General features: G+C 46.5%; 8 protein-coding genes, 1 long non-coding RNA gene and 1 pseudogene across 20 annotated transcripts in view; 5 read left to right on the top strand and 5 right to left on the bottom strand.

Annotated features, from left to right (window-relative positions):
• Positions 1 to 18865, top strand: part of RAD51 (RAD51 recombinase) — a 30940-nt gene extending 12075 nt beyond the window's left edge. Inside the window, exons 3-9 of one of the 2 annotated variants that reach the window (XM_061182242.1) lie at positions 339 to 456; positions 2386 to 2477; positions 8790 to 8884; positions 17098 to 17211; positions 17561 to 17690; positions 17910 to 18031; positions 18742 to 18865. In XM_061182242.1, coding sequence (XP_061038225.1) covers positions 339 to 456; positions 2386 to 2477; positions 8790 to 8884; positions 17098 to 17211; positions 17561 to 17690; positions 17910 to 18031; positions 18742 to 18865 — 795 coding nt within the window. The remainder of the gene's footprint in view (positions 1 to 338; positions 457 to 2385; positions 2478 to 8789; positions 8885 to 17097; positions 17212 to 17560; positions 17691 to 17909; positions 18032 to 18741) is intronic. The other variant, XM_061182243.1, reaches the window with a different exon arrangement.
• Positions 18866 to 20526: 1661 nt separating this feature from the next.
• On the bottom strand, positions 20527 to 38788 carry RMDN3 (regulator of microtubule dynamics 3). 2 transcript variants are annotated; one of them, XM_061180494.1, is made up of 13 exons: positions 38731 to 38788; positions 38170 to 38345; positions 36167 to 36359; positions 35608 to 35751; positions 28444 to 28738; positions 27577 to 27679; positions 24341 to 24401; positions 22680 to 22755; positions 22440 to 22517; positions 22101 to 22199; positions 21780 to 21833; positions 21560 to 21640; positions 20527 to 21261 (listed from the first exon to the last, which is right to left on the bottom strand). In XM_061180494.1, the coding sequence occupies exons 2-13, from the start codon at positions 38336 to 38338 to the stop codon at positions 21208 to 21210; spliced, it is 1407 nt and encodes a 468-aa protein (XP_061036477.1). In that variant the 5' UTR covers positions 38339 to 38345; positions 38731 to 38788; the 3' UTR covers positions 20527 to 21207. The 2 variants fall into 2 exon arrangements, with proteins under 2 accessions (XP_061036477.1, XP_061036478.1); XM_061180495.1 differs by lacking the exon at positions 38731 to 38788 and adding an exon at positions 38581 to 38633.
• An 11312-nt stretch (positions 38789 to 50100) lies between these two features.
• GCHFR (GTP cyclohydrolase I feedback regulator) lies at positions 50101 to 54117 on the top strand. Its single transcript, XM_061180504.1, has 3 exons — positions 50101 to 50303; positions 52085 to 52179; positions 53408 to 54117. Exons 1-3 carry the CDS (start codon positions 50268 to 50270, stop codon positions 53529 to 53531), a joined length of 255 nt encoding a protein of 84 aa, XP_061036487.1. The 5' UTR covers positions 50101 to 50267; the 3' UTR covers positions 53532 to 54117.
• DNAJC17 (DnaJ heat shock protein family (Hsp40) member C17) lies at positions 54106 to 90314 on the bottom strand. 4 transcript variants are annotated; one of them, XM_061180501.1, is made up of 11 exons: positions 90216 to 90314; positions 64787 to 64856; positions 64430 to 64488; positions 64115 to 64202; positions 62283 to 62374; positions 61946 to 62042; positions 61230 to 61345; positions 60777 to 60854; positions 60164 to 60244; positions 59558 to 59668; positions 54106 to 54307 (listed from the first exon to the last, which is right to left on the bottom strand). In XM_061180501.1, the coding sequence occupies exons 1-11, from the start codon at positions 90291 to 90293 to the stop codon at positions 54185 to 54187; spliced, it is 993 nt and encodes a 330-aa protein (XP_061036484.1). In that variant the 5' UTR covers positions 90294 to 90314; the 3' UTR covers positions 54106 to 54184. The 4 variants fall into 4 exon arrangements, with proteins under 4 accessions (XP_061036484.1, XP_061036485.1, XP_061036482.1 ...); XM_061180502.1 differs by having other exon boundaries at positions 61302 to 61345; XM_061180499.1 differs by lacking the exon at positions 54106 to 54307 and adding an exon at positions 56967 to 57652.
• Positions 55153 to 57892, top strand: C2H15orf62 (chromosome 2 C15orf62 homolog). The gene has a single exon (XM_061180503.1). It carries the CDS (start codon positions 56675 to 56677, stop codon positions 57200 to 57202), a length of 528 nt encoding a protein of 175 aa, XP_061036486.1. The 5' UTR covers positions 55153 to 56674; the 3' UTR covers positions 57203 to 57892.
• A 187-nt stretch (positions 90315 to 90501) lies between the features above and the next one.
• Positions 90502 to 97232, top strand: ZFYVE19 (zinc finger FYVE-type containing 19). 3 transcript variants are annotated; one of them, XM_061180497.1, is made up of 11 exons: positions 90502 to 90721; positions 91968 to 92089; positions 92259 to 92312; positions 92697 to 92815; positions 92912 to 93057; positions 93405 to 93513; positions 95326 to 95535; positions 95968 to 96047; positions 96359 to 96457; positions 96593 to 96720; positions 96803 to 97232. In XM_061180497.1, exons 1-11 carry the CDS (start codon positions 90668 to 90670, stop codon positions 96879 to 96881), a joined length of 1200 nt encoding a protein of 399 aa, XP_061036480.1. In that variant the 5' UTR covers positions 90502 to 90667; the 3' UTR covers positions 96882 to 97232. The 3 variants fall into 3 exon arrangements, with proteins under 3 accessions (XP_061036480.1, XP_061036479.1, XP_061036481.1); XM_061180496.1 differs by lacking the exon at positions 93405 to 93513 and having other exon boundaries at positions 95326 to 95773; XM_061180498.1 differs by lacking the exons at positions 96593 to 96720; positions 96803 to 97232 and having other exon boundaries at positions 95326 to 95773; positions 96359 to 96446.
• An 884-nt stretch (positions 97233 to 98116) lies between these two features.
• Positions 98117 to 109027, bottom strand: PPP1R14D (protein phosphatase 1 regulatory inhibitor subunit 14D). The gene is made up of 4 exons (XM_061180492.1): positions 108779 to 109027; positions 98864 to 98947; positions 98628 to 98660; positions 98117 to 98433 (listed from the first exon to the last, which is right to left on the bottom strand). The coding sequence occupies exons 1-4, from the start codon at positions 109025 to 109027 to the stop codon at positions 98359 to 98361; spliced, it is 441 nt and encodes a 146-aa protein (XP_061036475.1). The 3' UTR covers positions 98117 to 98358.
• A 506-nt stretch (positions 109028 to 109533) lies between these two features.
• LOC133085272 (uncharacterized) lies at positions 109534 to 115304 on the bottom strand. The gene is made up of 3 exons (XR_009699546.1): positions 115243 to 115304; positions 111136 to 111222; positions 109534 to 109556 (listed from the first exon to the last, which is right to left on the bottom strand). It is a non-coding gene; the product is annotated as an uncharacterized LOC133085272 (long non-coding RNA).
• Positions 115305 to 115671: 367 nt separating this feature from the next.
• Positions 115672 to 128896, bottom strand: LOC133084218 (large ribosomal subunit protein uL11-like; annotated as a pseudogene).
• Positions 128058 to 139307, top strand: SPINT1 (serine peptidase inhibitor, Kunitz type 1). 5 transcript variants are annotated; one of them, XM_061180488.1, is made up of 12 exons: positions 128058 to 128247; positions 128348 to 129150; positions 129365 to 129904; positions 134861 to 134988; positions 135219 to 135357; positions 135468 to 135638; positions 135814 to 135840; positions 136180 to 136305; positions 136420 to 136470; positions 137515 to 137685; positions 137923 to 137970; positions 138406 to 139307. In XM_061180488.1, exons 3-12 carry the CDS (start codon positions 129445 to 129447, stop codon positions 138615 to 138617), a joined length of 1533 nt encoding a protein of 510 aa, XP_061036471.1. In that variant the 5' UTR covers positions 128058 to 128247; positions 128348 to 129150; positions 129365 to 129444; the 3' UTR covers positions 138618 to 139307. The 5 variants fall into 5 exon arrangements, with proteins under 5 accessions (XP_061036471.1, XP_061036472.1, XP_061036473.1 ...); XM_061180489.1 differs by having other exon boundaries at positions 128058 to 129063; XM_061180490.1 differs by having other exon boundaries at positions 128058 to 129078.
• The last annotated feature ends 955 nt before the right edge of the window (positions 139308 to 140262 follow it).

The raw sequence follows: 140262 nt of genomic DNA, 5'->3' as shown, positions 1-140262 counted from the left end.
TCTCTTGTTGCAGAGCACAGACTCTAGGTGCGCGGGCTTCAGTAGTTGTGGCATGTGGGCTCAGTAGTTGTGGCTCGCGGGCTCTAGAGTGCAGGCTCAGTAGTTGTGGCGCCTGGGCTTAGTTGCTCCACAGCATGTGGGATCTTCCCAGACCAGGACTTGAACCCTTGTCCCCTGCATTGGCAGGCGGATCCTTAACCACTGCACCACCAGAGAAGCCTGATAACTTTTTAAAGAGAGATCATTCTGGAAATTTTGTTGGATGTTATCTCTTCCCACTGTATGCCTGGTTTTACTAAGCGTATTTCATCGATTTGGCATTTCTTATTTTTCCCCAGACTGAGGCAGCTAAATTAGTTCCAATGGGTTTCACCACTGCAACTGAGTTCCACCAAAGGCGGTCTGAGATCATACAGATTACTACCGGCTCCAAAGAGCTTGACAAACTACTTCAAGGTATAGTAATCCCTTATCCTATGTTGTGAACTGCGGTTAGCAAAGCATCCAGGTTATAGAACATAACTAAATAAAATATTGGGGTTGGGTTTATGTGTTAGATAGAATTAAGAAAGAGAAGTATTCACATTGAAGAAGGAAGACCGCTGGAGGGTGGTACTTGACTTAAAAAATACTAAAATTATCTGCCAATTAAATAATTTAATCTCCATTTAATATTGCATTCTGAGAGTAAGCTCCCTCTGCCTAAAGAAATAATTATAACCTTTTATCTACCACAAGGTAGAAAATCTGATGACTGGTTAAAACACTCCATGCTTGAATACTACATTGTAGTATCAATACATTGTAGTGCACAGTAATCTTCAGGACTTTATGGAAAGCTGTAAAGTTTTTGAACTTTTGAAAGCACTGCTGTCCTAAATTTTTGCAAAGTTAGATTTGGTCCTTGTTGCTTACCCAAATATTCGATCATTCAAGTTTCCTTTTTTTTTAGGGCACAAAATAGCATGGGTTCAGGAATCACACTCAAATTTGAGCGTTTGCTTTCTCTTCTGTTCCCCCTCTCAGCATTTACTGGCTGTATTACATGGTGCAAACTACTTATTGTGTTCTACGCCTCGGTTTTTTTATCTTCATAATGAGGACAAAAAGACCTCCTACCGGGACTTCCCTGGTGGCGCAGTGGTTAAGAATCCGCCTGCCAATGTAGCAGACATGGGTTCAAACCCTGGTCCAGGAAGATCCCACATGCCGCAGAGCAACTAAGCCCATGGGCCACAACTACTGAGCCTGCGCTCTAGAGCCCACGAGCCACAACTACTGAGCCCGCGCGCCTAGATCCCGTGCTCCACAACAAGAGAAGCCACTGCAATGAGAAGCCCGTGCACCACAACGAAGAGTAGCCCCTGCTCGCCACAACTAGAGAAAGCCCGCGCGCAGCAACGAAGACCCAATACAGCCATAAATAAATAAATTTATTAAAAAAAAGACTTCCTACCTTATAAGTTATTGGAATTAAAAGAATTGATATATATATAAATACATAGCACAATGCCAGATACACAAGAGACATTTGGTAAACATTAGATATTATTTATAATTTATTTTTTTAAATGACTGCTTATTGACTTGTGATGGCATAGTTCTGTATATTGATTGTGGTGATAGTGAAATGAAGCTACAGATGTGATAAAATTGCATAGAACTACACACACACAAATGAGTGCATATATACCTGGAGAAATCTGAATAAGCTCTGTGGATTGTATCCATGTCAGTTTTCTGATATTGATACCGTATTATAGTTATGTAAAACGTTAACATTGGGGGAGACTGGATGAAGAATTCACGGGCCCTCTCTACATTTCTTTGAAATTTTCTATGAATCTAGAATTATTTCAAAATAAGTATTTTTAAAATTACTGCTTGTTGAAAATTGGGTTTCTAAATTATGTAAACATCTTTCTGATGAGCTCCTAGGACATTTCTTTTTTTAATAAATATAAGTTTATTTATTTATTTATTTTTGGCTGCGTTGGGTCTTCATTGCTGCGTGTGGACTTTCTCTAGTTGCGGTGAGCGGGGGCTACTCTTCATTGCGGTACATGGACTTCTCATTGCGGTGGCTTCTGTTGTTGCGGAGCATCTGCTCTAGGCACATGGGCTTCAGTAGTTGTGGCACGCAGGCTCAGTAGTTGTGGCTTGTGGGCTCTAGAGTGCAGGTTTAGTAGTTGTGGCGCACGGGCTTAGTTGCTCTGCAGCATGTGGGATCTTCCCGGACCAGGGATCAAACCCATGTCCCCTGCACTGGCAGGTGGATTCTTGACCACTGCGCCACCAGGGAAGTCCCCCTAGGACATTTCTATGATTATTGTTTCTAAATATTTGTATTGTGCTAAGAGGTGTTTCTTATTGCTCTTCTATTAGGAGGAATTGAGACTGGATCCATCACAGAGATGTTTGGAGAATTCCGAACTGGGAAGACCCAGATCTGTCATACGTTGGCTGTAACATGCCAGGTGAGGTGTTGGGGCTCTAACTAATCAGATCAGCAAGAATGTGTTGATTCCTGTTATTAGCAAGCATCTGTTAGCATGGACAAAAAATGCACTTTCTCTGTTTTCAAGAATGCTATAGCTAGGGGAACTTCCCGGGCCATCCAGTGGTTAAGACTCCGCTTCCACTGCAAGGTTCGATTCCTGGTTGGGGAACTAAGATCCTGCATGCCACGTGGCTTGGCCAAAAAAGAAAAAAAAAAGAATACTATAGCTAGTTAGAAGATAGACTGCTACTGCAAAACTTCCACAGCGTAGAAACTTTCAGATTATTAATTTCATATACTTTCTTACCAACCATTAGGCCTCCCCTGGCTTCACCTGCCCTCTTCACTAGTTTATATTGTATGATTCTTCATTAAAGTCATTCCTTTACAGATACCCTCAGATTTACATCCCCCATCTGAAGAGATGCCATTCCTAGATAAACCCTATCTGTCTTTTCAGTGCCTGTTCCCAAGTAGCTGATGATACTGGAGAAAAATCCTAACATAAAGGTGATTGGCATCACTTTAAATTCAAGATGACAGACTTTAAGTTAACATTCAATACTGCTTGGCAGACCTACTGAGTTTCTCCTCTGAAAAAGGTTGAATTCAGGCAAACTTTTTCCCACTCAGTAGGACAGTTATCTCATACTTTGTCCTTTCTTCTCAAACCTTCATGCTTCTCTTCAACCCTCACTCTTAGCCAAATGACCTAACCTGTTTTTCACATCAAAACTATAAAACCCACCTACCTTTTTTTAAAAATTGATTTTATGAAGTATAGTTGATTTACAATGTTTTGTTAATTTCTGCTGTATAGCAAAGTGATTCAATTATACTAATATATACATTCTTTTTCATATTCTTTTCCATTATGGTTTATCACAGGATATTCTTTTTTTAATATTTATTTATTTATTTATTTATTATTCATTTTTATTTTCTTTTTCTTTTTGGCTGTGTCGGGTCTTAGTTGCGGTACACGGGATCTCTTCATTGAGGCATGCGGGATCTTTCATTGCGGTGCGCGGGCTTCTCTCTAGTTGTGGTGCGCGGGCTCCAGGGCGCACATGGGTTCTGTAGTTTGCGGCACGTGGGCTCTCTCATTGAGGCACGCTAGCTCAGTAGTTGTGGCAGGCGGGCTTAGTTGCCCCGCGGCATGTGGGATCTTAGTTCCCTGACCAGGGATCGAACCCATGTCCCCTTCATTGGAAGGTGGATTCTTTACCACTGGACCACCAGGGAAGTCCCTATCACAGGGTACTGAATGTAGTTCCCTGTGCTATACAATAGGACCGTGTTGTTTATCCATTCTATATATAATAGTTTGCATCTGCTAATCCTAAACTCCCAATCCATCTACCCCTGCCATCCCTCCATCGCCCCCCACCTCCAGCAACCAGAAGTTGCTTCTCTATGACTGTGAGTCTATTTCTGTTTCATAGATAGGTTCATTTGTGTCATATTTTAGGTTCCACATGTAAGTGATATCATATGGTATGTCTTTCTCTTTCTGACTTATTTCACTTAGTGTGATAATCTCCAGGTCCATCCATGTTGCTGCAGATGACAATAAAAAATACCCCTCAGCCCAACGATGTATTACTTTGGTAAACTCTAAAAAGGATTTCGGAGAGAGACAGTTTTATGGAAAGATGAGTTCAAAATTAGAGATGGTGGGTTTGAGGTGTTTTGAACAAAATGGCATTACAGATCTTCCTTGACATACGATGGGGTAACATCCTGATAAACCCATCGTAAGTTGAAAGTCATAGGTCACAAATGCATTTAATACACCTAACCTACTGAACATTGTAACTTAGCCCAGCCTACCTTAAACATGCTCAGAGCACTTACATTAGCCTACAGTTGGGCAAAATCATCTAATACAAAGCCTATTTTATAATAAAGTATTGAATATCTCATATGTAGTTTATTGAATACTGTACTGAAAGTGAAAAACAGAATGGTTGTAAGTGTACCAGCTGTTTACCCTTCGGCTCAGGCAGCTGACTGAGCACAGCACACTGCTGCTGCCCAGCATCATGAAAGTATTGTACAGCATATCGCTAGCCTGGGAAAAGATGGAAATTCAAATTTTGAAGTATGGTTTCTACTGAATTTGTATCACTGTCGCACCATGGTAAAGTTGAAAGATTGTAAGTCGAGCCATAGTTAAGTTAGGGACTATCTGTATTTGAATCTAGATAGATTATACTCACTTCTCCCATGGGCAAACTTACTGATGGAGTTGGAGAATAACTGAAAGGAAATCTGCCTCCTTTTATCATTATGACAGAGGGGGCTTCCTAGTATCTTTCCATTCAGTGTGAGTTCTTATCATCTCAATAACAGTCATTGTTGGAACTCATTTATAAATTTAAACATCAAATATAAATTGTTCTCTTTTGTGTATTTTTCCCTTATAAAACAAGTTATGAACTATCCTTCATAATTCACTCTGTATTTAAAAAGCACTTTATAAAAAATGTTTATTACATCATTGTAATGCAGTGCTATAGTTAAAGGTGGTATGTGCCATAAAAAAATATGGATTTTGTTAGGATCCTGTGTCTTGGGTAGGGTTCACATTTTAGTGAAACACATATATCTGCAGAGGCTAATATTATGAGACTGATTTTCTGAAGTTACCCTAGAAAATCTGTCTCCTCATTTTTTCATGTTACAGATATGCCCATCAGTCAATACTTCTGTCTTTCTTTCAATATTTATTTATTTATTTATTTAGGCTGTACCAGGTCTTAGTTGCGGCATGTGAACTCTTAGTTGCAGCATGCATGCAGGATCTAGTTCCCTGACCAGGGATCGCAGCTGGGCTCCTTCCATTGGGAGCGCGGAGTCTTATCCACTGGACCACTAGGGAAGTCCCGCCGTTTCTTGAGATAGGAAAATATTTTGGTTCTTCATGAATAAAAGTTTATCTAATAGCTAGAGGCCCAACTTGATGGTCTCCTGTTTTTCTCATCATTTTCCTTTCTCACTTGTCATTTTAATTGTGTTTCTCTCCTCAGTTGCTCTACTGATCTTTTCATTGCAACCAAAATGTCACCATATGACAGTCACATTAGGATTCTAGTATCAAGTAGACCTAAGCCATGTTGGCTCCATCTCATACATAACTCCTAGTAGAAAAAGAGTTAGGGGGATAGGAGAACTTTTAGGATAAGAGGGGAAGCAATGAGAAGAGGAAGAGTGGTATAGTAAGCTGTAGAAGCTATAGCTTATTGCCCAAAGCACCATTAGAAAATTGTTAGCTAAAGGGAAATAGGAGTGTTTAAAATAACACCCAGACATGGGTCATTTGACATGATATGTGACCTTTTTAAATAGAAATGATTTCCCCATGTTGTTTTGTGTTTTTTCAATCTTATTTTTTTTTAATTTATTTGTCATATTTATTTTATTTTTGGCTGCATTGGGTCTTCGTTGCTGCGCGCAGGCTTTCTCTAGTTGTGTTGAGCGGGGGCTACTCTTCGTTGCAGTGCGCAGGCTTCTCATTGCGGTGGCTTCTCTTGTTGTGGAGCACGGGCTCTAGGCGCGGGCTTCAGTAGTTGTGGCTCGCGGGCTCTAGAGTGCAGGCTCAGTAGTTGTGGCCCATGGGCTTAGTTGCTCTGCGGCATGTGGGATCTTCCCGGACCAGGGCTTGAACCTGTGTCCCCTGCGTTGGCAGGTGGATTCTTAACCACTGCAGCACCAGGGAAGCCCCACCCCCACCCCATGTTGTTTTGACAGGGATTCATGTGGAATAAATATTTAAAGTACGTTACACAATATAGTTGCCATGGCAACTCAGCCTATCCCGCTGATGCTCTTAAGTTGTACAAACAGACTCCTATATTGGAAATGTTTATTAAGTTGTCAGATAATGCCTATTAATAAACAGAAGCAAAATTCTAAAATAAACATATCCTCTCTATAAAAATAACTGAACATTCACAGTTGGCTGAATAACTACGGATCTTTGATATTTTTTTCAGAGAAAAACAATTCTAATTCATTAATAATAGAAAGGATTACATGTCACCAGCCTAAGAGCTGGAACCAGAGGTATAGAGAGGATGTTAGATTACTATTTAAATCTAAACATTATCACCTCACATTTTTTCAGGTTTTCTCAACTTAATGAAGCGAAACCCCACTATGTATTAGATCTCTGTCTAATAGTGAAGTTATATAAAGTTGGGAGCCATACTTAGGTTACAAAAATGAATAGCCCATGCTTGTTCTAAGTTCTAGAATAATTTTAAAATTCTGAGAAGACAGTTTAACATAAGTAGCAATTTTAAATGCACATGCCCTTGACAGAAAATGTGTCTTACAGAACTTTTCACATATAGTCAAGAATAAATGTGTAAAGAATTTACACCATAGCATTATAAAATGGTGAAAGTTCAAAACTTGCATCACTACAAAATAGGAAGAAGAGTTAAATTATGGTACTAAGCAGGTATTGAAAATAGCTACTTTGGTGGTGTCCCAGCCCAATAACACAAGATGGCTGAAGTGGCACTGGGAGGGTGAGGTGGAGGAGACGAAATGCACTGGGGTGCAGAGCATATAGTCCATCCCCTTGTGACTGGCCCAGCAATACCCTGGGACCATGTCCACTTCTCTGCTGTCAGTCGGCCTACCAATGCCATGCCCAGCCACTCATGGCCTCCCTTCTGCCCAAGGAGGTCTATTTAGCTGGAAAAGAACTCCCTCTCATGCTAGCACTAAAGATACAAGAAAGTGAGAGAAGGGAGAACTTCATTCATCTTAATTCCTGGGGACTTAGCCCCCTGAATGTGAAGATTTTCTCCTCCCCCCAAACTGAGGCAGCTTCTGCTGTCTGTCCTCTTGGCCAGTGGTTTTAAACATTTCCTCTATCAAGACCCTCTTTTGCTATATACATATCCTTTGCTCCTTTCATGGATTCCTAAGATTTGAAAGATTTTTTCTGCCAACCTGCATAATGATAATGTAATCATTTCCCCCTTTCCAAATTAACAAAGCCTTCTGTAATTGAGTATATGCTAAAATCAGTGCCCTAAGAGGTGGAGGATATCATAAGTCTTCCAAGTACATTCTGTATGTCAGGCACTGTGCTAAACAGTTTACATGAATTATTTAATCTTCAAAACAGTGCAATAGGGAGATTTTATCTACATTTTACAGAAAATGTAGAAACTGAGAATTAATATTCTCAGGTTCACATAGCAAGTGGCAGAATCACATATAAAAAGTGTTTGTATGAAAATGTATAGAAAGTGATCTGGAAGAGGACTCCTGGGGAGATGGGAGTGATCAAGAAGAACTTTCAATTTTTTACTTTTTTCTATATTGTTTGAATTTTTAATACAAGCATGTAGTACTTTTGTAATTTTGAAAAAATACATTTTCTCAGAAATAGGAAAAGAAAATTTTGGCGCTACCAGGCACTTAATGTAAACTGTCCTGAGGGATTTTCCTCAAAATTTAAAGGTGTATTAGGCTCCAAAGTAGATTTCAAGGGTGGAAACTACACTTTAGCAGCATTCGCTTAAAATCTGTAGAACTCAGGGTGTCTGGCATGGGATAGGTAGCCTGAAACAGATTTCCCTGAGGAGCTCATAAGACAGTTTTCATGGCATTCCTCCATTTTCTTTCCTTTTTTAAAACTCTTTGTAGTCTTCCTTTTCTGCTTTTGTTCATTTTTAACATCTGTGTGTACAATTGGAGCAAACACCTTTTTATTCTTTCTTGCTCATACTGTAGACGTGCTAGGGATGCCCCTGGGGTATTTCCAGTCTCCTTTAGCAACCCTAAGGAATGAACTCTGCTCAATAAAGTGAAGTGTAAGTGTGGTCTGCATATGCTAAAATTAATTGGGTATTGGATCAGGGTCTCTTACTTATTAAAGCTAAGTAAATGATCTTCCAAATGTTTGTTGTCTTGAGATAATTGATCGGTCGTGTGTTGGTATACAGTCATAGAATTAAAAAAAAGAAATTAGAAGTTTTTATTTTAAAAAAAAGAATTTTGTCACCTACTTTGGTCTATATTTCCAAGCACTCCAACTCTGGCTAGACTCTAGCCTCACATGTTATGGGACACAATGAGCTTCATATCTGCTATTTCTATCAGAAGTATCAGAAGTGAATGCCTCCTCCCTACCTCTGATTGTCACTTTAAAGTGTTTTTTCCTTTTGCTTTATTGGGGGTGGGAGGAATTATAGACCCATCATGAGGAAGTTGGTCAGTTATATTAGAAGTACAGTGTCATTTCCACTGTTCTTTTTCTCTCTAGCTTCCCATTGACCGAGGTGGAGGTGAAGGAAAGGCCATGTACATTGACACCGAGGGTACCTTTAGGCCAGAACGGCTGCTAGCAGTGGCTGAGAGGTAGGTTACTGGATCAGATGAGAGAAATATGGCTCCATATGTCACTGTAGTGATTGCCAGGGTTAGTCTGGCTGAAGGGTGTTTCTTCTTCTCTCTTATTGCTCTGTATCCCAAAGTCATATGTGTGTTTCAAAAGAATAACCTTCCTTAGAGAAAAACATGCTTCTTTAGTCAAAAATCTATGAGTTGCTGTCAGACTGGATAAAAAACAAGATCCAACTATATGCTGCCTTCCAGAGAACCACTTAGATTCAAAGACACAAATAGGTTGAAACTAAAAGGATGGAAAAAAGATATTGCATGCAAACAGTAACCATAAGAGGGCTGGAGTGGCTGTACTAATATCAGACAAAATAGACTTTAAGACAAAAAAAAAAATCAGAGGCAAAGAGGAACGTTTTAGAACTAAAAGGTCAGTTCATCAGGAAGATATAACAAATGTAAACATATACAGACCTAATAGAGCCCCAAGATATGTGAAACACAAATTGATACAATTGAAGGGTGAAATAGACAATTCAAGCATAATCACTGGGGACTAATGCCTCACTTTCAATAATGGATAGAACATTTATCAGATGCCCTGATAAAGAGCATCTACAAAAAACCTACAGCTAGCATCATTTTAATGGTAAAAATCTGAATATTTTCTCCGTAAGATTGGAAATAAGGCAAGGATCTCCACTCTCACTACTTATGTTCCACATTGTACTGTAGATCCTAGCCAGTGCAGTCAGGCAAGAAAATGAAATAAAAGGCATCCAGATTGGAATGGAAGATGTAAACTATCTTTATTCACCAATGATATGATACTGTATGTAGAGAATCCTTAGGAAACTACACACAAAAAACTGCTAGAACTAAATTAGTTTGTCGCAGGATGCAATCTCAATATGAAAAATCCATTGTACTTCTGTATACTATAAATGAACAATTCAAGAATTAAGAAAATAATTCCATTCACAGTAGTGTCAAAAAGAATAAAATACTTAGTAATAAACTTAACAGAAGTTCAAGACTTGTACACTAGGGACTTCCCGGTGCAGGAGGCCTGGGTTCGATCCCTGGTCGGGGAACTAGATCTTGCATGCCGCAACTAAGACCCGGAATAGCCAAAATAAATATTTAAAAAAAAAAAAAAGGACTAGTACACTGAAAACTAACATTGCTGAGAGAAATTGAAGATCTGCATAGAGAAACATTCCACATTCATGGATTGGAAGGTGCAATATTATTAAAATGGTAAGGGAGTTCCCTGGTTGCCTAGTGGTTAGGATTCTGGGCTTTCACTGCTGTGGCCCAGGTTCAGTCCCTGGTCAGGGAACTGAGATCCTGCAAGCCGAGGTGCGGCAAAAAAAAAAAAAAAAAAAAAACTACCCTCAAATTGATCTATAAGTTCAACACAATGCCTATTGAAATTCACCAAGACTTTTTGCTGAAATTGACAAGGTGATTATAAATTAATATGGAAATGTCAAGGACCCAGAATAGCCAAAACATTCTTGGGAGGAAAAAAAGAACAAAATTGGAGGTCTCAGTCTTCCCAGTTTTAAAACTTACTATAAACAACAGTAATCAAGACAGTGTGGTGCTGCCATAAGGATAGACATATGGATCAATGGAACAGAATTGAGAGTTCAGAAATAAACTGTTTCGGGACTTCCCTGGTGGCACAGTGGTTGAGAATCTGACTGCCAGTGCAGGGGACACGGGTTCGATCCCTGGTCCGGGAAGATCCCACATGCCACGGAGCAACTAAGCCCATGCACCACAACCACTGAGCCTGCGCTCTAGAGCCCGTGAGCCACAACTACTGAGGCCCACGCACCCAGAGCGTGTGCTCCACAACAAGAGAAGCCACCGCAATGAGAAGCCAGCACACCACAACGAAGAGTAGCCCCCGCTCGCTGCAACTAGAGAAAGCCCGTGTTCAGCAATGAAGACCCAACACAGCCAAATAAATAAATAAATTTGTAAGAAAAAAAGAAACTGTTTCACTTATAGTCACTTGATTTTTGACAAAGGTGAAAGACAGTTTAGTGGAGGAAATAATAGTCTTTTTAATAAATGGTGCTAATGTAGTTGGATATCCACATGCAAAAAAGATAAATTTAGACCCTTACCTTACACTATACATGAAAGTTAACTAAAAATGGATACCATTCTGGTGATTCCTCAGAAAATTAAACGTAGAATTACAATATGATTCAGGAATTCCACTTCTGGGTATATACTCAAAAGAATTGAAAGCAGGGACTCAGATAGTTACACACCAGTATTCATGGCAGCCCTGTTCACAATAGTCAAAAGGTAGAAACAACCCAAGTATCCATCAACAGTTGAATGGATAAACTAAATGTCCTATATACATACAATGGAAAATTATTCTCAAAATGGAAGGAAATGCTCACAGTATGCTACAACGTGGATGAACCTTGAAAACATTATGCTAAGTGAAATAAGCCAGTTGCAAAAGGACAAATGTATGATTCCTCCTATATGAGGTACTTAGAGTCAAATTCATAAAGACAGAAAGTGGAATGGTGGTTGCTAGGGGCAGGGGTGAGGAGAATGGGGGGTTATTGTTTAATGGGTACAGAGTTTCAGTTTGGGATGGTGAAAAAATTCTGGACATGGATGGTAGTGATGGTTGCACAACGGGAATGTACTTACTGCCATTGGACTGTACACTTTAAAAAGATTAAAATGGTAAATTTTATGTTATGTATATTTACTGTATATATATATTTTTTAAAGAATGATAGTCCTATATTTAGCTAAAGTTATAAAACTTTTAGGAAAAAAACAGAAAATCTTTGTGACCTTGAAGTAGGCAAAGTTTTCTTAGATACAACACCAGAAAGCATAGTCTATGAAAGAAAAAAACGATAATACAGAGTCAGTTTTCATTTAATCAAAATTTGAAACTTCTGTGCTTCAAAGAGCACTATCAAGAAAATAAAAAGACAACCCAAAGAATGTGAGAAAATATTTGCAAATCATATATCTGATAAGGTTCTAGTATCAAGAATATATAAAGAACTCTCACAACCCAGCAGTAAGACACCCCAATTAAGAAATGGGCAAAGGACTTGTATAGACATTTCTCCAAAGCAGATGTAAAATGGCCAATAAGCACATGAAGAGATGCTCAACATTATTAGTCAAGAGGAAATGCAAATTAAAACCACAGTGAGATACCACCACTAGGATGGCTGTAATGAAAAAGATAGTAACAAGTGTCAGGGAGGATGTGAAGAAACTGGAACCCTAATACATTGCTGGTGAGAATGTAAAATTGTGCAGTCACTTTGGAAGAAAACAATGTGGCAGTTAAACATAAATTTGTCGTATAGCCCAGCAATTTCACTCTGGTTATGTACCCAAGAGATATGAAAACATGTCCACACAGAGACTTGTTTGTGGATGTTTATAGTATTGTTATAGTAGCCAAAACCTGGAAACAACCCAATTGTCCATCCACTGAACGAATAAAATCTGGTTGATCCATACAATAGACCACTATTCAACAATTAAAAGGAATGAAGTACTGATACTTGTTACAGCATGGATGACCCTCAAAAAACATGCTAAATGATAGAAGCTAGACATAAAAGACCACATATGATTCCATTTATATGAAATTTCCAGAAAGAAAATCTGTAGCGGGAATTCCCTGGCAGTCCAGTGGTTAGGACTTCGTGCTTCCACTGTAGGGGGCATGAGTTCGATCCCTGCTCGGGGAACTAAGATCCAGCATGCCATGAGGCAAGGCCCAAAAAAAAAGAAAAAAAATCTAGAGAGACAGTAGATTCGTGGTTGCCTGGGACAGGGAGTAGAAACAGAAAGTAACTGCATATAGACTTGAGAAATCTTTCTGAGCAATGGAAATGTTCTAAAACTGAATTATGAAAGTCATTGAATTTTACACTTAAAACAGGTCAATTTTATGGTATATAAATTATTCCTCAGAAAAGCTGGTGAAGAATTTGTTCATTTTTCTACATCCCCTAATATAGCTTTCAAATAAACTCTCAAAATTGTTTTACTTAATTTTCCCTTGTCTAGGGTCAAATGTGATCATTTGACCCCTACCACACATTTTACTGAAACCTAGTGATTAAATGGAATTTAATTGCATGTTGAGATGTCAGATTCACATTGGAACCTGCCTGGCTAAGTTGAGAATTTTCTTTTCTAATTCGTTTATAATTATAACCAAATTCTCTTTCCCAGTTTACAATTTGAGGAATCCAAGTCATCGAATGTACACCACTGAGGCATAAAATTAGGTCGGAACAGTAATTGTAGCTCTTTGCTTCTGCTTACAAAATCCCTGTCAAGAAGAAAGAATTACTTTCTTGCGACCTGATCTTAGTTTTCTAAAGATGAGTATACTAAAATGTATCTTCCCTCCCCAAGTTGTTTTTGGTGTTCTACAGAGATCACACTTTTAATTTTTAAGTATGCTGTTTTATTAGTTGAAGAGTTCTTTGGGATAAAGTCATTAAGATTTTGTCCAGTAATATAAATGGGTGTTCAGATAGGATATATGAGACAGTAGAATGTTGGCTATGAGGACTGGGACTTTGTTTTGATCACTTGCTGTATCCCCTAGCCCTCGAACAGAGCATTCAGTATTTGTTAGTGAATTAATACTTATTAATTGGAGCCATGTTTATGGCTGTTTTTGTCAACTGAAAGAAAAATGTTTAAATAGAAATTTCATTAATCATTTCAGTCACTTCTACCTATCAGGAAAAATTTTTATAACTGAATTTCTGTTTATGTACATTGCATTTAAATTTATATTTCTGAGAAAGTTACAGGACAGGGCCTCCTCAAGATAATTAATACCTAATTTCCTTTCACAAGAGAACAACCCTCACTGATTAAGTTTTGCCATGCCTATTGAAGAATATTAACCCACATTCAGGTGACTAGCTCAGGGGGTCTAAGACTAGTCCTCAGTATAGCTGCATTAGCATCACCTGAGAAATTGTTCGAAATGCAAATCCTCTGATTCCACTCCAGATCTATTGAATTAGAAACAATCAAGAGACTCTGAGGATAGGGTCCAGCAATCTGGTTTTGGTTTTTTGTTTTGTTTTTTTCTGGCCATGATGCACAGCATGCCGGATCTTAGTTCCCCAACCACGGATTGAACCCGTGCCCCCTGCAGTGGAAGTGCAGAGTCTTAACCACTGGACCACCAGGGAAGTCCCCAGCAATCTGTTTTAACAAGCTCTCCATGTGATTGGGATGCTTGCTAAAGTTTGAGAACCATGGCCACAATTGCTAGCTACAGTGTCCCTACCTTTTTTGAATGTTCTTTTAAGTACTATGAAAGAGAGAATGCCAGAACCCCCTTGAGGCAATACAGCTGTTTTTCAAACTTGTATGTTAAGAATCACCTGAAGAGGCTTCCCTGGTGGCACAGTGGTTAAGAATCCGCCTGCCAATGCAGGGGACACCGGTTCGAGCCCTGGTCCGGGAAGATCCCACATGCCCCGTAGCAACCAAGCCCGTGTGCCACAACTACTGAGCCTGCGCTCTAGAGCCCACGAGCCACAACTGCTGGAGCCCGTGCTCGGCAACAAGAGAAGCCACTGCAATGAGAAGCCCGCACACCGCAGAGAAGAGTAGCTCCCCACGCGCCGCAACTAGAGAAAGCCCACACGCGGCAAGGAAGACCCAACGCAGCCAAAAAAAAAAAAAAAAACACCTCAAGTGATTTTTTTTTTTAATTTATTTTTTTAATTTTTGGCTGCGTTGGGTCTTCGTTGCTGCGCGTGGGGGGCTACTCGTCTCTGCGGTGGCTTCTCTTGTTGCCGAGCACGGGCTCTAGGCACACGGGCTTCAGCAGTTGTGGCTCGTGGGCTCAGTAGTTGTGGCACACGGGCTTAGTTGCTCCGTGGCATGTGGGGTTTTCCCGGACCAGGGCTCGAACCGGTGTCCCCTGCATTGGCAGGCAGACTCTAAACCACTGGGCCACCAGGGAAGTCCTATTTGTTTTCTTTTTGAGAATAGCCATTCTGACAGGTGTGAGGTAATATAGCTCATTGTGGTTTTAATTTGCATTTCCCTTGTGATTAGTGATATTGAGCATCTTTTCATGTGCCAGGTGTTTGTTAAATATGCAAATTATCACAACTCTTCCCTGAACATTGTAATTCATTAAGTCTGGTTTAGACCTAGGAATTTAATTTTTTTAACAGAGTATTGTTATCCTGAGGAAGTTCTGGAAACACTAAGAGAAGTTGCTTATTTCCAACCAACTTTTTCCAAGTTATGGGAATTGAAAGTTCTATGTGCTGCTTCAGGAATGTAAGCACAGAGATCCCAATAGTCGTCTTTGTGAACTCTGTTGAGAGAAAAGCCAGGATGACTCTTTGTTTTTCTAGTAAGTCTTCCATATTCTGACAGCAAAAGATAATCTCTGTTCCTGATAGTAGATTATATCAATGTTTCTTGAGGCAAGACTAGAAGACTTGTGCAGTACAGTACTTAGGCCTCTTCAGTCTTTTTTTCTGTCTTATAGTCATGATTTAAATAAAGAAAATTTTATCTCCTTATTCCCATTTGGTCAGGATCCCAAGGTAAAACTCTATCTTCACTTCATTTTCTTATCTCCATGCCCAGACTCAACAAATTCATCATCATCAATCCACTTAATACAAGAGCTAAACTTCCATTTCTGTTGATAATGGTGAAGAATAGCTGGTGAAATGTCCAGGAAAGTGCAAAGACTGCATGTGCCTAATATGATGAATCAATTCATCATAAGATGTGGAAAATTCAGTTGGATAGAGTGGGATCTCCTGATATCAAGGTTCAGCTTATTGCAGTGTTATTTCAAGTGCTAGAACATTCTTTTGTTTTTCTATTCTTTTGGGTAGGAAAAATGAGAGGAAAACTATTTACTAAAGCTAAGTCTCAGAAAAATAGGTTTGACACAGTGTATGCTTTTGTAATGATCAGAATCTACATAGAATAGACTACTTTTAAAAGACTGGTAAAATCTTAAGCATAGAAGTTTTTGGTTCTCAAGGAATTATAGCACACTGATTTTGTTTAAACAGATTATCTTTTGAACTGTTACATAAGGGAGTCAGTATTATACTTTTGGACTATAATGATTTTAGGTAACATTAATATGAAAATATTACTTGAGTTAAAGTGATGGTATATAATTCTCTTTTGGTTTGGGTTATAGATAAAAGCTGTATTCAGCAACATTTATTCAGAATGTACTAGGTATAAAAAAAAATGTGCTAGTTGGAAAGGCCTAGTCTTTTCCCTCAAGGAATTTGTTGTCTAGTGAAAGAATGGCAGGCAGCTCCTCACAAGTGCCATAGAAAAGCCTGAATCAAGTTTTCTGGAAGTGCAGAAGAGGGAGAATCACGTCTGTTTGAGAGGTACAGGGAAGCTTTTATAAAAGTGCAGGTATTTAGTTGTCTTGATAGATGGATAAATCAAACTACCTTTGAAGAAATGGGGTCCCATTAGCATACATTTAATGAGAAGTTGTCTTACTTGGACCACCTTGAGTATTCATGTCTTAGGTAGCAGTTACAAAGGTGAGAAAATATAGATTTTTCTAAGAAAATAGGAAGTATTTTTAAATGCAAAGGGAAGAAAAATCATTATTGAGGTATAAGATGAATTAAGGTATCACTTATTTAACCATACTAGATACATGTCACATATTCTATAACTGTAACTAGTTACTAGCAAGAAAAAAGGGGAGAATAGATGAAATATACTTATTTCTCTTAAACCTCTTACAGTATTGAGTCCTTAGAAGGTTTTTGAGCTTAGAAGGTTTTATTCCTATACAACAACAGTTTATATATTTTTTTAATTGATCTTTGAGTGATCATTGTTTTTGTTTCAGTCCTAATTCTGTCATGCTGCCCTTTGTTTTTCCAGGAGACCATTGTTTCCTTATATTTGGAAATTTCTCATTCTAGTTCAGGAGTCCTCGAAGAATAGATTTGATTTATTCTGAAGTCCTGCCAGGTAGATCTACTCTAAAGCAGTTGCTGTCATCTCTTTATAGTTTCCCTGGGCTTCCTAATAGAAAGGGAATTATATTCTTTAGCCTTCCTACTATCATTTCTTACCTACCCATCCAGGTAATTTCGTTGTTAGAGATGAATTTCTCATCTGCCTTAGTTCTGTGTGCAGCCTCAAAATGTTCTTTCTTCTAGATATGGCCTCTCTGGCAGTGATGTCCTGGATAATGTAGCATATGCTCGAGGGTTCAACACAGACCACCAGACCCAGCTCCTTTATCAAGCATCAGCCATGATGGTAGAGTCCAGGTATGTGGGCAATAGAAGATACTGAATATGTTCCCAGAGCCCTTACCCTGAATGTTGTACAGGCTATGGCCAATTTGATAGTAGCTTGAATTAGATATGGGGAGATTTAAGTTTTAGTTCCTATTTTGCCACTCTTGCTTTGTCGTTTAGGTCAAGTCACTTTTAAAATATGAAGCTATAATCCACCTGAACTTGTTGGAATTTTTTACTTTGTTATAGGGTTATTCAGAAATGGATGCTGTATAAATAAATAATATATAACTATAAATATAAAATTTCAGGGTAGTGGGAAAGAGCAGAATCTGACATGGGCTAGAAACAGGCTTCAGAGAATCCGTGTTCCCTGTAGGTATGCACTGCTAATTGTAGACAGTGCCACCGCCCTCTACAGAACAGACTATTCGGGTCGAGGTGAGCTTTCAGCCAGGCAGATGCACTTGGCCAGGTTTCTGCGGATGCTTCTGCGACTTGCTGATGAGGTAAGTTGTGGGGTAGGGACACAGAATGCCTACTTTCAGGGGCCATGAATTCTAGTAGCCTTGCTGGGAGGCCAGGATACCAGGGCCTGGTATCATCAAGATATCAGTTAGATATAGAGACTTCAATCATTCATTGCTTTGTGGGGGATAGGGGTGGCAGCAGTAAGTCTCTTGGAATGTCTGACCACAAAAAAATGACATTTATCCTTTCCCTGTCAGTTTGGTGTAGCAGTGGTAATCACCAACCAGGTGGTAGCCCAAGTGGATGGAGCAGCCATGTTTGCTGCAGATCCTAAAAAACCTATTGGAGGAAATATCATTGCTCATGCCTCAACAACAAGGTAAAGTGATGGGAGAGATGGCTTCATCATGGAGTGTCATATTAACTGTGCAATAGACATGAAGATAACATTTCCATTTGAACCTTGTTAACTGCTGCTGTTGTGTAATTAGACACAGGAGCCCTTGCTTAACCTAACTGTCATGCTCTGGTTAGAACAGGTGTTTGCTTTTAGTTCATAAAGGAATTAAAAGCTCTCATATGTGGAAGAATAAATATGAGCAACTGATGTCTCCCGTTATTTTTAAAAAGGTTTCAATATGGGAAATCCACTGCAGGGCAGGGGGTGAGCAGAAATGCATTCCTCTGGATTGGAAGTGCCCTAAGGCAGCGGTCCCCAACCTTTTTGGCACCAGGGACCAGTTTTGTGGAAGACGATTTTTCCACAGACAAGGGTGGGGGTAGTGGGGGGGTGGCCAGGATGGATGGTTCAGGCGGTAATGCAAGCGATGGGGAGCAGCAGGTGAAGCTTCGCTCACTCACCCTCTGCTCACCTCCTGCTGTGCGGCCCAGTTCCTAACAGGCTGCGGACCGGTACTGGTCCACGGCCCGGGGGTTGGGGACCCCTGCCCTAAGGAATAGAAAAAGATCCCCAAAGTCCTTCTAGGAAGTATATATGTCTAAAAAATTTTTAGACCTACCATAAATAGTCAGGAATCGAATTTTTTAATTATAATAACTTTGGTGCTTTGGTCTGTGTCTTTGTCCCAGACTGTACCTGAGAAAAGGAAGAGGGGAAACCAGAATCTGCAAAATCTATGACTCTCCTTGTCTTCCTGAAGCTGAAGCTATGTTTGCCATCAATGCGGATGGAGTAGGAGATGCCAAGGACTGAATCGTTGGTTTTTTTCCTGTGATAAACCTTAAGTGCTGCAGCCTAATGGAGAGGACTGCTCCCTGAGGTTCTTCACAGGCCTCTTCCTGTTGTGACTGCCAGGAAAAGGCTTCCAGGAAAACAGCTATTATATCGGCTTTTCTTATGGTGTAAACACGAGACAGGTCAGTAGTCACAAGCTGATCTGAAATGTTTATTCCTTCTAGAGTATATTAATCTCTATGTGAATTCTTTGGTTTGGGGGTGTAGGTATGAAGTACCTTTGACATCATAGTGCCTTGGGGTTGACTCAGGACTAACTGCTATTGGCCAATCTTATGTCTCTAAGAACTAACTAAAACTGGAGAGACCTGACTTCTCTCGCTGTCTGAATAATGTTGGGGAAAAAATGCCTGAGCTATGTGGCAAAGGGAGTGGGTCTCCTCACAGGTTTTTTTTTTCTCTGTCAGTAAAACTCTTAAATCAGAAGCAGGTAAAGTTTGTGTGTCTGAATTAGCTTATATAAGAATTTTTTTTAGATAAGGGGTATTGAGTAGGCCTGCTGGGCTACCAGCCCTTCACCATCTACTCTTTTTTAATGCTAAGAGCAATTCAAGATAGTTCTGGAATCTTAAACATTTCAGAAGCTCTTCAAGTAAGTAGATTCAATGTGGGACTGCTAATAAAGTAGTTATTTGTAGTGAATGTGCTGTTTATAGGAGTTATTCTGGTACAAGCTGAATATTTCAGGATAGGGCCTTCATAATATAGTTTTGGCTCTGGGTAGGGTGATCAGTTTCTATTGCTTTAAAATTGAAAATTTAAAAGGGAAGTCCCACATTCAGATGATTCATTTTATACTCCTTTAACCTAATAGAAGATCTCACAAGATGGCTACACCATGGCTTTCCTGTGGCCTTTGTTTTTATTCTTTAAGAAGTTTTGTATTGTATAGGGCTGGTTCTTGCCCAGATTATTCTACTTCAGGGGTTTGAGATACTCCTTCCTCTTCAAACTTCTACTCAGGATGGGTTCTAACCAACTCTTCCAATTTCAAAGGGCCTCTCGGCTAGTATTAGGAGGAGAGGCAGTGCAAATCTCTGCTGTTGCCTGTGTTGATCCTACTATATATAGGGAGATAGGAAGACACAATTTAATGCAACTTTGTTTTAAAAACAGTTCTGTTCCCTGACTTTATAGAACAGTGTACCTCCTAGGACTTCTTTCATTTCTACATTACAGAACAAACCTGGGATGAAATAATAAAGCCACAGTAACAGATTCTGGAATGGAAGCTTGGTTCTTAAATAAAAGCACCTCCATCTTTTAGTCCTATAAAGTATTTAAGTGACCTTGACCTAAAAACTTGTCTCAATTTTTCTTGTAGGGAGGATTTTCTTTTCAGATGGGATTAGGCTTTGTGCTATTGGCCCTGAGAGGGTCAGGGAACACCTGCTTAGTTGGACTAGGCCTTGTTAGGCTAAAAATAAGCTCTTCTTGTGTTTTACATTTAACAAAAATTTTCTCTGGAAGTATTATTAACCAGAGAGCTTATTCTAAACTATGTGGTACTGTTTTTCTACTTGTCTGCAATAGCCTCATAGTAGAAAACAGTTATGGAAGTGTCAAGCAAGAATAAGGAGCTGATAACAAATAAACATAGAAAGGGGATTATAATCACGTCTAGTTAAATTTGGTTTATTTCAGGTTTGTACCAAAATATATTCCAGGCAACTCCTCAGATCATCATTTTCACAGTCTCATAAGCCTTATGCACTGCTGTCGTTCCAAAAGCTTCCAGGACTCTGGAAGTCAAGTGGTCCAGCCCCTCAGCCCAGGAATAGTTACAATCCACATGATAGGTTGAGAAGAGGCAATACCCATGAACTCCCCGACCTTTTATCCTGGTAGGTTAGGGTGTGATTTTAGGACTATATACTTTGGTGTTGAATATTAATCAGTGAAAAAGATTAGAGAGTAGAAGTTCTATGTTTTGTTCCTATAGCTCTTTGGAGTTTCATCCACCTCACCAGCAGTTGGAAGACAGCCTTCAGTGCTGTACCCACACTGTACCCTAGGGCAGGTGTTATACTAGTCTTGATTTTTCAAGAATTCACTTTATGGAGAGACTAACAGAAACCCGGGCCTCAAGTACTTCCCCAATTTCAGATTAGGTAACGGATTAGAATAAGTTAACCAGTAGACAATAAGAAGAAATTGGGGAATGGTGGCAGGTAGCAGTCAGACCTAGGAGTCAGGACACTCCCTTAACCAGTCTTGCTCAGTTTCCTGATCTAAGCAGAATCTAAGCGAAAAAAGATGATTTTTTTCCCCCTCAAGTCATGAAGGCCATTGAAATGTGATTATTCTCCTAAAATTACTTCCAATTCTTCCAGGTCCTTCTGGAAAGCTGAATCCTAGGGAGACAAGAGAATAAGACTAGGACTCAAAATCTAAGCCAACATTTCCAAAACCATTGGTACCTGAGAATGGGCCCTTTGCTTCCTTGCTAAGCTGTTATCATAGTCTTTTTCCTACTTTCCCAGAAGAGCCTGGAACCTACGAAATCTGTCTCCTCCCCTAGGTGAGATGTATACGAAACAGCCCACATGCAAAAGGAGGAAATAAGACCTCAAGGGAAGATATTCTTTCCTGAAAAGGTCACATAATGACTCAGAGAAGGATCCCTGTGTTAGTAAAGGTCTTAAGTATTACCTCTTTAGTGACATTTGGCAGCTCCAGGGCCAACTTCATCCACTGTTTAGCTTCAGGGTTTTGCCCTAGTTCTCTGTAGCACTGAGAAGAGACAACAGTGAAAACCTGGGAGAAATGCCACCAGGGGACTAGAAGGTGATGAATATGTATGCCCTCAGGAGTTCCTAGAAATATCAACACACATACTTTCATCTATGTTGAAATAGGCAGGTGAGTTTACCTTGGAAATATATATCCTTCCTGCTTTGGAAAATCCTGGCTGTAGTTCTTCAGCCTGGAGAAGGGAGAACACATATCAGTGAGGTGTTCCAAAGTCCAAGTCAGGCTAAAGTTTATTAGAGAGTTCCAGTCCCCAACCTGGAGATTGATTCAGTGAATCTATATTTTTTATAAGCTTTTCTGATGGTTCTGATTTTCCCATAGAACAGGCACACATAAAACTGCCCTCTACTAGAAACCCCTTCCAATAATGTCCTTAGGAAAAATAAGGTCACCCTGGCCTTTCTGGCTGCTGTCCACCCTTCCCTTCCTTCCCCAATACCTTTAGGAAGCTCTGGAGGGCGTCCTGCACGGTGGCACCGAGAGGGCTTTCACACAAGGCTGTCGCAGTTTTTTTTTCTAGCCAGCTTAGGTGAGAGACCTGCCACCAAAAGATCAAGGTGTGACTAAAAACGTAAGTATCTTTAGGAACACTGAATGTTCTGTACTGAAAGCAAACAGGGCCAAATAGGACTGGGTCTAATCACCACTAACGTGACCGCTTAGAGGAAATAACACATAAGCCAGACCAGGCTGAGGACCCTGCTCTTCCTTGCAAGGTGATCAGTGTCTCAGGACAGTTAGTTAGGGCCCTTATGTCAAGCCCTGAAATTTAGCTCACCTGGTAGCACCACCTGCCAAGGAGAAAGTATGCCATGGGGTTTTCTGGCTTGAGAGCAATGGCTTTGTCCACATGCTCCTGAGGGGAAAATATAAATATAAGCTAACATCAGATAGCAGAGTTACTAAGGGAACAGAGGCAAGTCACAGAGGCTGTAGGAACACCTTTGCAAGGAGCTAGGACGGAGCAGGGAATCTGGACTAGACCAGCACCAGGGAAGGAGGAGAAGCCTTTCCTCACCTTGAAGCTAAAGCCACTCTGGATGCGCCTCTGGATGCCCTCATGCTCAGCCAGCTGACCACAAAGCACTGCATACCTAGGGGGAAGCAGCAGCAAGCTCAGGGACAAGGACTGAGTACCGTCCCTGCCAGTATTGGGATTCCCACCCATGGGCAATTGCACGGCCCCTGCATCCTTATCCAGAGATGAAAATATCATTTCCATCTGTACATAATTCCTCTTTTCACAGACTTGTGGTCCCAATTCATATTCTTTAGCAGATACAGTGGTAGGCTCACAATTCTCCAAAGTACCCTAGGTACAAAAAAGGTGGGTCTTCCACAATAAAGCTCTCAATATTTAGGCAAGGTCTCAGTCCAAATTTCCCCTCATAATGAGTATAGCCATAGCTATCATAAACACTTAAGCAGGTATCTAAAAATCAGCATCAAAGTATAAGAGACCTGAGTACACTGCTTTTTGTCTCCTGAGCAGACATTAAAGAAGAAGGTCTCATTAGCCTTGGAAGTATACAGGTATATCATTGGGAAGCTGTTTGGGAATGGGATTCTCTAGGAATTTCTAATGTTAGCTTGGGAACCAACAGAAGTAGAGGAAGAAAAGGCCTCCGATTTCAGCCCTCTCCTCTACATCCTCCCTCCCAGGAGAACAAAGGCAGCCAGCTTCCTATCTTCTGCCTTCAGAAACAAAGGTCTTATTACCCCCATCCCCTCTGCATTCTTTCTAGAAGCACAGTTGACAAATGAGTGTCTAAAGGCCCAAGTTGCTTTTTTGTGTACTCACTAAATATCTGGGGGTATTTGTATCGGATACTTCCAGAGGCTCATTTCCAGTTTAGTCCAAACAGCTGTTCCCCAGGAAAAGCTAAGAAAGTATGAGGTCAATTTCCATCCTTGGGACCCCAGGAGCCCCAAGAGAGCCCACAGGGAAACAGCACCTGTGACACCCACGAAACAGTGACCTGGCGTCTGAGAAGAGGCACTGCAGAGACAAAGTTTCAGCAACAGATGGAGAAACAGCCTCTCCCAGCTCACAATCTGAGGGCAGAGTTATGGGAAGCAAGGAGGTGGAAAAGGAACATTTTCACTAAAACTGAGGTGCTGGAACCACGCCCCCAGGACACAGGTTGGCCCTGACCCACACGGGTTGGCAGAACTTTGCCTCACATCAGACCACAAACAGGGCTGATGGTTTTGTAATATTAATGACTGCTGAACTTCCTGGGGGTGAGCTCACATCTACTTTTCCTCACGCGAGCCAAGCGAAGAAGCCAAAGTCCACCACCAGCCAGGGATCGCAGCTAGGGGAATGAAGAGCTTGTATGGGAGAGGGGAACTGCCAATGTCCCAGCCTCTCTGAGGAGCCAAGAATCCACAAGTTTTGTAGCCAGGGGTGACTAACAAAGCTACTCATTTCTCCAAGCTTCAACAGAAAGAAAATTGTACTATTCCCCCTTGCCTCATCCCCAAGGCACTTCCCAAAGCAAACTCCCCTGGGTCCCTAGCTTGGGGAAGGATGGGACATATGAAAATAAAGGCCAGAGCTCCCTCTCCTGGTGCCTCTGGCAAATGCCTCTTTGGCCACAGGGCAGAGAAAGGAAAGGGCTCTCCTCCACTCTAACCCATGCTGGCTCTTCCTGGGACCCTGTGGGGTGTTATTACCACTGGTGACACTCAGCATTCTCATTCCCCTTCTCCAGAGCGGCCTCCGCTGCTTCTTTTCCTGTAAGACAGAGGTGATCCAGAGTTGACAAGGGCTCCCATGCACCCTTCCACGGGAAAGGCTGTGGGAAGAATGACTGCTCTAGCTCACCAACCCCCACCCAAACGGGACTTGTAAATACTTATGCACTTGAGCAGAATGAAGAGCTGCAAATAGCTTTTCAGGGATGACTTCACCTTGCTCTCCCTATCCGTCATCAGCTGCCCCAGCTCCCTTATTTTTTATAATACCCACCTGATATGCTTGAAGCATTTCAAATAAAAAAGGACTCAAAAGCAATCAGAAACTGTCCCCAATAGACCGTTACCCTGGAGAGTTTTTGATTTGGGGTCTGGATAGGCTTCAGGGTGTCCATGAATCCCACTGAAGTTGTATATAATTTTAGGTATATGTGCATTTTATTGAGGAGAGGGTCCACAGCTTTGATCAAATTCTCTAGAGGGGGACTTCCCTGGTGGCACAGTTGTTAAGAATCCGCTTGCCAATGCAGGGGACACGGGTTCGAGCCCTGGTCGGGGAACTAAGATCCCACATGCCTCAGAGCAACTAAGCCCGTGCGCCACAACTACTGAAGCCTGCGCACCTAGAGCCCGTGCACCACAACAAAGAGTAGCCCCCACTCGCCGCAACTAGAGAAAGCCTGCGTGCAGCAATGAAGACCCAGTGCAGCCAAACAAATAAACATTAAAAAAACAAACCAAATTCTCAAGAGGATCCATGATCTAGGAACATTAATCATGTTCTAGGCCAGAACTCCTCACCAGAGCCAAATGGACTGGGATCTGACCAAAGATGAGTTTCATGTAGTTCTTCCCCAGGTTTTCCAGGCACCAAAACTAACAAAGCAAGGCCTAAACACATGTAGGCTCTTAACAAGGGTCCCCTAGAATGTCAAGGAGCTGGAGCCCTTCAGATGAGGACCATCACGCCTACACACTGGAGAAAAGAGAACACTGCAAAAAGGGAAATCTGATTAGAACAGAGAGGGCTTCCATAAAAAAGAATGAAATAATGCCACCTGTAGCAACAGGAACAGACCTAGAGATTATCATACTAAGTGAAGTAAGAGAAAGACAAATATATCACTTATATGTGGAATGTAAAAAAATGATACAAATAAACTTATTTACAAAACAGAAACAGACTCATATAGAAAACAAACTGGTTACCAAAGGGGAAAGAGGAGGGGAGGGATAAATTTGGAATTTGAGACTAACAGACACAGACTACTACATATTAAATAAACAAGGACCTACTGTATAGCACAGGGAACTATATTCAATATCTTGTAATAAACTATAATGGAAAAGAATCTGAAAAAGTATATATATGTATAACTGAATCACTTTGCTGTACATCTGAAACATTGTAAGTCAACTAACTATACTTTAATAAAATTTAAAAATAATAATTAAAAAAATTTTTTTAAATGGTGAGGGCTTGGAAGGGAAGACAACAAAAGTAATGGGTTGAGGTGATAGGCTGGCTATTCTGAAATGTTTCCTCATGTTTAAGTGATAGTAATCATGGTATAATTTTGTATATGCAACAAATACATTTAAAGAGAGCAGATGAGAACCCTACATTCCCCTATCCAAGCAGAAGAACCATACGGCTCCACCACTGAGGGACATTTTCTCTCAGGGGACTTCTCTCCGCCCCCTTCAAAGCACTATCTCACTAGGAAAATAACGGTGAAGAATGAGGCAACCAGTTCCCACTGCCTCCTGGTGGTCCAGCTTCTAGAGAAAGAACAAAATGAAGAACTTTAGGTCCAGCAAGGTTGGTCCTAAAAAGCTAGAATCCCAGAGCAGAGCCTTCAAAGATGCTGCATAGTCCTCTGACCTCCAGGAGGAACAGATTTTGTCCAAGGTGCTATGCTCAGGAAGCCAGACCAGACCAGTGCGGGCTTCGCAGCTCCTCTAATCACTGCCCCACCTCCACCTGTAGGGTTCATGTTGGCTGTTAGTGCTCAGAGATGATCAAAAGGGAAAGGAAAGGTGGTTGTTGCTACCAAGAGTGCAAAAATCAGCCCCAAAGGCTTATCAGAATCCTCACCTGAAATTTAAGAGGGGAAGCAGAAACTGTTTTGAAAAGAAAGAAGCAAACAGTAATTAAGCAAGCACCTTTTGTTACAACTTCCAGGGATTTTTTTGAAGATCTATATCAAACATTCAACTCAATTGACCTTTCTATATTGGCAGAATTCTATAACTGTTTAGAATAATGATCTTGAGGTACTGTCACTGTACATTATCAAAGATTTAATGTTTGCAGGACTGTACTTATAAAAGTAGGAAAGCAGTTCAGTTAACTTTGGATAACTGAACCACAAGATCTGGAAGTCCACTGACGGTGCCTGACTCAAAGGGTGTGTAGGTAGGCAGGACACATCACCTCCTCCATAAAACCAGTCTCTTTTTAAAGTCCCAGGTTTCTCAATGACCTCATGACAGAGAAGGACAGGCCTTGAACCTGGCACAAGTCAGATGCACCCTACACCCCCAGGTACAGATTTTGACAACAGAATTGCTAAGTAGACCCCAGGGACTTCTAACCTAGCAGTATTCTCCCAAACTGCTCCTTCTGGGCACTCACCAAACATACTCCACTCATTATATTCTTAAACACCTGCCCCACAGGCTCCATAACTGAAACCAGATTCCTAAGCAACAGCAAAAAAACCTCCTCAGATTAAGAAAGGTTGTGTCTTTTGTAGTTGAGGAATGAGAACAGAGAACTGTGCTAATATGATACAACTACAATTGACCTTGAACAACGTGGGGGTTCGGGGCACCAGCCTTCTGCCCAGTCAGAAATCCACATGTAATTTATAGTTGGGTCCAACCAACCGTGGATTGTGGATTGAAAAAAAATCCACATATAAGTGGACGTGTGCTGCTCAAACCGCTGTTGTTCAAGGTTCAACTGTACTCCTAAAGTCGTGTATACCCATGTGACTCAAGCACCATGCCATGCAGAGAAGCAGAGGTTGCTCTCTGTCTCCAGGAGGAAGCAGGGGTCTCTGGGAGCCAGTCTGTCCCTAGTGAGTAGTTGAGCCCCAGCTGTACCGACAGCCTGTGTCTTGGTGGTTCCCCTGGCCCCAAGCTGATGGGCTGGCTCCACCCTCAGAGTCAATCAGTGGCCTTCCCACCAGGAACCTGTCAGCACTTACCACTTAGGGCATAGGACCTCTTCTCACTTGCCTCCTCAGCAAGCTCACACATGTCACTGTAGGCGCGGGCCAGGCGCCAGAGAAAGTCCTGCTGGCTTCCATGCTGCAAACCAAACAGAGGGATGAGGCCCCCTTCTCTCAGCTGCAGAGAACTGGGGCTCGACCTTCTCCCCACACCCTACCTTTGAGTGTGTTATAAACACTGACATCAGGCCACCTCACGTGACCTCTCACCTGCAGTTAGCTGATGACATTATCTCTAGTCAATAGATTGCGCAACCCACAGAGTGAGGGCATTCTGGCCTTCTAACACCGTGAGGAAGAAAGGTCAATTCCAACACGTAATGAGGCACAACAGAGAAGTCTTGCTAACAATGAAAAATTGTGAAAATGCCCAAGAAAAGGGAAATTCTAACTTTGGGGGCATTTATAGCCAGGTGAGCATAAATTCTGGCAGTGAACCTGAGAAGGGAATTGTGGTTGAGTGACCTAGTGACCTAACACTTGTCACTTGTGATGAAAACTTTAAATGGGGTAGGCAGCTGTGGCTCTGCCTCAAGGGAAATAGGGGAAAACATTCCAGTTCTTTCCACATTTCTCCTTAAGGTGAGAGGAGGAGCTCTTCTGCAGTAGCTCTACAGGAGGCAGCCGACTGCCCTGGGGCTGGCAGAGAAAACAGCTCTGGGGCAGGCAGCACACAGGGGCGGCGCTCAGCCTTCTAGGAAGAGGATGTACAACCCTGGGGTGTAGATGCAGAACTAGCCACCTCACCCTCATTTCCCTTCCCATGTCACCTTGCAGGGTCAGTGACACATTCGCGGGGGGTTAGCAGGGGGACGGAGGACAGACAGGCAGTTGGAGCCTCACCGCCAGCTTGTTGTTGAGCAGCAGCTGGAAGCCCTCCCGCTTGCCCTGCTCACTGCCCTGGTGCAGCTCGTCTGCCTGCTGCAGGAGGGGCAGCACATCTTCTGGGCCAGGGGAGCCTCCAGCCTCCAGGGCTTCAGGCGCCGGGCCTGAAGCCACCTCCACCTCCACCTCCAGGTCCAGAGAATCCTTTCTCCCCATCTTCACGGTCTCACAGCTCACTTCATCTTCCCCGTCATCGTCACTCTCCCTTTCAGAGTCCCGCTCATAGTCAGACTCAGCGTTGGCTGTTGTGTAACTGTGGCAGAGAAATGTAAGTGACAAGGTCAAGGGAGGGATTCCTTAGCCTCAGATCCCTGGGGTCTTGCCTCCACCCACAAAGAGGCACTCTCCACGGCACTGTTGTCCAAAGCACCAACTAAGAACCATTCCCCCCCACTTAGGGGCAGGAATTAGTCCTTGAGAGAAAGCTTCCTATGGGAAGTATGGGCTGGGAAAATGATCTGGAAGGGGAAGAGTGACCAGCTGGGGCCCTGTGACAGTCAGAGGCCAATATGAGAATCCCCTGCTTAGCTACCACCAAGTCTGCCAGAAAATAGACAAAAAGAGAAAGCCTAGAAAGGTATGTACCAAAATGGCAGTAGATCTCTCAGGGTCAAGGAATTAATTTTTCCCCCTATACTTTAGTATTAGATATGATTGCTTTACTGAGCATGTATTCTTCTTATAAATAAATAAATAAAAGTTTAAGATAAAAAGCCTTAAGATGTAGGTGGAGCTGATCTCCTGAGCTAGATGGCTCACCAGGCTAAGGGTCTGTCAATCATTTTTGCTTTATCAGCCAAATGCACCTGTCAGAACCAACATGGGTGGGTGCCAGTCTCTGCGGCCATGGGCGGCCACAGAAGTCAGCAACCAAACCTAAACCACAACAGGAGTAGCCCTTGAAAACCCTGGGAACTTGCCGGGGCTGGGAGGGGCCCTTTTGCAGCTGGAAGCAGGAAAGGAGAAAGATGCAAACAATCCCTTGGGAAGGTGTCTGTGGGGCCACTATGAGCCAGGTGTCTCCTAGGGAGCCCAACCCTGATGCAGCCACTGAAGAGGAAGCCAAGTTTCTCTTGGATCTTGGCCTCCACCAGCAGCTAATTATGGTGTGTTCCCTAATTGCCAACTGAATCAGACAAAAACTGAGTAGAGCAGAAGATAAGGCTTCCAGGGGTCACAACCAGACACCAAAGAGCCCTCCAGACTGAGTGAAGGAGAAGCAAATTCCATCAAAGCCAGAAGGTTCCAAGACACAGGGAAGACCTTTGAGTCACTTAAGGATAAGCCTTTCTCTGTCCTGGAATGAAAGGGGTAGAACCCCTATGACTGGAGCAATCAGACCTGAAGGAGAGAGACGTACGAATAAAGTCAATACAAGACAGCCTAAGGTCAGGGGCTGAATGCTGTAGGGCGAAGTGCTGTCTTCCTCATCCAGAAAGCCAGAGATGATGAGGGGGCAGGCTCCAGAAGGCAGCAGGTGAGAAACCAGACCTGATGCCCAATCCATCCATGCTGATTCTTTATAGAGGAGCTTTCAGACTCATTTAACAAAGGGGCTCCAGTTACATCTATTACAGGAACTTTTGAGGTACTTGTAGGTAACCTGTAACCTTCCTAACCTTGCTTTTTAAAAGGTTATCCAAGTATCTCTCCCCTCTAGCAATTTGCAGTAAAAACTTTAGAAATTAAAGGGACAAGGAAAAGTGGTACCAGATTTCACAACCAACCTGGGTGGTGATGAGCAAGACCACACAGAGACAGCCTAGAGAAACTCGCTACCAATTCCTAGGCTTAGACAATAACCTGCCCCAAACGAGAAAGTCAAATCAGCCAAATCAGCATCTACCAGTGCCCCTACTCAGCCCAGCCAGGCCCAAAGGTAAAATGAGTAAATGGATTTTTTGGGGGTGCGAGCTTGAGTCTCATCATCTCCCACTGCAAAAAGAAGAGGAGACCCCATTCCTTGTTCAGCTGAAGGCTACCTTGGCAGATCAGGAATCTCCCAGGGAGGGACCCCTGCTCTCATCCCTGCTGGAGCACAGGCATCAGTACAGTCTCTCCAGGGAGCTAGGCTAAGAGGAAGGTCCTGCAATGCTGTGATCCTGCTGGGTCCTAATGGCCAGGGAGCTCACTTGGACAAGGAAGAGGAGAGGACAGGAGGGGCCTTGCTGCCACCCAGAGTGAGAGCTGGTAGAGCCCTGTGAGGCAGGGAGGCTCTAGTGAGGCTGGCGTGGTGAGGAGACCTTTTATTGCACCTCAGCCCCACTTCAAGGAGCTCTGCCTCACTAATCCACAACCCCGCTGCCTTACATGCAGCGGGCAGGCAAACACTTGTTGAGTGAATACAGACATCGACCCCCTGGACTTCCATGGGCTTCCAGCCCCATCTCTTCCAAAAGAGATTTTTCACGTGCCAGAGCTCAAGAGCTGCTGTCTCGACATTCACAGCATTCTCTCACATTTCTTGGACCACCAACCCAGCCTCTGGAGAAATCCACCAGAGAAAAAGGGGTGGCCCTTTTGTTTAACATGACCAGCAGCTTTTGAGATGAGTCAGAGACTGCAGAGACCTTTGAAAAGGCCCTTTGGACCTGTGCACTCAGGAGGACACACTGTTCCCAAAGTGGGGCAAGGACCCAAGGCTCCCTTGAAGCAAGGAGGCCACCTCTACTCCTTGAGGAGAGCCCCCAAGTCAGTGATCAAGAACTCGGTTACAGATGCACCCCCTCCTGGCAATTACTTTTCTTTCTTTCAACTCCTAAGCCCCATTAGAGGTGCTGAGCTGAGGCATTCAAAGACAACCAGGCCTGGGCCCTGACCCTGAGAGACTCTCAGTGGTGGGGGAAGATAAGACCAAGCAGAACGAGGTGATAAACGCCCAAGAAGGAGTGGCAATGAGGTTGCAGGCAGTTGCTCTTGGCTGGGATGCCTGGGAAGGCTTGCCAGAGGAGCTGTAGGGCAAGTTAGGTTTTGACAGGGAGGGAACTAAAGCTGTGTTTGGAACATGCTCTGAGAACAAGCTCACGGACCCACCCAGTGATTCTGACTCTACCACATTCAGTTGATCCCCTGGGAGCTCAAAGTTGCTATTTTATTTGGAAGAAAGAGGGAACACAGCTTTCAGTGGAGTAGAGTAGCCCATCAAATCGTCTTATTCTTTCATCCCTCAAAAAAGCTCTCCTTCCCCAGGGCCCACATGTTTAAAGTCATTCCAGACCAGACATTCCAGAATTCTGGTCTCCTCCCAGAATTCTCCCTGGACCATGACCACGGCAAAATGAATGATTCACCGTGGCCACTGCTCCAGATAGCAGCCAGCTAAACCAGAGTCTTGAACCACGCACGACCATCGGCTTCCACATGCCTTAGGATCGATCATGGGGCTGAGCCTGCTAGAGCTGTAATTAAGAAAGACACCCTTCCTCTCACACCATTACAGGTGGCTGGCAGCCCAGTCCTGCCCTTTATGGCCTTGGGAGCCCCAGTGAGCATCCCAAGCTGTGAAGCACCTGCAAGCTTCCCTGGTTAATCACTCTGGCTCTCACTGCCCCCAGAAGTTTGTACAATTACTAAAGATCATCACTAAGGGGTTTGAGTTCTAGTATCCTGGTCTTGGGCAGAGCTGTGACCTCTCCTTCTGTTCTACGCTGTTATAAAGTTCAAATGTCAAGTGATCGGCTTCCTTGGGTTGCAATAGAGATGCTCCTTAAGTCTCAGGGCCCACTATCAACTATTTTGTCCTTTTCAATCCAGATGTGTCAATTTCTATTTTTTAAAATTTATTTATTTATTTATGGCTGTGTCGGGTCTTAGTTGATGCACGGGGGCTTTTTCTAGTTGCGGCGAGCGGGGGCTACTCTTCGTTGCGATGCGCGGCTTTTCACTGTGGTGGCTTCTCATTGCAGAGCATGGGCTCTAGGCACGCGGGCTTCAGTAGTTGTGGCACGCGGGCTCAGTAGTTGTGGCTCGCGGGCTCTAGAGTGCAGGCTCAGTAGCTGCGGCACACAGGCTTAGTTGCTCCACGGCATGTGGGATCTTACGTACCGTAAGATCGCTCGAACCCGTATCCCCTGCGTTGGCAGGCAGATTCTTAACCACTGCGCCACCAGGGAAGTCCCTAGATGTGTCAAATTTTAATTTCATTTTTGCCCCCTCTAACACAGCCCTCTGGAAGCATGTTTCAGCCCAGAGGTACTAGGTAAATTGAATAGAAAAGGGCTACTTCTTTGAGCCCTTGAGAATACAGATAATAGGGATCAGACAACCCAGTCAACAGTAGTCATGAATGGAGGACCAAAGCTTTTTACCAAGACCTCACTTATTTCAAGAGGCACCTGAGCACTAGTTAAATTTAGCACAGATGCCCAATGGCAGTGACATGGAAAAAGAGAGAAATACTACTCTTAATTTTCTTAGAAAACCAGATGAGGAGAGGCAGGAGAATATAATGGATCAAACAAGAAAACAAGGCTGAAACTTCTGAAGAAGATGTACTGAACAGACCGTACTGCTCTGGACAGGTCTTCCCTGGGCAGTGAGCCGCGGCAGCTCTCTCTCTTTTTTTTTTTTAATAAATTTATTTATTTAATTTATTTATTTTTGGCTGTGTTGGGTCTTCGCTGCTGCACACGGGCTTTCTCTAGTTGCGGCGAGCGGGGGCTACTCTTTGTTGCGGTGCGCAGGCTTCTCATTGCGGTGGCTTCTCTCGTTGTGGAGCATGGGGTCTAGGCGCACGGGCTTCAGTAGTTATGGCTCACAGGCTCTAGAGCACAGGCTCAGTAGTTGTGGCACACGGGCTTAGTTGCTCCGTGGCATGTGGGATCTTCCCGGACCAGGCATCGAACCTGTGTCCCCTGCATTGGCAGGCGGATTCTTAACCACTGCGCCACCAGGGAAGCCCCCGAGGCAGCTCTTAATCAATGGGAAGAACTGCCCGGGGCTGCAGGTGACATGTCTTCCTGTGAAGGCCCTTCTGTGCCGTGATGACCAAGCCATGCCTCAGAAGGCAGATGAGCCTGGCTGAGCCTGTGCTTAGGAGCTGTATAACCCTGGGAAAGCATGCATCAAACCTCGCTAAGCCTCAAGTCTCTGTCTGAGAAACAGGGCAAAGAACATCACCTACTTCATAGGAACCTTGTGAGGATTAAATGAGGAAATACCTCTGAAGTGCATTGCACAGTCTCTGTCACAGAGGAAGAATAAACGGTAGTTAATACTACACAGCAGACAGCCTCTTCAATAAGTGGTGCTGGCCGGTCAGAATGGCCATCATCAAAAAATCTGGAAACAATAAATGCTGGAGAGGGTGTGGAGAAAAGGGAACACTCTTGCACTGTTGGTGGGAATGTAAATTGATACAGCCACTATGGAGAACAGTATGGAGGTTCCTTAAAAAACTAAAAATAGAACTACCATACGACCCAGCAATCCCACTACTGGGCTTATACCCTGAGAAAACCATAATTCAAAAAGAGTCATGTACCAAAATGTTTGTTGCAGCTCTATTTACAATAGCCAGGACATGGAAGCAACCTAAGTGTCCATCATCGGATGAATGGATAAAGAAGATGTGGCACATATATACAATGGAATATTACTCAGCCATAAAAAGAAACGAAATTGAGTTATTTGTAGTGAGGTGGATGGAGTTAGAGTCTGTCATACAGAGTGAAGTAGGTCAGAAAGAGAAAAACAAATACAGTATGCTAACACATATATATGGAATCTAAGGAGAAAAAAAAAAGGTCATGAAGAACCTAGGGGCAAGACAGGAATAAAGACACAGGCCTACTAGAGAATGGACTTGAGGATATGGGGAGGGGGAAGGATAAGCTGTGACAAAGTGAGAGAGTGGCATGGACATATATACACTACCAAACGAAAAACAGATAGCTAGTGGGAAGCAGCCGCATAGCACAGGGAGATCAGCTCGGTGCTTTGTGACCACCTAGAGGGGTGGGATAGGGAGGGTGGGAGGGAGGGAGATGCAAGAGGGAAGAGATATGGGAACATATGTATATGTATAACTGATTCACTTTGTAATAAAGCAGAAACTAACACACCATTGTAAAGCAATTATACTCCAATAAAGATGTTAAAAATAAATAAATAAATAAATAAATAAATAAAGTGTTTTCAGCTGAAGAGGGACATGCTGCGAAGATCATCCTGAATGGCTGGTTTTAGCTTTTAGTTTCCATGTGCATGTTTTTAGCTAAACCAGTCATTCTGACCTGACAGAAGGCTTGACTGTTCACTTCGCCAGTCTCTTCCTTGAGGAGGAAGCAAGGTCATCAGAGGCCACTAAGGAGAGACCAGCCTCTAGACCTCACATAGGCCACCTGGATGACTGGACCTCACAGCAGAGAAGGGCAGATGCTGCCACTTGCAGCATCGGGCACCCCAACAAAGATGTTCATTCAGACTCCATCCTTGGGACCAAAGTTTCAAAATGGCATCATTAGTGGTTTAAAATCAAAAAGCCCTTTGCCTGCCCAAGTTTGGGGGTTGTCCAGCAGACTCCTGCCTGCGGCCCTGTCTCACACACAGGCCTATGGTCAGACCTGCTGGGCCACCAATTACTCAGGTGAGTCACCGCCCACCTGTGAAGATGGCATAAAGACGCATAAGCAGCCCTCTCCCGTGGGAAGAGAACTTCCCGAGGGAGGGAGAATGCTTAGTGCTTAGAGAGCTCTGTAGACCTGGCCCAGCCACTCAGTGAAGGAAACAGTCATAAAACAAAGCTTACAAAGTCCTTGTGATAACACAGGAAAACGCCCAACCAATGTTACAGGAAAACAAAAATAAAAGGTATAATAACTACATAAAAAACAAACCTACTCGGAGGAAAATAACAGATGCAAGCACTAACCACTGTTGACATTTCAATTTGTCTGGATGACATAAGGTGGATGGTTTTTCTTTTTTAGGTAAGAAGTGGTGTTTTTGTTTTTGGTGGATGGCTTTTCTTATTTCAACTGTTCTGTATTTCATTTATTTATACCCTTACCTTGTTCCAAAAATTATTTACAGCAGTTTGGTGTGAATTTTCCATTATAAACATTACTTTTACAAAACATAACCTGGCTGAAGCCACAACTGTCTCCAGGAGAGAAGACTCACCCGCCTTCGCTCTCGGCATCTGTGAACGTGGCTCCCGAGGTGGCCGTGAAGTAGACAGAGCTGGAGCCAGTGGAGTCACTCCTCTCCCGGGCAAATGGGAACCTTCGCCGCCGGGCCACTTTCTGGTTCTCTTCCAGGTGGGATCTGAAAAGCAGGCTCGTTTCTAGAAGGTGCCATTGGGCCCCATGCAGCCTGCCTTTCCCCTCACCATGAGGGGGCCTCTTACTAGTGCTGCTCATTAAAGAGCTAAAAGCAGAGAAAATCCTGGGTCTCTACCCTCAGGAGAGCAAGCAGGGCAGCTCGCTGGACCCAGCCTGCACGGCAGACCAGGTTAGTCAGAACAAAGCATTTCAGCTGCTACAACAGACCATGAGGGCCCAAAAGCAGCAAGAACTTGTGCAAGGCAAGGAATCAAGCACACGGCTTCCCTGCCAATTAGGTGAGAAGCTATAAAACTGGCTTCGTCCTTAGAGACGGACAGCAAAGGCTGAAAAGCTGTAGGGACAGGGAAAAGTTGGGGAGCGGGGGACAAGGCAGAAAAGGAGGCTGCATTACTCACCGGACCTCGCCCACAATCTGCCCAGCAAGCCCCTGCAGGCTACGCCTCAGCTCCTCCACCTCCCCGCGCAGCGCCAGCAGGCTGGTCAGCACGAACTCCAGACGGCCCAGCACCTCCTCCTGCCCTTCTCGTGGAAGGCTCGGCAGCACCGCAGCATCACCAGCCTCACCTGGAGCTGCCCGCAACGGCCTCACTGCAGGAAGGAGGACAGGAGACACTGATGCCCATGGGAGACAGTGAGGAAAAGATCTCGCACCCAGAATTCAGGAACACTTGTTTCTCACTGGAGTTCAATTTACAAAGATTTTTGAGGCTCAGAGAGCATATGTTCACAAGTCCCAGGTAATGATCCAGAAAAAAATCAAGGTCCCAACCTCCAAACAAGAGCCCTCTGTTCCAAAAATCTTCCACACCAGGGCCCTTCAGCAGTACTGCATACCATGGCAGATCATGTAAAATGCTCGCAAGAGGGTGGTATCCAGAAGGAAGGACAGCTGTCCTGCTAGAGTAAAAGAAAACCCTTTATCTGACTATATTTCGTGCCCAAATCCCAGGCAGTCAATACTAACCACACAGCAAAATTAAAATTGAGCTCACTCAAATTCTGATCTTTCACTTTACAAAGAATGGCAAAGAAAACTCTGAGCTCCTCTCAAGAGCTTCATTTAGTATCATCAGAGAGGGGCAAGGAGAAAAGGGGCAGTTACTGAGAGAAAAGGTACACTGGGAAAAGCTCACCCAAACCCCATTGGAAAAACACCATTGCCGAGCCCTGAATTGAGCTCTAGGTAAATGCTAACAGTAAATGCTAGAAAACTGACAGCTACCTAAGGCAAGTGGACTGGAAAATGTAAAAACAGAGAAGAAACCAGTAAGGCAGAACCCACAGTCCAAGCAAGCATAAAGCTGTTAAAGGAAATCTAGTAACAATCTAGGCCAGATTACAATACACACCCAACAGTGTTCCAGTACGTAAAGCAAGAAAGATCCCTGGGAATGTGGCCACTTTCTCCCAACCTCAGCAGAAGAAACACTAGAGCTAAGAAATTACAAACAAACAAAATACAAGGAAAAGAAAGGAAGGACAAGCACACTTGCAACACTAGGTAACTACCTAGTGCTATAAAATGCTAACAAATGATTGCAATCTAAGGTGACAACTCTTTGAAGACTTCAAAAACTAACTTTTCCAAACCATCTGGCATTTGGTAATCAGAGGAAACACTTGTTCCCAGTTAACACAGGGTGAGATGATTTGAATGCTCCTCAATCACACACACCCGGGAGTGGTTTGAACCAGCCCTAGATGCTTTGCTCCAATGAGTTAACATGAAAGTTTTGCAAAACTGAAAGCACTACCCATTTCAGCCGTGGCTGGCTCCCAGCCATATTCAGCTTCAATTGCAGTAAGTGCACTCCCAGCCCCATGCTGTGGAAAGTCCACAGGACCAGGTGACCAGGCCACTCAGGAGAGCAAGCAGTGCAGCTGCCACTTACATGCTCTGTGACAGCCTCGGGAAAGTTACACAATCTTTTTCAATATCGACTTATAAGAAGGATTTAAAAAACTTGGACTAGGTAGTCTCCAAGGTGCCTTCAAAATTTAACACCTAATTTAATACATAAGCCTCAAAAAATTTTAATTCCTACAACACTAGTTTTTCCTTTTGCCTTCTTTTGGACTTTTCCTCTACTTATTAAACAGCTCACCCACACTAAGCAAGTGCCTTTAATATATATATAGCACTCCTGTGGCCAGAACTAAACGTGAAAGCTAAGCCTTTTCGCAATATACTTTCCTGCGATTACAGGAGAAAGACGGCAGACGAGGAAGACTGCTTTTCCTTTTCAATAAACTTTCCCCAAACGTGAAACTCTCGGACCTCGCACCCACCCTCCTATTCCTTCCTCCGTTGTCCTGTCCCACAGGTTCTGCTAAAGGCAGCCCCGACCCCAGGCCCAACCCTCAGCAGTCACTGAGGCCTCAAGGGACCGTCTCCTACCCTGGTGTCCAGGCTCTGAAGTCTGCATGTAGTCCAGGGAGCTGGGCTGGCTCTGGCTCCGTTTCCACCGCTGGCTGTAAAGGGCACATAGGAATCCAAGGCCCGCGGCGGTGCCCAGCAACAGTCCTAGCCCGGCGCGGGTGCCACCCAAGGCCCCCAGACTAGACATGCTGCACCTGCAGCCCGCGTGAGCCACCGAGAGCAAGCGGGCGAGGGAGGAGGAGAGAGATTCGTGAGCGTGGTCCACCCATCTCCAAGGTCGAACCCCTAGAGATAATCTCCTTGCCCAGACCCTGGGCACCCACCACACTCACCCTAGTCCCAACCCTAAGGTTTCTGCTAGCCCCGGACCTGGCTACCGCGCGGCTCAGCCGGCCCGGACGCAGCCTCCCCTCCAACACGCCCCCTAACCCTGATTCCTGAGTCAGGTTGCTGGGCCTCCAAACTCCTCCCCCAGCCTCACGACACTGCAGACCACAAACCCGCCGCCCTGGCTGCAAACCCCTGGCCTCCCCGCCGCGCCATTTGAAGGCCCCCTGGCCTGTCAGGAGCTCAACTCACACTCCTACCCCGCTGCTCACTACTGTGGCAGCGGCCGCCGCTTCCCGCTGTCAATGACCGTGACGTCATCAAACGGTGCCGACCATCAGCCCCGCGCGCCTATAGGAAGGCGGGGGTGAGAAGATCACCGAGGCTCCGCCTCCTGTGCGGTGTTTTTTCAGGGGGCGGGGCCACGGGCTCTACCAGAGGGGAGCAACCAGCAGAGAGTAGGAAAGGGGAACCTAGAATGGGTTAGAAGCCGGGAAGAGGGGGAAAGCTGGGAGACCCCTTGGGCCGGATGCTAGAGCAGTAACCCCCACGGTCTGGCCAGCTGAGGTTCCATTTCCCTCCATTCACACCAGATTACTTAGTGTTCCCGGAATATGCTCCGCGTATTCACCCTTTCTACCTTTTCGACTGCTGCTTTCTGCCTAGAATGACCCTTTCTCTACCTGGAAAACGCGACCCCCCTCCCACCTTTCCTTAACACTCGGTCATAACTCAGACTTTGTTTGATTTCAGCTTAATTTGTTTATGCATTTTTACTCAAACCATTTACTAAGCACTAGACAATAGTGACTGGCATTTCAGATTAGAACAGATAAATTGTTGGTTATCCGCAAGAGGTCCCTGAGTCCCCAGGGCCAGCTTCTGCCAGTTGACACCTAAAAACTTATATTGTAGATGCACACCCCATCATTAAAAAAAAAATCTTAAACCCTACATTGTCGTTATAACATTAATCAAGGACAGGGTTATAAAAACTTTTTTAATTTCCAGAATGTAAATGAAATTCATTCCTCTAATGATAACATTTTTTAACATTTGGCTGAGGCTCAAACTTGGGTTTATCTCTGATTGCTTAAATTGGTTCAGATATCATTTCGGGGTTTTTTGTTTGTTTGTTGTTTTTAATCTGTGTTAATCATTTTTTTTCTACCTACCTGTGGCCCATAGTTCCTTCTATAATTCTATTTTACTCCTGTGATTTTATGCAACTGTAATTTTAGAAACTAAAAAGACATGATTTTGTGCACTATGGTTCCAATTTTATCATCAGCATTCCTTAAAAGTTAAATTTTAGTTTAGTGGGAGCTGAAATATCTAGACCAGTCCTTCCCAAATCCTTGACTAGATATTATTTATTCACTTTTTAATTGTGAGATATTTTACACATTTAAGAGACTTTTGAGGACTTCCCTGGTGGCGCAATGGCTAAGAATCTGCCTACCAATGCAGGGGACATGGGTTCAAGCCCTGGTCAGAGAACTAAGATCCCACATGCCACAGAGCAACTAAGCCCGTGTGCCACAACTACTGAAGCCCACGTGCCTAGAGCCCCTGCTCTACAACAAGAGAAGCCACCGCAATGAGAAGCCCGCGCACTGCAACGAAGAGTAGCCCCCACTCGCCGCAACTAGAGAAAGCTCACACGGAGCAATGAAGACCCAACACAGCCAAAATTTAATTAATTAATTAATAATAAAAAAGAGTACATTTGATGTATAGGTACATTGCAATGAATCACTGAAAAGCAATGAGGTACCCATCCCCCCGCCTAAGGAACAGAACTTCACCAATACCTCCTACTCATTTTTAAGGACTTGGTTTGATTAGTACCTCTTGTGATACACTAAGAGATTAACTATGTTGTCTTGGTGGTGAGAAAGGAATGTTTTTAATATCTTTTCCATATTTTTCCTCATTTTTCTGAAATAAGCATGTATTTCTTTTCTAATAAGAAAAAATATTAACTTTACTTTAGAGGGAATAAAAACCCGTTTCCTCTGGGAAACTTTCCCAGACCACCATCTTAGTGGAATTAATCTTTTTATCTTTCTTTGCTCTTGAGGCTTGTTTCCCTCTATTACACTTGGTTCCATGATTATTTGCTTTCTAGTCTGTCTACCCCACTGGGCTGCTCACTCTTCCAGGATAGAGTTCATGCCTGATTCATCCCCTATGCCTAGCAGAGCTCTAATGCAAAAGCCATCCATAAAAGTTGAATGGAGAAAAGAAGAAAATAAGGAATGACCAATATCCAGCCCCTGCCACACTGACAATGCTTTTGTTACCAAACCAGGTTTGTTTGCGCAATGTGTGGCAAGCCAAATGCTGAGACACAGAGGTTTGTGGCAGAAAAATAATTTATTCACAAGGCAGCCAAGCCAGGAGGTGGAAGAACAAATCTCAGATCTGCCTCTCTGAAGGCTTGAGCTATTTATGGGATAAAGAAGTAGTGTAGACTTAGGCATGGGAAAAGGTGATTAGAGGTAGGGAAAGGTGAGGTAAATAGTGTTTTGCACAGGCGTATCTGGATTATATGCTTCTTCATGGGATGCATGTTCAAAAATGGAGGGGATTAGTGTGATCTGAGAGTGGACTTTTGGCCCTCTTATGTCAAAATGTTGTTCATTGGACACCGTTGAGGGCCCAGCTTTAGGGTCAGTGGTCCCAACCAGTCTTAGCCAGCTTGAACTGAACAAGAGCTGATTCAAAGTTCTGAAAAAACAACTTAAGCCCCTGTTACTATAGCGACCCATACTTCAGAAGTGTTATCTGTAGGGGTGGTTAAGGAGTCTTGTGATATATTACCCAGGCTATGCGATGCCTGGAGGGTATGAAATTAAAGAGAGGAAAAAAACAAATTAAAGCTAGCTTAATCAGTGAAGGTAGTTTACAAGCAGAGGGGTTTTTAACCAGCTGTTCCTTACCTGTTGTTCTGTAAAACAGGCTGAAGAATTTCTGCTAGTCACAAACCTCCGTTAACACTGTGGGCACAGTTTCATTTTCATAATGAAAGCTGAGTTGTAGAAGAACAATTTCTCCTCTTTTTACAGGGAAGGGAGATCTGCCAGATAAACTGATTGTGGCAAGGGGCGAGGCCAGATGGGAAAACCAAGTAGGGGAATTCATTTCCTCCTGGATATTAGAGATGTTATCTGGTGTGCATGCGTCTGCCAGGGGAATCAGCCGTGGGCTGGGTGATTCTGGATGGAGTGCTCTATCTTATCCTGCATCTGCAGACCACTTTTGCAAATGTAATAAATCCCTGGCAGTCTGAGATAGGCACTGCCCTCCTGTCTCCTCCCCACCCCTCAACCGCCCAGCCTGAGAGAAGAGAGTAGAGCAGACCCCAAACCCCTGTCCTGCTCTCTGCCCAGAATACGAGAGCCTATGTACCTAGTTCTTTCAAGAGAGGCGACATATGCCTTGGGATGGTGGCCTTACCTCTTGCGTCTAACCTCTAATACTCTTGACACTTAAAAAAAAAAATTGTTCTTATAAAATATTTAATGGCTACAAAATAATACTTATAATACATGTATAAAAATTGAGTACATTTATAACCCTTTGCACCCACATCCTAGCGTAAGAAAGAGAACATCATTTTTGTCTTTTAAGAACAAAAATGCGTTCGTTGTTTTGCGTATACTGAAGAATCCTTGCATCCCTGGGATAAATCCCACTTGATCATGGTGTATGATCTTTTTAATGTGTTGTTGGATTCTGTTTGCTAGTATTTTGTTGAGGATTTTTGTGACTATGTTCATCAGTGATATTGGTCTGTAATTTTCTTTTTTTGTGATAGCTTTGTCTGGTTTTGGTATCAGGGTGATGGTGGCCTTGCAGAACGAGTTTGGGAGTGTTCCTCCCTCTGCAATTTTTTGGAAGAGTTTGAGAAGGATAGCTGTTAACTCTTCTCTAAATTTCGATAGAATTTGCCTGTGAAGCCATCTGGTCCTGGACTTTTGTTTGTTGGAAGATTTTTAATTACAGTTTCAATTTCATTACCTGTGATTGGTCTGTTTACCATATTCACAAATTAAAGAATAAAAACCAGGGGCTTCCCTGGTGGCGCAGTGGTTTGGAGTCCGCCTGCCAATGCAGGGGACACGGGTTCAAGCCCTGGTCTGGGAAGATCCCACATTAGTTGCTGCGGAGCAACTAAGCCCGTGCGGTACAACTACTGAGCCTGTGTTCTAGAGCCCGTGAGCTGCAACTTCTGAGACCGCGCGCCACAACTACTGAGGCCCACGCGCCTAGAGCCCGTGCTCCACAACAAGAGAAACCACCTCAGTGAGAGAAGCCCGCGCACCACAACGAAAAGGAGCCCCTGCTCGCCACAGCTAGAGAAAGCCCACGTGCAGCAACAATAACCCAATGCAGCCAAAAATAAATAAATAAATAATTTTAAAAAGAATAAAAACCATATGATCATCTCAATAGATGCAGAAAAAGCTTTTGACAAAATTCAACACCAATTTATAATAAAAACTCTCCAGAAAGTGGGCATAGAGGGAACCTACCTCAACATAATAAAGGCCACATACAACAAACCCACAGCAAACATCATTCTCAATTGTGAAAAACTGAAAGCATTTCCTCTAAGATCAGGAACGAGACAAGAATGTCCACTCTCGCCACTATTAGTATTGAAAGTCCTAGCCATGGCAATCAGAGAAGAAAAAGAAATAAAAGGAATACATATTGGGATAGAAAAAGTAAAACTCACTGTTTGCAGATGACATGATACCATACATAGAAAATCCTAAAGATGCCACCAGAAAACTACTAGGACTAATCAATGAATTGGGTAAGGTCGCAGGATACAAAATTAATGCACAGAAATCTCTTGCATTCCTATACATTAACAACCAAAGATCAGAAAGAGAAATTAAGGAAACAATCCCATTTACCATCACAACAAAAAGAATGAAATACCTAGGAATAAACCTACCTAAGGAGGCAAAAGACCTGTACTCAGAAAACTATAAAACACTGATGAAAGAAATCAAAGATGACACAAACAGATGGAGAGATACCATGCTCCTGGATTGGAAGAACCAATATTGTGAAAATGACTATACTACCCAAAGCAATCTACAAGCTCAATGCAATCCCTGTCAAATTACCAATGGCATTTTTCACAGAATTAGAACAAAAAATTATACAATTTGTATGGAAACACAAAAGACCCTGAATAGCCAAAGCAATCTTGAGAAAGAAAAATGGAGCTGGAGGAATCAGGCTCCCTGACTTCAGACTATACTACAAAGCTACAGTAATCAAGACAATATGGTACTGGCACAAAAACAGAAATATAGATCAATGGAACAGGATAGAAAGCCCAGAGATAAACCCACGCACATATGATCACCTAATCTATGACAAAGGAGGCAAGAATATACAATGGAGACAAGACAGTCTCTTCAATAAATGGTGCTGGGAAAACTGGGCAACTACATGTAAAATAATGAAATTAGAACACTACCTAACACCATACACAAAAATAAACTCAAAATGGATTAAAGACTTAAATGTAGGGACTTCCCTGGTGGTGCAGTGGTTGAGAATCCGCCTGCCAATGCAGGGGACACAGGTTCAATCCCTGGTCCAGGAAGATCCCACATGTTGCAGAGCAACTGAGCCCATGCACCACAACTGCTGAGCCTGCACTCTGGAGCTGCCGAGCCACAACTACTGAAGCCCGCGCGCCTAGAGCCCGTGCTCCGCAGCAAGATAAGCCACTGCAGTGAGAAGCCCGTGCACCGCAACAAAGAGTAGCCCCTACTCGCTGCAACTAGAGAAAGCCCACGCACAGCAACAAAGATCCAACGCAGCCAAAAATAAATAAACAAATAAAATTTTTTAAAAGACCAAACGTAAGACCAGACACCATAAAACTCTTAGAGGAAAACACAGGAAAAACACTCTTTGACATAAATCACAGCAAAATCTTTTATGACCCACCTCCTAGAGTAATGAAAATAAAAACAAAAATAAACAAATGGGACCTAATGAAACTTAAAGGCTTTGCACAGCAAAGGAAAGCATAAACAAGATGAAAAGACAACCCACAGAACGGGAGAAAACATTTGCAAATGAAGCAAGAGAAAGGATTAATCTCCAAAATATATAAACAGCTCATGCAGCTTAATATCAAAAAAACGAACAACCCAATCAAAAAATGGGCAGAAGACCTCAATAGACAGTTCAGCAAAGAAGATATACAGATGGCCGAGAGGCACATGAAAAGATGCTCAACAACACTAATTATTAGAGAAAGACAAATCAAAACTACAGTGAGGTATCACCTCACACCAGTCCGAATGGCCATCACCAAAAAATCTACAAACAAGATTCATGGGCATTGCTTGATGCTCAGGAATTTCAAAAGAATAAGATTAGATGATTGATGACAAGGATTTCTGCAGAAGAGCTATGCAAATAGACCTCTCAGAATGGGCACAGGGGTGGAAGATGAAATCTATCCCATGCAAAGTCTCACCAAAGGTTATTCAGAGCAGAGGAATCTCAATAATCAAATGGACAGAATGGCCCATTCTACAGATGTTGAGAACATCCCTAACCATCTGCTGCTTGTGCAATGGGTTCATGAACAAAGAGAATCTAATGTCTAAGACAAAGGTCATTCATGGGCTGAATCACATGGACTTCCCCCAACCAACATGATCTGGTTAATACAACTCCTGAGGGCCCAAACTGCCAACAGCAGAGCCCAATACTGTGTATCTTCCCTGGTACTGCAAACCAGCCAGCTATGTGGAGAAAGATGACTATTTGTGGCTTCCTTCCATCATTGTGAGGCTGCGATACCTACACAGGCATGAACTTTATTCTGAATTTGCATATGATAGCCCTGCCTGTCTGCAAATTTATAAATTACTTTAATGCCCAATGATGCACTCCAGGGCTTCCCTGGTGGTGCAGTGGTTGAGAATCTGCCTGCCAATGCAGGGGACACGGGTTCAAGCCCTGGTCTGGGAAGATCCCACATGCCGCGGAGCAACTGGGCCCGTGAGCCACAACTACTGGGCCTGCGCGTCTGGAGCTTGTGCTCCGCAACAAGAGAGGCCGCGATAGTGAGAGGCCCGTGCACCGCGATGAAGAGTGGCCCCCGCTCGCCGCAACTGGAGAAAGCCCTCGCACAGAAACGAAGACCCAACACAGCCATAAATAAATAAATTTATTTAAAAAAAAAAAAATGATGCACTCCAAAACAATGGCTAAATCTCTTCCTAAAAAAGTGAAACATGGGGCTTCCCTGGTGGCGCAGTGGTTAAGAATCCGCCGCCAATGCAGGGGACACGGGTTCGAGCCCTGGTCTGGGAAGATCCCACATGCCGCGGAGCAACTAAGCCCGTGTGCCACAGCTACTGAGCCTGTGCTCTAGAGCCTGCAAGCCACAACTACTGAGCCGAAGTGCCACAACTACTGAAGCCCATGCGCCTAGAGCCTGTGCTCCACAACGAGAAGCCACCGCGATGAGAAGCCCACGCACCGCAACAAAGAGTAGCCCCCGCTCGCCGCACCTAAAAGAAAGCCCGTGTGCAGCAACAAGGACCCAAAGCAGCCAAAAATAAAATAAACTAATTAATTAATTAATTAAAAAAAAAAAAAGTGAAACATGGACTGTTGCCTATGGAATTCACTGGCCTATAACACAGAAGCAGCTGCTCTTATAAAATGAATGATAAACTGGACAATTGAAGACCCAATTTAGGAAACAGCAGGGAAATGACTTTTAGAGTTTGGAGTGCTGTCCTACAGAATAATGTTTAAGCTCTGAATCCAAAACAAATTTATATTTTGTTTCTCCCTTACCAGAATACAAGGGTCCTGGAATCACGGGGTGGCGTGAGAAAGAAAGGAGGCATGGTCCATTGTATTAATTGACACCAAATCACAGACCGTACCTAATGTCTCTTCTGCTCAAATGATCAGAGACTTGAGATGAACAAGATTTGAGGACACTTGCCAAAGAGATTTGGGGAAGAGATGTGGATAAGATCAACTCAGAAGACACCCAGAGCGTGAGAATATTTGCAGCCCTTGTAAATCTCACCAAAAAGGCCGGAATTGTAGGGAAGGCTCTCTTATGAACTATTTCAAACATAAAATGGTGTCCATAAAAATATAATAAAAACCTGTGTACCCACTACCCAGATTATGAAATAAAACAGTACCAGTACTATTTAAGGTCCCTGGGTAACCTTCCATGATCTCACCATCCTTACTCTCTATACCCCCTCCTAGATGTAACCACTGCTCTAAATTTAGTTTTTTATGTTCCCATTCATGACTTCGTAAGTTTATTACACATGTACATATCAACAAAAAATATGTCAATTTTCATATTTTTCCATTTTATATACATGGGAGCATACTATCTGGATCCTTCAGCAACTTATTTATTTTTTGCTCAAGATTAGGAAAAGCATCCATATTTAATTTTCAATAATGTATAATTGTCTAATGAGTGAGTTTATTATGATTGTAGTTAGCAAATACCTTTTGAGTATTATATAAGTTGTTTCTAAATTTCTTTTTGCTATTATAAATAATTCTGTAATTTTTGTACCTGTATTCTTGTACATTGAGTTTATCTTGAGTTTTCTGTATGAGCAATCATATTGTTTGAATAAAAACACTCATTTATGGAAAAAAAAACCCTACAAACAATAAATGCTGGAGAGGTGTGGAGAAAAGGGAACCCTCTTACACTGTTCGTAGGAATGTAAGTTGTTACAGCCACTGTGGAGAACAGTATGGAGGTTCCTTAAAAAACTAAAAATAGAACTACCATATGACCCAGCAATCCACTACTGGGCATATACCCTGAGAAAACCATAATTCAAAAAGACACATGCACCCCAATGTTCATTGGAGCTCTATTTACAATAGCCAGAACATGGAAGCAACGTTAAGTGTCCATCGACAGATGAATGGATAAAGAAGATGTGGTACATATATATAATGGAAAGTTACTCAGCCATAGAAAGAAATGAAATTGAGTCATTTGTAGAGATGTGGATGGACCTAGAGTCTGGCATACAGAGTGAAGTAAGTCAGAAAGAGAAAAACAAATATCATATATTAACGCATATATGTGGAATCTAGAAAAATGGTACAGATGAACCTATTTACAGAGCAGGAATAGAAAGGCAGACATAGAGAACGGACGTGTGGACACGGGAGGTGGGGAAGGGGAGGGTGGGATGAATTGGAAGATTAGGTTTGACATAAATACACTGCCATGTGTAAAATAGCTAGCTAGTGGGAACCTGCTGTATAGCACAGGCAGCTCAGCTCGGTGCTCTGTGATGGCCTACTTGGGCGGGATGCGGGGGGAGGGAGGTCCAAGAGGGAGGGGATGTGTGTATGCATATGGCTGATTCACTTCACTGTGCAGCAGAAACTAACACAACATTGTAAAGCAATTATACTCCAATCAAAAAAAAAAACAAAACCCTGCATGTCTGTCTCCATTCCATCCCTTTCCCTTTTCTCAGAGGTAACCACTACCCTGAATATTACATTTATCATTTTCTTTTCTTTTTAATCTGACCATGCATGTCTTTATCTCCGAACCATATATTAATTTTGCATGTTTGTGAGCTTTAGGTCAATAGAATTATTCTGTATTTTTCCAAGATTTGCTTTTTCATTCAGCATTTTCGTTGCTATAGTTTCCATTGTATGAATCAACCAAAAACTCCACTTTTGATGGCCATAAAGACTGTTTCCAGTTTTTTGCTAGTTACAAACAGTGCTATTATGAATATTCTTTTTTTTTTTTTTTAATATTCTTGTATGTGTATCCTGATGCGGTCGGTGAGTTCTCCTAGGTTTATCTAGGAGAGGTTTGGTGGGTCACAGTGATGCATGTCTTAAGCTTTACTAGATGATGCCGAATTGTTTTCCAAGGTGATTGTATCAGTCATAACAATTTGCAGTCCCAACAGTAATGTTTCAATTGTTAGACATCTTCACCAATACATGATGCTTACACATTTTTATTTTTTGCAAATCTGTAAAGCAGTATCTCACTGGTTTAATATGCATTTCTGGGATTTCTAATGATATTGAACATCATGTTATAAGTTTATTGGCCATTTCCACTCTCTTTTGAAAAGTGCCTATTTGAGTCATTTGCCCATGTTTCTTCTATTGATTTATCTTTTTCTCCCTAATTTGTAAGAGATCTTTATATGTCCTGGGCATTAATCGTTTGTCAGTTTAACAAATCCTTTGTTAATCTTGAACATGTCTTATCTCTCTAGCTAAACTGTTAGTCCTGGAGGTTGAGGATAGGGATAGAGAGTACAGAAAAATAAATTAGACCAGTAAGGACCCTTTAGGATTACAACTTCCTATTTCCCTTATACCTTTCTCCACATGGGTCAAAGTGCTGGAGGCACAGAACGTGCCCTTCAGTGAAGTGAAGATTTTTCAAGAGCCTGGGAGGGAAGGTTACAAGCTGGCTTTGTTTTGCTTTCTTTTTCTTTTTCATTTTTTTTTTTTTTTTTTTTTTTGCTCCAAGTATTTTATTTTTTTATTTTTTTATTGGGGTATAGCTGTTTTACAATGTTGTGTTAGTTTCTACTGTACATTGAAGTGGAGTTCCCTGTGCTATACAGCAGGTTCTTGTTAGTTATCTATTTTATACATATTAATGTATGTATGTCAATCCCCATCTCCCAATTCATCCCACTGTCTTGCTTTCTTTTTAAAGAACCAATCACAACAAGGCAGATAAAGAATGTTGAGTTGTCAGATTTTGATACATTCAGATGAGGGCGTGGACGCGTGGAGGTGAACTCGCTGCACTCTCTTTGGTGGCTGGTGAGGGGAAGTTTCTTTTGCCCCCAGGTGTTGCCTTGTGAGCTCTTACACGTGCGCTGAGTCTCTCCAGCTTCGCCGGAAGCTCTCTGAACCGACAGCCAGATTCCGTTGGTTTAAGTCTCTCCAGGCCTGGCACTCAGCCAAGCGCTCAGTTCCTTTACAGATTTACCTACAAGGCCACAGAAATGCACGGTTCCGCCGCTGTACTAGGAATTGCAGTCGGGAAGGCGGGAAAGCGCAGTGCACCCGAGGGGTCTCCTGCCTGTCTCCCGCGCGCTGAAGGAATCTCTGGAGAACGTGTCTTGGGGCTGGCAAGTGGGGATCCGCTAAACATTTTAGAGGCGTCCCCGGGTGGGGTGGGCAGGAGCTTGGGAGGCCTCAGTGGGGTAGCCGTCTGCACCCTGCTCTGCTTCACAGGGGAGGGGGCGGGGACCAGGAGGACTTTGGAACCTGTTATTGAAGGTGTTGCAGTAACAGGGCGCAAAGTCAACACGCGCGCAGGGCGCCACGGCCCGCCGCAGCCTGCAGAGCCCGGCGGGCCACCCGGGTCTCCGGTCCCGGGCTGGGGGAGGGACACCCCGCCCCCCCGGCCCCCGCGCCCAACACAGATCCCGCCTCGCCGCGGGACGACCCGCGGAAGCGGCGGCGGGCACCAAGGGGCCCAGGGCGCTGCCCTAGCGCTGGGGGCGGGTCTCGAATCGCCGAGCTCCGGGGCGTGTCACGGGCGCCAGCTCCTGATTGGCCGGCCGGGGCGGTAACGGGCCAGGAGCTGCTGGATTGGCGCAGCCGGAGGCCAGAGCAGGAGTAACTGGACTCCAGGCGGCCGGTCGCAGTCCCGGAGCCCGAGGGGCTGGCGTCTGCGCCGGGCCCAAAGTCTAGGGAGAGAGCCTGACCGGGACGCGCGCACCATGCCCTACCTGCTCATCAGCACCCAGATCCGCATGGTGAGTACCCGCTGGCCATCCCTGGGAGTTGGCGTTCGGCCCGGGTCAGGGGTGGGGGGGCGCTGCAGACCGCATCTCGGCGCCTCCCTCCCGGGCGACGCCCGCGGGTGGCCGGACCCGGAAGCCGCCCGGAACACGCCCCCCTGGGCGGCCGGGAGGGAGGCTGGGTCTTGGACTCAGCCTGGATCCAGGGACTCAGAGAGCTCTGGCGGCCCGGCGACTGCAGCGCCGCGAAGGGGGCCAGGTGAGTGCGTCCCCACCACCCAGCGAGCTCCGGGCGCCTGTGGCTCCGGTCCTACCTGCCTGCGGGAGGTCGGAGCCTTCGGGAGGGACCCAGGAAGTCCTGGTCTCACATGTGCAGCACCCACTGCCCCACACAGAGCCACTCCGTCAGGGAGTGGGGAGTGGGAGTGGACTAACCTGAGGGAGAGAGGTTTGTTAAAGAAAAGGATGTGCTAAGACGCCAAGACCCCTGTGCCGAGTGGCCCACTAGCTGCACCCTTACGCACTTCCAGGAAGAGCTCTCCTGAGACCTTAGAAAAGGAAGAGAAGAAAGAACCCGAGACTGCCCATGGGGTTAGAGATGGGAGAACACCATTCAACAGTCAGAAACCACGCCCCTTTCCCTGGGCGCAGTTTCCTCTGCAAAAAGAAGGTGCTGGTTGCTCCATGAGTCCCCATTTGGCTTCAGAATAATATGACCGGGTCCCCAACCCGGGTAGCAGGATGCTCCTCTGCCCCTTCCCACTCCCCAGTGCTTGGGTGATCCATCAGAGGGTACACAGCTCCCTTGGGATGCAGGAAATAACAGATGGGCTCACCACTGGGCGGGAGAGGTCTCGGCAGTGCCACAGGGCAGTGGTTTAAGAACCAGTCAGCTGTGCAGTTGTTAAAATGTAGACTCCTGGACCCCTTCCCAGACCTCCGTAGGCACTCTGGAAGCCTGGGGCTTGGGAATTCAGTGCTCCTCAAGCAATTTAAAAAAATAACAGTTTCATTGATATATTATAATACATATCACCACAGAATTCACCAAAGTGTACAATTCAATGGTGATGGGTTGTTTTTTGTTTTTTGTTTTTAGCTTGCTCAGAGTTGTGCATCCATCACCATAGGCAATTTTAGAACATTTCTATCACCTTAAAAAGAAACCCTGTACCCATACCCTGTCCTTAGCAGTCACTCATTTCCTCCGGGCCCCTCAGCCCCAGGTAACCACCGTCTACTTTTCGTTGTAATATGTGGTCTTTGGCCTCTTTCACTTACGTGATGTTTTCAAGGTTCATCCATATTGTAGCACACATCAATACTCGTTCCTTTTTATTGTCAAATAAAATTCCATTGAATGGCTATACCACATTTTATTTATCCACTGATCAGTTGACAAACATTTAGGTTGTTTCCACTTTCTGGTTATTATGAATAATGCTACTGTGAACATTCGTGTGCAAGTTTTTGTGTGGACATATATTCTCATTTCTCTGTTCTCCAGGTGATTCTGGTACACAGATATAGGCGGTGGTGCCCGGCGTGAAGATGCCAGTAGTTGGGCATTGCCCAGCCCGGCCTAGAGGGTGCAGGGAGGCCCCACATGGCTCAGCCTGATCACTGATGGACTCCACCCCTTCCCAGCTTGTGTTTAGCCCCCAAGATTCCTTTCCTCTCCCTCCAGTCTTTAACTGAAGCGGGCTCAGAGCCGGCAGGCGGGGCAGGAAGGAGAGGCGAGACCGCTCACCTCTACCTGGCAGCCAACCAAGCAGCTGCTGTGACTTACCTTGCAGGAGGTGGGCCCCACCATGGTGGGCGATGAGCACTCCGATCCAGAACTGATGCGGCATCTGGGGGCCTCAAAAAGAAGCGTCCTGGGAAACAACTTGTAAGTAGTAGCATTCCTAAGGATCTTCTCCTTGCAGCCCCTAGACCTGTCTCTGTTCCTTTTACACAACAGGACAATGCCACTGCCTAGCCTCGGGACCCCTCTGCCTGCATTCTGGGGATCTGTCCTCTGTAGGCTTTCTCTGAGAGCTTTCCCACTGGCCCTCCCTTCACAAGGGAGCCCCTGGACAAAGTCCCAGAACAGAGTCTGGTTCCCTGAGTATAGGACTCTGCAAGTGGACTGCTCCTTGCCCTGCCCTCTCATCTCTAAACTGGATCCCATCAAGGCAAAGACAAGCACAGAGAAAGGCTTCTGTCTTGAAGAGATGGCTAAGTAACAAAGCTCAGCCCTAGAAACAGGGAGAAGGGAGCCTGGGTCCTGCTTCCAGTTCAGCTGCTGCCTGGGGACTTAGCCACTTCCCTTGGCATCCTTCACACCAGCCCCAAGTCTAAACAGTGATTGATGCTTCCTTTTCTGCCCCTCACCCCTTCCTGCCATAGGCAGGGAGAACTCTGGCTACACTGGCTCAAACTCCTGAGAAGGGTCACCAGAGTGCACCCCAGTTAAAAGAAAGGAAAGAGGAGGCGAGCTGGCCGTAGCCCCCTGGTCAGGGTTGGAGGGCAGAAGCCAACCCCATCCCTTTGCCATAAGGCTTTTGTCTCTGAGATGCCCAGCCTGGGGCTTCAGCCCTTTATCTACCTGATGGCCCTTCAGAATCAATTAACCCTGAAAGAAGGGAACCAAGCATTCTCCATCCTAGGGAGTGGCACTCAGAGCCAGGAGCTCTTGGGGGCCAAACTTATTGCTCCACGACTGCAGGACAGCCAGGCAGCAAGAGGGCGGAGGCCTGGGGGAGGGTCCCAGGGAGAGCAGGCCGCTCCTGCTGAACAGGCAGTGGCCCAGGGCACATGGAGCTGTTGTCAGACTCATGCCGGTTCTACTCTCTGGATGACATCGGGAAAGCTGCTTTACTCCTCTCTTTTCTCACTTATAAAATGGGAACAATAACAGTACCTTCCTTAGGTTGTTGGAATAAATGAGATGATGCAAAGAGCTTAGTACATGAGGGGCAGAGAATGTGTACTCAGCCTGGCACCCAGAAGGCACCCAGCAAACGTCAGTCCCTGTTAGGAGTACTCCTGACCAGGCCTAGTCTGCAGCAGATACTAGCTTGGTACGCGGGGCTGTGCTGTTGTACCCCCTCACGCCACCCTCCTTCTCTTCGCAGCTGTGAGTACTACGTCAATGACCCTCCTCGAATAGTCCTTGACAAGCTGGAGCGCAGGGGCTTCCGTGTGCTGAGCATGACAGGGGTGGGCCAGACGTTGGTGTGGTGCCTGCACAAGGAGTGACCCTCCCACGCTGAGGAGCCGCAGTCACCCCTTCTCTAGAGTGGTTGCCATGGGCCCCGACCCCAGGACCCTGCCTCACTCACCGCCCTGCCCATTCTTCCCAAGTCGTCATTTTCCTCGGCCCAGCACCACTGGGCAATGAATGGCCTTCTCTGAAACCTGCCTCAGCCAGTGGGGGGGCAGGGCCCCTGGCCCTGGTGCCCCCAGCTGCCCCTCCGGCTTCAGGCCTGGCGCGGGCCCTGGAGGAGGCTGTGTTCTGTGGCAGGCTGAGGAGCTGGCAAGAGCCAGGCTGCCCCTGGCAGGGAGCTGGGTGCCCCCGCGGAGCATGGCTCCAGGACTGCACGCGTGGGTCCTGCGTAGCTAGTCCAAGCCAGTAAAGGGCTGTGATGAGTGGTCGCTCCTCTGCTCTGCTGGCCACTGACTCTCACCGTGCGGAGCGCCTCCCTGGGGTCTGCCCACTGCCTGGGAGGGAGAGCCAGGCCTGGGTGGAGCCCTCTGAGGCAGAACCCAGAAACCAGGGCCACGCTTGGGCAGGCCCACACCCTAAACCTATGTATGCAATAGAGGTAGACTCTTTAAAAAAAACAAACAAAAAAGTTTATTGGTGATGTTTAAGAAAAGCGCTGTGGGATGGGAGGGCTGGAGGCAGGAGGCTACGTGGGCTGCCCAGCCTGGTCCTCCTGCTGCATCTGGGCGATCAGCTGCTGCCTCTCAGCTGCCTGGCGCATGCGCATCATGACGAGGCTCTCATAGTCCCTCTCAGACCGCACCGAACCCTGGGGGGACAGAGGGAGGACACGGGGGCGTCAGGGCGGCGGGGCACAGCCCCGTGGATTCCAGACTTGGAGGACAGGGCCTAGGCAGAGCTGCCGCCAAGAGTCAAGGAGGGAGGATGCCCAGGAAGGGAAGGACCCTGCAACATCCTGCAATCCCAACTCACCCATGTTCCTTCAGAGCAAGCAGGCCTTTGGCCCCAGGCCAGCTTCTCAGCTGGCTCCCCTTCAGCCCATCTCAAGCAGCTATCACCCCACCCCGCCTCCCCTTTCCCAGGCCCTTCACATCTACAGTCAGCTCAGGTGAATCACTTCCTCATGCTCTAGCCAGGCCTTCATCTCCCTTCATTTCCTCCACCCCATGGCTTCTGCTTCTCACCAAGTTACCAGCGAAGGGGGGTTGTCAGAGGCGAAGAAATACACTCCACTCTGCCAGGTGGAGGTGAGAGCACTGACCCCTCCCAGCTGCCCACCCTCCCTGTGGTCTGGCTCCTGCTGAGGATGCACGGGGAGCCCTACCCTAGACACAGCCTCACTCAGCCCCACCCTAGAAGGAGAGAGAAACAAGCACGAGGCCAGCTTGCCTCCTAAAAATACACACCAGGGCTCCTGGAGGTCAGGGCCCGTGGCTTTTTCTTTTATGATCTTGCCCGCACAGTGTGGGGGATTGAACAGTGCAATATTTTCATAATCAAAAGAATAATAAACGACCACCTCCGTGGGCCAAGGCTGTGGGGTGGAGAGGCAGCTCTACAGGAGAGCCCTGAGCCACCAACACCATGCCCTGATAAGGTCTGCAGTGGCACTTAAATCACTTCCTCCCTCTGTGCAGCTGAAGCTGCGTGAAGAAGTATGAAGCCCACCAGAGTTGGCACAGAAGGGAGTCAGGCCAGGGGGGCTGCACAGTAGAGAGCTGCCGAGGCCTCTTTCGCAGTACCCCAAGCTGATGCACCTTCGTGGAACAGGCCAGGAAAAAAGTTCAGTGGTCAGTGACCCGGGGGATTAGAAGGGAGTGGCTGGGGTTAAGATGCCAGGCCCTGGCCAACTGGTTTGGAGTCAGGGGTGTACAGAACCAGGAAGTGTTACTCAGCCCAGATCCCCCTGCCCTTCCCGACAGCCCCACGCCTCCTCCTCTCTCCTAGGCCTCTGCAGCTCCTAGGAGAATTGCCCTCCCAGCCAGGCTCACCTCCTAGGCTTGGCCCAGCGCCTTCCCCAGAGGCGGGACCCCAAATGAGGCCCAGGCAGCCCCACAGGAACGCAGGACCCTGGCTCTCAGATGTCCTTTCCTGCCCTGAGGCTCTCTGGGAAAATCGAGGAAGGCTGAGGAAATGGAGCAGCCAGGCTTGCTGTCAGGCCAAGGGGAGGGCAATTCTCCCCTCCCCAAGGTAATGCTGCTCTGCTGAGAAAACCTGAAGTCACCCTCGGCATGCCCCGAGCCTGGCCCTGGGAGGAGCCAGCCCTTTATAGGCACAGGGCTGCTCCGTGTTAACACACCCTCTGCCTCCTTCCTTCCCCCCATCCCTGCAGGCTCTGCTAATGAGGGCCTGTCACGGGGCCCCAGGGCTGAGTCACCCACACCAGCAACAGGCCTCTTCCTTCCCCAGCAGTTGTTCCACACGCCTGCCTTTCAATTAGCTCCCACCTCCCGGAGCTCCTCACCCCACACCCACGGGGGCTGGGGAGCCAGGCCTGCCCGCGAGGACGCAGGGCGTTGGGCTGTGGAGGAAGAGGCGGCAGCGTGGTGACACACAAAGCAGGGCTGCCCCAGACGGTCCCCAGAGGAATGTTACGCTCCCCAGTGCCCTGGGGCGTTGCCGCTGCCCCAATCCCTGCCTGCGGATGCTGCAATTACCTCAGAGCATGAGACCAGCCTTCCACCTGACTGAGTCAGCCGAAGACAACAACACATCTCCTCCGCCACACACTGGCACAAACAGCCAAGCCACTAATCAGTCTGGAAGCCAGCGGCAGAGAGGCCGGCCCCCCGCAGGCCCAGGGAGAGGGCGAGGAGCCCGGCGCTGGGCAAGAGGAGCCACCTCGGATCGCGCCACAGCTGCCCTCGCTCCGGCTCCACACAGTGGAGTGCTGTTTCTTCCTCCTGGGGTTTTTCCACTGCCCTATCAAGTAACCAGGCCACTCCTGTCCCTCTGGGAGACTCCCGTCGCCAGGAACTCTCAGCTTTTTCGGCTCTCCTGGACACGCGGCCGAAGGTCCCTGCTGAGCAGAAACCCGGAGGCCTCTGCTTCTGCCAGCGAAGGCTGCCTCCCTGATTCTCGCCGTTCACTGCTCCAGCGGGACCAGATGGCCCCCAGCTGCCCTTGAACCGGGCTTCTGAGGTACCAGGCTTGTCTGCTGGCTCCCCGGGGCCCCATGGAGACCTGGCAGAAAGACTCCTTCCGCAGCGCCTCCTTCTTCAAGGGGCTGAGACTGCGGCGGCCGCGGAGACTCCGGCGACAGGGCAGCGTGCTCAGCCAGGCCAGCACGGCTGGAGGGGACCATGAGGAGTACAGCAACCGAGAGGTCGTCCGGGAGCTGCGAGGGAGGCCAGATGGCCGGCGCCTGCCACTGTGGGGGGACGAGCAGCCCCGGGCCACCCTGCTGGCCCCGCCCAAACCCCCACGCCTCTACCGAGAAAGCTCCAGCTGCCCCAACATCCTGGAGCCCCCATCCACCTACACCGCAACCTACTCTGCCACCCTGCCCTCCGCGCTCTCCCTGGCGGACGCCCTCCACCAATACTCCGATGAGGACCTTTTGGACACGCCCCCCTTCCAGAGGACACCTGCTCCGGACCTCAGTGATCCCTTCTTCTCCTTCAAAGTGGACCTCGGGATTTCACTTCTTGAGGAAGTTCTACAGATGCTGAGGGAGCAATTTCCCAGTGAGCCCAGCTTCTGAATGGGGGAAGGGTGGGCAGAGGTGGGTGAAAGAGCCAGAAGCCTGGGGACCCAGAAGAGGGGACAGTCGTGGATTAAGGTAAGGATAGGAATCCAGGTCCCTGTCTTCCCTCTGGGTCCTGAACAGTTCTCTGAGTCACCCCAGAGTGGAGGACAGAGGTACAGAGGCAAGCTGGAAATGTGAGGGGGGCACCTGCTGGCAGGAGCCCTGAAGGCAGCTAGCTAGGCTGGGAAAGGGAGGCAATGCCTGCAACCACAGGGACCAGGCAGAGGCCAGCAGAGAGGGAGGGCGGCATAAGGGGTGAGTCCGGGAGTGGAGGACGCGCAGACTGGGCATGACAGATGGGTGCCCTGCGCCAGCTCCCTCTGAAGCCACCGTCAACAGAACGAGGTTACAGGACAGGTCTGGGCAAAAGTGGTCCAATCCAGGCTGGAGAGGAAAGTGGGAGACCTAAGGGGAGAGGGATGAAACAGGCGTGACCTTGTACAGTATGGTAGCCACTAGCTGCACGTGGCTGTTTAACTGAAATTAAATACAATTAAAAATTCAGCCCTCAGTCACACTAGCCAGGTTTCAGGTGCTCAACAGCCACATACGACTAACGGCTACCACACTGGACAGCGCAGAGTGAACGTTAACATCTCTGGAGAAAGTTCTACTGGGCAGCACAGGCCGAGACCATGGCCTGGGGCCTGGTGGGGGGAAGGGGGAAGCATATGGGGCCTGCAAGGGAAGGGAGGGGCTGACAGAGTAGGAAGAGTGAGGCAGGTAGAGATACACAGTGTAACTCTGGAAAACAAATCAAACAAATCACTAGCAGAAAAGGGGGCATGAGAGACTCAAAGTGCCAGTACAGCTGCCCGTAGCACGAGCACTCCCTGGTGCCCAAGGAAGGAGGCTCTAGGGAATGCCAGGCACAGACAGCTTGCGAAAGGGGGCTGTGCAGAATTCCCAGAACTATTAGTGACGGGAGCCCTTGGGAAATGCAACAAAAAACAGTGGCAGGTTTCCCTCCTTCCTGCGCCCATGAGAATATGGGAGGGAGGACTGGATCAGGGACAGACATGAAGCTCAGAGCTGTTACAATGAAGAGGCAAGCTGGTCTCCAGAATCCTCACCAGGACTGAGGAACTCTGCTTTGCTCAAAACCTCTGACGACGGGGCTACGACCCCACCCTGAGGCCTGGCCAGAAGACTTGGAGCCAGAGCCCAGTTGGCCGCATGTGGTTCTGACACCCCAGGCCTTTCCAGGTGTGGCAGAGGGGGAAGGGAAGCCTGGACACACAGCGCCTCCACAACCCAAACCTGTGGCCTCCCCCTTCCCTCCTCTTGTGTGGCTGTGCTGAACTGAAAGCCCCCGTGGGATGGTGATAAAGAGAGCTCTTTGTAACACAGCCTATGGAGTGTCATCTGGGGCTGTGAAATGCTGGGCCTTAACCGTGGGGAAACGGTCTCTAAAGAAGGGTCCCGAGTCAGGCTCAGACCAGGTCCTTTGCCTCCTCTGTCCAGGGCCTGGGACACACTCCGGAGAGCTCCCCATCCTCACGGCCAGGTGAGGGGCGTGGTGGCGGGGTGCCTGAGGCAATGGGAGCGGAGCCCTTGCTGACCCGCGGAGAGGCATTCTTCCCCACCGAGGGGCTGGAACACATCAGCCTGAGGCTCTCACACAGACCCCTGGGCACTTCAGAGAAGGGAGAGAGAGCTCTTGTCCCACCGAAGTGGGGACAAGTGTGACCAGGGCTGTGTGTGTGTATACGTGTGGGGCGGGGAGCGGAACATAAGCCTTCGTGGAGCCGCGAGGACTAACAGCCGGTGTTGGGCGTGTGTCAGCTCAAGTGCCTGCTTTACCACAAGTCGGGCACCAGGCAGCACCTCAGTGTCGGCAGAGTAGCCAGTGTTATTTCTAAAGAGGAGATATTGCCTCTTGACAGTAGGTCCCCATCTGGGACAGCCGTGGACACACCTGGAAGGAAGCTGGGGAAGGAAGCAGCCACCCTCATCACCGGCCCCTTCCCTGAAGCACCAGGTCATCTCAGCGCCAAATGCTTCACACTGCAACCAAGCGACCCGCAGGCCAGGACAACGCCTTTGGGTGATGATGAGAGACCCCAAAGGGGACCAGAATATGGAAAATAAGGTCTAAGAGGTCTGTGTAGGGTGGGCCCCGCTGGCACTCAGAGAGGAAGGGGGATCAGCAAGGAATCCCAGTCCTCCTGCTTGGATTGGCAGACCTGCCAATCTCTCCATATTCCTGATGACTGGGATTTGCGAGGAAAGGGCCCTGAGAAGAGCCCAAACAGGAAGAGGCGCCCTGAAGCCTGAGCAGGCCCGGCTGCGTGAGGCCTGGCTCCTTACCTGGGACAGTCCTGGGTGGTTAGGGCCCATTGTGCTCTGGGGCCGTCCCTCCAACCAGGAAATCTTCAGAGGGTTATCGACTAGGCCCACTTCATTCTGGACAGCCAGCTCCTGTCAAATACAGCATCCGGTCCTGGTCCCATCACTCCAGTCGGCTGCAGAGAGGCTCTCTCTACCCCCACAGAAAGAACCAGAACCAGCGCTCTCATCCTCCAAGCAAAGCACAGCAAACTTCACACAATGGTGTGCTGAAGCTCTGACCTTCCCTGTGCGTCAGGTGAGCTTTCTGACTGGGGAGTGGGGGAAGGGGAGAAGGCAGTGCGAGGGCTGCAACCTGGAGGCGTGCTGGCTTCCAGGGGAAGGTGGAGGGTGCGGAGCCAGGCAGCAGGAAATGAAGCCATCCCCGGAATATTCTCCTGTCCATCCCTTCACTCGCTGTGCCTCTACTCCTGGGAGCTGGAGGGGCTCTGGGGAATCCTGGCTCTGAGCTGGCCCGGAGATCCCCCGGGAGTGTGGACACCTAAGCTCAGAGGGCCCACAGAACTGGATTCCTCCCCTGGAATGGCAGGGCTGTCGGCGGCCCCCAAAGCCCCACAGAGCACTCACCGCAGCCTTGATGGTTGCAAACTCCACCACGGCGGTGCCTGCCTTCTTACTGGACAGTACCAGGTTGAGCACCTCTCCGTACTGTGAGGATAAGGGGGTCCCGGTAAGCATGGCTCAGCCTTCAGGATGGCCCAGCTCACACCAGAGACAAGCCTGGGCCACCCAGAGGCCACCAGGCCATTTTTAGCCGGGGTATAACCTCTCATTGCTAGGTTCCCAGAAAGGCGGGATCAGAGATGGGAAAGAAAGGTTCCCCCGCCCCTCGGGAATGCAGAGGACAGCAAAGGAGAGCTCGGCAGACGTGGGAATTTAGACCAGCAGAGACGCACAGCTGCCTCAGCAACTGAAGGAGGTGAAGAGGATGTGGCTTTGGTGCCAGACAACAGCCTCCTCTCGCCCCACACACGCAGCCAAGCCCTTTGCTTCTAAGGACGGCAAGGGAGGGGGCACACGGCAACATGAGTGACTGGGGGGCCGTGGCCTGGGGAGAAGGTCTATGACACAGAAAAAAAGGCAGGTAGAGATGGGAAGGAAGGTTAGGCCTGGAGCTCCTGGGGTTTGGGCTGAGGTGGGGCCTGAGATGATGGGTTAGGGGGAAGTCAGCAGGGCAGACCTTTTGAAAAAGCCGCAGGAGGACATCTCTGGAATAGCCGCCTTGTGACTTGGCCTCCTTCTTGCTCTTCCACTTGAGCTGAAAAGACAGCAGTGGGCGTCACCACTAAACACTGACTTCTCAGCAGAACCAGACCCTGCACCTGAGCTTTACAGTCTGAGCAGACAGCCCCCCTTCAAAGCACTGGTAATCTAGGGAGCACCCCCCAAAATGCATTCCCCTTGAAAACAGACAAGCAGGTGGCCTGCTCACCCACAGCTACGCTTCTAGCCCTATAATATGCTCTCCTTCGAGGGCCTCAGGGAGGGCTGCCCTGCAGCCTTCAGGGCTAAGAGCAGCCTTTCATGGCCAGCTCTGAGAGGCCATCCTGATGCCCAGGCAGTGGGAAGATGGAAGGATGGGATGTGGGTAGTGGTGTGGCTCCCAGAGATCCAGCATCCCCGCCAGAAGCACCTGTGCCCATGGAATCATCTGTTCTGCTGAGAGGAGATGGTGTGAGGTGGCCTGTAGATCCGCAGGGCTCACCTTTAGCTTGGGGGTTCCTTTGCTTTCAGGATTTTCTGCCATTCCTAGAAAATTTAGGAAAATTAGCAAGGTAGAATATGATGGAGTCAGAGGTTCTCTCTCCCAATGGAGACACAGGCCAGGGCCAAAGGACCTAGAAAAGATCACTCCTGACCAAGGGCAGTATTTGCCCCGCCCTGCTGTGGAGCCTGGTAGGGCAAGTAGAGGCAATCCCACCCCAACCCTGAGGAGCTGTCACCTTGGGACAGCTGCCCAGCTGCCTGCGGAAGGCCATGGTCAGCAGTCTGCCAACGAAGGGCTATGAACACCTACGGGGGGCAGAAGGTAGAGGTACAGACCACACAATTCTACTGAAACAGAGTACCCCAGAGCCTTCCCTGCCCCGCCCTGGTGATCTGCTCCAAAACAGAGCCAGCTCTGCTTGGGACTAAGATAAATGGGGCCAGGAGATCTCAGGCAGAGTGAAAAGCCAATAGGCCTCAGAGAACTGGTAAGAAGAGACAGGTGGCATGTGTCCAAGTGGGGTGCCCAGGGGGTTCCAGCAGGTGGAAGGTTCCAGAACTTCCCTGAGCAGCCAGTGTGGCCACTCTGGGCATCAAGAGCTGCCTCAGAGGGGGAGGCAGGTTTGGGGGACGGACTCTCACCTCTCAACCTCTGTTCCCGTTCCTGGCGTATCTGCTCCTGGATCACCCTCTGCTGCTCCTCCAGCTGCCGGGAACCCTCTTCTCGCAGGCGTCTGATCTGCAGAGTGGGAGTTGGGGAGGGTGACAGTTCTGTGCAGATCCAATTCCAGGTTGGCTCACCTTGCAGAGGTCCCTGGGACATTCCACCTGCAAGCTAGGCTCAGCAACCTGCAGGTGGGACAGATTACCCAGATCCCACAGAAGAAAGTGGAAATGGCATGCCCTCTCCAGTCACGGCAACCCCTTTGCCCCACCAGCCTCCTCCCCCTGCACATGGCCGCAGTGCCTGGACGCTCACCTCTTGCTCTAGTGTCCCGGTGCTCCGGCTCTCCTCCTTCTCCTCCTCGTCGCTGCCGTGGGCCTGGGCCTGCCGCTCCCGGGCCTCCAGGTCTACGAACAAGGGTTGAATGACCCAATGTCTGGTCTAAGCAGTTTCTACATGGCCTCAGCCTACCAGGCTCTGGCTGCTTCCCCAAAGTCTCACACAGCATGAACCTATACAGTAACTCTGGCCCCTCCCTCAATGCCCATGTGCTCCCAAATTAATTTCCATCGAGAAAAGTCCTAACAAGGAAGAGAATAGGATCCAGCTGAGTGGCCGGGGTCTGGAAAAGTTAAAGCAGCTCATGCTGACCAAGCTGGTTCTCCAAACAGTGAACAAGGTGTGGGTGGGTGCTTATGTCAGCAGCCCAGGGCCACGGGACAGGGCTGCCAGTGGGTGGAGCTCCTGGCCTCTGTTCCTGTGGTTTGGCACCACAGCCTGACCTGCGACCTTGCCATGGCTTTGATGCTCTTCCCACCACTGAGCTCGAGTTCCCACAGAATCTTCTTTTTTTTTTTTTTGGCTGCGTTGGGTCTTCGTTGCTGCGCGCAGGCTTTCTCTAGTTGTGGCGAGCGGGGGCTACTCTTCGTTGCAGTGCGCGGGCTTCTCATTGCAGTGGCTTCTCTTGTTGCGGAGCACGGGCTCTAGGCGTGTGGGCTTCAGTAGTTGCAGCACGCGGGCTCTAGAGCACAGGCTCAGTAGTTGTGACGCATGGGCTTTGTTGCTCCGCGGCATGTAGGATCTTCCTGGACTAGGGATTGAACCCATGTCCCCTGCATTGGCAGACGGATTCTTAACCACTGCGCCACCAGGGAAGTCTCCCGACGGAATCTTCTACCTACCCCCTCAACTCACATTTACCATGCCTCACTGTGGACCCAGCTACAACGGCTCCTACAGGAACGGCAGCCTCCATGCAAGGACATCACCCCAGGTCCTGGAGCCTTCCCACCTTCCAAGAGAAACCTGCTTGTGGCCCTGTCCCAGGCCAGCTGCTGTGACAAATGCTTCTTTCAGGTCTGGGACTCACCGCTTTGTTTTCTGTTCACTTTACTTACATAAACTCTTCAGGTTTGTTTGTTTTTGATGGATGTACTGGGATGGTATATGTACATAATAAATATATGGATGTGAAGCAGGCAAGAGGAAGGGGAGAAAAATCGAGTAAAGAATGCTTGGACCAATCTTATGGGGGTGATGAAAATGTTCTAAAATTGATTTAGAGTCATAGTTGCACCATTTGGTAAATTTACTAAAAATCACTGAACTGTTCACTTGAAATGGGTGGACGATATGATATACGAAATATATGTCAATAAAGCAGTTTTTTAAAAGACGAATGCCTGGATCTCTTTGGATCCTTCTGAGAGGATTTCACAGAGTGAAAGCTCTGTGCAGAGCTGGGACGAATGAAAAAGATCCAGGACGGCATGGCCAACAAGGACGCTGATTGTACTCATGCTGTGTGGGTTCAAATCCTGGCTCCAGCAAGTTCTTATCCTTTTGGTGCCTTAGCCTCTTTTGTCTATAAAAAATGGGTTTCGTAACACCCAGCTCCTTGGATAGTTGTAATAATTAAAGGAGGCAGTAAAACATCTGTCACAGTGCTTAGCTAATAGCACACCTAGTCACTGTTATTATTCCTAAGACTGTCCTTTAGGAGCCACCCCTGAGAACAGGGTTCTGCCCAGAGCCAGGGCCGCAAAGCTCTGAGTTGTTGGAACTGAAGCTGCAGGAGGAAAGGTGGGGGAGCTGCAGGAAAGCGGTCCAGGGAAACTGCAGGCTACCAGCACCACGATGTCACCTACCAAGCTTCACTTTCTTCCTTCTCTCATCAAGTTTCTGGGTCCTCTCTGCTGCCTGCTTCTTGGCTTTCCTGACCTTGTCATATGCAGCCTGGCAGAAGAAAGGAACACGGAGGAGCAGTCAGCCAGGGAACACACACAGAGCCCAGCCACCTCCCCAGCCCTGCCGCTAGCCCTAGAGCCATCAGGAGGCAGTCTGGTAACAGGGTCTTCAGGCTAGGACAGCAAGGACCGTGACGCATGGCCAAGTATAGAGGATGAAGCAGACAGTGGTCTATAAATGTGGAGTACAATTTAGATAGAGAAGGATGAGCTTACCCTGGCGGCAGCATCGGTCAGTACCTCCAAGGCCTGAGAAAGCTGATGGAAGAGTTCAGCTAAACATAGGGATCAAAAAAGAGAGAGGAGAAAAGTAAAGTTAGACTTGATGATGGTGTGCTCCCTCGAAAGAGCACCGCAAAGAAGCCACAGGCTGCTAGAAAAGCAGACATCAGCAGATGATGGACTAGGAAGGAAGGGTGAGCGCATCAGCAATTGACCAGATGCTCCTAACATGCGAAGTGCAGCCTTGGGGCCCAGCGCCCAAAGCCAGGCTGTGTGCGTTGGCCTCCCACAGCACTCACACCACACCCAGGTGGGTTGGCCTCCTTCTCCCCATGCCTAGGAGAGGCTCACCTGCTTTGGGATTATCCGGATTTTTGTCTGGGTGGCAGGAGAGGGCCTTCTGCCTATATGCCTTCTTCATCTGGAAGAGTCAAGATTTGGTTATTTACTCTCTCACCCCAGGACAGAAAGGAAAACATTGTTAAAGTGATAAGGGAAATCCAGGGAGTGCTCTCCATTGCTAAAAGAAAGGCTGCCACACTGAAACAGTCACCTCACAACCACAGAGGAGACCTGCAGTGGAGGCAAAGGCCGTGGAGGGAGCTGACCACTGCCCTGCAGTAGAGGGCCCAGGCCTGCTTCCTGCTGAGCACCCAGTCTTACCACTGTGGATGTCAGAGGGCTCCTGGCAGGGGGCAGATGTCCCTATAGCCACCCAGAAACAGGCACTCTCACACACTCATGGTGTAATGTAATGTAAACCAGGGCAACCTTTCTGGAGGGAAATTTAGCCATCAAAATTTAAAATGTACTTTCCCTTTGACTTACTCTGGAATTGGACTTGTAGAAGCATGCCAAAATAAATATGCAAGGATGTCCACTAAACCATAGTTTATATTACCCCAAAGTGGAGCCAACCAAAATCTCCAACAACGGAGAGACCCATTTAAAAAATTACCATAGACAGAAGTCTGTATGTGTTGTCTAGAAAGATCTTCAAGTCCTCATCACAAGAAAAAAAAATCATAACAATGTATGGTAACGAATAGCAAATCAGCATGTTGTACAAAATGTGCCAATTATACCTCAACTTAAAAAAAAGAAAGAAATATCTTCAAGGTATGGTGCATGAAAAAAACAAGGCTTAGTATATACAATGATCATTTTGGGGTTGAAAATAAACAAGAAAGTAAAAGAAATGTAAATAGTTAGAGACACTCAGGCATGTGCACAGCCCTTGTTTTCTCTTCTTTTCTTTCCTCAAAGCAATCATATGAAACTTGTGGTTTCCTTTGGAAAGAAGCTGAAAGTGGAGGGGAAGGAAACATTTGCTTCTCATTTTATACTTTTCTGTATTTCAAATTTTCAAACCTTAAGTAAGTCTTACTTTATTATCTTTTTTATTGATAACAGGGGTTATCTTGGTGGCGAGGCTATGGTCCTTTTTTAGTTTTTATCTTTGCACCTCTCTGTATTAAAAAGAACATGTTTTATTTCTTATATTAGTAAAAATAAGCAAACATAGCCACGAAGATTCTCTTTTATATATTCCCCACACATAAGGGAAGGCAGAGCACAAAATCCCAGAAGCTACCCTCTGCTTCCTGAGGCCTTGCTCTCAGTTCTGCCTGTACACCTTACCTACTGCTCAAACCTCCTGGGAGGAGGAGCCTCTAGACCAGAACCTCTACCAGTAGCTAAGAAAACTGGCTTCCCTGGCTTCCCAGAGGGAACCAATAAACACTTCTATCCAAAGTGTGCTAAATAAGGGGCTTCGGAGGCAAGCAGCCAGCACCCCCAGGGGAGGGCCTGCGGGCAGGTGCCTAACTCCACTCCCACCTCCAGAGCTAAGGAGGGCCAGGAGCCACCTAGCCCAGGACCTCTGGGGTGTGCTGCCACCTGCTGGGCCACGGCTAGAACCACACCTTCACCTGCCAGGGCAACCAAGCCCATCTAGCTCTCCTGGCTGAGCCTGAGGAAGCAGGAACCACTCCCAGGACAGGCTTTCAGCAGAGAGGGTGTAGATGTGCTTCCCTGCTCCCCAACCTTCCCAACTGCCCACCTACGTTCACCTCCCAACCCAACTTAGGTCTTCACCATTAAAAAGAAATGACAACAATAACAAAATCTAGCTTTTTTCACTATTAAGAAATAATAAGGGAAGGGGAGGTGATAGTTTTATATATAGTCTCACACTTGGAATGTCATCTTTACTCTTTAGGCACCTTATCATTCATCTTTTCTCCCTTTTACTCTTTCTTTTCCTTTCTCCATTATTGCCCAGGGCCTTATTTCTTTTTATTTTAAACCAAGCCTTTATTATATATTCTTTATATTTAAGGGTCCTTTATTTGTTTTTTCAAAAAGTAAAACAATACAAAAAATATATAAAGAGAGAGCTAAAAAGCTAATGTTCTTCCCCCATTTCCCCAGCCCTCTCTCCAAGGTTCCTGTGTTAACTGGATGGTGGGTGTCCTTCTAAACCTTCCCCCTTGATCATTCCAACAAATGATCTGGGGTCTTGTTTTGGGGTCTTTGGGGTCTTGTTTCTGCCTCTCCACCCCCACCTTTCTCTCTCTGATCCCAGGCCCTTTCTCTGAACTGGTTGAGAGGAAGAGGAAGGGAGAAGAGGGTGTCTATTGCCTCAATTTGTAACACTGCCCTCGGAATGAGCTTCCTCAGGACCAGGATTAGCAGGCATGCACTACTGATATTGGAGGATTTTGTGGAAGATGGTTTCTTTTATATCATGGGGCTCTTTTAAAGAGTTACATGTTCTTTTTTGTAAATCTAAGAGGGAGAGTAAAAGGGAGAGAGGAGCTAAGAAGGAATAGTACGAAAGAAAAATAAAAGAAGCATGGGGGTGCTGGGTAGTAGTACATTCTTCATTTTCTCTTCTTTTTTTAAAGAATACAGATTTTTATTCTAAACGAATGATATTAAATATTGTTTCGTGTTTTATAATTCATTTTAGATGTTCTATATCAGAAGATTGGTGGGGTTTTTTTCACTTAAACAGGAAAACAAAACTTCAAACAAAAAAACTAAGTATATAATAATGGGAAATAATCTACATATATTAATTTGCTTCCTTATCAATTCTCTTTCCAGAATGTGTTCCTTTGACATAATGTCTTTAACAGTCTCATCAGACTTTATTTGAAGCTATAGTACAACTGGACCTAGGTCATCTCACTCCCTGTCTGGGTGGACCCCCATCTTACCCCCACCCCTCCAGCCTCCCACACTCCCAACATCTACAACCAAACACAACTGCCCCAATCAACTTGATGTATCCTGGACCCCTATTCCCTCAAGGCCTTACTGGGCCTCCATTTCCAAATCACCCTTTAAAGGTGTAAGGGGTTGAACATTCTGTGTTTCAAGATCCTACTGGAAAAATTTACCAGTCTCATGAGTAGGGGGAGAGGTGAGGCCAGAAGGTCAAGGTCAGGCTGGTATTCATTTTTAGAGAGGAATGTCTAAGGGTAGGAGGGGAGCTCTCCGAGAGCCCTTCAGTACAGCACCGAATCTACCCCACCTCCCAGGTCCACTCATGGAGCAGCTAGGATATGGAGGGGCTGAGCTGGAGCTGGGGATACAGAGGAAAATCAGGAATTTCCCTGAGACTGAAGAGAAAGGACACTGCTTAGCAAGGAAGATGGCTGTGAAAACAATGAATTACACTGAGGTTGTAAGATGCCTGTAAGAGAGGGCCCTAAGAATGGAAACAAAGAGAAAAGAGTGGCTAATTTTAGCCCTGAGGGCCTCACAGAGGAGGCAGTATCTGAGCTGGATCTGAAAGGTGAGTAACAGTTCTCCAAGCAGAGCCAGAAAGGGCATTCAAGACAGAGGATGTGGAAGAGCCCAACTTTTCTTCAAGCCCCAGACAAGCTTAGAGAAGAAATGTTTTCCTTTACTGAGGAATAAGTACTGAGAACAGAAAAAGACATGAAAAAGGAGAGACGTGGTTGCAATAAAACATGGGAATAAAAATAATGTTTTTGTCAAAGAATATTTTGGTTAATTAAAAAAAAAAATTCAACCAAAGAAAAGTAATAGAAGAAAACCAGGAAAAGAATAAATTCATACAAACAAGTTTTAACGCACAAACTTGGGGTGAAGAAATGCTAGGGAATGAGAGCATACATGTAGGCAAAGAAATGCAACCTGGGCCGAGAAGAGGAGAAAAAGATTAAAGTTAACTCAGGTATGATACTGAAAGTACAAGAAAGTTAACGTGATTCATAAGGTATGTGTGATTCATAAAACAAAGAGTAGAACAATTAGAAGAGAAAGCCCCACAGTGCATATGAGCAGGGCCAGATGTGGAGAGCCTTCTGAGTTCAAAAGTAATGAACCAGGATGAATGACTGAGGAGGCATTTGGGGTCTCCAAGCCCAAAGAACTTGAACCTCAAAGTTCTCTGTGAGCTAATCAAAGTTTATCATAAAGCACAAAGGCAAGATTAATGGAACATATAAGCATGGCCAAGAAACAAATACTAATAAATGTAAACATTCAATGTATAGTAAAAAGTATTACTAAAATCCAACACACTGAGTGAAAAAAAAAGTTTTTAGCTCTTCATCTCAAACCATATACCAAAATAATTCCAGATAGATAAAAAAACTAAATACAAAAAAAGAAACTAAAAGAACCTAAAGAAAGAAAATGATGGTAAAGAAAGAAAATGATGGGACTTTTTTTTTCTTTTTTTAAGTAAGCAGTACCTTATTTAATTTAATTAATTTATTTATTTATTTATTTTTGGCTGTGTTGGGTCTTCGTTTCTGTGCGAGGGCTTTCTGTAGTTGTGGCAAGCGGGGGCAACTCTTCATCGCAGTGCGCAGGCCTCTCACTATCGCGGCCTCTCTTGTTGTGGAGCACAGGCTCCAGACGCGCAGGCTCAGTAGTTGTGGCTCATGGGCCTAGCTGCTCCGCGGCACGTGGGATCCTCCCAGACCAGGGCTCGAACCCGTGTCCCCTGCATTGGCAGGCAGATTCTCAACCACTGCGCCACCAGGGAAGCCCCATGATGGGACTTTTAATCTGCTTTTAGGATGGGGAAGAAATTCCTAAGCACTAAAACAAGGGAAGGAATCACACATGCATGCACACACACATGCATACTTACACAAAATTAATGGATTTACAAATGAAAAAATTTTAATTTCTCTAAGTAAAAAATCATAGACAAAATTAAAAGATGAGGGAAATGATAACAGAGAGAAGTATCTGCATGAAATATGACACACAACACAGTCTTCACTATGCAAAGAAATCATGCAGAAAAAGACAAGCAAGAAAAAGACAAACTACAAGAAAACAGAAAGAACATGAAGAAACAATTCATAGAAAATAAATGGTTAATAACATGAAAAATGTGCACAGCAAAGGAAACAATAAACAAAATGAATAGAAAACCCTCAGAATGGGAGAAAATATTTGCAAACAAAGCAACTGACAAGGGATTAATTTCCAAAATATACAAACAGCTCATGCAGCTCAATATCAAAAAAACAAATGACCCAATCAAAAAACGGGCAGAAGACCTAAATAGACATTTCTCCAAAGAAGACATACAGATAGCCAACAAACACATGAAAAAATGCTCAGCATCACTAGTTACTAGAGAAATGCAAATCAAAACTACAATGAGGTATCACCTCACATAGGTCAAAATGGCCATCATAAAAAAACCTACAAACAATAAATGCTGGAGAGGGTGTGGAGAAAAGGGAACCCTCCTACACTGTTGTGGGAATGTAAATTGGTACAACCACTATGGAGAACAATACGGAGGTTCCTTAAAAAACTAAAAATAGAGCTACCATATGACCCAGCAATCCCACTCCTAGGCATATATCCAGAGAAAACCATAATTCGAAAGGATGCATGCACCCCGATGTTCATTGCAGCACTATTTACAATAGCCAGGACACAGAAGCAACCTAAATGTGCATCGACAGAGGAACGGCTAAAGAAGATGTGGTACATATATACAATGGAATATTACTCAGCCATAAAAGGAATGAAATAGTGCCATTTGCAGAGATGTGGATGGACCTAGAGATTGTCATATAGAGTGAAGTAAGTCAGAAAGAGAAAAACAAATATCATATAATATCACTTGTATGTGGAATCTAGAAAAGTGGTAGAGATAAATTTATTTGCAAAGCAGAAATAGAGTCACAGATGTAGGGAATAAATTTATGGTTACCAAGTGGGGAAAGGAAGGGTGGGATGAATTGGGAGATTGAGACTGACATATATACACTACTATGTATAAAACAGATAACTTACGAGAACCTATTGTATAGCACAAGGAATTCTACTCAATGCTCTGTGGTGACCTAAATGGGAAGGAAATCTAAAAAAGAGTGGATATATGTATATGTATGACTGATTCACTTTGCCGTACAGCAAGAAACTAACACAACATTGTAAAGCAACTATACTCCAATAAAAATTAATTAAAAAGAAAAACATGAGGGACTTCCCTGGTGGCGCAGTGGTTAAGAATCTGCCTGCCAATGCAGGGGACACAAGTTCAATCCCAGGTCCAGGAAGATTCCACATGCTGCAGAGCAACTAAGCCTATGTGCCACAACTACTGAGCCCGCGTGCCACAACTACTGAAGCCCACATGCCTAGAGTCTGTGCTCTGCAACGAGAAGCCACCTCAATGAGAAGCCCATGCACCACAATGAAGAGTAGCCCCCGCTCGCCGCAACTAGAGAAAGCCCTGGGACTTCCCTGGTGGTCCAGTGGTAAAGAATCTGCCTTACAATGCAGGAGACGCAGGTTCGATTCTTGGTCAGGGAACTAAGATCTCACATGCTGCAGGACAACTAAGCCCGAGTGCCACAACTACTGAGCTTACGCGCCTCAACTAGAGCCTGCGTGCCACAAGCTACTGAGCCCACGCTCTCTGGAACCCGCATGCCACAACTACAGAGCCCACGTGCCCTGGAGCCTGCATGCCACAACTAGAGAAGAGAAAATCCACACGCCACAACTACAGAGAAGCCCACGCACCACAACAAAAAGGCTGCACGCTGCAACGAAAGATCCCACATGCCTCAGTGAAGATCCTGTGTGCCACAACTAAGACCCGATGCAGCCAAAAACAAACAAACAAACCCCAAGACCCATCTATATGCTGCCTACAAGAGACTCACTTCAGATGTAAGGACACACACAGACTGAAAGTGAAGGGATGGAAAAAGATATTTCATGCAAATGAAAACCAAAAAAAGCTGGGGCAGCTATACTTATATCAGACAAAATAGGCTTTAAGACAAAGGCTGTAATAAGAGACAAAGAAGGTCATTACATAATGATAAAGGAGTCAACCCATCAAGAGGATATAACATTTGTAAATATTTATGCACGCAACACAGTAGCACCAAAATATATAAAGCAAACATTAACAGACCTAAAGGGAGACATAGACAGCAATACAATGATAGTAGAGGATTTTAATACCCCTCTTTTATCAATGGATAGATCATCCAGACAGCATATCAATAAGGAAACATCGGCCTTAAATGACACATTAGTTCAGATGGACTTAACAGACATATATATAACACTCCACCCAAAAGCAACAGAATAGGGGCTTCCCTGGTGGCGTAGTGGTTAAGAATCCACCTGCCAATGCAGGGGACACAGGTTCAAGCCCTGGTCCGGGAAGATCCCACATGCCGCGGAGCAACTAAGCCCATGCGCCACAACTACTGAGCCTGCGCTCTTGAGCCCGTGAGCCAAAACTACTGAGCCCGCATGCCACAACTACTGAAGCCCATGTGCCTAGAGCCCGTGCTCTGCAACAAGAGAAGCCACTGCAATGAGAAGCCCATGCACCACAACGAAGAGTAGCCCCCGCTCGCCGCAACTAGAGAAAGCCCACGCACAGCAACGAAGACCGAACACAGCCAAAAATTAAAAAATTAAAATTAAAAAAAATTTTGTTTAAATAAATTTTTAAAAGTTTAAAAAAAAAATAAAGAAGAATTAATACTAATCCTTCTCACTCTTGCAAAGAATAGAAGAGGAGGACACATTTCCAAACTACCTTTGCAAGGCCAGCATTATTGCCCTGATACCAAAACCAGACAAGGATGCCACAAGAAAAGAAAATTATAGGCCAACACCCCTGATGAACACTGATGCAAAAATTGACAACAAAATATTAGCAAACAGAATTAAACAATAATATGTACATTAAAGGATCATACACAATGATCAAGTGGGATTTATTCTAGGGATGCAAGGATAGTTCAACATCCACAAATCAATTAATGTGATACACTATATTAACAAAATGAAAGATAAACATCTTATGATCATCTCAAGAGATGCAGAAAAGGCATTTAACAAAATTCAACATCCATTTATGATAAAAACTCTCAACAAAGTGGGTATAGAGGGAATATACTTCAACTTAATAAAGGCCATATATGACAAGTCCACAGCTAATATCATACTCCATGGTGAAAAGCTGAAAGCTTTTCCTCTAAGAATCAGAAACAAGACAAGGATGCCTACTCTACCCTCTTTTATTCACCATAGTATTGGAAGTCCTAACCAGAGCAATTAGGCAAGGAAAAGAAATAAAAAGCATCCAAATCAAAAAGGAAGAAGTAAAACTGTCACTATTTGCAGATGACATATTATATATATAGAAAACCCTAAAGAGTCCACCAAAAAACCTGTTAGAACAAAAGAATTCAGTAAAGTGGCAGGATACAAAATCAATACACAAAATTCTCTTGCATTTCTAGGCACTAACAATGGATGATCAGAAAGAGAAATTAAGAAAACAATCCCATTTACAATTTCATCAAAAAGAATAAAATATCTAAAAATAAATTTAGCCAAGGAGGTGAAAGATCTGTACACTGAAAACAAAAAGACAATGATTAAAGAAGTTGAAGAAGACCAAATAAGAGGAAAGATATTCCATGCTCATGGTGTGGAAGAATTAATATTGTTTAAATGTCTTTACTACCCAAAGCAATCTATGGATTCAATGCAATCCCTATCAAAATTCCAATGGCATTTTCACAGGGAAAAAAAAATCCTAAACTTTGTATGGACCCACAAAAGACCCCAAATAGGCAAAGCAATCTTGAGAAAGAAGAACAAAGCTAGAGGCATCACATGTCCTGATTTCAAACTATTTACAAAGTTACAGTAATCAAAACTGTATGGTATTGGCATAGAAACAGACACCTTGATCAATGGAACAGAATAGCCCAGAAATAAACCCACACATATACGGTCAATTAATTTACAACAAAGGAGCCAAGACTATGTAATGGGGAAAGGACAAAGAAGCCAAGAATATGCAATGGGAAAAGAACAGTCTCTTCAATAAATGGTGTTGCGGGGAGGGGAGGGATAAATTAGGAGCTTGGGATTAACATACACACACTGCTGTATATAAAATAGATAACCAACAAGGACCTACTGTACAGCACAGGGAACTCTACTCAATATTCTGTAATAACCTATATGGGTGAAGAATCTGAAAAAGAATGAATATATGTATATGTATAACTGAATCACTTTGCTGTACACCTGAAACTAACACAACATTGTAAATCAGCTATACTCCAATAAAAAAATTTTCCCCAATAAAATTTTAAAAAATAAAAAATGGTGTTGGGGAAACTGCATTCCCCATTTTGCATTTTGCCACATGCAAAAGAATGAAACTGGATCGCTATCTTACACCATACACAAAAATTAACTCAAAATGGATTAAAGACTTGAATGTAAGACCTGAAATTATAAAACTCCAAAAAGAAAACATAGGGAGTAAGCTCCTTAACGTTGGTCCTGGCAATGATTTTTTTTTGGATTTGAGAGCAAAAGCAAAAGCAACAAAAGCAAAAAATAAACAAGTGGGACTACATCAAACTAAAAAGCTTCTGCACAGCAAAGGAAACCATCAACAAAATGAAAAGGCAAACTATGGAATGGGAGAAAATATTTTCAAATCATATATCTGATAAGGGGTTAATATCCAAAATATATAAAGAACTCATACAATTCAATAGCAAACAAACAAACAAAAAAACCCCAAAACAAAAAACAACCTACAAACAAACAAACAACAAAAAACCCAATCTGATTAATAAATGGGCAGAGGATCTGAATAGACATTTTTCCAAAGAAGATATACAGATGGCCAACAGGTACATGAAAAGGTGCTCAACATCACTATCCATCAGGCAAATGCAAATCAAAACCACAACAAGATACTACCTTACACCTGTTAGAATAGCTATTATCAAAAAGACAAGAATAAGTGTTGGTGAGGATGTGGAAACAGGGAACTCACGTACACTATCAGTGCAGCCACTATGAAAAACTGTATAGAGGTTCCTCAAAAAATTAAAAATAGAACTACTGGGAATTCCCTGACAGTCCAGTGGTTAGAACTCTGCACCCTCACTGCCAACGGCCTGGATGGATCCCTGGTCACGGAACTAAGATCCCACAAGCCGCACGGCATGGCCTAAATAAATAAATAAATATTTAAAAATAAAAAATAGAACTACCAAATGATCCAGCAATTCCACTTCTGGGTATTTATCCAAAAGAAATGAAAATACTAACTTGAAAATATAATGCACCCCCATGTTCAATGCAGCATTATTTACAGTAGCCAAGACATGGAAACAACCTAAGTGTCTACTGATGGATGAATGGTTAAAGAAGATGTGAGATTATACATATACATACACACACACATATACACACAGATAGATAGATATACTCATTCAGCCATAAAAAAGGAAATCTTTCCATTAGTGACAATATGGATGGACATTGAGGGCATTATGCTGAGTGAAATGAGTCAGACAGAGAAAGACAAATATCATATGATCTCATTTGCATGTGGAATCTAAAAAACAAACAAACAAGAAACAATTCATAGATACAGAGAACAGATTGGTGGTTGCTAGAGGCAGGTAGCTGGGGGAGGGTGGGGGGAGCAAAATGTCAAAATGTACAAACTCCCAGTTATAAAATAAATAAGCCATGGGGATGTAATGTACAGCATGGCAACTACAGTTAATACTGTACTGTTTATTTGAAAGTTACTAAGAGAGTAGATCTTAAAAGTTCTTATCACAAGAAAAAACAAATTTTAACTATGTACAGTGATGGGTGTAATTTACTTAGACTTATTGTGGTGATCATTTCACAATATATACATCAAACATATCGAATCATTATGTTGTATACCTGAAACTAATATGTTATATGTCAATTATATCTTGAAAAACAGGGGACTTCCCTGGTGGCACAGTGGTTAAGAATCCGCGTGCCAATGCAGGGGACATGGGTTCGAGCCCTGGTCCGGGAAGATCCCACATGCCGCACAGCAATTAAGCTCGTGTGCCACAACTACTGAGCCTATGTTCTAGGGCCCATGAGCCACAACTACTGAAGCCCACGTGCCACAACTACTGAAGCCCCAGCGCCTAGAGCCCATGCTCCGCAACAAGAGAAGCCACAGCAATGAGGAGCTCGCACACCGCGACGAAGAGTAGCCCCCGCTCGCCGCAACTAGAGAAAGCCCGTGTGCAGCAACAAAGACCCAACACAGCCAAAAAATAAATAATAAATAAATTTATTTTTAAAAATTAAAAACAAAAAGCAAAAAACCAGGGGTGTTGAGCTTCTTTCAACTATTCTAAGCTAGGAAGTAGCATGGTTCACTGAAAGAAAGAAGGCTCTGGAATCTAACATGTGTTTTCAAATTTTGAATCTTTCGCATACTACTAGCGTGACCTTGGGTAAATTACTGGATCTCACTCAGCCTTAGGTTCTTCAACTACAAAGTGTGGGAAGTATCCCCTACGCATAGGGCTGCTGTGAGGATTAAAGAAAATAACCCATGTGAAGTACCTAACAAAAACCAGGCACTCAATATAAGGTCCAAACCTCTTGTTTATCCACTCCCGGGAGGGAGGTAAATTGTGACACCAGCCCAGGACAATGCTACCCTGACAGGAACTCCAGGGATGGACATGGGTCCACAATGGGCCCAGGTGAGTCCAGTATGAATTCTTGAGGTGTACAAGGCTGGTTTCAGGTCTGCTGGGGGCAGTTCTAAAATTCTATCCTTGGTTAGCCCCCAGGGGCTCTGAACTACTCTCATTCAAAGTGTAGGGGGTACGGGTAGGTAGCCTGAGATATTCCAGAGTGGCCATGAACCAAAACCCAGCTGGCCTAAGAATGCTGGCCAAGTGTGTCTGTCCTGATTAACTAGTTATTACTATGGTTAGCTGCTAAGCCTGCCCTGGGCAAGGCCCGCTGCTGGGTTTTAGCCTCAAAGGCCAGTTCTGACTTTGAACCGGTTGGCCTGGAGTTTGGTGTTTTGTGTTACAAATAGGACGCCCAGCTTTGCCCAGCCCTCCTGGAGTGACTGGTGCCTGAAGAATTTCTCATCATGTAAACACAACTCTCCTACAGCAGGCCTCTGAAAAGCTTCCGTGTCAATATTGTTTATTACAAAATACTCTACCTTATTAGCAGCTCAAGAGGCTGGATTCAGGGCAAAAAGATGCAACAATATTTTTCTTAACTATGATAAGTTGGGAAGGAAGAGGAACTTTCAGAAGAACAAAGAAACAGAAGGACCCGACATGTAATGATGTGAGAGAATGACAGGACCATCTAATCCCAGGCATTGGGGTTGGCAGCTCCTCTATGAAACTGAGTCTGCAAGTGCTGCGACACCTAGGCAAGGTTGAAGCAGCCACTGGAAGGTGCCAAAAGCTACTGAATTGTCTTAACACTTGCAGTTTTCCTTCTTTACCTATAGGTTTCTCCTAAATCCCCCGGTTTCCCTAGCACTTGGAAACATTCATTTGCATTTCCTGAGACTTCACAGAAAAGAGCTAGGTGACAGTTGAGGGGCTTCTCACCCAATGCCCCCTGCCCAGACCATGGTTTTTCAGAGGACCAGGCTGTCTCCAAGGCTCAGCCCCAGAATGACAGAGATCTCAGATGAACATAAGCTCCACGAGGACTTTAAACTCCAATTTACAGAAGTGTGGTCTTCCTCCTGATGTCTTTCTAAAATATTACTCCCTTTCCCCATCGTAGGACACTACTTGAATTTAATCTGTCTTCCATATCTCAGGATCATCATTCAGAACAGAAACTACTGAACAGTACAACATGTTCAGATGTTACTGAGGGCAGAGTCAGGCTTTCCCTATGCTTCCTTAGGTGGTAATGATCTTAAATTCTACTCTTTTTATAGTTTCTCTATCTCCTCCCCAGTCAGCCTCTACTAGACTGTGCCAGATGCCAGCATGTCTCTGGAAGTGCTTATAATCTGCTGTTTCTTTTCTGGTATGGTCTGGAAAAACAGATAAACTGGTTATGATTGTGCCTCAAATGAGAGCATACAGGTACAGGAAATTATGGGGGTTCTTACGAATAAAGGGAATGTGCTTTAGGGGGCAGGGAGTTTTGCCTATCCCCAGGGGCCAGAACTGTGCACTGGACAGCACCTGGTACTCAGTAGGCACACAGTAAATATCTATCGAATGAAAGGGGCAAACATCCATTTGTTCCCAACCAAACACAATGAGGAAGCCTCAACTATGTCAATTACTTCAGGCCTATTGAAGAGCAGAAGGAAGTGGGTGCTGTCCCAACCCTAGGAGACCTTCCCACACTATTTCATAATTTCCCCTTCTACCTGCTAACACTTCCTTTTGAGAAACTAAGCCTGGAAAAGGGAAGAAATCACTATAGCAGACTGATAAGAGAACTGTAGTGGGAACTAAATGTTATCCCCCCAGAGCCCACATCACAGAGGGGAATAATGAGTCATGAATTAGCAGCCACCCACCCAGCCCTTCCCGGGGCTCCATAACTGGTTTGGCCACTCACAGCAACCTGAGCCCAGAGCAGGGAAAGGAGCCTGGAGCTGGGTCTCCCGCCATCTCCACTGGGCTTAGCGCCAGGCACACAGCAGGGCCTCTGACAATCCACCTGCCTCCAGTTTCACCTCTTATAAGGAATGAACTCCTGACTGACACAAAAAAGCCAAGCACTAAGGGGTCCAATAAATATAAAATAGCCATCATTAAACTTAAAAGAAAGGTGCCTTACAAAGAAGAGATCATTATTTTTTAAAAGGCTGCTATCCTTTCTTATAATAAAACTTGGAGCCAGGTAAGCAGTACAAGTAATTAAGCCCAGTTCTCAAAAGCCAGACTCGTAGGTCAGACTCAGATACAGAGGACACACAGGGAGGTCACTCTATGTGACAACAGGTACTGAATGAACAAACCATGCCAGTGAATCAGCTAGGAAGCCATTACAGGCCCAGTTCCAGGAAGGGGAACAGTCAGTAATCTAGGCCTGGGCAGTAATTCCTCCCTAAGCCTGGGGGAGGCAGACAGTTCCTCAACCCTGTACTAGCCACAACACCAGAGGTTATGTGACTGCCTGATGTCATAGGCAGGAAGTAAACCACAGAGCTCTAGGCACTTACCTGGAAGTCCCCTCTGCCTAAAAGATTGGCCACTTTCATTCCTTACAGCCTGTGGTCCACACTGCAACAGCACTACATAGAAATTCCCAAATTCCTGCGGAAACCGGACTGCTCCAAAGGCTCTGAGCAAGCAGGGTACCAGCCACCCCTCAGACCAGCACCCTTAGTTCAACATTCCCAAAACGTGGGCCTGCTGGTGGTAACGAGATGCTGGGGACACCCGGACCTCACACCAACATCTCTTGTAGTCTGCTAACCACGGCCCACAGTCCAGACTCAGGACAGTGACCTGTGCAGCCTGAACCAACTGAGACCATGCACAGGGCCTGGGCTACTTCTCCCCATATGTTGCCCCTATGCACCCTAAAGGATCTGGATCCCCAGCCCATCCCTGAGGTCACTCCTCTGGTCCTCGCACCCCTCGGGCTCTCACCTCTAGGTCCCCCTTTAGCACTCCCAGTATCCCTTCCTGGGCCTCAACCCCTTCCCTGCCCTCCTTCTCAGCCCACTTCCCCAAACCAGCTATCCACCAGGAGCACAGTCTACAGCCCTCCTCCTCCTCCTCCTCCTCCTCCTCCTCCTCCTCCTCCTCCTCCGATGCGCACTTCTCTCAGGCCCCGCCTCTCCCTCCCACCCTTACCCTAAGCAGGCTTACATCATACTCAGACTCCAAAATCCTCACCTGCATTCTTCTATCAGGTTGGAGATTCCCACCCCTCAGATCTGTCAGATACCCTGGGTCTGGCGGCCCCTCACCTCTCCCCACAGCCTGCTGTCACTCTTAACCCCTGGAGACCTGGGTCCCTACCCCCAAAGCCACTCTCCTCTGCCCAGGTGCAGAACTCTTTCTCTCTGGGCCCTGGTACTCCCTACATCTCATTCTTTTTTCCCCTTAACACACTGGTTTCCTTTATAAACAAATTATATTAGTAAAAAGAAGTGAGTCAATTTAAAGAAAAATAATAATAACCAAATAACAGTATTCAGGAACAGCAAAAATAGGGAAAGCAGCTATGCAAATGGAGAATATTTTGAATTCTACCTTAGCTGAAATGAAAACTCCACTGTGGTAGTTTTAACACAAATTTTAACATACTTCCTCAAGTTGTCCGGGTCGGCTTAATACCCTTCGAGCTCACCCAGGTCATGCAGCTTTACTCACAGAGTCAAATCTCTATCTGTGTCACAGATGGGAACACAAGGCTTTCTGGGGCCCGCAGACCCATCTCTTGTTACCCTAATTGCTCCTGAGGTGTGGGTCATGGAAAACAGCTCTGAAATAGGAGTAGAAAATGCAGGTTTGGGCAGGCGCTCTGCATTTACTAGCCACCTTATGCTGGGCAAATCAAACTCTGTCAGTGTCAGTCTTCTCATCTATAAATTGGAGCTAATAGTCCTTGCGTACCTCACACTCGTTTTTTTTAAAATTTATTTATTTATTTTTGGCTGTGTTGGGTCTTCGTTGCTGCACGCAGGCTTTCTCTAGTTGCGGCGAGCGGGGGCTACTCTTTGTTGCGGTGCGTGGGCTTCTCATTGCGGTGGCTTCTCTTGTTGCGGAGCATGGGCTCTAGGCGCGTGGGCTTCAGTAGTTTTGGCACACGGGGTCAGCAGTTGTGGCTCACAGGCTCTAGAGTGCAGGCTCAGTAGTTGTGGCACACGGGCTTAGCTGCTCCACAGCATGTGGGATCTTCCTGGACCAGGGCTGGAACCCGTGCCCGTGTCCCCTGCATTGGCAGGCGGATTCTTAACCACTGTGCCACCAGGGAAGCCCCACACTCTTGTTTTTTTGTTTTTTTTTTTAAGTTATAGATTCTTATGTATTCTTTTCTTTAAAAAAATATTTTATTTATTTATTTATATTTGGCTGGGATGGGTCTTAGTTGCTGCACGTGGGCTTTCTCTAGCTGTGGTGAGCAGGGGCTACTCTTTGTTGCGGTGCGCAGGCTTCTCATTGTGGTGGCTTCTCTTGTTGCAAAGCACAGGCTCTAGGCGCGTAGGCTTCAGTAGTTGCAGCACGTGGGTTCAGTAGTTGTGGCTCGCAGGCTCTAGAGCACAGGCTCAGTAGTTGTGGTGCACAGGCTTAGGTGCTCCATGGCATGTGGGATCTTCCCGGACCAGGGCTCCAACCCATGTGCCCTGCATTGGTAGGCGGATTCTTAACCACTGTGCCACCAGGGAAGTCCTCACAGGCTTGTTTTGAAGATCACATCAAATGAGATAATTTATGTGAAAGCACTTTGGTGTCATGTAAATGTGAGGTATTATCTTGAATGCTAATGAATAGCTTACAGCTTACAAACACAAATGAATCATTCCTTTTGACTTAACAGGCAGCCAAGTAACTTCAAAAATTCAGAGTTTCAGCCAGACAGACAAACCCAGGAATGAGTTAACCATCAGAGAGATACAGAGAGGACTTGGAGGCCTGGCTCCTGGTCCCACCCAGTGCTGGTCAGGCCCTTGGTGAATGAACGACAGCTGTCAAGTGAAACCAGGCTCACTGCCCAACCCTGAGGCCTCAGTGCCTGGTCTGGAGGTAAGAGGCTTTGAGAAAGGCTCCCATTGGAGAAAGTGGACTGAGTCAGGCTCACCTCAAATCCAGAAATGGCCCCCAGATGCCCACAGAATCAAGTCCAACCACCCTAGGGCCTAGAGGCCCAGAGACACATTTTTCAGATTCAACTCCTGCCACACCCTCAACAGACCCTAGGCAATGTTCCATTCCTTGTCATGCCAGGCACTTTGACTTCTACCCCTTCATGCCATTCCTTCAAGTCCTTCTCTGTCCTCAAAAACGTATTCCTTTTAAATCTGTAAGAAACAATGTCAATGTATCACATTTTAGGGTATAACAGAAATAAGTGATTTAAATAAAGGTATTAGGGCTTCCCTGGTGGCACAGTGGTTAAGAATCCTCCTGCCAATGCAGGGGACACGGGTTCGAGCCCTGGTCCGGGAAGATCCCACAGGCCGCGCAGCAATTAAGCCCGTGCACCACAACTACTGAGCCTACGCTCTAGAGCCCGCGAGCCACAACTACTGAAGCCCACATGCTTAGAGCCCGTGCTCCACCACAAGAGAAGCCACCTCAGTGAGAAGCCCACGCACCGCAACGAAGAGTAGCCCCTGCTCGCTGCAACTAAAGAAAGCCCGCACAGCAACGGAGACCCAACGCAGCCAAAAATAAATAAAATAAATAAATAAAAATAAAGTTCCCTTTAAAAAATAAATAAATAAATAAATAAAGGTATTAGCTAGCAAACAGGTAAAACAGCCTTTTCCTTAAGGCAATAATAAAATATAAACTGAAAAGGTCAATATTAAGTTTCCATGGTAGTTTTCCCGGTAAACACATTTAAAACTTTAGTCTTCAAACAGTTGATCAAAATGCATTTTCAAGCTTCACCAAATAATACCTGCCAAGATACAGTGAGTTATGTACCCTTCAAAGGGCTTCAAATGAAAGGCAAGGCTGCTATAGACAGGAGAGAAATTCACGTGTCAACTGCAGAGCAGTGGAAGGAATATTAAACTGGGGCTCCAGTCTGACCCAACACTCACTCACTGGGTGATCTCAGCAAGTTCCATAGCCTCTTTGGACCTCCATCCTCCTGTCTATAAAATGAAGAGAGTAAATGATCACGATGATCCCTTTTAACCCTGCTGTGATATATTCTTTTCTCCTCTCAAGGTCTTGCACAAAAACACCTCCTCAGGGGAAGTCTTCCATGATCCTGCCAATCATATGAATCTTGTCTTCCTCTTTATTCCGACAGCATTTTCCTTATATACTTTTATTCCACCTCTTTCACTCTACCTCAAAATTCATTGTTCACTATATTGTGTGAGCTGTCAGAAAGCAGAAGTGATGTCTTCTTCAGCTCTGAAGTCCCACCATGCCTACACAGTCCCTTGTCCATGGTGACATACTCCATTCATTCGTAGATTTGAACTGAATAGTGAACTCTGCTGATCCTCAATTTTGTTCTACCTGATGCCCCACCTCCTTTCTACCCTGACCACTGCCTTGGTCGAGAATCACTGGTGTAGTGTGAGGTGAATCAGCACTGGTCCATCAGGACTGGAATGAGTGAGAAGGTGTGAGAAGTGGAGGGCAAACTTAGACATGAGTTCGGGAGATGTGCATTGGACATTAGCACTTACAGTGTAAGGAAGGTGGAGCAACAATGATAACAGCATGAGGGAACTTGTAGTGAGTCTGTGCCAAGTGCCTTGCCAAGTGCTTTGCCTGGATTGAGCCTCATAACAACGCCAGAGAAGAGGGACTGCCACCATTCCCATTTCGCAGACATGGAAGCCAAGGCACACAGAGGTTAAATATTTGCTCAAGGTCACAAACTAGGTAAGTCATGGAGCCAATATCCAGGCAGTCCGCCTCTAAAATCCACTTTCTTAACTGTCACTGGTGATAAGTACAAAGATGATTATAAAGGCACATTTAGAATTCCCAACATTGCTCAAGGCTCTGTATCATGATTTCCATCCATTCTCAACACACGGTAGATGTAACAAACAACGACTCTTGGCCTTACTTGTTAAGATTAGTTATAAAAGCTGTCATTTTCTGCATGAGTTACACTCTCTAGGAAATCACCATCTGATTAGAAAGCATCACCTTCTAGAATTATCAACTTTGACCTCTGCATTTCAAAATGATGGACCACAAAAGCAAGAGAGAGAAAGGCTGGAAACAGACACGATGGGGTGACCCTCCAGGAACTGCTCTCTTCACATTTGTATCCCTAGCACCAGGCTCTGAGACAGGCACACAGTAGGTAGGCACTTAAAAGTTTGTGGAATCGAATGGTGTTTGTGGGAAATGTTTCTACCCTCCTCGAAAACACAGATGAAGAAAGGGAAAGAAAACCAAAAGAGGCAGGGAGAACACTGTAAAGTTTGATTTAATGAAGTATGGGGGACCTGCTCTGTGTGTGTGTGTGTGTGTGTGTGCAAGGCACTGGGCACACAGCATGCTGTTTTCGAGAGCCAGGATGGGAGCTGCCAGCTGAGAGATGGGGCGATCTCCTGCCTACCCAGTGGGAGTATAAGATGGCACCACTTTTCTGAAAGACAATTTTGAAAAAGCTTTTAAATACATTTACTTTTGGTAAATATATTTGATTGGTCTAGCAATTTCACTTTGCTGCAAAGTATTACTGCATAAGAAAGTAATAATACATATTCAGTCATTCAACAAGGATTGATTGAACACCTATCAAGGGCCAGGCACTGTTCTAGGTGCTAGACACATAGCAGTAAACAAAAAAGAGTAAGTCTCTTCCTTCCTGGATTTTTTACATTCTAATGGGGGAGACCAATGGTAAGCAAATGGGCATGTAATACAATGTGTAGTAATTAGATGTACGACTTCTGAAAGCCTTTGAGAGGGTAGGGGGTGATATTTGAATGGAAATCTGAATAAGGTGTGGGAGTGAGATATACAACTACCAGGAAAGAGACGTTCTAAACAGAAGCACTAGCAAATGTAAAGGCCCTGAAGCAGGAATGTGTTAGGTGAGTTTGAAAAAATATCACTGGAGGCCTCTTTCATATCCATTAGGATGGTTATTATCCAAAACACCAAAAATAACAAGTGGTGGGAAGAAAGAAAGTGGTGGGAAACTAGAACGACTGAGCATTTCTTGTAGAAATGTGCCATGGTGCAGCTGCTGTGGAAGGCAGTATGGCAGTTCCTCAAAACATTAAATGTAGAATTACATATGATCCAGCAATTACACTGTGGGATATATACCCAAAAGAACTGAAAGCAGGACTCGAACAGATATTCATACACTCATGTTCCTAATAATACCATTCACAACAACTAAAAGGTGGAAACAACCCAAATGTCCATCAAAAGATGAGTGGATAGGGATTCCCTGGTGGCGCAGTGGTTGAGAATCTGCCTGCCAATGCAGGGGACACGGGTTCGAGCCCTGGTCTGGGAAGATCCCACATGCCGCGGAGCAACTAGGCCCGTGAGCCACAATTACTGAGCCTGCGCGTGTGGAGCCTGTGCTCCGCAACAGGGGAGGCCGCGATAGTGAGAGGCCTGCGCACCGCGATGAAGAGTGGCCCCCACTTGCCGCAACTAGAGAAAGCCCTCGCACAGAAACGAAGACCCAACACAGCCATAAATAAATACATAAATAAATAAATAAATAAATAAATTGCATTAACTATATGTTTACAAAAAAAAAAAAAGATGAGTGGATAAACAGAATGTGTACATACATATGGTGGAATATTATTCAGCCTTAAAAAGGAAGGAAATTCTGATCCATTCAACAAAATGGATGAAACCTGAAAACATTACATTAAGTGAAATAAGCCAGATATAAAAAAACAAATATTATATATTTGCACGTTCATTTATATGAGGTACATAAAATAGTCAAGTTCATAGAGAAAGAAAGTAAAATAGTAGTTACCAGGGGCTGAGGGGAGAAGAGAATAGGGAGTTAACGTTTAAAGGTATGGAACTTCAGTTTGGGATGATGGAAAAGTTCTGGAGATGGATAGTGGTGATGGCTGCATATCAATGTAAATGTACTTAATGCCACTGAATTGTACACTAAAAAAAAGGTTTAAATGGAAAATTTTATGTTATGTATATTTCACCACAATTAAAACAAAATTATAGGACTGATTTGGCTGGAGCCCGGTAAGCAAGGGAAGAGTGATAGGGAACATGCAAGAGAGGCATTGAGGGTCCCAAGCGCCAGGGAGGGCCTTCAGCCTTCATTCTAAGACTGATGAGAAGCCCCTGGGGAGCTGGGAGCAGAGGTAACACCATCTGATTTACCATCTAAAGGCTCACTCTGGCTGCTGTGCGAAGAGGCTCAAGGGGGCAAGAACAGAACTAGGGAAAGGATTAGAAGGCCACTGCAGTCACCTAAATAATCCCTGAGATTAATTCAGAATCTCTTCAAGGTTTGCAAGTGGCATTAATCCATGACCTACTCTTCATCTTGGCAGGCTCTAGGGCCCGGCCCTGTCCTGTGTGTGTGCGCACATACACACACACAGGCACATGTGCATTAGCACATAAGAATCTGGCGCTTACTGCCTGAGATTCTAGGAGATTGGATTCCTGGGGCGTTATCCTATCCCCAGGAGCACTTCCACACCAAACCTGGGTCCTCAACTCAAAGCTTTCCTACAAGAAAATGATACCTTGCCCCACCTGTCTCCCTTAGGGCTGGATGGGGAACAAAAACGTCTACCTTTGGAACTTGCTGACTCTCTAAATTCCCATGACATATGTTCTTCTTTGTTTTTATTCTGTTTTGGTTGGTTGTTTTTATTGTAAAACATATATAAAATAAAATATATATTAACATAAAAGTTACCATTTTAACCGTTTTTAAGTGTATAGTTCTATGACATTAAGTACATTCATATTGTGCAACCATTACCGCCGTGTCTCCAGAACTTTTTTCATCTTGTAAAGCTGAAACTCTGTACCATTTAAACACTAACTTCTCATTCCACACTCACTCTCCTGTCCCCGGAAACTACCATTCTACTTTGTCTCTGTGAATCTGACTACTCTTAGGAATCTTGTACAAGAGGAACCATATAATATTTGTCCATTTGTGACTAGCTTATTTCACTCAACATCATACCCTCAAGTTTCATCCATATTGTAGCGTGTCTCAGAATGTCCTTCCTTTTCAAGGATGAATAATATTCCATTGTATGTATATACCACATTTTGTTTAACCATTCATTTGTTGATGGCCACTTTGGCTGCTCCCACCTTTTGGCTATTGTGAATTATGCCACTATGAACATGGGTGTACAAATATCTGTTTGAGGGACTTCCCTGGTGGTGCAGTGGTTAAGAATCCACCTACCAATGCAGGGGACACAGGTTTGATCCCTGGTCCAGGAAGATCCCATATGCCGCAGAGCAACTAAGCCCGTGCACCACAACTACTGAGCCTGTGCTCTAGAGCCCACGAACCACAACTACTGAGCCTGCGTGCCTAGAGCCCGTGCTCCGCAACAAGAGAAGCCACCACGGTGAGAAGCCCACACACCGCAGCGAACAGTAGCCCCCGCTCTCCACAACGAGAGAAAGCCTGCGTGCAGCAACGAAGACCCAACACAGCCAAAAGTAAATTAAAAAAACAAGTATCTGTTTGAGTCCCTACTTTCATTTCTTTTGGGTATATACCCAGAAGTGAAATTGCTGGATCATATGGTAATTCTATGTTTAATTTTTTGAGGAATTGTCATACTGTTTTCCACAGCAGCTGCACTACAAGCAATGTACAAGGGTTCTAATTTCTCCACATCCTCACCAACACTAGTAACTTTCTGTTTTTGTTTTTCTTTAATAGCCATCCTAATGGGTATGAAGTGGTATCTCACTGTGGTTTTGATTTGCGTTTATCTAATGACCAGTGGTATTGAGTGTCTTTTCATGTATTTATTGGTCATTTATATATCTTCTTTGGAGAAATGTCTATTCAAGTCCTTTGCCTATTTTTTAATTGAGTTATTCGGTTTTTTTTTTTTTTGAGTTATTCGGTTTTTTGTTGTTGAGTTGTGGTTGTTTTTTTTACAATCGTTTTAACATGAAAAACCATTCTCAGCTCATGGCTCATTAAAAAACCAGGTCATGGGCCATTTGACCCCTGAAGTCATAGTTTGCCCAACTCCCTCATTTTACATTTGAGGAAAGTCAGGCTCTGAATGAGGCCCCAGATCTCCTGATTCTCAAGCCAAGTTGTTCCAGTGGGCTCTTAGCTGCTACTTCCTTCATTCAACAAATATTTATTGAGAGCCTACTCTGTGCCAGTCACCAGGAAGGGGCTGCTACAGAAGTGAATGGACCAGACCTGCTCCTCAGAGCTAAGAGTACAGAGGGGAGTAAGGCATGAGATAAATAATCACACAAATGAATATATACTTGCAAACTGATATAAGTGCTGGAAAGGAGAAGTAGCTGCTATGAAAGAACAATAGGCAAGGCCTCTCTGAGGAAGTGCCATTTAAGCTGAGTTCTGAAGGCCAAGTAAAAGTAACCCAGGTTAACAGAAGGGGAGGAAGAGCGTTCTCAGCAGAAAGAAAAGCATGTAAGAAGGGGTAAGAAATTCTATTGCATGTTTTATTAAAAGTGCAATAGGGTTTTAAAGGAGCACCAAGATTTTTCCATTTTCCGTGAGTAGAACAGATTGGAGGAGTGCAACAGAGTGGAATAGAATAGACTGGAAGCAGGGAAATGAGTTGAGGCCACTCTAATCATTCAGATGGAAGTTGATGGGCATTTGGGCTGGAGCGGTGGTGGTGGAGACGGAGATTAATGAACAGGTTTGGAGATTATTTGAGAAGTGAATTCATTAGGACCTGGTGATGGACTAGATGCAAGAGTGAGAGGATAGGGAGGTATCAAGAATGACTCCAGGGGACTTCCCTGGTGGTCCAGTGGTAAAAAAATCCGCCTTCCAATGCAGGGGACGCGGGTTCGATCCCTGGTCAGGGAACTAAGATCCCATATGCCGCAGAGCAGCAAAGCCCGCGCATCACGACTACTGAGCTCGCGCACCTCAACGAGTTGCAACTACAGAGCCCATGCACTCTGGACCCCGCGCACCACAACTAGAAAGAGAAAACCCGAACACCACAACTAGAGAGAAAGCCCGCGCGCCACAACTAGAGAGAAAACCCGCACAACTAGAGAGAAAGCCCGCGCGCCTCAACGAAAGATCCCACACGCCTCAACGAAGACCTTGCGTGCCACAACTCAGACCCAATGCAGCCAAAAAAATAAATAAAATAAATAAATATTTTTTAAATTCTTTAAAAAAAAAGTCTTCTCACCTATCCCTTATCTCACCTGAGTGAAAACTGACTCCCAACCTCAATGTGCTGCTTAGACCTTGGCCTCTTGCCTAGACAACAGCCCCACCTGACCCCCTAGTGGCAGCTCCTCTACCCACCCCCTACTTGTGTCCTTTCTGCATACTGATGTTGAATATTTTCTTTAAAATCTGATTATGTCACTTCTCTGATTAATATATACATCAGTGGCTCGTAATTGCCTTCCTCAGGAGTTCTCAACTTCGAGGTTCCAACACACTGGCTAGATCTGGTGTGAAGTGTCCAAAGTAATTTCTCACTACTAACGAAGTAGTAATTAAACAATTTACAAATGTAGAACACTTAGAATAGTGTCCAGCACATAGTAAGTATTATATAGGTGTTAGGCATTATTAATAGTGAAAATTTAAGACTTATGAGATAGGTGTTAACAGATGCTTTTGGTGCTGTGTATACATCCCCATGGCCCACTTCTGAATTCAGCTGCAGCTGCAGGGAACAGTTCTGTACAGGCTGACAGTATCCCTCCTCAAGGGCCCTATGGGTCTCCCTGCTTTTCTGCCCCAGAGCTTCCTCTTCTCACAAGCTCCGCCGATGAGCAGAGCAGCCTGGAGGTACAGGGGCATCTGCAGGCATTAATTTCCATCTGGTGACTTATCTGCCTCCCCTTCCTACACTGCTACAGCTACCACCATAATCCAGGGGAAAGTAACAGAAATCTTAATTACAGCTTGGTCAGTGTCCCACTCCCTGACACATCTATCAACGCCTTCCTGTGAAACTCTAGGTCATCTGCCTTATCCTTCTGATCCTCCTGCTTTTGGCCCACTAGCACATGGTGAGAGGGCAACACCTGAGCATCTGCTACTTGAAAAGGGCTGGATGTAAAAAGAAAATAGAGATGGCAGAGTCATAGGTCACACTGCCACGGAGGGTATGAAAAAGGAATGGAGGAGCCTTGAGACCTGGCCTTTTTTCCGCCCTAGGCTCTAAGCAGAGTTAAATCAGCCAGCAAGAGAGAGACGATGAAGCTCCCCCAGCCACAGTTCAGACAGAAGCGGAATCGGAGGCTGACACTGCGCACGCGCAGGAAGTAGGCTAGGGTTGTCTCACAGGCTCAACCGCGGCCTCTTCTAGACAAGGGCCACGAGGAGAGCACAGTACAGTTCCCCGCGCTAGGAGCCTTCGTCTCGTGCCCCCTCTTCCTCGTGAGGCCCTCAGACCATTCAGGAAAGGTCTGGAAACCCGCCTGAGGCCGTCGGGCCGCCCCTCGTTCCCCACTCAGGGCCCGGCCGAACGTGGAAAGCTGGTGGTGCCAGCCTCGGGCGCGCCAAGACGGGAAAGCCCGCCAGGTCGCTCGGGATCGGCCCTCCTCGCCCCAGTTCTCACCTCTTTGTCCGTCGCCTCCTCCTCGATACCTAATAACGCGTACAGGTCCATCTGTAAGAGCTCCTTGGCCACCGCCATGGTTCCAACCCTGACTGGATTAGTACTACAACTCCCAAGAGCCTAAGCGTGTGGGGATTCCCGGGGACTATCGACCCCAAGCCTGATGAAGGCGCTTAGCCCCCTGGGAAATGTCGTGATCTGAACTAGGCTTGACTGCCTCTGAGGGAAGCGGGCACTAGTGAATGAACTACGACTCCCAGAAGCCCTCGCGTCCGCCGCTGATGCTCTCGGGCTGGGGTGACTGTAGTGATTCTCCTGTCGGAGGCCTTGGCTGGCCCGCGCGAGTGGGCGTGGAGAGTAACGGAGGGGCTGGGTGAAGGTGCAAGGGGTCCTGGGTACGAGCCGCAAGAGTTCAGCTCCGCCGACCTTGCCGCGCCGCACCGGCAACCAGGATGGAGAGTAGGTGCTACGGCTGCGCTGTCAAGTTCACCCTCTTCAAGAAGGAGGCGAGTGTTCTCTCCCCGAGGGCTAGAGGGCTAGGGAGGACGCGGAGTAGAGGGAAATGCACAGGACTTGCAGTCCGCAGGCTTGTTTTTACGGGCCCTCTCCAGCTGTGTGGTTTTGATGAAGTCACTGAGCCTCAGTTTCCATTTCTATAAAGTGGGGCTAACACTACCTCGCTTTCGGGGTTGGTGTGAGGGTCCAGTGAGGTGCTGGAGGTGAGAGTTCCCCATAAACTGTAAATTGGGCTCCTGTCATTTTTGGAAAGCTAGGCTTTTCTGTCTGCCAAGTGTAGGATCCGGCTGTTTCCTTCCCTCCACCCTGCTCCTCCACAGCCTGCTCTACATCACACCATGCCCTTTACTCTCTCTGCTCTGAAACCGTCACCGGCAAGCAGCATGCCCTTCCCCGGTTTCTTGAGTTAGATTACCGCCCTTTCTCCTGCCCCAGGGCACCATGGCAAAGTCTCACTTGTCCTCAGGCCAGACCTGCCAAGTTTCCCTGGTAAACTGCAGGCTTCCTCAGCCTCAGTTGTGACCAGGAGATAGGAACCAGATGGGATGAATGAATAGCAGGTAGGGAAGCAGATCCATGTAGCACTCAGAAACCTGGGTTTTGGAGTCAAAGTGGTCAGGATCCAAATTTGAGCTCTGCTGTCATTCATGGGGTGACCTTGGTTTGGGCAAGTCATGTAACCTCTCTGACCCCGTTTAAAATAGGAATAATAATGGTGGTCATCAGGATTAAGTAAGATAGTGTGTATAAATTGTGAGGATTAAATCAGGTGATGAAAGTTAAGTACTGAGTTTAGTGCCTGGCACACAGTAAATGCTTAATAAATGGAGGCTACCGTTACCATCCCATCTTGAGTCAAGCCTCCTTTCATCTCTGCTAGAGCAGAGAAGGCATGGGCTCTGCACTGTTTCTCCTTTTTGAAGAGTCAGTGACCTGAAGCATGGGGCTTTGCCTATTTGTCTTTCACACTCCAGTGTCAGGGAATTGAAGACAGAGTAGAAAGCATGGGAATTTTGCATGAAGCTTTACGAGATTTGAATAGAAGACTGGAGGCTGAGGAATCGCTTTACCCTCCACCCCTGTCTCTCCCCAGTCCTTAAGGGCCCCACTCCTCATCCTCCTCCCAGCAGCTGGTCACAACTCCAGTGTCTGCTCTCTGTGTGTGTTCGGAGAGTCCCAGGGAGGAGCCTGCAGGGGCAGGTGAGAGGTAGACCCCTTGCTTCATGTTTCTTGTAGTACGGCTGTAAGAACTGTGGCCGGGCCTTCTGTTCCGGCTGCCTTAGCTTCAGTGCAGCGGTTCCCCGGGCTGGAAACACCCAACAGAAAGTCTGCAAGCAGTGCCATGAGGTTCTGACCAGGTGAGAAGCCAATATGGTCGAGGGTTCAGCCAAGCATGGCAGCAGGCAGATGGCCAGGCCTCACAGCCTTGTGCTCTATGTCTAGAGGTCAGCCCAGGAAGTGTTTGGGGTGGGGGACACTGATAGGCAGATGGCAGGTGACTTCTGACACCAGGTTTCTTCTCTATAGAGGATCTTCTCCTGCCAATGCCTCCAAGTGGTCACCACCTCAGAACTATAAGAAGTAAGTGCTGAAGGGACAGAGACAAATGGGGATGGGGAAAGGACAAGGGAGCCATAGGGTAGGAGTCTCTTCCCAGCCTACAGATCAGATGAGCACAGGATCAGGAAAATATCTACCTCTCAGACTCCTGACTGCCCTCTTGGGCTCAGAAAGCAGCTCACCAGTCCTTTCCCCAGAAAAGATTCTTGGTAGACCTCGCCCTCTCATCTGGACTCTCCCGTTGGTCAGCTGGGTTGGGCTGCAGGGTGACATGAGCAAGCGCCACAGAAAATTGTCCATTGGAGGCCTCCCTAGCTGCCTAGAAATGATTTGAATGGGAAACAGTGAGTGCCTTCACCCCTCCCTTCTGCATTCTTTAAGAGCCTCTATCTCATATCCTGCCAGGCGTGTGGCAGCCTTGGAAGCCAAGCAGAAGCCCAGCACTCCCCAGAGCCATGGACTGACCCAGCAAGACCAAGTCATTGCTGAGCGCCTAGCACGGCTCCGCCAGGAGAACAAGCCCAGTGAGTGGGGGCAGACAGGGTGGAAAAGACGCTATTCAGGGCTCGTGGGACTAGGATTCCTCTGGATCTTACAAGGCTTCTCTATGCCAATTGCAGAGTCAGTGCCCTCGCAGGCGGAGATAGAAGCCAGGCTAGTTGCACTGAGGGATGCACCCCAGGGTTCCATCCCTTCCACCCAGGAGATGGAGGCACGGCTTGCTGCACTGCAGGGCAGAGTTCCACCTTCTCAGACCCCCCAGCTGGTGAGTGCTGTGGCTTTGGAGGGATGGAGGTCCTGGGACGAGGACCCAGCAGAAGCCCAGATACGTGTATGCTTAGATACTTTGCAGGAGTACCTCCTGCTCCTGAGGCCTGCTGCCAGACCAAGGAACCAGGGACAGGCAGCAGGATTGGGTGGGGCAGGAAAGAGTGGCCCTGTGGTCCTGCTGGGGACTGCCAGACCTACTTGATTACGTGGGCTCTGGAATTGTCCCCTTTCCCTGAGCTTTGGGAACTCCTCAGCATCCACCCCTGACCTAAACTGTTCTGAGCCTTATGGTGCGGCTTCCTGCCTACGCTGCTCCCCACTGAGGTTCCCTCCTCTGAGCAGGCACATCAGCCACCAGACACCAGGACCCAGGCCCAGCAGGCACAGGATCTGCTGACAGAGCTAGCAGCGGAGGTGGCTATTGATGAGAGCTGGGAACGAGGAGGCCCAGGTATCTTCTCCACCTGGCTCCCCCAGGGACCTGCCCCCGACTCTTTCCCCAGGTGGGAGAGGCTCTGCTGCCCACGCTCTGGGAGGTGAATATCAATCAGAGAATAGTCAACATTACAAAGGCTACCATTTATTGAGTGTTTACTCCAGTGGGAGCCAGTGTAAGCCTAGTGGATAAGCGTGTGGACTTTAGGCTCAGACAGGGATTCCCTTTTCTACCACTTACTAGCTGTGTGACCCTCGGCACGTTACTTGACCTAAGTCTCACTTTCCTCATCTGTAAAATGGAGGAATGTGTGGTAAAACCTACCTCACAGGGAAGTCATGAGGAGGAAATGAGCTAATCCAGTAGTGCTTAGGACCCTGCCTGGCTCATAGTAAATGCTTAGTGAATGTTCTCTACAATGATAATGATAATGATGATGATGAGGAGGAGGAGGAGGAAGAGGCTATTTACATTTAGTTGAAATTAAATAAAATTTAAGATTCAGTTCCTCAGTGGTACCAGCCACATTTCAAGTGCTCAATAGCCACAAGTGGCTCATGGCTACGATCTTGGACAGCACAAATACAGACCATGATATGGAATGATCCCATCATCTTAAAAAATTCTTTTGTACACTGCTGTTCAAAAGCTTCAAAGCAGTGGTTCTCAACCATGGATGATTTTCCCTCCAGGGCCCATTTGGCAATGTCTGCAGACTTTTTGGCTGTCACAAGTCAGAGGGTACCACTGGCATCTAGTGAGCAGAGGCTAAGGATGCTGCTAAACATCGTACATACACAGGACAACCCCACAACAAAGAATTACAGGCATGCCTCAGAGATATTGCGGGTTCAGTTGAATGCCACTGCAATAAAGTCACACAAATTTTTTGGTTTCCTGGTGCATGTAAAAATTACGTACACCTACTGTAGTCTATTAAGTGTACAATAGTATGTTTAGAAAAACAATGTACATACCTTAATTTAAAAATATTTTATTGCTAAAAATTGCTAACCATCATCTGACAACATAGGGCTGCCACAAACCTTCAATTTGTAAAAAAAAAAAAAGGCAGTATCTGCGAAGCACAATAAACTGAAGCTCAATAAAACAAGGTATGCCTATGTCCTGTCCAAAATGTCAATAGAACCAAGATTAAGAAACCCTGCTTTAGAGATACAATCTCACTGAATATCCTCAGTAATCCTATAATAACTGTTATTATCTGTATTTGATAAATGAGGAAACTGAGGCCTGGTGAGCTTAAGGAACTTGACCAAGGTCACACAGCTATTAAGTAGCAAAGCTGGGACTTGAACCCAAAGCTGTCTGACTTCAAGCATCTTACTCTGAAACTCTGAGCTAAAGGGGACCATGTCAGAGCCACACCCACTCTGGTAAAATTCTTCCTGCCTAGTGACATTCAAGACCTCAGCTTCTCTCATGTCCTCTCTGCACTGCTCCCTGGAAATGCTGATTCCAGCCTGTAAGGCAGAGAGCCTGTCTGGACCTTGACCTCCCCATATCCTGCTCCTTTTGGGCAGTGATTCTCATACCATGGGGCACCCACCCTAAGGGCAGCATGTTAAAATATCAGGTGGGTGGGGATGGATATAATTGAAAAAGAAATGTCTAAGATTACTAGTTTTTTACATTTGGGATAATGGAGGAAATACTAATTTTATTTGTAATGTAAACCACAGGAGCTATTGTTGAACAAAAAGCTGATAATCTGTGGTTTTTTTTAAAACGTTGAGAAACGGGCTCAGTGGTTTCTGATGAGAGATCCTGAAATGTCTGCCTCCCTGAATGCATCACTCTTTCCAGCCACCTCTATCCAGAACGACCTCAACCAGGGGGGCCCAGGGGCCCAGAGCACCAGCTGCAAGGGACAGGCCACCTGGTCCCTGGAGGAGGAGAAGAGGAGGCTGCTGGCTGAGGCAGCAGTCGCACTTCAGGAGGAGAACACAAGGCAGGAGCGGATCCTGGCCCTCGCCAAGCGCCTGGCCGTGCTGCAGGGACGGGATCCCGATAGAGGTAGAGGCTGGGGAGCAGCCACTCATTCATGTCCACTGGGCAGTCCTCCCCACTCTCACCCTCAGGCCAAACTGCACAGTGGCTGTACTCCCTGCCAGGCTGAGTCAGGGGCTGGGGGTCCCTGTGCCCAGGGGTCTATCGAGCTCCACCCAGAACCACGAGGAAGGTGCTGGGGCAAAGCAGTGGATGAGGAACAAGTGGCAGCCATCAGGGGGCAGGGGACCCTGGGTCCCTTCAGGTACGGAGCCTTCTGTTCATGCCCTCCAGCCCGGCATGGTGGGGCAGGGTCTGATCAGAGTGGCTGCAAAGGCTGCTCAGTTCTGGAACACGTGCCACTGGAAACCAAACCTCTCCTGGGGGCAGAAGTACAGCCACTCAGGTGAGCTCTCAACCTCACTCCTCTTCCCCTGCTCCCGTCTCTCCCTCTTCAAGTGACCCTCCAGGACTACCGCCTTCCAGACAGTGATGACGAAGAGGATGAGGAGACAGCCATCCAGAGAGTCCTTCAGCAGGTCGGCCCCACCTTACCCACCCGACCACCCCTTGTCCTGTCCCTGCCACACTGCCCCACCACCCACCTGACCCCATTCACTCTGCCTCCGCGCTGGGCCTCGATGGCTAGTCACTGTGCAGCTCCTGTTCCAGCTGGGCCGCCCTGCCCCTGTGACACAGACCTGCCCCTGGGCCCTTGAGATGGGCTATCAGCAGGCACAGACAACATAAAGGAAGATGGGTTGAGAGCTAAGGCCACAGAGCACAGAAATACTGTGTGTTGGCGGGGCTGCCTGGAGCGGGGAGCTGTACCTCTTCGCCCTGTCCACAGCTCACTGAAGAAGCTGCCCTGGATGAGGCAAGTGGCTTTAACATCCCTGCAGAGCCAACTCTCCAACCCCAAGCCCAATCCTGCAGGGCAGAGCCTGAGGTGAGGAAAACCCCAGACACAGACCCCCGGGCTGCCACCACAGCCTCCCTCCCTGCCTGGCCAACTGTTCCTCCAGCCACCCTCCCAGACCCCATCGGGTACCTTATGTCCCCCATTCCTCCCTGGTCTCCAAAGGTTCAGGCCGTGGCCGCCAGGCCTGAGGCTGAGGAAGAGGAGCTCCCCTGGTGCTGCATCTGCAATGAGGATGCCACCCTGCGCTGTGCTAGCTGTGACGGAGACCTCTACTGTGTCCGCTGCTTCCGGTGGGTGCAGGTGGAATGTTCTTTGGGGCTGGGAGAGTTGCGGGGCCGCCTGTGATCCCTGACCTCTATCTATGCTCCACAGGGAAGGCCATGATGCCTTTGAACTTAAAGAGCACCAGACATCTGCCTACCACCCCCAGCATAAAAGCCGAGAGCACTGAGGGAACCCTGGTCCTCCCGGGAATGCCATCCTACAGGCAATCACACAAGCTGGGGCGCCCTCCAGGGCATCTGATGGGAGAACATGTCAGGCTAGACTGCTTATGAATGTGCCCTTTCCTGAGCCTCCGTCCCTGGAAGGAGGAAGGATTTCTCCATTGGAGACGATGACTGGAGGAGCCAGAGGGAAGGCAGAAGTCTGGAGTCTCCAGCATTGAAGTCTGGACTAGGAGTGAGAGGCATGATGGGGAAAGACCAGCCTGAATCCAAGGAGGAGCCTTGAAACTTGCTCAAGGGTCCAGGGCCCTCCAATGGCACTTAGAGCATTTAATAAAGTATGTTGATTCATTGGACCCAGCATCTTTTATCTATAGAACCCTGTGGGCCCTGAGCCTAGGCCTTGGAGAGGTGGCAAGAGCAGAGTAGGCTGTAAGTCCAGTCCTGTAGAATGAGGAAAAGGCTTGAGCCATCCTGCAAGCTTCTGCAGGCAGGAACAGTCCCACCCATCCTGGTGGCCTCATATGCAGTAGGCATGAATATTCATACTACTGAACTGAACTGAACTGTGCATCCTGCTCTGGCAGCCCAGCTTAGCCCCCAGGCCCCACCGTACTCAAACACTGCATGCACAAGCAGTGAATGCATACCCTGCTTCCTGCCTTACTCCCAAAGGATGCCACCTCCAGGGCTCCTGTCCCAACCCACGTGCCATTCAGACCCAGTGTCTGTTCCCACCAACTTCCTTCTGACCTGATTCCTGGCCTCTGAGCCTATACCCTTTACACCCCTCTGCTTAGCCCCTGCTTTTTCTCTTTCTGCCTCTGGCTTGGAGCTGGTTCAAGAAAGAGTCCTCAGCCTGAGGTCTCCTGAATCATTTAGTGAGGGAAGAGGGTTTAGCTTTCCCTGAGGCCCCCAAACCCAGCTAGTTTTTTTCCTGTTACCTCTCCTATGGGTCTTTGCCACTTGGGTTCCTATTGGTGATGTCAGGATGCTGTGTCTCTTAGCCAGGTGCCTTCTGCTTGGCCTCCGGGCCTTGCTTGATGGTGATTCCTCTCACGCAGAACTGTGACCTTTATCTTTGAATTCTCAAGCCCTGGGTGGATGGATGGATGGACGGACAGATGGGTGAGGTATGTGGATACAGCCTAGTGACTCAGGATGCTGGCCTTATGGTATAACACTTCAGTCCCTCCCTCCTCCATCCCTCAGCACAGATATGCTCCACACTCCATTCAGCTGGGGCTCCTGAAGGTTTTATTCACTCAGCTGCCGAGGAAAGCACTGGGCCATAGCCATGACTGGCTCCCAGAAAGCCCAGCTGACAGGAATTAGCTGTGACTGCACATAGACAGGGGTGTCCAAATGTCCCTCCTCACTCTCCATGTTCCTTGTCTGTGTCCCAAGGAGCTGTTTCCCTCTCAGCCCAGGATCCAGGGGTTCAGGGCAGACCTGGCAGTGCTGAAGCTGATGAAGGTAGCCTCACAAGGCTTGTTTCTGAGGCCGACTGAGTCTCCGAAGTTTCTTGAGTTGACTGAGCAGCTCAGAGATGAAAGGCTGAGAAAAAAACAGGGGTGAGATCAAGGCATGGGGTCACACCCACCCACCACACTGCTTTCCCTAGTCTCCACCTGACCCCATCGCATCAGAGTCAGGGAAGGGGAGAAGGACCCAGGACCAAGCTTTCCTCTTCACTAGCTGCCGTCCCACTGGGCCTCCTCTTACCCCCAGACTAACAGAGCATCGCTTACCTCTGTGGGGCGGGGGCAGTTTTGGAGAATAGCCTGGTGGAAGAAAGCAGAGAGTGGGTCCCCAAGCCACAGCACTTTGTCACGAGTCCCCAGTCAGTCTCCCAGGAATTCTCCCCTCTGAATTGGTTCTCCCCACACAGATGGGGAGGCAGAACCTGGGTTCTTGGGCTCCCCTTGGTCCAAGCCCAGCTTCCATCCCCCAACCCCTGGGCCTGGGGCCTGGCCCCCCATTCTACCTCCAGCTGAGTCTTCTGCTCCTCTGTGGATAGTTCCATGAGAGCCTCCAGGTCGATCTCAGGCTCAGAAGGAGTTGGTTGATCCTGTTTAGGAATCACACGGGGCTCAGAGGAGCCTGGCTAGCTGGTGCTGGGGTGACAGTTAACTGTCAGAGGTTCACCCATCTCCCACTCTATTTCCCATGTTCAGTTCCTCTCCTCACCTTACTCAAACCACCCCATTCATCCTTTTATTCAACAGTTACTGAATAACTACTATGTTCTACCTGAAACAGTCTAGGGTTCTTTAAAAAGAGTATCTGTTTAATTTCAATAGTTATAAACATTGTTAGTAGGGATGCAAAATGGTGCAGATGCTTTGGAAAATAATTTGGCAGTTCCTTAAAATGTTAAATATAGAGTTATCATCTGACCCAACAATTCCACTCATAGGTCTATTCCCAAGAGAAGTGAAAACATACATCCACATATGTCCATATGAATGTTCACAGCAGCATTATTCATATTCAAATGTCCATCAACTGGTGAATGGATAAATAAAATATGATGTAGCCATACAATATTTTTCAGCAATAAGAAGGAACAAAGTAGTGATTCATGCCACAACATGGATTAACCTTGAAAACATGTTAGTGAAAGAAGCCAGTTACAAAAGGCTTCATATTATATGATTCAATTTGTATGAAATGTCCGGAATAGGTAAATCTATAGAGACACAAAGTAGATTAGTGGTTGCCTAATGCTGGGAGTGGTGGTGGTAGGGAATGGGGTGTGACCACTAGCAGGTACAGGGTTTCTGTTATAGATTATAAAATGTTCCAAAATAAGGGTCATCCCTGGTGGCGCAGTGGTTAAGAATCCGCCTGCCAACGCAGGGGACACGGGTTCGAGCCCTGGTCCGGGAAGATCCCACATGCCGCGGAGCAACTAAGCCCACGCGCCACAACTACTGAAGCCCACACATGTAGAGCCCATGCTCCACAACAAGAGAAGCCACCGCAATGAGAAGCCTGTGCACCGCAACGAAGAGTAGTCCCCACTTGCTGCAACTAGAGAAAGCCCGCACGCAGCAGCGAAGACCCAATGCAGCCAAAAATTAATTAATTAATTAAAAAATAATAATAAAAAAATTAAAAATAGAACTACCATATAACCCAGCAATTCCACTTCTGGATATTTATCCAAAGAAAATGAAAACACAAATTCAAAAAGATATATACACCCCCAGACTTCCCTGGTGGCGCAGTGGTTAAGAATCCGCCTGCCAATGCAGGGGACATGGGTTTGAGCCCTGGTCCGGGAAGATTCCACATGCCACGCAGCAACCAAGCCTGTGTGCCACAGCTACTGAGCCTGCGCGCCACAGCTACTGAGCCTGCACTCTGGAGCACACGAGCCACAACTACTGAGCCCGCGTGCTGCAACTACTGAAGCCCGTGCGCCTAGAGCCTGTGCTCCGTAACAAGAGAAGTCACTGCAATGAGAAGCCTGTGCACCGCAACAAAGAGTAGCCCCCTCTCGCCACAACGAGAGAAAGCCCGAGTGCAGCAACGAAGACCCAATGCAGCCAAAAATTAATTAATTAATTTTAAAAAAGAGAGAGAGAGATATACACCCCCATTTTCACTGCAGCATTATTTGCAATAGCCAAGATATGGAAACCACCCAAGTGTCCATGGATGGGTGAATGGATAAAGAAGATGTGGTGTATATATATGCACTGGAATACTATTCAGCCATCAATAAAAAAAAAAAAAGAGAAAGAAATCCTGCCCTGTGCAACAACATGGATGGACCTTGAGGGCGTTTCATTGAGTGAAATAAATCAAAGAAAAACAAATACTGTATGATCTCACTTATATGTGGAATTAAAAAAACAAAACAAAAAATGAACTCATAGATACAGAGGACAGATTGGTGGTTGCCAGAGGCGGGGGTGGGGGTAGGCAAAATGGGTAAAGCCGATCAAAATGTACAAACATCCAGATATAAAATAAATAAGTCCTGGGGATCTAATGTACAGCATGGTGACTAGAATTAATAATATTGTACTACATATTTGAAAGTTGCTAAAAGAGTAAATCCTAAAAGTCCTCCTCACAGGAAAACAAAATATTTTTGGAACTGTGTATGATGACAAATGTTAACTAGGCTTATTATGGTGATCATTTTGCAGTATACACAAATATCAAATCATTATGTTGTACACCTGAAAAGAATGTCAATTACACTTTAATAAAAATGCTTTTTAAAAATTTAAGATGTAAACTCAAGGACAAAGATTTAATAAACTTAATAATTCTGTACTGCTTCATCAGGGACTTTCTTAAGTGAAAGTGGCCTGGTGGGGAAGAACATGACTTCTAGTACAGGTTGGTGCAATTTTCTTGACTCATGGGAAGGTCCACCGTTGCTTTTGCATCATCAGTGCAAATATCAATATAGTTTAAAAGGCAAACAACATCTTGCATTATTTATGAAAATAATCATGGACCCCCTGAAAGGGTCTTGGGAACGCCCGGGATCACCAGAACACACTTCAAGAACTGCTGCCTTCTCCATTTTTCTATGGGGTTGTTGAGGTTTTTTAACGGATTTAAGAAGTTTTTGTTTTGTTTTTAATTCAGATTAGCTCTAACATTTCATGTGTCATGGAAATATCGTTTCGGGGAGACACTGGGGAAATAGATGTATTATATAGTTGAATGTAATGGTCTTTTCCAGTTTGACTTTTGCTTCCTTTTTTTTTTTTTTCAAATGCTTAGCAAGTTCTTCCCATACTAACTTGGATAAATATTTGATATTCACCTTTACATTTTTTTAGAGATTTGATAATTTCACCTTTTCTGATTATCTGATCCTTTGGAATCTATTTATTCAACAAATATGTGTCCAGTGACTACTGTTAACCTGGCACTGTGAACTTGGGAACTTCAGTCAGCAAAACAAAGATCCTGCCCTCAAAGACCCTACATGTTAGGGGCAGTTGAGGAGACATAATAAAAACAGATGCACTAAGTAATTTAGTTGTATAATGTGTTTAAAAGTAAGTGCTGGGGACTTCCCTGGTGGTGCAGTGGTTGAGAATCTGCCTGCTAATGCGGGGAACACGGGTTCGAGCCCTGGTCTGGGAGGATCCCACATGCCGCGGAGCAACTAGGCCCGTGAGCCACAACTACTGAGCCTGCACGTCTGGAGCCTGTGCTCCGCAACAAGAGAGGCCACGATAGTGAGAGGCCCGCACACCGCGATGAAGAGTGGCCCCCGCTTGCTGCAACTAGAGAAAGCCCTAGCACAGAAACGAAGACCCAACATAGCAATCAATCAATCAATCAATAAATCTTTAAAAAAAAAAAAAAAAAAAGTAAGTGCTGGGGACTTCCCTGGTGGCGCAGTGGTTAAGAATCCGCCTGCCAATGCAGGGGACACGGGTTCAAGCCCTGGTCCGGGAAGATCCCACATGCCACGGAGCAACTAAGCCCGTGCGCCACAACTACTGAGCCTGTGCTCTAGAGCCTGCAAGCCACAACTATTGAGCCCACGAGCTACAACTACTGAAGCCTGCACGTCTAGAGCCCATGCTCTGCAACAAGAGAAGCCACTGCAATGAGAAGCCTATGCACCGCATCGAAGAGTAGCCCCCATTCGCCGCAACTAGAGAAAGCCCACGTGCAGCAACGAAGACCCAATGCAGCCATAAATAAATAAATAAATAAATAAAGTAAGTAAGTTCTGGGGACTTCCCTGGTGGCACAGTGGTTAAGAATCCATCTGCCCATGCAGGGGACACGGGTTCGAGCCCTGGTCTGGGAAGATCCCACATGCCACGGAGCAACTAAGCCCGTGAGCCACAACTACTGAGCCCGTGCATCACAACTACTGAAGCCTGCGTGTCTAGAGCCTGTGCTCCGCAACAAGATAAGCCACCACAGTGAGAAGCCCGTGCACTGCAACAAAGAGTAGCCCCCGCTCACCACAACTAGAGAAAGCCCATGTGCAGCAACGAAGACCCAATGCAGCCAAAATAAGTTAATTAATTAATTTTTTTTAAAAAGGAAGTGCTGGGACTTCCCTGGCAGTCCAGTGGTTAAGACACCATGCTTCCATTGCAGGGCGCACGAGTTTGATCCATGGTGGGTAAACTAACATCCCACATGCCACACAGTATGGCCAAATAAATAAATAATAATAAATAACAATAAAATTTGTTTTAAAAAAAATTCCCTCTCTGTTTAAAAAAAAAACAAAAACAAGTAAGTGCTATTTGAAGAACTTTTTGGATGGTGGAAATGTTCCATATCTTGATGGGGTAGTGGTTATATATGGCAAAGTGCATTCAAATGTACACTTCAAAAACAGGCAAATTTTGTTGTCTGCCATTAGACTTCAGTAAAGTTGATTTAGAAAAGAAAGAAAGGGCTTCCCTGGTGGTGCAGTGGTTAAGAATCCGCCTGCCAATGCAGAGGACACAGGTTCAAGCCCTGGTTGGGGAAGATCCCACATTCCGTGGAGTGGCTAAGCCCGTGCACCACAACTACTGAGCCTGCGCTCTAGAGCCCGCGAGCCACAACTACTGAGGCCTGCGCACCTGGAGCCCGTGCTCTGCGAAGAAAGAAGCCGCCACAATGAAAGCCCGCGCACAGCAACAAAGACCCAACGCAGCCATAAATAAATTAATTAATTAATTAATTTAAAAATATTTTTAAAAAAAAAGAAAAGAAAGAAAGAGAAAAGATGCCTCACCCTCTCATTCCTTCCACTGCCAATGGGTAACCACTGTTAACAGTTTTGGTCTTTCTATACCATTTTAAAAATAAACAGTGCTAGGGTTCTAAGTTAGTTCTTTCACCCTAAACTCTAGACTTTCCCCTTTGCTTCCTTGGTTTCTAGCTCATCTGATTTAGCATTCATTCATTAAATGCATATTTATTGACAGCATGCTATGCACCAAGCATTGTGATGGGGCCATAACAGCAAAGACAGACAGACATGATCTTGCCCTTGAAAAGCTTATAGTCTCCTGAGGGATACAGACAAGTCAAATGGCAGTTATAATACAGGGCAATAAGCCCTCTGATGAGACACTATGGGAGCACATGGAAGGGGAACCTAACCAAGCCTGGGGTTTAGGAAGGCTTCCAGGAAGAGGTGACCTCTAATCTGAGACCTGAAGGCTGAATAGGAGTTAACAAGATGTTTATACTTCTGATGATGGAGTAACAAGGACTGGATTTATTCTCTCAACATAAGTAACTAGAAAACTGGATAAAAATATATGAAAAGTGTTTTCAGACTTTACACACAGGTAGCTCAGCACTACCTGGGAAAGAAAGGAAATGAAAGAGGTAAATTCTATAATTGTCCTGGATTTCTTCCTGGAGGCAATTTCCAGACCACAGAGCAGAGAGGGAGATCCCAAGCAGAGCACAGTGGTCATACTAAATTGATATGACAGATACCAGAATTCGGGGTTGAGGCGGCTGGAAGTTGCCAGAGTTCTGCAGAGGAGGGAGTTATGAAGAAAGAGACCTCCAGAAATCTGCCTAAGGATTCTCCTGAGTCTTTGCTGAACACAAGATACACATTCACACGGTAAAATTTCACAAAGCCAGGTACTATGAGGCACTGTGGGCACAGAGATGAACACTTCCCAGACCTCACAGAGGACTGACACAAATCAATTTCCACTCAGAGTGGACAGTCATCACCGATCATACAGGAATTCAGGAGAGAACTCAGGAGGGCCCTGCTTTACTTGGGGGGTAAATTATTTCCTAGATTAAAGGCTACTCTATACTCACCCCAACAGAAGTTAAAAACAAGCTTCAGAAGGATCAAACTGAACCACAAGTAGCTAAACTGCATCCTAGAACAAAGTCCAACACTCTAAAGGAAGAAAAAAGATCCAACAACGTAAAATTCACAATGTCCAGCATCCAATCAAAAATCACTAGTCACAGGGCTTCCCTGGTGGCGCAGTGGTTAAGAATCTGCCTGCCAATGCAGGGGACACGGGTTCGATCCCTGGTCCGGGAAGATCCCACATGCCATGGAGCAACTAAGCCCGTGCGTCACAACTACTGAGCCTGCGCTGTAGAGCCCATGAGCCACAAATACTGAAGCCTGTGTGCCACAACTACTGAAGCCTGCTCACCTAGAGCCTGTGCTCCGCAACAAGAGAAGCCACCACAATGAGAAGCCCTCGCACTGCAACGAAGAGTAGGCCCCACTCGCTGCAACTAGAGAAAGCCCACACACAGCAATGGAAGACACAATGCAGCCAAAAATAAATAAATTAATTAATTAAATAAAAATAAATCTATTAAAAAAAAATCACTAATCATGCCAAGAAGCAGGACATGTGACCTATAAGCAGGAGAAAAAAATCAATTAATAGAAGCAGATCAGATATGACAGAGATGATGGAATTAGCAAATGAGGAAAACATGAACATAGTAATGAGAGAAATGGAAGACATGAGAAAGAACCAAGTGAAGCATCTAGACATGAAAAAATAAAATATTTTAAAGAAAAATTCTACTGAATGGAATTAACAGCATATTTGACACTACAGAAAAAAAATACCATTTAAACTTGAAGAAATAGCAAAAGAAACTAGCCAAAATGAAGCATGGAGAGAAAAAAACTGGTAGAAAAGAAAAGAACAGCATAGAACTTTGGTGACCTGTAGGACCATATCAAGTGGTCTAACATATGTGTAATTGAAATCCCAGAAGGTGGATCCTGGGGCCAAATAATAAAAATACATTCTAATGATTAGAGCTCCACCTCTAAAAAAGGATTAGTCCTGCTCCCAAAACCATTTTATATCATTTATGACATTAACTATACGTATACTGAACATAGGGTATGTATATCACTGAGAGTCAGATTGTCACTGCAGTCTGGTATTGAGAATATGTGCTCAAATCGTAATCCAAAATATTCTTTCCCGCAAGTATTTTTTGAATTCTCAGAAAATGAGCAGATATATCAAACAACTCTGACCGAGGTGAACAAGTATGGTCATCTTGTGACTCTGTATTACATGTGGTGGTTTCCTGACAGATGCTGCCTGATTTGACCCCTTTCTCCGCTCCACTCCATACTCTGTCCCCTTACTCCTGATCTCTCTGCCATAGAAACCAGCAATCGAGTAAAGTTCAGAGATTAGCTAACAAATGTTTGTTTCACATTTCATTGACCATATATATATAAGTATATATATATATACACACACACACACATATATATATACTTTTTTTTTTCCTTTGGCCTCACTGCTTGCAGGATCTTAGTTCCCTGACCAGGGATCGACCCTGGGCCCATGGCAGTGAAAGCTCGAGTCCTAACCACTGGACCGCCAGGGAATTCCTGACAATACATTTTTAAAGTTGTAAGTTTAATAGATTGTTTCTTAAAATGTCATCACATCAAAAGGGCTGCATCAAAATGCATGGTATCATGTAAGCTATAGGAAAGGAATGTTTCAAAACTCTGGGGTGGTCAACAGTGTCCCCTGTTGATGTGTACACTAGATTTAGCCCCAAGGTGCTGATTGGTGACTTTGCCAAGAGGTCTCAATAGAGTGGTGGGAACAGAAGTCAGAATCCAGTGGTTTGAATGGTGATAGGAAAGGAAAAAGTAGGTAAAGCCTCTGAGTTGGTACAAATCCTTTAAGGAGCCTTGTAAAGGAGACAGGAAATAGGGATGGTAACAAAAAGGGGGCATATTGTTAAACAAGAGTCTCCTTAAAATAGGAGAAACTCATGAGTGTTTAAGTCCCTGCTTAGAAGCCAAACCCACACTCCATTTCTGGACAACAGGAGCTCCAGGCCCCCAAGTCAGTTTGTTTTGTTGAACCCAGACTTGGCTTTTCACAAGACCCTAAAGTAGGCTGCACACCCAGTGAGAAGATGTGGGTCCTCCAACAAAGGAAGGTTGGGTCCCACTAAACTAAACAAAATAGTGACGCAACCCACTCCTGGAACCATTCCCAGTGGTGCTACCCAAGGTGGGCATGTGGTGGGGAGTCCCAGTGGGTGGAGAGGGGCTCTAAGAAGGAAGAACTGAGGCAGGGTAAGCCTGGAGACTGGGTTACCTCAACCTCTGCCCAAGATGACCAGCCACCTGGGGCTTCCCCAGCCACTTGCCTGCTTCCTGCTGAAAAGGGCAGGGATTAGAAGAGGAACTGCCACCTGGCACCTTTGGACAATTGCCATGACAACTGTAGACCAGGTATTTTATTACAATCATTGCCTGGGAGCGGTCCTCCCACATGTCCTGTTTTCCACTGTTATGAGCTCATTATTTTACAGCTTTTCCCCTGCCTTGATCTTTGCCCTGAGGTGTCTGAGATACGAGACTTTTTATACAAGGGCACAACAGTCTGAAATTGAAACTGATCCAGAGAGGGAGGGTGCTGGCAGGAATGAAGGGCAGTGGAGATGTCCTGCAAGGTGAGAGTACACATAGGCCGAGAGTGTTTGCCTGTCCTGCTCCCAGTTCTAGGGCATCTCTCTCCCCTCTGCGAGTGGCCCAGGATGCTGCCAGGGACACCGTCAACACCTGGACCAAACCAACACATGACACAGTGAGACTCACAAGACAGCCTGGGCCACCTGCATCACTCTTCCCCGCCCCCAGCCACAGGACCACTGACACAGACCTTACCTGAAAGAATCACAAGCCCTTGCTGCCCCCAGAAGAAAAGACAGGACCTGAGTAAGGAAGGAGAGAAACAAGGACCATGGCATGTGGACAAGGAGGACTCTGGTCTCTGGCTTGGTGCGTGGCTCTCGCCAGCCACACGCTACAATCAGCAGTGGAGCTTATGAAAAAGACCAGTGCCTGGGCCCCACCCTAGTAGATTGAAATTCAGTTGAAATGCAGCTGGGGCATCGGATTATTACTGAAGTACTTCAGGTGTGGAGAACCACTAGCAGCTTGAATAAACGCTCAGGTGCTACAGGCAGAGCCCCAGCTGCAGCTCCTGGTCCCTGGGCTCCCTAGTGGTGTGACCTTGGGCTAGTTACTCAACATTTCTAAGCCTCCATTTCCTCCACAGTAAACCGTACCTACCTAATGGACTTGTGGGGAGGGCTGAATGAAATAACACAAGTCAGGTGCTGGGCACTGTGCCTAGCGCAGAGTTAAGTGCTCAAAATGTTATTCTTGTTGTTGGAGCAGCATTTGTTACTACACTAGGATCCCGATTAGGAGGTATCTAGGTAAAAAAAAAAAAAGGGCTACTCTCCCAGGGTGGGGTTGAGGGGAGTCAGTCAGAGCCAGGGCCAAGGCTAGGTCAGGTGCTGGTATTAGCGTTCGCTATTGGTCACTTAGACATTCTAGTCCAGCACTATCTGTTCTGAGATGATGGAAATGTTCTGTATCTGTGCTGGCAACTTGGTAGCCACTAGCCACCTGGATGTATGGGCACTTGAAATGTGGCTAGTGTGACTGAAGAACTGACCTTTTAATTTAATTTTCATCAGTTTAAAGTTAAATAGCTACACATGGCTGACAGCTACAGGAATGAACAATGTCGCTCTAGACGTGTATGTGTGTTGAGGTTGAAAGTAAATAAAGACATAAAATAAAGAAAAATAACTCCTCTACTATCTCATCTGAGCCTCAAAAAGTCCTACAAAAGGGATACAACAGGCATTGATAGCCCCATTTTATAGATTAGGAAACTAAGTCTCAGGGATGTTAAAAGACCTGCCCCAGATTATGTAGAGAGTGCAAGGCAGAGCCCAGACCAGAGGGAGGCAGATTTCAGGACTGCAAACCCATGCTTCACCTGTGGGGAAAAACGTTGTCTCCATGGGAGCATCTCTCATCTGCCCTCCAGCTCCTCCTGAGGCCTCAGAGCAGGCTCTCTCCCGGTCCCCCAGCCCGCGGTGTCTTACCCACCTGGAAGAGATCCTGAACCTGGGCGTCCACCCACTGCTCCATCTCCAGCCAGCTCTGGAGCTGCCCCCGGTCATACTTCACCGTCAGCCGGCTGAGTTTCCGGGACCTGGACGCTTTGGAGGGGTCGGACTGGGACTTTGAGTCTGTGGATGATGTCCTCCTCCTCCCAGAAGCCCACTGGACCTTCTTACTTGGATTCTCCTTGTCCGGGTTGGGAGACGTGCAGGAAGCAGGGCTTGAAGACAGCATGGAAGGATTGGTTTGGTCAAGGAGCTGGGAAAAACTGCCAGTCAGAGCAAGAGAGCCAGGGAATGAGGAGACAGAACAGAGGGCGAGGCCAGCAGGGAAGAAAGGAAGGCGGGCAGGAGGGAGGGCCAAAGCTCCCGGAGTGGTGGGGGTCAAAGATCAACAGGCCTTTGGCTAGTGTTGGGAATGCCAGTCTTTTGGCTCCTGGCTGCTAGTGAGTGGCACTCCTGAGCCGTGCCCCGGCCACCCTTTCTGCAGCTGCTGGGACCGAGTGGTATACCAAGCAAAGGTCAAGAGGATGCCATGCCTCCGGAGGAGGAAGAGGCCCTTCTGAGGCCCTCAGAAGAGGGTCCTGAGGGATGCGGGGCTCTGACCCGAGTCATACTCACCTGAGAGCCCTCAGCATCTCACTTTCCTGGCCTAGATCCACCTGGGCCCCCAGAAGCTGCGGTCACACGGATCCTGCAGGAGTAGGGTCCCTGGCTGGCAAGGGCTTCTGCTCAGAGAGTGGTGCTGCTGATGGCAGAGTCGCCTCAGGGATAATTAGAGGGGTGGTTATCTCTGGCCCTAATGGGGTCAGTATCCTCTGTGTCTGAGTGTGAGCTGCCTTTAGGGATGTGAGGGTAGAGGCACTACCCTGGCCCTGTATGTTTGCAAAGGCGAGCTTTTCTCCCAAGCCCATTTCCCAGAGGCAACTGCTTAGGAAGCCATGTTTATCATCACATGACCCTCCCCTGACTCACGTCCTTCCTGACACAGAGGAATCCTGCAGACATAACATTTACCCAGCTGTCAAGGACTATTACTTCTAGGCATACTTGCATTCTAAAGGAAGGGTGTTTTTGGACTTCCCTGGTGGCGCAGTGGTTAAGAATCCGCCTGCCAAGGCAGGGGACACGGGTTTGAGCCCTGGTCCGGGAAGATCCCACATGCCGCGGAGCAACTAAGCCCGCGTGCCACAACTACTGAGCCTGCGTGTCACAACTACTGAAGCTCGCTTGCCTAGAGTCCGTGCTCCGCAACAAGAGAAGCCACTGCAACAAGTCCACACACTGCAACGAAGAGTAGCCCCCGCTCACCGCAACTAGAGAAAGCCTGCGCACAGCAACGAAGACCCAACACAGCCAAAAATAAATAAATTACAAAATAAATAAATAAAGGAAGGGTGTTTTTGTTTGTTTAGTCTTTTGTAACAAAAATTTCAAAACTTTTTAGAAAAGTTACACAACAGAATACTACTATAATTTTTTTTTTTTAATGAACAGCTCAGAAGGACAAATAAAAAATGAAAGTGTCTCTCTTCTCCCCAGTTCCACTCCCTAGAGGGAACCCAACCAACAGCTTCTGCTTTTAGTTCTCCTGCGATCACCATTATCCCTTTGTGTAATATCATAAATTTGTCCATTTTAGACAGTATCTCTTCTCTCCTCAGTATGAACGATGAGAGATTTAACTCCCTCACCCATGCTCCCTCATGCCCTTTCCTTTGCACATTCTAATTTTTGTTTATGTATTTCTTTGTTTTTCTTTTATGTATTTCTTTTTAGGTCTTGTAGTGGTTGCCTTTATGATGCTGAGTTTCTGTTTCCAAAGTATCAACTTCATACACTGACTCCTAAAAGAGTTTTAGACACAGGCCAATGGATGAGTCTTTAATGATGAAATTTTAGGCCCTAAGTTAACAGGGTGAGGGAGATGTTTGAGGGCTGGAGGCCAGGATGGTAGCCTGGAAAAGCCCAGGCTTCAGAGGAAGGCTGACAGATCCCAGTTCAAACCCAGCTTTGCCCTGTATTGGTTTAATAATCCTCAAATTTCACAACCTGAGTCTGTTTTCTCATCTGCATAATGGGGTTTTGGAGAGGATTAAATGAGATGATGTATGTAAACATTCAGCCTGATATCCAAAACAGAGTCCTTTCTCAATAGACATCCCTTCCCTTCCTTTCTTTGCCTTTTCATCCTCCCTGCCTTCCTCGTGAGGCTCTGTCCGTCAAAGGCTGGCCCTGGAATTTCTCTGCAGTGGCTTCCTTCCTGGTCCTCTTTGGAAGAAGGTGGCAATAAGAAGGGGGTAGGGAGGCCTCTAAAATACAGCCTGTAGACTCAGCTCTTACCTTGATGACCTGTTATATTCTGTGAGAGGCATTATTATGGTTGTTCCCTCCCTCTTCCGTTTCTGTCTTCTGAAGCGTTTGGGAGCCCTTTCAGGAAAAGGAACCAGATCAGAAGAGTCTATGGGTTTTGTTCATTCATTAACTCATTCATTTAACAAAGATTTTATGAGCTCTTCTCGTAGGCCAAATATTATACTCAGTACTGGTGATTGGTGATCCAAAAAAGACACAGTCTCTGTTTTCATGGAACTTACAGTCTAGTGTAAAAATAAACAAACATTAACCAACTAATCAAATAAATGTAAAACTGCAACTGTATTTAATGATCTGAAGAAAAGGTAAGAGGAGATATAGAATGTCCACTGTGGGTGTGACCTAGCAAGCGGTAACATTTGGACTGAGTTCTGAAGGATGAGTAGGAGTTAACTAGGTACAGCGGCCAGCAGGAGTGGAATTGGCAGAAGGCACAGCATATGCAAAGGCCCTGTGACAGGAGAAAGAGGGTGAGTACAAGGGACTAGAGAAGGTCAATGGAGGTGGAACAAAGAGATGAGGGAGGCAAAAGCGAGCCATGAGGCAGACAGGGTGGAGGTATCTACATAGGGCCCTGTCAACCATGTTAAGGAGTTTTGTCTCTATCCTAAGAGCGTTGGGAGTAACTGCAAAACCTTAAGCAAGGGTGGTTGGGTAGACTGATGAGTTCAGATTTAAATTTCCAAAATATCGCCTTAGCTATTGAATACAGAGAGGATCAGAGGGCACAGAAGTCCTGGAGGTCGGTTGGGAGGCCATTGCTGTAGGGCTTGACTGGGGGAGGTAGCGTTGGTGATAGTGAGAAGTGGACAGATTGGAGAGCTATTTAGGGGGTAATATTTAACAGAACTTGGCGATGGATTGGACTATGCAAACTTCATGAATGCCTACACAGGAACAGAGACAGGTTCACGCATGGGGCCTCTCTGAGCATATTTCCTCATCTGTAAACTGGGGGTTGGTGAGATTCTGCATGAGCACACAACATGGCCCCAGTGAAGCTCGATGGTACACAAATGAGTTATGCCCATTATTTATAGTGTAAGCCTCCTTATTTACATTCTTCCATCTCAGCATTGACCTGCGAGTGTCACTATTCATCAGTAAGTTTGCCCAAGATAAGGGAACTCAAGTTTCAAGATAAGATGTGAAGAAAAACCACCAGGACCACAGGGTCATATCAGGGTGGGGAAATAAAGAGGGTGCAGGCCTGGGCAGAGGCAAGGGTGTCTGCCCTGCTCTCCTGGCCTGGCCTGGGTCCAGTGGTGGGATAAAATAAGCAGCAGGGGGTTTCCCTGGTGGCGCAGTCGTTGAGAATCTGCCTGCCAATGCAGGGGACACGGGTTCGAGCCCTGGTCTGGGAAGATCCCACATGCCGCGGAGCAACTAGGCCCGTGAGCCACAATTACTGAGCCTGCGCGTCTGGAGCCTGTGCTCCGCAACAAGAGAGGCCGCGATAATGAGAGGCCCACGCACCGCGATGAAGAGTGGCCCCCACTTGCCGCAACTAGAGAAAGCCCTCGCACAGAAACGAAGACCCAACACGGCCATAAATAAATAAATAAAATAAATTAAAAAAAAAAAGAAAGCAGCAGGCAGACCCCATCAGAACTAGACAGGATTTTTGTTTTTATTTTTGTTTTTTAATTTTTCAGCCACGTCACGCAGCATGTGAGATCTTAGTTCCCCCACCAGGTATCAAACCCGTGCCCCCTGCAGCAGAAGTCTTAACCACTGGACCACCAGGTAAGTCCTTAAAAATTTTTATAATAAAAGAAAAGCATGTTCATTTTAGAAACATTTCTAAATTTTCTAAAACATTTAAAAATTCCCATAATCCTGCCACACAAAACCACCACTGCTAGCATTCTGGCAAGTTTCTTTCTATTCTCTTTTTTTTTTAATGATTTTTTAAAAAAATTTATTTATTTTTGGCTGCTTTGGGTCTTTGTTGCTGCACGGGGGCTTTCTCTAGTTGCGGCGAGCAGGGGCATTCATTGTGGTGCACAGGCTTCTCATTGCGGTGGCTCCTCTTGTTGCGGAGCACAGGCTTTAGGAGCACGGGCTTCAGTAGTTGCAGCATGCGGGCTTCAGTAGTTGTGGCTCACTGGCTTAGTTGCTCCGTGGCATGTGGGATCTTCCCAGACCAGGGCTCGAACCCATGTCCCCTGCATTGGCAGGCGGATTCTTAATCACTGCACCACCAGGCTATGCATATATATTTAACATAGTTGAGAAAATGATATATAATATATAATTATTTAGAAAACTTTAAAAACTACTATCATTATTATTCAAGAAATAAATTTAACAGAAACAGACTCACAGATATAACAGACTTGTGGTTGCCAAGGGGAAGCGGGGGTGGGAGAGGGATGGACTGGGAGTTTGGGGTTAGTAGATGCAAACTATTACACATAGAATGGATAAACAACAAGATCCCACTGTATAGCACAGGGAACTATATTCAGTATCCTGGGATAAACCATAATGGAAAAGAGGGGCTTCCCTGGTGGCGCAGTGGTTGAGAATCTGCCTGCCAATGCAGGGGACACGGGTTCGAGCCCTGGTCTGGGAGGATCCCACATGCCACGGAGCAACTAGGCCCGTGAGCCACAACTACTGAGCCTGCGCGACTGGAACCTGTGCTCCGCAACAAGAGAGGCCGCGATAGTGAGAGGCCCGCGCACCGCGATGAAGAGTGGCCCCCGCTTGCCACAACTAGAGAAAGCCCTCGCACAGAAACGAAGACCCAACACAGCCAAAAATAAATAAATAAAAATTAAAAAAAAAAAAACCATAATGGAAAAGAATATAAAAAAGAATATATATATGTGTATAACTGAGTCACTTTGCTGTACAGCAGAAATTAACACAACTTTGTATATCAACTATCAACTATACTTTAGGGACTTCCCTAGTGGTCCAGTGGTTAAGAATCCACCTTCCAATGCAGGGGACACTGCGGGTTCAATACCTGGTCGGGGAACTAAGATCCCACATGCTGTAGGTCAACTAAGCCTGCGCACTCTAGAACCCACTCGCCACAACTAGAGAGTCCGTGCGCCACAACTAGAGAAGCCTGTGCACCACAACGAAGAACCCACGCACCGCAACGAAGACCCTACTGCAGCCAAATAAATACATATTTTTTTAAATTAATTTATTTTATTTATTTATTTTTGGCTGAGTTGGGTCTTCATTGCTGCACGCGGGCTTTCTCTAGTTGCGGTGAGTGGGGGCTACTCTGTTGTGGTGCGTGGGCTTCTCATTGTGGTGGCTTCTCCTGTTGCAGAGCATGGGCTCTAGGCACGCGGGCTTCAGTAGTTGCGGCATGCAGGCTCAGTAGTTGTGGCGCATAGGCTTAGTTGCTCTGCAGCATGTGGGATCTTCCCCGACCAGGGATCTAACCCGTGTCCCCTGCATTGGCAGGCGGATTCTCAACCACTGCACCACCAGGGAAGCCCCAAATAAATATTTAAAAAAAAAAAAAAACTATCGTGACTTCCCTGGTGGCACATTGGTTAAGGCTCCACGCTCCCAGTGCAGGGGGCCCAGGTTCAATCCCTGGTCAGGGAAATAGATCCCACGTGCATGCCGCAACTAAGAGTTTGCACGCCACAACTGAGGAGCTGGCGAGCCGCAACTAAGGAGCTCACTTGCCACAACTAAGACCCGGCCCAACCAAATAAATAAATAAATAAATAAAATATTTTTAAAAATCTATCAATACTTCAATAAAAAAAGTTTTTAAAAAGACACGTTCATTGTAGAAAATTCTAAAATATAGATATAAGAAGTATAAACGATATGTTTGGTGTATTTTCCACTTTTTATATAGATTTACTTATTTTGGATTTTCACAAAATTAGATCATTTTGTAACATATGTGTGTCATTTTGTAACTTATATTTTGAATACTTTTTGTGTCATTAAGTAATTTTATACACATCTTTTTTCAACACTGCAGTTTCTCAAAATTTGGACCATGACTCAGAGTAAGAAATTCATTTAACCTCACGACACACACACATGCAAACACGAAATGAAAATTTCTTATGAAGCAAAACTTACCTTTATTTTATTTTTTCAAATGCTGACAGCAAGTCACTTTGCTTTCAAGGCTCACTAATAGTTTTCAACCTGTTCTGTTAGAGGCAATTCCATGATCTAGTTACTCAATCCCCTGCTATTAGATATATAGATTGCTACCAATTTTTTTGCCATTATAAATATTGCTGCTCTGAACATCCTTGTAACTATTCCTTTTTTTAGCATCGCATGCTTCCCACCCCCACTCCCCCCTCCCCCGCTTTAGCGGATTTTCTAGAGGCAGAACTACAAGGACAAAGGAAGTGTGAACTTGTAGGGGAATTTGATGTTATGGCCATATTAGCTCCCTGAAAGGTTGTGCCAAATAAACTGTTTATAGTTTGATATCCTAATTTTTTTAGTTAATGAATATGTTAGTTTTATATTGCTGCATAACAAATTATCCCCATGTTTATCAGCTTAAAACAGTAGGCATTTATTATATCACTGTTTTAGTAGGTGGCTTAGCTGGCTCTTCTGGCTCAGGGATTCTCAGAAGGGTGCAAGGCAGGTGCGGGCCAGGGCTGTTGGCCAGACATCTGTTCCCTGCCATGTGGAGCTCTCTAGAGGGCTACTCACCACATGGCAGCTGGTTTCCACAAGAGCCAGGGCACTGAGGGGTGGGGCGGGGGGTGGGGGTAGGCAAGATGCAAGTCACAGCCTTTTTTTTTTTTTTTTTTTTTGGTTGTCAAATAACCCTTTATTATTGTTCTTTGCAGTGCTTAACTAGCTGGGCATTCCACCGCACCACTGTGGATGTCATCTATGATGTCATGAGGGTGGCGGCCATTAACATTGCAGCCCACAGACTGGGCAGCCCCCAGGATCTTTTTAATGGTTCCAGAGAGTTCTCTAGCTAAAGATTGATGCCGCATCTGTCGGGCAATGTTGACAATCTCATCAAAAGTCATGTTTTCACTGTGCTTAGTGTTTTTCTGCTTCTTCCTTTCTCTTGGTGATTCCTTGAGGGCTTTGATGATCAGGGCAGAGGCAGAAGGTATCACCTCAATCTGGGCCTGTCGGTTCCGAATGGTCAGCTTCACTGTAATCCTCAGACCCTTCCAATCACCAGGTTGCCTTGGCGATGTCATCACCAACTTTTTTTGGAGACAGACCCAGGGGGCCGATCTTGGGGGCCAGGGCAGACGTGGCACCGACTGCCCCACCGGTGCACCTCAGGTACACGACTTTGATCTCGTTGGGGTCGAACTTAGGCGGCATGGTGGAGGCAGCTGGTGTCGGATGAACCCGGATTTAGGACGACCGAAGAAAGTTGCACCTTGGCCTCCTCCGATCCGAAAGCCAAAAGCAAGTCACAGTCTTTTTGTAACATAATCTAGGACGTGACATCCCATGACTTTTGCTGTATTCTATTCATCAGGAGCCAATCACTAGGTCCAGCCATGCTGAAGGGGAGGAGATTACACACACAAAAGCATGAATACCAGCAGGTGTGGATCATTGGTGACCATTTAGACGCTATCAAACACACTGAAATATTGTGAGCTTTTTTTTTTTTAATTTCCCAAGCAGCTATTTCACTTTTTTTTAATTAATTTATTTATTTATTTATTTGCTGCTCTGGGTCTTCATTGCAGCACATGGGCTTCTCTAGTTGCAGCACTCAGGCTTCTCTAGTTGTGGTGCATGGGCTTAGTTGCGGTATGTGGGATTTTAGTTCCACGACCAGGGATCGAACCCGGGCCCCCTGCCTTGGGAGCAAGTAGTCTTAACCGCTGGACCACCAGGGAAGTCCCATGAGCATTTTGGACATTAGCAAAATTCTTCAAAAATTCCCCTTTGAGGGAATTCCCTGGCAGTTCAGTGGTTAGGACTCCGTGCTTTCACTACCAAGAGCCTGGGTTTGATCCCTGGTCGGGGAACTAAGATCCCACAAGCCTCAAGGAGTGGCCAAAAAAAAAAAAAAAAAAATTCCCCTTTAGGGCTGCAGCAGTATCTGAGGGGCCTTGTCTCCTTTACATAAAGATTGAACCAGTGACAGCAGCCTCGCCTTGAAAACTATTTCAAGGGTCATTACTTTCCCCAAAATTCCTTATCAAAAATCCTTGGGCTTCCCTGGTGGCGCAGTGGTTGGGAATCTGCCTGCCAATGCAGGGGACACGGGTTCGAGCCCTGGTCCGGGAAGGTCCCACATGCCACGGAGCAACAAAGCCCGTGCGCCACAACTACTGAGCCTGCGCTCTAGAGCCCACAAGGCACAACTACTGAGCCCACCTGCCACAACTACTGAAGCCCAAGCGCCTAGAGCCTGTGCTCTGCAACAAGAGAAGCCACTGCAATGAGAAGTCCGTGCACCACACGAAGAGTGGCCCCTGCTCCCCACAACTAGAGAAAGCCTGCGCACAGCGTGCAGCAACGAAGACCCAACGCAGCCAAAAATAAATAAATAAATTAAAAAAAGAAAATCCTTGACTCTGCATTATCAAGGGAATTAGAAGGCTTTTATTTAGATCATTAAAACTAAAATTTATAAAATTTATTTATTTATAATCATTAGATAATTAAAACTAAAATTTGTTCTGTAAATATATTATCCTTCTGTTTCAGTTATTATTGCCGCAGAACAGTTACCCAAAAACTGGGTTTGCCTCTTGGTGGGTGTTGAGCCAACAGATACGATCAAGCCAAAGACTGGGAAAAGGAAGGATTCATTATTACTTGCAGCAAGTAAGGAGAACACCAGGGATCTTTCCCAAAGCAGCCTCTCACCGAACAGTAAAACTGTGGAAGTTCTGAGCTAAGGGTACATGCATATTCATGAAGAGGCTTGAGCAGAGGAGAATTCAGCATAGAATTAGGGCAAAGGTTGACAGAGTCCAAGTCTTGGTGGATTGAAGTCAGGAGGGTCAACATCATCATTCCGTCCTCCACCTGGGTGGGGGCCTTAGTTCCTGCTGAACTCAAAGACATATAATTATGTATTGAATATATCCCTTGAGGAGGAACTAGGACTCTGCTTTATCACTGCACTATTGTTTGACCGCCTTCTCTGTTCTGACATCAAGATCCTTGTTACTGAGACCTGTTTGAGGGCAAGCATTGTGGCCAGGCTTAGATCACAAAATGGCTTCTCTCTTTTTTTTTAAATTTGTCCTCGTAGCACGGCTTGTGGGATCTTAGTTCCCCGACCAGGGATCGAACTGAGGCCCCCGGCAGTGAAAGCCCGGAATCCTAACCACTGCACTGCCAGGGACTTCCCCCAAAATGGCTTCTCTTATGTCAAGAATGCCATTCCTGATTCTCTTTCTCCAGGGACCCATTAACCTAACTGCTTACGAAATCACACCAAAATTTAAAGGCTTAAAACAAACATATTTGCTCACAATTCTGCAACTTGAGCAGGGCTTCACAGGTGTAGCTAATCTCTGTTGGGACGAGTCGACTGGGGCTAAGGATGCAGGATGGCTTCACAAAGCTAGTCAGCTGAGGTGACTGTGAGATAGCCAGATCCCTCTCTCTCCCTTCACAGTCTCTCATCCTCCAGGGTCTTGCTCTCTTCCGGTGGCCTCTCTCTTCCTCAGGGTAGTCAAACTTCTTTACATCACAACTGGTTCTAAGAGGGGAAAATGCAAGCCACAGGCTGAGGCCTGAAAGTCATGTGGCACCACTTCTGCTCTGTCCTACTGGTCAAAGCAAACTACGGATTCAAAGGGAAGGGAAAGATAGATGTCACCTCTTGGTGGGAGGAGCAGCATGCATTTACAAGGAAGGTGAGGTCCTGTCTACCATCTTTGATAGCCACCTTTGTAGACAATCCATTATACCTACTTACAGAAACCACCAGACCACCATCCAAGACAAGGCACTCAGTGTTTCTTTTCTAGTAGTGGTGTTAAGGACTGAATGTTCTCACCAAAACACCCACTCCTAAGATCAGTGGCTGGTACTGGTGGTATGGCAAATATGAAGGAAACCTGTAGCATAAACCCTGGCTTTCTCTTTCCCAAGTTCATAGAGAGGGAGTGAGCCACGTGGTCTAACAAAAGAGGTAACTTACCCAGACAGCTCTCCTTGGGCCTGCAATGTACAATTAGAAAACAATATCATCTGGAAATGCTTTGCAGGAAGTCAGGTCAGAATCACAGAAAGGACCCAAGATTGGCATTCAAGAGACCTGAAGTCTGGAGGTGGCCTGTGCGACATACTATCTCTGTGTCTCTGAACAAATCAAGAACAAATCTCTGGGCCTCAGTTTCCTATATGTAAAGTGAAGGGCTTTAACTAAGGTCCCCAGTACCTCTGACGCTCTCTACCTCTCCACAAACCAAACTTTATGAATCCATCCAGCGGATAGCTGGTTCTGTACACACTGCTAAAGAGGGTCTTGGGGGTCACTGAGGATATGAACAGGTGAAGGGCAGATGAAGGCAGGGCTGGAGTGTTACCGAGTCCAAGCTCACTCTGCTCGCCAAACAACAGGCCAATAAATCAGGAGACGAGCTGTTGAGGCAAGGAATACGACTTTATTTGAAAAGCAGGCAGACCGAGAAGATGGCGGACTAGGGTCCCCAAAAAACCATCTTATCTGGGTCTGGATGCCAGTTTCTTTTATAGAACAGAGAGGGGTAAGAGGTGAGGAAGTAAAGTAAAAAGGCCGTATATCTTGCAAAACATCTCCTCCTGTGGCCTGCATCAGGGAGGGGATGTGTTAATTTCTTCTTTGCAGCCATTCACAGGTGGGCAGTGTCAGACTGTCTCCCTGTGAGCTGAACAAAGGCACTTTAGTTTAACATTCAGGCACAGGGGCAGGGTTCCCTAAGGCAGGCCATTATGTATGATTATAATAACAAAAACAATGAAAAGCAAAGGTTAAATTCAAAGAAACAAATCCAACATGGAGTCAAAATTGGCTCTTCCCCGGGGCTTCCCTGGTGGCGCAGTGGTTAAGAATCTGCCTGCCAATGCAGGAGACACGGGTTTGAGCCCTGGTCTCAGAAGATCTCACATGACACGGAGCAACTAAGCCTGTGTGCCACGACTACTGAGCCCCCGTGCCACAACTACTGAAGCCCGTGAGCCTAGAGCCCGTGCTCCGCAACAAGAGAAGCCACCACAATAAGCATGAGCACCTCAACGAAGAGTAGCCCCCGCTCGCCGCAACCAGAGAAGGCCCGCGTGCACCAACGAAGACCCAACGCAGCCAAAAATAAATAAATTATTTTTCTAAAAAAAGAAAAGGCAGAAGATGGCGGAGTAGAAGGACGTGCTCTCACTCCCTCTTGCGAGAGCACCAGAATCACAACTGGCTGCTGGACAATCATCGACAGGAAGACACTGGACTTCACCAAGGAGGATACCCCACGTCCAAGGACAGAGGAGAAGCCACAGTGAGACGGTAGGAGGGGCGCAATCAGAGTAAAATCAAATCCCATAACTGCTGGGTGGGTGACTCACAGACTGGCGAGCACTTATACCACAGAAGTCCACCCACTGGAGTGAACGTTCTGAGCCCCACGTCAGGCTTCCCAACCTGGGGGTCTGGCAACGGGAGGAGGAATTCATAGAGAATCAGACTTTGAAGCCTAGTGGGAATTGATTGCAGGACTTCGACAGGACTGGGGGAAACAGAGACCCCACTCTTGGAGGGCACACACAAAATAGTGTGTGCATCGGGACCCAGGGGAAGGAGCAGTGACCCTGGGGGAGACTGAACCAGACATAACTGCTGGTGTTGGGGGGTCTCCTGCAGAGGCGGGGGCTGGCTCTGTTTCACCGTGGGGACAAGGACACTGGCAGCGGAGGTTCTGGGAAGTACTCCTTGGCGTGAGCCCTCCCAGAGTCTGCCATTAGCCCCACCAAAGAGCCCGGGTAGGCTCCAGTGTTGGGTTGCCTCAGGCAAAACAACCAACAGGGAGGGAACCCAGCCCCACCCATCAACAGTCAAGTGGATTAAAGTTTTACGGAGCTCTGACCGCCACAGCAACAGTCAGCTCTACCCACCTCCAGAGCCTCCCATCAAGCCTCTTAGATAGCCTCAACCACCAGAGGGCAGACAGCAGAAGCAAGAAAAACTACAGTCCTGCAGCCTGTGGAACAGAAACCACATTTACAGAAAGATAGACAAGATGAAAAGGCAGAAGGCTATATACCAGATGAAGGAACAAGAAAAAACCCCAGAAAAACAACTAAATGAAGTGGAGATAAGCAACCTTCCAGAAAAAGAATTCAGAATAATGATAGTGAAGATGATCCAGGACCTTGGAATAAGAATGGAGGCAAAGATTGAGAAGATGCAAGAAATGATTAACAAAGACCTAGAAGAATTAAAGAACAAACAAACAGAGATGACCAATACAATAACTGAAATGAAAACTACACTAGAAGGAATCAATAGTAGAATAACTGAGGCAGAAGAACGGATAAGTGACCTGGAAGACAGAATGGTGGAATTCACTGCTGTGGAACAGACTAAAGAAAAAAGAATGAAAAGAAATGAAGACAGCCTAAGAGACCTCTGGGACAACATTAAACGCAACAACATTTGCATTATGGGGGTCCCAGAAGGAGAAGAGAGAGAGAAAGGACCAGAGAAAATATTTGAAGAGATTATAGTCGAAAACTTCCCTAAAATGGGAAAGGAAATAGCCACCCAAGTCCAGGAAGCGCAGAGAGTCCCATACAGGATAAACCCAAGGAGAAGCACTCCGAGACACATAGTAATCAAAGTGGCAAAAATTAAAGACAAAGAAAAATTATTGAAAGCAGCAAAGGAAAAACGACAAATAACATACAAGGGAACTCCCATAAGGTTAACAGCTGATTTCTCAGCAGAAACTCTACAAGCCAGAAGGGAGTGGCATGATATACTCAAAGTGATGAAAGGGAAGAACCTACAACCAAGATTACTCTACCCGGCAAGGATCTCATTTAGATTTGATGGAGAAATCAAAAGCTTTACAGACAAGCAAAAGCTAAGAGAATTCAGCACCACCAAACCAGCTCTACAACAAATGTTAAAGGAACTTCTCTAAGTGGGAAACACAAGAGAAGAAAAGGACCTACAAAAACAAACCCAAAACAATTAAGAAAATGGTCATAGGAACATACATATCGATAATTACCTTAAATGTGAATGGATTAAATGCTCCAACCAAAAGACACAGGCTTGCTGAATGGATACAAAAACAAGACCCATATATATGCTGTCTACAAGAGACCCACTTTAGACCTAGGGACACATACAGACTGAAAGTGAGGGGATGGAAAAAGATATTCCATGCAAATGGAAATCAAAAGAAAGCTGGAGTAGCTATACTCATATCAGATAAAATAGACTTTAAAATAAAGAATGTTACAAGAGACAAGGAAGGACACTACATAATGATCAAGGGATCAATCCAAGAAGAAGATATAACAATTATAAATATATATGCACCCAACATAGGAGCACCTCATTACATAAGGCAACTGCTAACAGCTATAAAAGAGGAAATTGACAGTAACACAATAATAGTGGGGGACTTTAGCACCTCACTTACACCAATGGACAGATCATCCAAAATGAAAATAAATAAGGAAACAGAAGCTTTAAATGACACAATAGACCAGATAGATTTAATTGATATTTATAGGACATTCCATCCAAAAACAGCAGATTACACGTTCTTCTCAAGTGCGCACGGAACATTCTCCAGGATAGATCACATCTTGGGTCACAAATCAAGCCTCAGTAAATTTAGAAAATTGAAATCATATCAAGCATCTTTTCTGACCACAACGCTATGAGATTAGAAATGAATTACAGGGGAAAAAACGTAAAAAACACAAACACATGGATGCTAAACAATATGTTGCTAAATAACCAAGAGATCACTGAAGAAATCAAAGAGGAAATCAAAAAATACCTAGAGACAAATGACAATGAAAACACGACAACCCAAAACCTATGGGATGCAGCAAAAGCAGTTCTAAGAGGGAAGTTTATAGCTATACAAGCCTACCTAAAGAAACAAGAAAAATCTCAAGTAAACAATCTAACCTTACACCTAAAGAAACTAGAGAAAGAAGAACAAACAAAACCCAAAGTTAGCAGAAGGAAAGAAATCATAAAGATCAGAGCAGAAATAAATGAAATAGAAACAAAGAAAACAATAGCAAAGATCAATAAAACGAAAAGCTGGTTCTTTGAGAAGATAAACAAAATTGATAAGCCATTAGCCAGACTCATCAAGAAAAAGAGGGAGAGGACTCAAATCAATAAAATCAGTAATGAAAAAGGAGAAGTTACAACAGACACCACAGAAATACAAAGCATCCTAAGAGACTACTACAAGCAACTTTATGCCAATAAAATGGACAACCTGGAAGAAATGGACAAATTCTTAGAAAGGTATAACCTTCCAAGACTGAACCAGGAAGAAGCAGAAAATATGAACAGACCAATCACAAGTAATGAAATTGAAACTGTGATTAAAAATCTTCCAACAAACAAAAGTCCAGGACCAGATGGCTTCACAGGTGAATTCCATCAAACATTTAGAGAAGAGCTAACACCTATCCTTCTCAAACTCTTCCAAAAAATTGCAGAGGAAGGAACACTCCCAAACTCCTTCTATGAGGCCACCATCACCCTGATACCAAAACCAGACAAAGACACTACAAAAAAAGAAAATTACAGACCAATATCACTGATGAATATAGATGCAAAAATCCTCAACAAAATACTAGCAAACAGAATCCAACAGCACATTAAAAGGATCATACACCACGATCAAGTGGGATTTAACCCAGGGATGCAAGGATTCTTCAATATACGCAAATCAATCAATGTGATACACCATATTAACAAATTGAAGGATAAAAACCATATGATCATCTCAATAGATGCAGAAAAAGCTTTTGACAAAATTCAACACCCATTTATGATAAAAACTCTCCAGAAAGTGGGCATAGAGGGAACCTACCTCAACATAATAAAGGCCATATATGACAAACCCACAGCAAACATCATTCTCAATGGTGAAAAACTGAAAGCATTTCCTCTAAGATCAGGAACGAGACAAGGATGTCCACTCTCACCACTATTATTCAACATAGTTCTGGAAGTCCTAGCCACGGCAATCAGAGAAGAAAAAGAAATAAAAGGAATACAAATTGGAAAAGAAGAAGTAAAACTGTCACTGTTTGCAGATGACATGATACTATACATAGAGAATCCTAAAGATGCCACCAGAAAACTGCTAGAGCTAATTAATGAATATGGTAAAGTTGCAGGATACAAAGTTAATGCACAGAAATCTCTTGCATTCCTATACACTAATGATGAAAAATCTGAAAGAGAAATTATGGAAACACTCCCATTTACCATTGCAACAAAAAGAATAAAATACCTAGGAATAAACCTACCTAGGGAGACAAAAGATCTGTATGCAGAAAACTATAAGACACTGATGAAAGAAATTAAAGATGATTCCAACAGATGGAGAGATATACCATGTTCTTGGATTGGAAGAATCAACATTGTGAAAATGACTATACTACCCAAAGCAATCTACAGATTCAATGCAATCCCTATCAAATTACCAATGGCATTTTTTACAGAGCTAGAACAAATCATCTTAAAATTTGTATGGAGACAGAAAAGACCCCGAATAGCCAAAGCAGTCTTGAGGGAAAAAAACGGAGCTGGAGGAATCAGACTCCCTGACTTCAGACTATACTACAAAGCTGCAGTAATCAAGACAATATGGTACTGGCACAAAAACAGAAACATAGATCAATGGAACAGGATAGAAAGCCCAGAGATAAACCCACGCACCTATGGTCAACTAATCTATGACAAAGGAGGCAAAGATATACAATGGAGAAAAGACAGTCTCTTCAATAAGTGGTGCTGGGAAAACTGGACAGCTACATGTAAAAGAATGAAATTAGAATACTCCCTAACACCATACACAAAAATAAACTCAAAATGGATTAGAGACCTAAATGTAAGACTGGACACTATAAAACTCTTAGAGGAAAACATAGGAAGAACACTCTTTGACATAAATCACAGCAAGATCTTTTTTGATCCACCTCCTAGAGTAATGGAAATAAAAACAAAAATAAACAAATGGGACCTAATGAAACTTCAAAGCTTTTGCACAGCAAAGGAAACCATAAACAAGACGAAAAGACAACCCTCAGAATGGGAGAAAATATTTGCAAACGAATCAACAAAGGATTAATCTCCAAAATATATAAACAGCTCATTCAGCTCAATATTAAAGAAACAAACAACCCAATCCAAAAATGGGCAGAAGACCTAAATAGACATTTCTCCAAAGAAGACATACAGACGGCCACGAAGCACATGAAAAGATGCTCAACATCACTAATTATTAGAGAAATGCAAATCAAAACTACAATGAGGTATCACCTCACACCAGTTAGAATGGGCATCATCAGAAAATCTACAAACAACAAATGCTGGAGAGGGTGTGGAGAAAAGGGAACCCTCTTGCGCTGTTGGTGGGAATGTAAATTGATGCAGCCACTATGGAGAACAATATGGAGGTTCCTTAAAAAACTAAAAATAGAATTACCATATGACCCAGCAATCCCACTACTGGGCATATACCCAGAGAAAACCGTAATTCAAAAAGACACATGCACCCGAATGTTCATTGCAGCACTATTTACAATAGCCAGGTCATGGAAGCAACCTAAATGCCCATCAACAGACGAATGGATAAAGAAGTTGTGGTACATATATACAATGGAATATTACTCAGTCATAAAAAGGAACGAAATTGAGTCATTTGTTGAGACGTGGATGGATCTAGAGACTGTCATACAGAGTGAAGTAAGTCAGAAAGAGAAAAACAAATATCGTATATTAACGCATGTATGTGGAACCTAGAAAAATGGTACAGATGAGCCGGTTTGCAGGGCAGAAGTTGAGACACAGACGTAGAGAACAGACATATGGACACCAAGGGGGGAAAACTGCGGTGGGGTGGGGATGGTGGTGTGCTGAATTGGGCAATTGGGATTGACATGTATACACTGATGTGTATAAAATTGATGACTAATAAGAACCTGCAGTATAAACAAACAAACAAAACAACTAATACTAAACTTTCATTGGGTTATTTGTATGGAAATATGTTAATATAAATGTTTCAGACATTAAAAAAAAAAAAAAAAGAAAAGGCAGGGGGCACAGATGACTCCCAAGTGACTGGGACAGTGAGATCAGGAGAGAATATGGAGAGAGAAGCATTTTGGGGCTAATATGATCAATGTGGAGGTTGTGATGATGTAGTTTTCTCTTCACCATGGAAGCATTCCATGCTCACTAAAGGAAACTTCGGAAATAATTTTTAAGCTAGGAAGAAGAAAATGTTACTTCGAATTCCCATCATTCAAATGCCATCACTTTCACCACTTTGGTGGACTATCTTAGTCTTTTTTCCCCTCGTGTGTAGGTTTTGTCTTCTGGATGTAAGAAGCAGCATAAGGTAGTGAGAAAAGTGTAGTTTTTGATGTCAGAGAGACTTGAGATAAAATTCTGGCTCTGTCACTTTTTTCAGGTGTCAAATGTTTTATCTGTATTAACTCATTTAACCATCATACTAACCCTGTGAAGCCCCACTTCATATACAAGGAGGCTAAGGCACAGAGGGGCTAAATAAGTTGCCAAAGTCTACAACTGATAGTAAGTGGCAGATGAAAGAGTTAAACCCAGTAGTCTTGAGTCTGAAGCCCACAAGCTGAACCCCTACACAGTCTTGCCTCCCACTCTTCACTGCGTGACCTTGATGGAGTTTAGTGAGCCTCTCTGCAAAGCAGAAACTATTCTCAGAGCTGTTATGGGAATCAGAGATCACAGATGTCGAGTGTCTGGCACACAGCAGGCATCTCAAATGGGGGCTGATCATCACTTGAAAGTTTGTGTTTCAGGCAAGTTGAATCTGAGGTGAGGGTGGAATTTCCAGCTGAAGTCAGAATTGTAAGTGCAGTAAAGCAGTGTTTAGGTGCTGAAGCAACAGACTTGGCCTTCCTGGACTCCAGTCCCTGCTCTGCCACCTAACTGCCACGTGACCTGACAAGTTCATTCACCTGTCTGAGCCTGTTTGCTCATCTGTAAAAGGGGAATAAAAATAGTACCTACTTTCTTGGTTTGTTTTGAGTATATGGGGCAATGCGTGGGAAATACATAGGGTTTGGGCAATGTCAGGGCTTGACAGATGTACGTTTTTGTAATGGTGTATATGATCGAATGGAAGTAATGTGTAATGTGTAATGGTGTAATGGAAGTAATGATTAATCTGCAGTAATATTACCATAAGGTAACAGTCTCCTATGTTAGGATTCTTGTATGCATAAGGTATTGAAGGAGGCAGGAATCAAATCTCAACAAAATCCTTTCTTTCCAGTAACTGCACAATCATATGCTTCATTCCTGGTGTACCATCATTGCTCTATGTTCCCCACTGTGCCTGGGGCAGTGGAAAAACCCAGAAAATCCAGAGAAGGGGAGACAGACCTCATATTCCCACCCCCAACACTCATAATGTGGGCAGCTAGGGAATGTTGCAGTTTAGCCAGGAAAATGATTGAAGGGTTGGCTACAGGACCTAGTAGGTAAAGCTGCTCTAGATAAGAAAGTAGGAAGACCGTTCCCATTGGGCTGGGGTTTGTTAAGTCATCATGAAAAGGTGTGGAATCTCTTTTGGGGGAAAGCATTAATAGGACCAATCTTGCTCTGTAAAGAATGGACTTTAGGAGGAGCTCTTCTCTCAGGAAATACAATGAGCCTGGCTTCAAGGAGTCCATGGCTCTGTGAAGGTCATTAGCTCAGCTACTTTGGTAAGCTGGAATTTCTAGCTTCCAAGGATGTTACTTCACTGGAAGAAAGCAGCCAGCTCCTGACCAGGAGCACCCCACCTGGTGAGAGAGGAGAGGAATTCTGCAGAGAAGGGATCAACCCACCAAGGAGGCTAACAGGGACTCAGCTCCGACAGTGACCCGAATGTAAACGTTAGTACAAGATGAGGAAGGGCCTCAAACCAAAAGGAACCACTGCACATCAAGCAGGGAAGCCTGGCCGCTGGAAATCTCCTGTTTCTCACTCTGACAGAAAGGAGGGCTTCCGGAGCTGGCAAAGGTGGTGACGATGGAGCAGGCATCCTGGATTCCAGTTACCAAAGGTGCAGCCACGCAGTTTCTGGGATCTGTTCCTGCCACAAGATGGAAATGATTTCCTGAGGGCTGACGACGACAGCGAGATCTTTTGCATCGGGCTTTCCCCCATTTCTTCTCCGCCGGCCCCTTCCCAAGCGCCTCAGGCCTGGATCTGGGAATGCCGGCCCGGACCGGAAAGGGAGGCCGGAGGCAGCCGCCCCAGAGCGCCCGACCCACCCTCGGGTGCCTGACTTCGCTGAAGCGTCCTCCTGACCTGTCCGGGCCTCCGGGAATAGGGGTGTACTTCTGGGGTGCGGGGAACCCCACGAGGCTGGACTCGGTGGATCCAGTGGCCCGGGGCAGGGCGCCCCAGCCTCTGAGCCCGTTTGGGCACCAGGCTGAGGGAGAAGGGTCGGGGATCCCAGAGATGCGGATAGGCGGTCCGGAAGCTGGGGCTGGACAGGCGCACAGGGCGTGGGCGGAGCCGGCGGCGCTGGGGTTAATGTCCGCCCCGCCCCGGCCGCGCTGACTCAGTTTCACCAGAAACTAGGGGGGAGGAGGTGGCAGATCCCCAGCGCACCGGACACCGGGGCGGAAGCTGCGGCCCGAGCCGCGCAGGAAGCCGGGACCGGAACCTCGCCTGGCCCGGCCCCACCCCACTCACCTGAGCAGGTAACCAGGGCCGAGGTGAGCGAGGAGGAGGTGAAGCGGGTTCTGAGCATGTTTGGCCCTTTGTTCTCTGCTCGTTCGTGTGTCCGGGTACGTGAGCTCCTTTAGACGTCCGTCTGGCCGTCCGTCGGGCGGTCGGGTCACCGGAGTGTGCGTGGGAGGACCGGGCCCGCGTGCCCCTCTCCACTCCCGGGGTGCTCGGTGCTCCCCGGTCCTCCCCTTCACTTCCTGCGGGCCCGCCCACCTACCTTGAAGTCTCCCGGCTGATCCGATGTCTCCTCCTCCGTCCCCTCCCCTCTCTCAGGTCGCTATCACCCTCGGAGCTCAGGGGCCCCCACTGTGAAGGTGACCCCCGTGGGGAGGAGGGCGACGGTCCCTGGGGGGATGATGGCCGGGGCCCGCCTCTCCCAGGCCCGCATCCCTGCGGTCGCCGTGTGGCTCCTTTGCGCGCTCGGCTTCCTGGGCACCGAGGCCGGGCCGCCGCCCGTGCCCCCCAGTCTGCTCACGGCCGACAACTGCCTGGACCGCTTTACCCCCGGGGTGCCTGCCTTCGTGCTCGACACCGACGCCTCGGTGAGAAACGGCGCCACCTTCCTGCGCTCCCTCACCGTGCGCCGCGGCCGGGACTGCGTGCACGCCTGCTGCAGCTCCAACGACTGCAATCTGGCGCTGGTCGAGTTGCAGCCCGACGGCGGGGAGGACGCCATCGCCTCCTGCTTCCTCATCAACTGCCTCTACGAGCAGAACTTCGTGTGCAAGTTCGCGCCCAGGGAGGGCTTCATCAACTACCTCACGCGGGAGGTTTACCGCTCCTACCGCGAGCTGCGGACCCAGGGATTCGGAGGTAAGGACGAGGGTGCCAGGATTCGGGGAGACTCAGAGAAGGGACTGGTTATGGAGTCCTGCGCGAGGCATCAGAACGCAGTTAGGAGGAGAGTCCCATTCGACCCCAACTCCTCCTTAGAAGTAGGCGATACAAACAGTAAATAAAGGACAGGCTACAGGAGTGGGGAGGGCTGACACCCTAGAGCACAAACTGGCTCCTGCCTGAATTCAGGATGTTGAGTGGGTTGGTGCTCTGGGATGTGTGTACAGGAGAGAGGACGCAGCTTCTCGGGATTCGCACTTCTGGCCCCAATAGGCCAAGTCAGGGAGTTAGCTGTCTGGAGGCCACCTGGTGACTAGATAGATAGAAGATACGCCTGGTGCCTTGGCGGAGCACTGTCCTAGGTACCTTGGTGCCCTGTCAAATGAACCTGGTGAAGGATAGGTTCCTTCTCCACTGCTGGGCTTGGGATTGGTTATAGCATCTCTCTGTACTCCTCCCCCCACGAGCTGATTTTTTGGTGGTCTGGGGGAAACTGCCAGGCCCCGAGAGTCTAAAGAACAAGCCCAGTCTGGGGGTGACCCAATTGGGGAGGGGGCAGTATTGAGGGCGCAGTAGCCTAGAGGCTCTGGGGTGGGGGTGTGGAGGGTTGCTGGGTGAGTCAGCCCACTGGTATGTATACCTGGTAGGGAAGGGATGTCAGCTGTCCAGGCAAGTGTGTGTGTGTGTGTGTGTGTGTGTGTGTGTGTGTAAGACAGGCAGGGCTCTCCCTGCTTAGGATCTGGTAACCAAGCTGTCTGCTCACCTTGTTTACTTCCAGAATAAGAGCAAAGTCGGACCCAGGGCTCCTTCTCTTTCCTCCTGGGACTGAGCAGTTAGCTGGGGTCAGGGCCCCTCCAGAGACCTTCATTCCCCATTCTCTCCACCTGCTGTTCTGGCCAGGTGGGGCTCCGGGGCAGGGATGGGTCACTCTGATAACCTCTGTTAGCTCTCTACAGTTTGCTGATTGCTATGCCACTCAGGCTCTCACCTAGGCATCATGACAACCACCTCTGAAAAGGGTGCTATTAGTAGTCATCCCACTTTTAGATTAGGAAACTGACTCCCATGTTAAATAATTTGCCCAGGATAACACTGCCCACAACCTGGGACTCAACCCCAGGCAGGACCTCCAAAAGTCCTGTGCTGTTCCTCACACAAGACTACCTTTCTGGTAGAAACCTGTCTCTGATCCAGGACAGCTCAGTGGACAACAGAACCAGAGACTGGGGAGCCCAGTGGTCAGGATTGGACTGGAGCTGGGTGGTCTCAGTTCTGGAAAGTAGAAAAGGGACTTTCCTCTCCAGCCTTTCCTCTTCTCCCTATCCCTCCAATAGCTCTGGATCTCTGAGGAGAGGTGGGGTGGAGATTCCGGGAGGGGGACACTGTCTCTGGGCCAGGCTGGGCCACTGAGTCCCACTGGGCCAGGGCCTGAGCCTGTTCCACAAGGAAGCAGCAGAGTGTAGGTGGTGATACTCTAATTGACCTGAGCTGCCTGCCCTCCCTGCTCTGCCAGGACCCCTCACTGTAGGGCTAGCGCCTGAAACTCTGGGGTCTGGTCAGGAAGCTGAGCTGGATGGGGCCTTCCTCATCTGGAAACCTCCCCACCCCCTTACTGGCCTGGTTGGCACAAGACAGGATGGAGTGGGGATTTCCTGGGACCTGTGGGGAGCTGGGTAGAGCTTGGACTTAGTGTGGGCCCCAGGCCATTTCAGGGCACCGCAGCGTTTTGGGGAGTGGGGGATGCCATGTGCATGTCAAGGAGTCCATTCTTAGCTGAGTCCCATTAGAGAGGTTGGAAGTACAAAGAGGGTACAAAGAGGGTCAAGCCACTGTGCCATCCTGGAGGCTAGGCTAGGGTAGACCGAGGCAGGCAAAGTGGGCAAGTGCTCAGGGCTTCTAAAACCTTTGATTTACTGGGGAGACTCCTCCCCAGGGTGGGTTGATCTGTTCCCCCTTTCCCGCCTATGGCCAGGCCAGTCCAGTCCAGATTGCTGGGGCCTCCTGAGCACCCTGCTCTTTCTTCCTCTCCCCTTCCCCCTCTTTCCGTTGGAGGAGTGGCTTAGAAGGTGGAGTCTGTGTTTGCCTTGAGAGTCCTGAGGCCTGGCAGCTGGGGGAGGGGCTGGCTTTATTGCTACTCTGGCCCTTTGCTCTCTTGGGGGTGGGAAAAAGGGAGTGGTAGGGCAGGGCATCTGCCCCTTGCTCCTGGGGGCTGGGGCTTGGAGAGGACCAGCTGTGTGTGGGTGGACATTGCTGATTTGGCCCAAGGTCTGCCGTGCCACTCAGCTTGCCACTTCCACCCTGGGGGCCAGTGGGGCTAGCCTATCTTTCTGCTAGTAGACTGCCGAGTAGTCTGTCTTCTTTCCCCTTTGCGACTGCTGATTACTTCCTGAAAAATGCAAGGAAGGAGGAATGGGCTCCTCCCAGCTCACTGCCCCCTTGGCTTGGCCTCTCACCTCAGGGCCTGGGGATGGCCCCTGTTGGGCCCTTAAGCCACTGGGCTGGGGCTTGGTTCCAAACAGGTACTTTCCTGCTCTCCCAGTCTTATTTCCCCTCAACCGAGGTTCCCTTTTCTCATTCCCGTAGCCCTCTGCACCATTTGATGTGTTCCTCTGTGGAAGTTCTCCCCTCCCATCCCTTTGCTGTCACTGTGTGTCCTGGTCTTCTCACCTCTGGGACCACCCTCTGAGAGTTCCCTGTTGGCTCTGCTTTCTCTGCCTCATCAAAGAGGAATCCCTGTGACTCAGCCTCCTACCAGCTGTTCTTATCTCTTTACCTTCTCTTCTTTGAACTCTTACACTTGATGTAACCCTCTGCAGAGCCTCTGTGGAGGGCAGTTGGGCAATACACACCCAAAGTGTAAATGCATATAACCCTCAACACGATTCCACTTGCAGGAACTCATCTTGCGGCTATGCTTAAACATGTGTAAAACAACTTACCAGGCAATCAGTCACTGTACCATTGTTTATAAGAGCAAAGAATTGGAAAGAATCTCAGTGTCTGTCAACACATCCTATAATTGGATACTGTGGTGCTGTTTTAATCATAATAATAAACCCTGAGGTAGCAAGGGTTAGTTCTTAGTAGGGAGGGAGGGAGGAAAGAAGGAAGGAAGGAGGAAACGAAGGAGGGAGGGAGGTAGGAAAGAAGGACCTACATCAAGAGAGACTGATGGACTGGTTAAATGTGTTGTAAATTTTGGTGCATTCATACAGTAAGTATTATGCAACAACAACAAAAAAAGAAGAAGAAGTTCTTTATATATTGCTATGACTGATTTCCAGTATATATTAAGGGAAAAGCAAGATGAAGAACTAACATGCTTGTGAATGTTCTATACACTCTCTCTTGATACTCACACATACACATACACCCAAACTAGTAATTGAGAATGCCTCTGGAGAGAGGAACCTGGGGGTTTAAGAATCGGGGACTTAATTCTCACTACCCTTTTGTATTTTTTGCATATTTCATCATGTACATGTATTACCTAAGCTAAAAACAAAAACAAAACCCAAAGATTATAAAGATTATTTAAAAAATCACACTTCTAAGCACATATGGCCTGCAGCATGGTGTTTTGATGTTTTGGAGAGAGCATGAATCAGACCAGGGTTCAAACCCCAGCTCTGCCGTTTTGAAACTGAGCGACCCTGGGCAAGTCATTTAACCTCTCTGGTGTCAATTTGCTCATCTGGAAAGAGGGGCGAGAATGCAGTTGTGGCAGGATCTATCCAGCCCACCCCGTCTCCTTAATGTCCACCAAACCAGTCTTGCAAATTCCCGACTCCTTGCTTTGGCTCATCATGTTTTCTGCTGTCATCAACAACACAGAACATTCTTCCCCACAACCAAACAAATAAAAACAAAAGGATCAAAAAAGCCTTTCTCCCTTCTTCACAAAGCCTTGCCTTTTCCCTCTAGCTTGCTGTGGTCTTTCCCTTCTCTAAACATCCACTTCCTTTTCTTGTACATGTATCACACAGCCCTTCGTCTTGTTGGGTCTTTCTCCCATTTTGCTTCCTGTTATTGGGTCTTACCTGCCTAAATGGACCGTAGTACCCTCAAGGGCAGTGTGTCCATTTCCTAGGGCTGCTGTGCCATGTTACTACACCCTGGGTGAGTGAAGACACTAGAAATGTACCATCTCACAGTTCTGGAGGCCAGAAGTCCAAACTCAAGGTGTCAGCAGGGCCACACTCGCTCTGAAGACCCCGGTTGGGGGAGGGTATGGTTGCCTTGCGTCCCCTTGTAACTGGAGGCAGAGTCTGTCTGAGGTGGCAGAGGCATCCTGCTCCTGTGCCAATCATCGTGGGACACCAGGGCTTGACGTGGTGCCGCCTGGGGCTCTGCTCAAGGTCTCTGTCCGGATGGGCTTCTTAGCAGTGATATGGGCCGCAGAGTGAGGGCTGATGGTGTTAATTACACATTGACTTATTTGGCTTTTCAAAAGTATCGTTACTCTTAACTTTTTAAAGCAATTAGCACAAGTTCCTGCTTATTGTAGAAAACAGGAAAAGTCCCCCTTCCAAATATACGTGCATATATTGATATATATCTATATCTATATATATATATATATATAGTGTGTATATATATATATAGTATATGTATATTGATATATATATAGATATATATCAATATATATTGATATATGTATTTTTTTTTCTTTTTTTCCTAAATGGGATCAGATGGCAATGCTGTTTAGTTATTTGCTTCAGGAAGTTGGTTTTACAACATAAAAATGTCTTAAGTATAATATATCTAAACAGAGGGCAAGAAGATGGTTTAGTTGTGAAATTGCATCTGTGTCTCAGGCAGGCTGCCGAGTCCTAGGTTGGTCTAGTTGCGACCCATAAGGCACCAGCCCCCCACCCCAGGAGAGATCCTGTCCATTCAGTGAGAGTTGACCTTACTTCACCTTCCTCCCAGGGTCCCGGATCCCCAAGGCCTGGGAAGGCACAGACTTGAAGGTACAGCCACAGGAACCCCTGGTGCTGAAGGGTATGGAGAGCACAGATTGGCACCTACTGCAGGGTGACACAGACGTCAGGGTAAAGGTGCGACGCTGGGCTGGCTCCCTGACCCCCACCTCAGCTCTCCAGGGCCCCTTTCTGGGGCCGTAGGCCAAACTGCGGCTCCAGATGGGGTGGGGTGGATAGAAGCTGGGGATCCATTTAATACCAAGTCCCTCTGCTCCCCACGGTGGGGCAGGGGGGCTGACTGGGAGGACCTGGGGCCAACCAGGGGCATCAAGGGGTCCCAGCCTGATGGCCACTCCTGTGTTTAGAGGAATGATCCAGACCAGGTGGAGCTGTGGGGACTCAAGGAAGGCAGCTACCTGTTCCAGCTGACAGTGGCCGGTTCAGACCAGCCAGAGAGCATGTCCAACATCACAGTCACCGTGCTGTCCCCCAAGCAGACAGAAGGTGAGGAAGGGGGTTGGGGGGGCAGACCCAGGACTCACCTACTCCCTGCACCCTGCTCTGGCTCTGTTGATTGGCCCTCGGAGCTCCCTCACCAGCTTTCCTTCCCCCAGAATATTGCCTCGCATCCAGCAAGGTGGGCCGCTGCCGTGGTTCCTTCCCCCGCTGGTACTACAACCCCACGGAACAGATCTGCAAGAGTTTCATTTATGGAGGTTGTCTGGGCAACAAGAACAACTACCTTCGGGAAGAAGAGTGCAAGCTCGCCTGCCGCAATGTGCAAGGTGGGCCTTTGTGAAGCAGTGTTGGGGCTCAGGTGACATTCCCCCAGGGTAGGTGTTCTCTCGTCACGGGTCAGGGAGGTGAGCGTGGGAATCCCCTGTTCCTAGGCCCCCTATCAGCTCATCCCTGCTGGGGCCTGGCCCTGCCTCCTCTCACTTCTCTGTTTTTCTCTCCCAGGCCCCTCAGTGGAAAGGCATCATCCAGGTGGGCTTTGCTCCTGTCCCTATTCCCCTCACCCCTGCCAGCTCTCCAACCTCTCTCAAGTCCAGGCCCCTGACCACACTGCCCTGGCCCAACAACCCATTCCTACCATCAGGATGAAGGCCCACGAGTGCCCCAGCCCTTGCAGCCCAGGATCCTCCTATCAGCTTCTGCCCATTTTGTGTGTAGAAGGGTATAAGGGACAGGGGTGGAAAGGGAACCGGGGTTGTGTCATGATGCCACCTTGGGGTAGAGAGGGCCAGGTAGATGATGGACTCTTGGTATTTGCTGGCCACTGCTTGAGCCTGACCTCACCGTCCACCCCGTCCCGCCCCCACCCAGTGTGCTCTGGCACCTGTCACTCCAGCAAGTTCCGCTGCAGTGATGGCTGCTGCATCGACAGCTTCCTGGAGTGTGATGACACTCCCGACTGCCCCGACGCCTCCGATGAGGCCACCTGTGAAAACTGTGAGGCCTGGGGGATGGAGGGCGGTGGGCGCAGCAGGGGAGGTCCAGACCACTCACCCCACACCTCTGGGAGACCCTTGTCAGGTCTGTGCCTCTGATCTTTCATCTTTGCAGATACCAGAGGCTTCGATAAACTCCAGAGGATCCACTTCCCCAGGGATAAAGGTGAGCTCCTGCCCAGGTCCCCTGGGTCAGGGCTGGCACTGCTATCCTCACTCATCCCATCAATGGGCCGAAGGCCTGCTGTGTGTACCAGGCTGTGGGCAGAAAGCTGGGTGGGGGGTGTCCTGGACTTTCCTTCTGTGTTTCCCAAGCATCATACATCCTCTTAACACGTTCAGAAATTTAGCCATGCCTACATATCACTGAGATGTTATTTATTTAACTTAACGTATTAAAAAGGAAATTTCACGTCACTACTGTAAATGAAAAGCCACTATTATATGCCACGATCTGAGACTGACTATTAAAATAAGTATAATAGGGACTTCCCTGGTGGCGCAGTGGTTAAGAATCTGCCTGCCAATGCAGGGGACACGGATTCGATCCCTGGTCCGGGAAGATCCCACATGCCGCGGAGCAACTAAGCCCGTGCGCCACAACTACTGAGCCTGTGCTCTAGAGCCCATGCGCCTAGAGCCCGTGCTCCACAACAAGAGAAGCCACTGCAATGAGAAGCCCACACACCGCAACAAAGAGTAGCCCCCGCTCACCGCAACTAGAGAAATCCCGGGCACAGCAACGAAGACCCAACGCAGCCAAAAATAAAAATAAATAAATAAATAAATAAATTTTAAATAAATAAATAAATAAGTAAGTATAATAAAACGTGGTAATAAATTTTAGCTGGACATTGTTGTCTGCCAAGGCTCAGACCCTTAGCCTTCTTTGTTAAAAGGTAGACTATCCAGTGCTAGAGAGAAAACCAAGACCTTGATAGAATTGGGAATGCTGAAAGAAAATTGAAAAATAATTATATGAGTCAGTCTAGGGTGATTCTGGGCCTAAGCTTACTCTCCTGTATTTATCTTCCTTGCAACACTTTAGATGGGCCAGATATTTCTGGGGCCCCCAGGCCCTCATTGAGTCACAGCCATCCTCAGCATGAGGAGGAGGGTCAGGAGGTGGTGGGCAGCAACGTTGTGGAGCCTGGTGGTGGCAGGGAGGCCCCGTGGACACTCACCCCTTTGCCTGCTCCTTACCCCCCAGGCCACTGCATAGACCTGCCAGACACGGGCCTCTGCTTGGAGAGCATCCCTCGCTGGTACTACAACCCGTTCACTGAACGCTGCGCCCGCTTTACCTATGGCGGTTGTTATGGCAACAAGAACAACTTTGAGGAGGAGGAGCAGTGCCTTGAGTCCTGTCGTGGCATCTCCAGTGAGCAGGGCTGTGGGGGGCGGAAGATGGGGAGGGGAAAGGCTTAGCTAGAGCATTTGGCTCTGTCCCAAGGCCTGGGCTGGTCACACCTCGTCCTCAGAGCACCTGGAGTAGCGGTGGGAAAGGATGGCATTGGGTCTGGGGCACTGCTGAAGAGCAGCTGTGTCTTTGAACCCTTTGTATTGACTTGTCTCTCCACGACCCCCGCCCCCTCCCCCCGCCCTGATCATTTTGTAGAGAAGGATGTGTTTGGTCTGCGGCGGGAAAGCCCCATTCCCAACACAGGTAAGCCCCCATCTGCCCTGTCACCACTGAGTAGGTATCAACTCAAGGATCAACTCACACAATTGGTTGTGACTGCCTAAGCCAGTGTGGAGAAGGATCCTGAGGTTGGCTAAAGGGACAGAGTGCCACGATCAATAGTGATAGCTGCCAGGGGCAAGGGAGAGAAGCATAAAAATGCATGCCAGGTGTGTGTGCCGTCAGCATCCCGGGCCTTTCCCCACACTACCTGCAAGTAGAGCAACCTGGAGCCGAGACCCAAAGCCCATCAGAATCCCTCTCACCGAGCTCCCAACGGAGCTGGTTGAGCTGCTCACATGCCCGAGGGCCTTCCACGCCCGGCATCCATTTGCCTTGGTCCCTTCCATACAGAGTGGGGGTGGGCGTCAGAACTGAGCAGGCCCTGGGAGCACCTCATTTGGCTCCTTCTTCCTCCAGGATCCGTGGAGGTAGCCATTGCAGTGCTCCTGGGCACCTGCATCGTGGTGGTGGTAGCCATCCTGGGTTACTGCTTCTTCAAGAACCAGAGGAAGGGCTTCCACAGACACCGCCACCACCACCCCCCACCCTCTACCCCCACCAGCACCAAGGTATCCACCACCGAGGACATGGAGCACCTGGTCTACTACCAAACAACCCGACCCCTCTGAGCCTGGGGCTCTAGAGGGCTCTGGCCAGTTCTCACCTGGCCCTGCTTCCTCCTTGCCAAGATGGAGGCCTGGGCTGAGGAAGACTTTGGGACCCGACTCCTCCAGCCTGTTCTGCCTCCAGGGCCAGGGCTCCAGACCCTCTTGGAGGTGTCTCAGCTAAGCTTAGGCTACTTGTTCCTGAGAAAGCTCAAGGGTCTGCAAGGAGCAGGAAACCTCTGAGCCAGGAATCCCACGCATGGTTGGACCCGTCTGCCTAGGACTTCAGAGGAAGTTGGAATTTTGCTTCCTGTTCAGAGCTGCCTGCCCCCATCCCATGACCTTGGGAAGGGGCCTGGGGTGGCGTCAGAGGCTGGAGGCCCCAACTCCGTCCTCCAGAGCTGCCCCTCCCACCCTGCAAAGTCCAGGGCTGGGGTGCGGGGGAGGACGTCCCTGTATATTCTGTGTTGTACAGAGCTGCTTTCTGTTTATTTAATGCCGTGGCGGGTGGGTGAGAGGAGTGGAAAGTGGCTGTCTGGCCGCTGCCGCCTCTTCCCCTTCCCTGTGGAGTGAGCCCCAACCTGGCCTGGCCTGGCACACACAGCCAGATCTTCCGCAGCCCCCAGGGCCCTGCAACATCACACTCCCTCCTGCTCCCCTACTTCCCACCGGCCCCAGTCCACCCACAGTGTAATAAAGTGATTTGTCCTGTGAGTCTCCTGCCTCTGCTCTGTGGGCCAGGAGAGGGACAGAGCTGCACGGGGAGATGCGACTGCCCCGTCCTACCGGTTCAGGCTTTGGTCACCCTGTTTAGCAGGTTTTCCCGCCCTTCCCGAAACTGTCCTAGCCCCAGCCCCTGAGGGTCGGGAGAAGTGCCAAGTCTGACCGCCAGTGGGTGGGGAGGGGAGAAAGGGCCGTGGGAATAGGGGGGCCTAGGGAGGCCACGGAGCACTGTTTCTTCCGGGTTTGAACCTGCAGTGTGTAGTTGAGGGTGGGGGGCGGCGGGGGGGAAGGGGAGGGTGCATAGTCTTGAACCCTGGTTCTTTTTTTTCCGCGGCGTTTGGGAATCTTAGCTCCCTGACCAGGGATGGAACCCAGGCCCCCTGCAGTGGAAGCACGGAGCCCTAAACACTGGACCGCCAGGGAAGTCCCCTGAACCCTGGTTCTTATCTCTGCTCCCTTTGGTGTGGGTGCAGGGGTCCCATGTGGCCAGCCACAGAAGCCTCTGCTTCTTTACCGGAGTGTAGTTGCTCCCCAGGCTCTGAGGAGCAGGGGAGGAAGGAGCCTTTAGCTGAGGTGCTTCTCTCCAACCCACACCCCTGCATTTGTTTGAGCTATCTGCCTCTTGGTGCCCCCCCCCAAAAAAAAGAAAAAATCATCCCTTTAATTCACTTCTTCATTGTCTTTTTTAACAAATTTTCTTTTTTTTTGGCTGCATCACACGACATGTGGGATCTTAGTTCCCCAACTGGGGATCTAACCTGCGCCCCCTACAGTCAAGGCACAGAGTGTTAACTGCTGGACCAGCCGGGGAAGCCCCCATTTCTTCATTTATTCAACAAATTATTTATTGAGCTCCTATGTGCCAGGCACCACCAGTCATTAGAAATTTGGTTTTGTAAGATAAGCACATAGGAAGTACTATGTAAGTGCTTTACATATCTCAAGT

This window comes from Eubalaena glacialis, chromosome 2 (genome assembly GCF_028564815.1).
Source record: "Eubalaena glacialis isolate mEubGla1 chromosome 2, mEubGla1.1.hap2.+ XY, whole genome shotgun sequence".
Classification (NCBI taxonomy): domain Eukaryota; kingdom Metazoa; phylum Chordata; class Mammalia; order Artiodactyla; family Balaenidae; genus Eubalaena; species Eubalaena glacialis.
The sequence above is the reverse complement of the archived record's forward strand: the minus strand, read 5'-3'. Positions and strand labels throughout refer to the sequence as shown.

Coding starts and splice junctions, on each gene's coding strand:
- RMDN3 (XM_061180494.1), bottom strand. CDS start 38,338: ATGTCTAGTCTGGGGGCCTTGGGTGGCACCCGCGCCGGGCTAGGACTG. Junction 24,402..27,576: donor GAGGTCCTATGCCCTAAGTG/GTAAGTGCTGAC, acceptor TCTGTCTTACAG/GAAAAGAAGCAGCGGAGGCC. Junction 21,641..21,779: donor GAAGGATATATATTTCCAAG/GTAAACTCACCT, acceptor GTCTCTTCTCAG/TGCTACAGAGAACTAGGGCA.
- GCHFR (XM_061180504.1), top strand. CDS start 50,268: ATGCCCTACCTGCTCATCAGCACCCAGATCCGCATG. Junction 50,304..52,084: donor TCAGCACCCAGATCCGCATG/GTGAGTACCCGC, acceptor CTTACCTTGCAG/GAGGTGGGCCCCACCATGGT. Junction 52,180..53,407: donor AGCGTCCTGGGAAACAACTT/GTAAGTAGTAGC, acceptor TTCTCTTCGCAG/CTGTGAGTACTACGTCAATG.
- C2H15orf62 (XM_061180503.1), top strand. CDS start 56,675: ATGGAGACCTGGCAGAAAGACTCCTTCCGCAGCGCCTCCTTCTTCAAG.
- DNAJC17 (XM_061180499.1), bottom strand. CDS start 90,293: ATGGCGGTGGCCAAGGAGCTCTTACAGATGGACCTGTACGCGTTATTA. Junction 60,855..61,229: donor AGATGATTCCATGGGCACAG/GTGCTTCTGGCG, acceptor CTGTCTTTTCAG/CTCAAGTGGAAGAGCAAGAA. Junction 57,653..59,557: donor ACCACCCAGGACTGTCCCAG/GTAAGGAGCCAG, acceptor CTCTCCCCTTAG/GTCTCCCACTTTCCTCTCCA.
- ZFYVE19 (XM_061180496.1), top strand. CDS start 90,668: ATGGAGAGTAGGTGCTACGGCTGCGCTGTCAAGTTCACCCTCTTCAAG. Junction 92,816..92,911: donor CCGCCAGGAGAACAAGCCCA/GTGAGTGGGGGC, acceptor TGCCAATTGCAG/AGTCAGTGCCCTCGCAGGCG. Junction 96,048..96,358: donor TCCAGAGAGTCCTTCAGCAG/GTCGGCCCCACC, acceptor CCCTGTCCACAG/CTCACTGAAGAAGCTGCCCT.
- PPP1R14D (XM_061180492.1), bottom strand. CDS start 109,027: ATGCTGTCTTCAAGCCCTGCTTCCTGCACGTCTCCCAACCCGGACAAG. Junction 98,948..108,778: donor AGGTTCAGGATCTCTTCCAG/GTGGGTAAGACA, acceptor ATTCCTAAACAG/GATCAACCAACTCCTTCTGA. Junction 98,661..98,863: donor AGCAGAAGACTCAGCTGGAG/GTAGAATGGGGG, acceptor TTCTTCCACCAG/GCTATTCTCCAAAACTGCCC.
- SPINT1 (XM_061180488.1), top strand. CDS start 129,445: ATGATGGCCGGGGCCCGCCTCTCCCAGGCCCGCATCCCTGCGGTCGCC. Junction 129,905..134,860: donor GCGGACCCAGGGATTCGGAG/GTAAGGACGAGG, acceptor CCTTCCTCCCAG/GGTCCCGGATCCCCAAGGCC. Junction 137,971..138,405: donor AAGCCCCATTCCCAACACAG/GTAAGCCCCCAT, acceptor TTCTTCCTCCAG/GATCCGTGGAGGTAGCCATT.